Below are 110,183 nucleotides of genomic sequence, written 5' to 3'. Positions count from 1 at the left end.
TATAGTTATTCCAAGGTAACAATAAGATTTAACAGTCTCAAGATGTTCGTTTTCTACTTTAAAATAATTACAATGAGATTTTCCATTAGAATTGAATATTATAATTTTTGTTTTTTTGTTTGTATCAAGTTTCCATAGGGAACACAATTTAGTTTACTCATTAAGTGCATTTTGTAGCCCTACTTGGGTTTCGGACAATAGAATAATGTCATCTGCATATAATAATGATGTTAGTTTAAGATCTCCTATAATAATTGGTTGAGTGTTTGCATGATCAAGGTCATTTACAAGGCCATTTATATAAATATTAAACAAAGTGGGGCTAAGTACATCCCCTTGTTTTACTCCGAAATTTGATATAAATTCATGGCTAATACCATTTTGAAATTTAATTCTGCATTTGTTTTCTTATACATTGATTGGATGACATTTAAATCTTGCCTAGAAGTCTGTTTTGGAGTAAGATGTAGAATAAACCCTCCCTCCGGACAGTATCAAAGGCTTTTAGCAGATCTATAAATGCTGCAAAATCTTTGTTATTTTTAGTCTTATATTTGTCTACAATTGACTTTAATAAGAAGATATGATCTGCTGTTCTAGCTTTTTCTTTGAAGCCAATCTGATTTTCATTTATCAAATTATTGGTGTTAATAAACTTCATAAGTCTAGTGTGTATATTTTATTGAATAATTTTCCCAAATTAGAAGTCAATGAGATACCTCTATAATTAGAGGGGTCAGATTTGTTCCCCTTTTTATGAATTAAAGTAATCAGATTTTTGTTCCATAATTTTGGGAAGCTGCCTTTCATAAATACTAGGTTGAAAAGTTTTGATAGGGGTTCTAATAATACTGGCATACCGCATTTAATCATTTCATTAGAAATTAAGTCCTCAGCTGATGATTTACCATTTTTAAGTGTTTTAACTGCATTTAATATTTCAACTGGCTGAATTTGTTTATTAAATTCGTTGTCAGAGTTGCATGTGTTTAGTGTCTTTTTTAAGGCTGTTAATTTTTCAATAATTATGTCATGGAATTTATTGTTTTGGATATTAGAAGTACTGTTCTTTTTTTTTAAGTAGTTTATACATAATTCTTGATCAAAATGGTTTTCCTCTTTTATTTCTGATAGAAAATTTAATTTGTTAAATAAATTCCAAGATGTCTTTGGGTCTTTTTTCATATTTAGTGAAATTTGGTCACAAATTTGAATTTGGTATCTTCTTTCTTCTTGTTTACACCTTCTTCAATAAGATTTGAATGAGTAAAATGATTTTCGATAGGATCCATTGTCTGGAAACTTCTTTACAAGTAAACAGTTTTTTAACTGTAGTATGTAGGTCATGACAAGAGTCCGAGAACCATGTTTTTTTTAATTTTTCTTTCTTAATAGACCTATTCATGATTTTCTTTTGAACAAATTTAGTGGATAAAAGTGCTGTATCACATAAAATAGCGTTAATTTTTTCAACAGCTGAATTAGAATCGAGCTGTCTATCACTTACGAATTCATCTAGTCTTTGTTTGACATGTGAGCTTTGAATGTTTGTAGTATAGCAATCAATTGCTTTGTTATCCCAAAAAACAATTACCAGGGAGAGGATCTAATTTTGTCCATGTATTATTTTTACATTTTTGAAAGCATGCAAGTAAAGAGCAACTGATGGGACAGTGATCTGAAATTGGAGTAAAATCATTAACTTTAAAGTTTCCAATGCATTGTAATATATTAGAAGACACAAGTGTATAGTCTACAAGACTGGAACCATTATATGTTATACATGTACATTTGCCCATAGGGTCTCCAATAGTTCTTCAGTTCAGTATTCTGAGTCCGGATTCTTTACATAAATCAATTAATAACTTTCCACTCCTGTTTGCAGATTTTGAATCAAGATTATTTCTTTAATTATGAGAGTCAAGTGAATACTCATTGTCTTTTGATTTTGGGAATTTTGCTTCATCAGAGATAACAAAATCAGGAATAGTATTGGTATATGCATTAAAATCGCCTTGAATTAAAATATCTCCGAGTTGACTATAGTGCTCAATATTCCTTAGCAACTTTGAATAAACTTCATTTATATCTTCTGTACAACCAGAAGAATATTCTGGTGAAAAATATACTGTAGCAATACAAATATCATTCTTAAGATTAAAAAAAATGTTTATCTAGTTTAACCCATGATACAGCATTATTATGAGTACAAGCTAGTTTGGATATACCTTTATATATAGAACTTCTGACACACAGAGAAATACCACCAGAACCACGTCTGGCTCTTTTATGTTTTTTCCTGGTACTATTACATATAAAATCAAATCCAGGTATATTATCAACAGGTTTACCACTGTCACTCCAAGTTTCAACAAGACTAATAATATGCATTTTTGATACAAAATTTACAAATGCATGATCAGTAATTTTTTCTGAATTTAAACCTTGAATATTCCACATACCAATGCAAAGGTTATATTCAGTAGAACTAAGTTTTGGCATTATTTTAGTAAAATAATTTAAAATATTGGAGTTGATTTTGGATGATCCTTTGTCATGGAATTGATAAATTCAAAATTACAATGAATTAAATGATCCATTTTTTCTATTTTTACTATAGATGGTTATTAACCATAGAATAGAAGTTTCATCAATTTTTTGTTTGATTTATCATATAACAAACAAATGGGGGAAAAATCTTTTTCTTTTATAAACAATATAGAATGGAAAAAATGGTGTTTTTTCTTTTTTCTTATTCCTACAAACATTCATACTTTAAATTATATATATGAAAAGAACAAATAAAAAAAACCCAAAAAAAACATAATGCCCATTGATTTTTAGTCATATAAAGCAAATAATATAAAGTTACAATTGTTTTTCAACTATAATAGATAAGTTAGTTCACATGTATAGCTTTTACTATCCAATTAATACTGATTGTAACAAATGTGTTTACGGATAATTTGAAAAGCCATTTTGGTTACTTGGTTGGTTAAATGGGCCCCATGGGCACGGATAAAACGGCAAAGGCGGTAAGTTGACTGGTGGTGGTTGCAGGAATGGCGTCCTGTGTAGATTATTGTTCATGTTGAATGTTGTTGTTTGTGGAAACGGTTGTCGTTGACTAGTATTCATGTTGAATTGTTGTGGTTGTGGAAACGGTGCACGTGGTCGTTCTTGACTATTGTTCATGTTGAATGGTTGTGATTGCGGAAACCGTGGTGATTGTGGAAACTCTGGTTGGTGTTGAATATTGTTAACTCGGTTGTTATTATAATTTTTGTATCTTTCGTTTGTTAGACGATCCTCATGTGTTGAATACTGGTTATATTGGTGGTCATAACGTCTGTGCGATAGAACTGATCTTTGAATCATATCCAACTTGTCCATAATTTTAATTTGATTCATATTTAAATCTTTTACTTGTTTATCAAGTGAATTAGACTTGACATGTAGAGACTCTATAGATGTATTGTTATGTTTTATTTTGCTTTCTATAGTACTAAGTTGTTCTTTGATTTGTTTTGTGAAAGTCTTGAGTTGGTTTTCACTCTTTGATGATAAGTTGTCAAAATCATCAACAGCATGTTTGATGTCTGAAACTATACCAACTATAGAGACAAGTGCTGTATCAACAGTTTTAGACTATTTACCGGAATTGTTATCACATAAGCAACACGACGGGTGCCACATGTGGAGCAGGATCTGTTTACCCTTCCGGAGCACCTGAGATCACCCCTAGTTTTTGGTGGGGTTCGTGTTGTTTATTTGTTGTGTCATGTGTACTATTGTTTGTCTGTTTGTCTTTTTCATTTTTAGCCATGGCGTTGTCAGTTTGTTTCTAGATTTACGAGTTTGACTGTCCCTTTGGTATCTTTCGTCCCTCTTTTCAAGCACAGTCAAAATGTTGTCCAAATTTGAGTGTAGAGTTTCTTGGTGTTGGGTCACTTGCTTTCGGAGTACGTGTAGATTTTTTAGACACTGGTGTTGATGTGAATTGTTTATTATTATGCAGGGATGAAGGCGAGTTGCAAATATGGTCTTTTTGTTCGATCACTGTCATCTCTGGATCTAAATGTAATGTTAGTGAACTATCATCTAAAGTTTTGGGTACAGTGGCTTCCTCGTCAGTTTTTTCTTTCAGTGAAGCTGTGGTTTGGTTTATGTTATTGTGATTTTGTGTATTACATGTGGGTTGGGCTTCTTGAACAATTTTGGCAACTTCGTCTTTTTCTTCAATATACTTTTCTTCAAATTTTACACATTTTGCACCTTGAATAACTATTGACCCAGTTTTATATATGTTTATCTTTATTTGAAAAACAGTGCCAGATTCATCAGTAGGCGTTACTTTGATGACCGAGGGGTTGCCAACGTCGTTAATCAGATGTGCATGCATGCATGATGCGTCATATCCAAAATAGGACAAAAGTACACTTTTCCTTACTTCGGTATGCTCGGTTTTAAATGTCACATTATTTGTACGACCATCACATTGTTTATGGATTAACGAATTTTCATTGTTTTTAATAGCATTGTTAATTTCCCCTCCTGTAACACAGTCGTCGAACTTTGCTGGGGGTTTAATAATCTGGAGCTCATATTTGTCTCCGAAAATGGTGTGATAAATGAGTATGCTTATGATAGGATATACATTATGTGTTAGTTGCTTTATACTAGTCTGTATTTTCGTTCATATTTTGAAGGAATCGATCCTCAAATTACTGTCCTTTTAACTTATTTGGTTTCTCATTTAAAAAACGTGGACGTCGCTATCTTAACCGGAAGTAAAAAAAATAGAGCATATCATATATATGCAGGATCAGATACAGATAAAATTTAGTTCCGCTGGTACATGCATATTCAAACATGGGAGCATATCAGAAACACTCAAGATGGGATTTTTAACACCAGTATTTAAAAACAAAGGAACACGGCAGCAAGCTTTCAACTACAGAGGGATTACTGTGCGGCCAGTCATAGGAAACATCATAGAAACTGTCATCAAAGAACGTACAAATGACCACTTCCATAAAACAAAAAGCAAACAGGTTTTATAGCAGGGTGATTGCCACTAAAAATTCAGCCTTATCAATAAGAGAAAGCTACAGAGAATCAAAAGACAAGAAAACAACTCTCTACCTTTGGCTCTTAGATGCAAAAGCAGCTTTTGACACTGTTATACATAGCCACATGCTTCAAATGTTATTATTGGCTGGGATTGATGATGAACATTGGGCGCTGATTTAAGACCTGTATGACAACGCCAAAAGTGTAGTCATATGGGAAGGAAATATCTCTCAACCATTTCAAGTTAACCAAGGAGTCAGACAAGGGGGTATAATCAGCACCAACCTGTATAAACTATATACATCAATCAACTTCTTAATATGTAGAAAACAACTGGAGCTGGCTATAAAATAGGAAATATTAGTGTTAATAGTACAGCGTGTGCAGATGATATCACACTAATCAGTCAAGACAATGATCAGGTAAAAATACTCATTAATATGGCTTATGACTATACATATATGGAATGCTACGAACTACAACAAAAAGTGTAGTCTTGAACATCTTCCATAAACAGCGAAAACAGGAACCAGACCTTTAAAATGGGACCAAATGATATGCCGTCCATCGAGAAAGCCACCCATCTAGGATTCATTAGAACTACATAGGTCAAGGGCAACATGTGGAATATATACACCCACTATTCAAAATCGACTGCCAATCTACAATTGATACAGCAAGATTGCCAGTAAAACTAAATAAAGGCAACAGTAGTATACCGCTGTTCAAAACTCACAAATCCATGGACAAAAAAACAAAATCGGAGTTACAAACCAAAACTGAGCGAAACGCATTCAATATAAGAGAACAACGACACAATATCAAAATGTAACACACACAGAAACAGACTAAGCATTAGACAAAATCCGATGAGAACAACAAATATAACATCAAAACCAAATACATGAATTTAGGATAGATAAGTACCGTGACACGTCTTATAGTAATGTGAATTCACACTAAAAAATAAGAGAAAACAAACGACACAACGGAAACACAACGTTAAAATGTAACACACACAGAAACGAACTATAATATAACAATGGCCATATTCCTGACTTGGTACATGACATTTTTAAAGGAAAAAATGGTGGGTTGAACCTGGTTTTGTGGCATGCCAAACCTCCCTCTTTTATGGTCATGTGAAATATAACATTAACATGACAACACAACATTACAGGACTACAATATAAATAAATAGGAGAACATAATTGACAAAGAAACACACGAATAATAGCTAATAAAAGGCAACAAGTTTAAAATTTATACGCCAAAAGTGCATTTTGTCCACACAAGACTTACTAGTGACGCCCAGATACAAAAGTTTGAAAGCCGAAACAAGTACAAAGTTGAACAGCATCGAGGACCAAAAGTTAAAAAATGTTGTGCCAAAAACGGCCAGGTTTTTCTGTTAAGTACCAGAACATCCCTATTATTTAGAATAATTTATACTTTTGCAAACAGTTAATTTTATAACTATACAAAAGCTATATGATAAAACTGAAGTATTAACTAATTTCAGGAAACACTTACATGCTCGTATATCATTCACAGCAAAATTGTCAGAATGTACAAAGATGAGACTTGTCCAAAATGTCTGTTATGTGCAAAGGAAGAAGAAAATATAAAACATTTTATTTTGAAATGTGAAAGCTTGAGAATAGTTAGGAAAGCAATAATTCAAGTAATAACTGCAGCGCTGAACGCAATGAGAATTTAAGTTAATGAAATATCAACGAACGAAAAACTACAACATATTCTGGACTTGACGCCGATAGCGAAAGAAAAGAAACTCTCTCCAGTCAGTGTAGTACAAGTAGATTGCCTTACTCGAATGTAGACGAAACGCGCGTCTGGCGTATTAAATTATAATCCTGGTACCTTTGATAACTATTAACACCACTGGGTCGATGCCACTGCTGGTGGACGTTTCGTCCCCGAGGGTATCACCAGCCCAGTAGTCAGCACTTCGGTGTTGACATGAATATCAATTATATGGTCATTTTTATAAATTTTCTGTTTACAAACCTTTGAATATTTCGAAAAACTAAGGATTTTCCTATGCCCAGGAGTAGATAACCTTAGCCGTATTTGGCACAACTTTTTGGAATTTTGGGTCCTTAATGCTCTTCAACTTTGTATTTGTTTGGGTTTTTAACTGTTTTGGTCTGAGCGTCACTGATGAGTCGAATGTAGACGAAACGCGCGTCTGGCGTATTAAATTATAATCCTGGTACCTTTGATAACTATCGACGTCTGCTATATCAACTTTATATAGCCCGTTACAAGATAGTATGTGGACGGTAATACAACTGGTTCGAAGTGACAATTAAATAAGCAATTACGTTATAATATCAACATCGATAAGGGCGTGGTTGGGAACCACACAAATTTCTGAAATCAAGTGAACTAATAAAACTATAAATTATACGCACATCAGATGTCGAATGGTGGAGGGAGCAACATCGCAGTATATAGAGAGCACTTGAGCTGAGCATGTAAATATGGTTAAATGCCGAATGGTGGAAGGAGAAGCAGCACTGTACATAAAAGAGAGCACCTAGCTGTTTTACATGGTTCCTCTACAAAAGTGGTATAAAGATAAGTTAGATTAGATTATATTACTACGGCATAGACATTTATCCCATGGAATGTTTTTTTTTAACACTAACGTACACAGACAGTCATGATAGATGGAAACTTTTAGAAAAAAGCGGGGTAACATCTGGAGTGCCACAAGGGCACCGTCCTTAGCCCAATCGATTTCCCGGAATACCTACAACATCGCACCTTTAAGGATATTTGCCGATGAGAGTACCATCTACAGAAACATAAAATACAAAGATGATGCATCGAACTTACAACAGGCCTTCGATTCAGCCGGACAATGGGAAAAAGACTGGTTAATGTCATTCCACCCAGACAAATGCTCTATACCAAGAATCACAAAAAAAAAAGGAGAAAAAAAACCCAGTCAATCATGACTACATCCTTCATGGTCACATTCTTCAAACTGTAACCGCTACAAAATATTTAGGCCTAACCATCCAATCAGATCTCAAATGGAATCAACACATACATAATATAACAGCTAATGGAAGTAGACGAACTAAGTTTTCTAAAACGTAACTTAAAGTATCATCTAAACAAATAAAAGAAAGGTCATACATGTCTTTAGTAATACATAAACTTGAGTTCATATCTATTGTGTCTGCCAGTGGGACCCTCACAACAAAAATCAAATCAACAAAATTGAGATGGGCCAGCGAATAGCTGCTCGCTAATACATGTAATAGATACCACAATTCCAGCTCTGTCTCAAATATTCTCGCACACCTATAATGGCCTACATTACAATTTAAAAGAATTCAAGCAAGACTAGTGGTTTTCTATAAAATTATACATCAACATATTTAGCAATCTACCCTTAAGATCTTCTCATTAAATCAGACAGCTGAACAAGACCTAGGCATACCAACCACTATAAGCAAATTCAAACCAATAAACATTCTAACAAAGGAGTAGGTCCGGTAAGTACCGATTTTGGCCACAAATTTCAGGTTCATCTGACGAAAGATTTTGACCACTTTTTAAACACTTAAGTGTCTATTTTATTTGAATTAATTAGTTTATGTGAAAGATTTTAACAGATTTAGTCATTAAAAACGATCCGATTCAAGCTCAAATATGAAAAATCTACCTAATATGCCGAAAAATGTCACTTTTCAGATGGTTTTTGGTAAAAATGAAAGTGGCCGCATCCGTGTTCATCCTCAACCTTTATATATGTTATGTATTATCATAAAATACAACTTACATTGCAATATTAAGGATAAACACGAATGCGGCCACTTTCGTTTTACACGAAAACCGTCTAAAATTTAACTAAAATGATAGAATTATGAGGATTTCAGTAATTTAGCATGACTTAATGGTGCTAGTTCCGGACATATGTGCATTGTATTGTCAAAAACAGCCCATATTTATGTAGCAGAAACATTTTACTGTCCAATAAATAACTAAAGGTTTACATTTTAACAATTTTGTAAAACTGCTATATTTTGGGGCCAAAAAGGGGTCTTACTGAACCTACTCCTTTCAAAAAACATCTTTCTTTGTCTGCTCTTTCTTCAATATTCTAAACACTACAAAGAAATAAACAATCCCCCTTTAAAAAAGAAAATACTGTGATATATTAATTTCTTTTTTTCTATTCTCTAGAATGTTATATTACTGAACAGTTTATTTCTTTAAGAAGGTAAATAAACCACGCATGTAACGGTACTCAATAGTCAAAGTTGTGACTTCGTGACTTCATGTGCGAGGAAATACGAAGATAGATAGTAAAGCAGCAATAAAGCAATATGCCCTCGACAATTTTACAACAAAGACAGCGAGTGAAACTGGAAAGAACTATTTTGTTATGTTTTTGATAGCATTAAGAGTGACATTTACCGTGCAAAATCTGCTATCAAAGATGATATGAGAAAGGTAGATACACGAATATGGTCAAGGGGACGACAGTCTTCGATGTTCCGAAAATTTATCTGGTGTGAATGAAAACATTGTCTATGGAGTAGAATGTAAATGTCCGTACAGTTTGTACAAATTTAATACTCCTGTGTATTATAAAATACATAAACGTTACATATATAAAAAAAGAAGATGTTGTAGGATTGCCAATTAGACAACCGTCCACAAGAGACCAAAATGACACAGAAATTAACAACTACAGGTCGCAATACGGCCTTCAACAATGAGCAAAGCCCATACTGCATAGTCAGCTATAAAATGTCCCGAAATGACAATGTAAAACAATTCAAACAAGAAAACTAATGGCCTTATTTATATAAAACAATGAACGAAAAACAAATGTGTAACACATAAACAAACGACAACCACTGAATTACAGGCTCCGGACTTGGGACAGACACTTACATACATAATATGGCGGGATTAAACATGTTTTTGGATTCCCATATGTCAGACTATGCTTGAAGTACGTTTAACTGGATGCCAGGAATGTATCTTTTTATGTTAGACAGAAAAAAGCACGATGGTCTTCAAACTTAGACTTAACCAACGTCTGGTAGCGTTAATAATCAATGAATCTGTTGATTTATATTACAGTGACAATGACAAATCATCAAAATTGTCTTCGAGAGCAAAGGAAATAAAAGAGCTATGCAAAGATGTCTCCAACCGTTATACTTTCATTGGAGAATTCCCGTCTATACATAGAACATTGCACACAAGCGAATTGGTTATTGATCAGGATAACTTACCGTACCTGACTTTCTAGACATCAACCTCAAGAATGAAGAAAGATCTTTGCAAGAAAAAAAACATATTTACTTTGGTCTCAGCATCAACGGGTTTTAAAGAAGCATACAGGCTACAAGCTTAACCGAAAAAGAGACATCGGAGGTTATTCCAAGAATGTTATCAACTGTCGACTGCCTTTCAAATCCAAAGACTGGTCATGCACACTGATATTAAGCCACATGTTGCCAAAGATTTTATGCAACCTTGCTTTATAAATAAAATCCATGTTCCTGTACAAACCTTCGATGGCCAGTGGATCAACTTAGTAGTGAGGGATCAGCAGGGGAAAACACCAACTTCAGATTGATGAATGGAAATATTTTAAACGAAAGCCAAAGAAAGACATTGTTCGAGAAATTAGGAAATTAAATGAAAGAGAAAACGTTGTAGGCTAAACTGATGGGAAACGATTAAATCCAGACACGACTTCCACAGACGAGCCATTTAATTGCATCTACCCAATCGTAGATAATTTCTGAAGCATCAGAAGTGACTGACAGTATAGAAATTATTGGGGAAGTGCTAGATGCTGTAATGACTGAAGATATCAGTAGGTCTGAAATCATTGACAAATCTGTTTCGATCGAAAACACGCAAGACCAAATTAGAAAAACAATGCAAATCGGAAAACGCATGGAATTTAACCAGCTGCATTGCAACACATGACAGACTCGTAGAAATTGCAGACTTTGAACAGACACAAAAATAAGGCTGATTGAAAACGTTTATAATCAATTCATGCATATTTCAGCGGCCAATCCATATAACGCCATTTTGAAGTGACACACGCTTCAATAAAATGCAAAGAAAATGAAAATGCTCTAACTGGAAGGAGACTGTCGACCGTATTTGTCATATACAAGAAATGAACAAAAAACAAATATGCAGCACATCAACAAACAACAACCACTGATTTAAAGGCTCCTACCTTTGGACAGGCAAATACATACAGAATGTGGCGGGGTTAAACATGTAGGCGGGGCAACCCACCTCCTAACCTGGGACATTGGTGTAACAGAACAACATAAGAACGAACTATAAAAATCAGTTGAAAAGGCCTAATTTATCAGATGAATTCAAATAGATATACACCTAACTCAACTAAACACAGAGTGCACGAGAGTACTTGAAGTAGTCAAACTAACAAAAACACAGTGGACGTGGCCGGGTACTTGTATATCACAACAACAAAAAGACACTACGTACTGATCCGAGAGTACTCGCATTAACTGACAGCAAATATACTTCATAGTATATATGTAGGACTCTAAAGTGCGATGGGGACGTTAAAGTGCGATGGTCTGCGCTAAAGTCCGATGCCTTCATACGCTAAAATGCGATGGTCCGCGAAAGTATAGACGTACTAAACGTTGTTCTGATCATGACGTAAACAGACCATAAATGTACATGCTGGAAGATACATTACATTAACAACTTATAAACCATGCAGTCGGAAATCAAGTGTTCATGACTTTATTAATTTAAACCTAACAGTGCTTTGTCGGTTGAAGCAAAAGTGTGTTTTTTTTCTAGGTTGCTTGAAGGAAGAATTGAATCTAAAGTTTACTTTATAGATACAAAATAATATACGCATAAGTATCTTGTATCCTGCTTTTATTGGAAGCGAACAGATACATTGAAATTATTTTTACGTTAATTGCAGTTCAGTATAAATTACTTTGCGGTCCCCGCGGTTAATATATTGTTGATTTTATGGAAAAGAAACGTCTGTAAAATAAAGGAACATGTTTTCAGGCGTAAATTATAAGATTGTCCGCTAAATCACTAGTTTTTATATTGTAGGAAAATAAAAGATGTATTTGTTCTCGCTACAAAAATGTAGAAAACAACATCTCCTTTCAGTCTCGCGTTTGAATTAAAGCTTATGCAAAAAATGTTATACATTCCGAAAACTATGATGAACGAATTTGTATCAGTTATTTACAATAACGACTGTAAGCTAGGCCTGGGTGATGTGTTAATTAACATAATTGTTAGACAGTGTGAACGGTAAGCTACACCAAGGATCCAATTATTTGATACGCCTGAATTGTCTTTTTCGGTGACACTTAAATTACGTTTTAAGCAATAAAAACGTGGTCGGTCTTATAAATTAAGGAACAATTACTTACGCCTACCGGTAAATTATAAAGCCTATCACATATTTATACTTTAGCTTACTAGCTTTTGCAAAAACATGTTCCTTCACGTTTTTAGCCTTATACTCTTACCCTTTTGGTCCATCGCACTTGAGCGTGATATACCATCGTACTTTAGCAAACAATCAACCATCGTACTTTAGTGTAAGACACCATCGTACTTTAACGTAGATCATCGCACTTTAGCGTGACCATCGCACTTTGGAGTACCATCGCACTTCAGAGTCCTACATAAATATAACTTGATTTATCTTAACAATCATTGATATGCATGTGCTTTGTGTTGTAATATATATATTTTGTTTTGGTACAATCATGTCATTTTGCTGCCATACATTAGAATATATTTAATTCGCTATGCACGTGTCTGTCACAGCGAAACGTTTTGGATTTCTATGAACGTAATCTATTTATAACTGGTAAATTATTAAAGCATCATGGCTTTAGTTACCACTATTTACTACTATTCTTTACCAAATTTTTGTATAGATATAAAGATTTGTTTTTGAAGTTTCGTTGTTCTTGTAGAAAACATATTTTAAACGAGATGTTTACCGGATGTAGTTTAAAACCGAGCCCGGAATTTTGGAAACTATTTGGGTAAATTTAACTATCCTTTAAAGTTTAAATAAACATATTATAAATGGTTACCAATTCAACACTGTTATATCAGATATTTTTAAATACGTTGTCTAGTCACAAAAGAAGTTCAGTCAGAATTTTTCAGAAATAGTGAAAGACGAAGTTTTCACATGTATTATTTCAAAATTAATTTAACAACGTTATTGACATTTTTAGATTTATAACTGAAATGGTTTTGTTTAGCAAGGAATTTATAGTATTAAATGGTTAAGTATAGATTGAAAAATTGTCTAACGTATATGTTTCATTGTATATAAACTCATCATAGATACCATGACTAAATTTTGTATATACGCCAGACGAATCCAAAAAAGTTAAAAAGGCCAAATAAAGTACGAAGCTGAAGAGCATTGAGGACCAAAATTCCTAAAAGTTTTGCCAGCTAAGGTAATTTATGCCTGAGGTAGAAAAGCCCAAGTATTTCAAAAATTCTAAATTTTGTAAACAGTTAATTTATAAATATAACCATATCAATGATGATTCATGTGACCAGCACAAAAAGTGCTGACTACTGGGCTGGTGATACCCTCGGGGAAATAAATCTCAACCAGCAGTATAACATTATAAATGTACAAATATAAGTAATGTGCTGACAATCACTTATTTTATATATATATACACAGGCATGTGTCGCAGGAAAAAACATCCTATATACCTTGTCTTACATGAAAATGTGTTGATAACCTCCCCTTCATGAGACAAAATTCTATGACAATCTGTCTATGAAATATTGTCTCAATACTCACAAAATATAACCGAAATATAACCTCCCTTTAACAGGACAAAATTTCATAGTATTCATCTGTGAAATATTGTCTCAATTCACACAAAATATAATCTCCCTTTAACAAGACAAAATTCCATAGTATTCATCTGTGAAGTATTGTCTATATACAGACAAAATTTCACTATGAAAATTTGTCCTGCCCTGGACATTTTTCTAAGGACGAGGACAATATTTCATGATACAAAGTTATGAAACATTGTCTTGTGGTACAATATTTCATAGGACAATATTTTGCTTTACACACGTACCCCAACAAAAACTGGGGATAATCTCAGGTGTTCTGGAAGGGTAAGCAGATCCTGTCCACATGTGGCAACTGTTGTGTTGCTACAAACCCGATAAATATTATAATTCGGTAGGTCACATTAGTGAAAAGGGAACGGGATTGTAGTTACGACATAAAGAACATATCTAATATCATCTGTGAAATAGATATTCCATATCGGTCGACTTACTCTTGATGTTGTCCGTAAAATTTGAAGGAAAAATGATTTTAACTGAACCATTCGGAAATCTTGGTTTAATAGCTTCCTTGTATGCACCAAGGAAATCATGATAAGAAATACAGGCCCACAAATATCGTATCTGTTCAATTGGGAGATAAATACTCTGTATGCAGGCGCTCATGGCATGTTGCTACATAGAAATGGAAAGTTTACAATTCGGAAGCTGAAATCATTTCTTTTGTAGTAAAATTTCTAGATGTAAGTCAAGATAAGAGACGGACTTACCTGTATCTGTTGTACCCTGTATCTCTGGTTCGATTGGATAGATGCGTTCAACATAGTCAACGAATTCTGAATTAATTAGTGAGAGAACATCATCTATATGGCAGAAAGTAAAGTTAAACGACATTGCTAACTTCTTTTCTTTTCACCTTAGAAGTGCCTGTATGAAGTAAGCCTCATAAGAATAAAGGAACAATTCGTCAAGAGGGGAACAATTGGTTCCCATAGGAATGCCGATAGAGTGGTGAAGAACAAATATGTTGTCAATCAGGAAATCAAGCATCTTGATAATTTCCTGTTTCTGAGAATTTTTTGTTTGATCAGAGTGTTTCTTTACAAAGTAGGATTTATCCCTCTCTAAGACAAGAAACTTGTATTTACGTTTGGCATTCTTAAAAAAAAAAAAAGCAATACCAACTCTTCCTATTTGTCTTTTAGTTTGTAATGGGGAATACTATTGTAAAGTCTAGAACAGTCAAATGTTTTAATACTATTGCAGGATGCAAGAGTCTTTGATTGTATGTACTCTTAAAGATCTTTGTTAATTCCACATCTGGTTCACATCACCTCTGGAATTGGCAGTAACACAATAGCTTTGTAGCCCGGCTTTGATTGCTGATAAAGTTGATTTTAATAATTTAGAAAGAGGTTTTATGGAGCACTGTGAAGACTCAGCTCTATACCGTTGTTTGTAAGAACACTTATATAGTGCAGGTATCCAATACAGTGATGGAAAATCCAGTTCTTCATCTTTGGTTGAAATTCCGAAGGAACATGGAACAGACGTATAATTATCCAGGATTTCCTCTTTGGTAAGTGTCGTGGTATATGTTAAGTTTTCAAGTAAATTGTCAAAACAGCAGTTTATGTAATGAGATTTACACACAAACACGGTGTTGTTTAAATCTCGAAAGAGTAAAAAATAATTCGTACTCAAACACGGTTTATTAAAGAAATAAACCATTAAAATCAGGATGTTGTCTGTAACGTTGATGAAACAAATATCCCTTTATGTCCGCATCTGATAACCATAATGTCATTTACAACTCGAAAACAATTCAGATGACTAGACAACCGGTGAAGAAACTCATATTAAAATTGAGAAATTATCAATATGTGAATTATATATAATAAGCATTAAAAGCATTTTTAACTGAGTGATTTTTTTAAATTGACAAAATCTTCGATATCCCATCAAGCTATTGAGACACAGACCTGCGTATGGGTGTCACAATAAGGTACAAATAGCCGTAGACACGCGGACCCTGCAAAATGAGACATTTTCACTTGGAAGAGAAGAATGATACATATAGTCTGCAGCAGTTAAAGCCAAACAACTTCTCTACTATAGATATTGTGTACATTTTTTTAACTGACATAAAACATGTGCATTTGTCTAATGTAGTAAGTGCATATGCTACAGAGGTGAGTCCATGTAAGGTTTATGACCCCTTCTGTAGCCATTTTAGTACGAACTTTTCAAACCTCAATTGTATCAAAACTACAGATATAATAAATAAAAGAGATAGGCCATTCTTTTATACATATATCAAGGGGAAACTTGATGCAAAGCATTATTATTTACTGTTTCATCGATTTAATAGAAAAAGAGTACTTTGTGGCAAATAAACCAAGATTTTTATAGAACATCCACAGCCTTTAAAACAGAGATTTTTGTTATAAAATGTGCCAGTGTTTATTTTTTACAAGAAGTTCTACCCAACCTGTAAATTCAAAAATACCTCGTGCTGAGTCACCAAAGTCGAGCGCATCCTAAAAGGTGTACTTGATTAAGTCCATATATTTATTTGTTTTAACCAATAGCTACATTAATAAACTTGTTTTAAGGAAATCAATGCTAGCACTGCATGCAATAGTCCTATATCTATCATTTATCAAATTGCCAAATATGAGAGAATTCGAACAAGGATAAATGCTGTGGATTTTCTATAAAATTTCCATGTTTAGCATATAATCAACACAAGGGCACATGCTCCTGTATTAATACGCAGCCACGTCTGGTCAGATTGAGAACGTTAATTTAGATCCGGTGCGTCATACGTGGTTTTTGTTATTTAATGACAGCGGTTTTGGGATTCCCTTCCACGATATAGAGTTGATTTAGCCCCTTTCAGAAGTCTTGCATAAATGTTCCATATAGAAATCATATAGTTAGTGTACTTCTTTTTGGCTGAAAATAAGGAGTACTCGATTCGTTTATATTCCAGATGATTGGATGCTTTTAGTTGTTATAACAATAAGTTCCACGTACCTCGGAAGTTCAGCTCCTAAACTTGTCTTCAACGATATTTCACCCAAGCAAAACATACGCAATTATGGTCCATATCTAAGAGAGGCATTTTAAAATAAACCAAATGCAAACTAATCAATAACCGTTCTTCTTTAAAAAAAATGTACTTCGGGTTTAACTCACAATTGTGCTCAGAATATTTACGTCTGACCCTAAATATGAATACGGCAACGTATGGCAACGTATTCGATACGACTGGAAGTTACGCTTAAAATAGACCAACCTCTACATGCTCTAGAAAAGATAATATTTACAACTATGACTCTTATACACAGAGGTCAAACATAGGACTCGAAAACAAATCCGTCTCCAGAAGAAATATAAACATTTTTAGCCACAAATATGACGTTTACACGTTTTTATTACAATTTATCGTAACATATGAATAATTTCCCCCAAAAAGTTAAAAACAAACCCAAAGGAATCAGTTAAATGAATGAACATGGGTCCATTCGATTTGTCATTTATGTATAATGATAATGATCAAGTTTCTAAATGGTTGATTCTATTGTTATATTCAGAAACTACGAAATATAAGCCTAATAGATATAGGAAGATGTGGTATGAGTGTCAATGAGACAACTCTAATGTCTACATCTAATTGTGAGATATCAACATTCACTATAAACTTAAAGCTATTAAGGTTCATCAAAACAAATGGACAAATATGGCCGTATTCTCAGCTCAAAACCTACTTTGTGTACAGACTTACCTGTGCTGTTAGGAAAGTTTTAAGGCCTAGCATCCACTAAATATATAAAAGATAAATGCATTTTGTGTTTAAGATAGATAAAATCTTTTTTGTTTTTTTTTATGGGCATTTTTTTCCTTTCTGCAGAAGGTGTATACATAAACAAATACCTGAATTACTTTGATACTGTCCACTCAGATAAACTCTTTAACTCACTATAGTTGTGAAGATACCTATTGTCCATGTCAATTTAGGACAATCAAAACAATACCAACAAGTTTTTACCTGAGGGAGCATCTCAAAGAGGGACGAAAGATACCAAAGGGACAGTCAAACTCATAAATCTAAAACAAACTGACAACGCCATGGCTAAAAATGAAAAAGACAAACAGAAAAACAATAGTACACATGACACAACATAGAAAACTAAAGAATAAACCCCACGAACCCCACAACTTAGTTAATTTTCACACCTTATGCATGAAGGAAAAAAAGCCCATCAAAATCCAAAAGAGATATTAACTTTCTGATACACAAAATGCATTAAACTTTTATATATCTAGTGGATGCCAGGCTTTAAAACTTTTCCAACTGGGCAGGTAAGTCTGTACTCAATCAGAGTAGTTTTTTGCATGTAAGTACAGCCATATTTTTCCGTTTGTTATGATGAACCTTAAAGGGTAATGCCCAAATATAATGCCTGTACCACGTCAGGAATATGACAGTTGTTACCCATTCGTTTGATGGATTTGAGCTTTTCGATTTTGCCATTTTCTTGGGGACTTGCCGTATAGAATTTACCTCGATGTTCGGTTTTTTTATTTGTAAAGTGTTTTTTTAAAACTTTTTTCCGTTTACATTATATTATGTACATTTTATGAAGTGATAGTAGGTTTTTTTTTAGACAAAAGGTACACAGCGAGCTTTTGGAACGATTTAAAAAAAAAAGTTGAATATCGCATTTTATCTTGTTTTATACCATGTCACTAACATATATTTAAAATATGAAAAAGTCACAAGATGGAGCCTTGAGGTACTCAAGTTTAATTTTTAACACTATATTGACAAGTTCAAATATGAAAGGGTTTCCTAGGTATATAAATATGATAATCTAATGGTCTAATTCAGAACGTATATAACCCCTTGCCAAAGTTTGATAATTCCTGTTCTGACTGGACGTGGCTGCGTATTTATACATCCCGCACATAAAATCTGAAGTATCAGATCTTGACGTCTATTTAGCTACCGAGAATTAATCATTTGTTTTTTTATTTCTTTAAAGTAGCATCAAACGCAATACCATCTAAATCAGTCACACCGGTATATAAGTTTACCAAAGGATTAATTATAACAGACACGATTTGTTTCATAAGGTTATAATAACCATGATAACAGTGACCAACAATATCTTTATCTGCATATTCTTGTCTAGCAACTGTTCCACAAAATTAGTTCATACAGCAAGGGTAATATACGGTACATCGGAAAAACGTCGCGATTCAACTGTTTTTCGCCCTCAAAAGAATTTGGACGGTCTTTTAGAATTATCTAAAATGTTAGCCTGTAAACAAATTTTGAACTTTCACGGAACATTTTCCGTTTAGAAAGTAAATTATTTAACCTTTGATGTCATTTAATTACCTGTTTATAAATAAATATTTACATTGTTATAAAAAGAACATGTGGTATGAATGCCAATGAGACAACTGTCCACAAGAGACCAAAATGACACAGATATTAACAACTATAGGTCACCGTACGGTCTTGAACAATGAACAAAGCCAATACCGCATAGTCAGCTATAAAAGGCCCCGATATGACAATGTAAAACAATTCAAACGAGAAAAGTAACGGCCTTATTAAGATTGCTTATTTGTTTTATAAATATGATTTTCATATAATCATATTCTTACGTTAACGCTAATCAATAATAAATAATTAAAATTATATTTACAAAGTGATCAAAAATCTTCATGCGCATCTATTTCATCTATTAAATGTAACCAAATTTTTTAAAGGAATCTTTATAGGGGTTATCTTGTAAAGTAGTGTCTTCCAATAACCAGAACCAGTGGTTAAGTCAGTCTTATTTTCAAAGGTTGAAGAACAGCACCATGAACACTACAACCAACATGGTTATATTAGCATTATGTATATATTGTTTACAAATACTACTTGTACTATGTGCTATATAAACAAAATAATAATACAAAATATTTGCGTGCATTACCATAACGTTTGCTCGCAAAAAATCTTTACGTGTGCCCGCATCTTTTGATTATATTTGCGCGCATTTATATGACAAGTAAACTCAGATAAATTCAGGTAAATTCAGGTTTACTTATGATATTTATCTATTTATTAATTTATTCAATAATTTAAAAGTAAAAGTACCCATTCTGTTAGTCTATGACCTCTGCTCCCCGCCGATTTCGAGCAGTTCGTTTTATTATACAATAACACTAAATCCCAAAATTATATACAGGTAAAAGTGATAAAATGTTAAAATATAGCTAATCTACAAAGTAATAGTACTGATAGTACATGACTAAATGTCGGAACGTGCCGAAAATTTGAAGCCAATTGCTTTAATCTTGAAATGAAGGTCTGTCAACTTCTCTATCCTGGTATTTTCTGAATTATTCCTTTAAGGTTTCTGATTTCCTTTTTCACTTAACACTACTGCGGGTGTATCAAGCCCTCTTAGTTTGATGTATTTCGTGATCGGAAATTTTGAAAATAGGGTAAAGAAACCCAAAATTAAATTGATGTGCAGAACAAAATTTCTCAATGTAGTGAGCATGAAATAATGTTTAAAGTACGTCTGTATTCCACGGCCGACACTCTGCTAACCGAGAGTTTGGTCGGTTAATCTATATTGAGTATGCGGCTATATCGGCGGTTGGTCTGTTAATCGGGTTGGCTAAAGTCTGTTAATCAGGTGTTATCGAGAAAATCATTGCAAGGTCAGTATGTTTCATTGTATAACTTTTTAATTATATTTATATCATAAAAACTATTCATGGCTGACAAAACGATTTGGAATACTGAATCCAGTGGTGTAATTTTTTTTTTTCTAGCTTCAATAAACGATCTATAAAATGAAAAGGCGAGTTACTCATCAGTAAATTTATACACATTTTACACACACAAAATGTACACAAAAATGACAAGTTGGTTGAGTTTACTTGCATGCAATATTTTGAACATCGAAAAAAGACAGGCATTATGTTTGTTTACCATATTAACATCAATATGTGAAAAATCTACACGAAAAACTGTATTTTGGTGACATAAATCAATTTTTGATAAAAATGTGGTCTGTTAATGGGTCGGATGTATAAAACTCGGTCTGTTAATTGGTCTGTTAAGAGTTATGAATGACATTACAAGCATAATTTAATTGCTATATGGGATGTTATCTGAATAAAGGGATAGACTCAAGATTAGTGGCTAGAATATATGGAAACAACACATGAACAAGTTTAGACAATGGAATCTGAAAATTGATAGAAATGGTTTCAAAAAGTGTAATATCAAAGTAATATTAATTTTATCAAATAGTGGTCGCATATATCATGTGGATTCTGTTTCATTGCTATGAATGGCACCAATTTGTCATTTACATAGGTAACAAGTATATAAATCAGAGATAAACTTCGTAATGTTACAAAACATCAGTAAGTAAAATTGTTTTTTTTTCTTCTAAATTTCAGTATGAAGAGAAAACATAGAAATTACAATAATAGAAAATATAGATGGAAGAAATCAAAAGCTAATTCATCTGATGTTCAACCTCAATTCACCGTTCTTGAAGATGATGATAATGAAGAAGATCATAACGATGATGAAGATAATACTAATGCTAATGACCTTGACGATATTAATGATGATGATGATGAAGATGATGATGAAATTGATAATGATGAAATTGGTGAAGATGATGATGATTATGATGATGATGATAAGTGGATTCTGAAGTTACAAAAAATGCTTCCTGATGTTGTCTACGCATTCCGTAAGAACAATCTTATCATTTATCTGCTCATGCTATTTACTCTAATCTCCACGGCTAAATTCGAATTCAAAAACATCTGTTTCCTTCTATTTTGTGAAATTTTGAGATACTGGTCTACCGACTCTACATCTAAAATGAGATATCCTTTCAAAGAAACACAGCAGTTCTGGTGGCTTGGAAAAATTTTGTTCCACGGTCGATTTCAACGGTTTATGTCTGGATACAAACATGCAGGTCAGAGTAATCTAACAGGTTACTTAAATCCAGCGACAGCAAGAATAAACGTTGCCCTGCCTAGTCATATTCACATTAATGAACATCCGATAGATTTAAAAATTCCTGATATAAAAGGACCTGGTATTTTTCATGAAATGATACAACTGATATCATCGCAAAAAAAGAACTCCTATGTGTTAACATTTGATGGCAAGAAATTGGCACCCGGACTCACGGACGAAGCCGGCGATATAGATCTCCTCGGATATGGACCAGAACCATTACACCAACAACATGAGCAGTACACGAAATCAAAAGAAATAATCTCAAAGATCACTGGGTACTTACAAGGCTCCTCAAAATCAGACAATTATATTAAAAATGCTCTGTTAGATGTATCACATAGAGTGAGCAAATCAATCCGTGACCTTCGTCAACTAATTGCAAAGCAGCAATATGCTCTCGACAAATTCACAACAAAGGCAGCAAGTGAACCTGGAAAGAACTATTGTTATGTGATTGATAGCATAAGACTGCAATTTACCGTGCCAAGTCTACTATCAAAGATGCTTTAGCAACAAATGATGCCTTATTTGGATTTATTGCATTACTACAGAACTCGTCGGGTTATTGCACTGACAAAATGGTGAACTTGTCGAAGACAAAATCCTTTGTTACACTGAAAAAAACACGGCAGGTACATTCATCATTACGTTTACCGGAAACAGAACATGGGCCACATCATTTGTTGAAACAAAAATCAGACGAATGGTTTAACCTACGGAAGACTGTCAAGGTAACCGGTAGTACAGCATATAATGCATTAGGTATTGATGGACTTAAATCTCAAAAGGAAACATTTCAATGCATAAACAACCAGAAAGAGAAACCAGCGCCAACAGAGCAACAGCAGATGGCGATGAAACATGGTACAGAAAATGAAATTCATGCGCTGGCGACATTGCATTCTAAAGTTATGCCTGCTTTCTTCCCAAACCTAACATACTATGAGGAAGGTATACATATGATTACGGCCAACAATAAAAACATCATAGGTGTGTCCCCAGACGGCAGTATTCGCCGTTCCGAAAATTTATCTGGGGTGATTGAAGACATAGTTTATGCAGTTGAATGTAAATGTTCGTACAGCTCCTACAAATTTAACACCCCTGTGTATTATAAAATACCTACACGTTATATATGCCAGACTATGCTTGAAATGCGTTCTATGGGATGCCAGGAATGCATCTTTTTATGTTGGACAGAAGAAAGTACGACTGTCTTCAAACTTAGACTTAACCAACGTCTGATAGCGTTGATAATCAACGAATCCGTTGATGTATTTTACAGTGAAAATGACAAACCTCCGTCAAAATTGTCTTCAAGAGCAAAAGAAATAAAAGAGCTTTGCAAAGATATCTCCAACAGTTCAACTTTCATTGGAGAATTTCCATCAGTACTTGGAACATTGCACACAAACGAACTGATTATTGATCAGGATAATTTGCCTTACCAGACTTTCCAGACAACAACCCCAACACTGAAGAAAGATTATTGCGAAAAAGAAATGATATCTACCTTGGTCTCTGCATCAACGGTTTTGAAAGAAGCCTGCCAGCTAAACCGAAAAAAGGCATCGGAAGTTATTCCGATAATGCTATCAACTGTCGACCGCATATCAAATCCAGAGACTGGTCATGCACAACCGATCGGCTACTTTCTTCGCGGATACAGTGTATCTACTGATGTTATGAGAAATATTGCCGAAGATTTTATGCAGGCTTGTTTTGTAAATGGGATCCATGTTCCTGTGCAAACATTCGATGGTCAGTGGATTAACTTGGTAGTGAGGGATCAACAGGGGAATCCACAGACAAAGCTACAACTTCAGGATGATGTATGGAAAGAAGTCAAACGAATGCCAAAAAAAGTTATTGTCCGAGAAATAAGGCAATTGAATAAAAGCAAAAACGTTGTGAGCAAACTTGATGGAAGAACAATTAATGTGTCTGGATATACGCCAAGACTTCCAAAGACAAGCTATTTAATTGTATCTGCCCAATCGGAGATCAACTCTGAAGCCTCAGAAGTTACGGATAGTACAGAAATCATTGGGGAGGTGCTAGATTCTGTCATGACTGAGGATATCAGTGGGTCGGAAATCATTTACAAAGCCGTTTCCATCCAAAACACGCAAGACCAAATTGAAGATCAAAATCAGGAAATATCCAATGAAGCAGAGGAGGAAGTTGCAGAACAATGAATAACCTTGACGATATCAATGAATCTATAGACGACAACACAACCAGTTATGCTGATGGTTTTCAAGTGATAAGGTCAAATATGCAACCAACAGATTATGAGAATATACTTTTAACTTTTTCATCGTTAAAAAGAAACGATTTTTGGAAAGATAAAACGATCGTTCACATAGAAGAGTTCTTCAAAGCTCCATCTACTCTTGGCGAACTTAGAGACTATGAACTGAAAGCTCTCATGCTATACCTAGGTAAAAAGAAATGGCACAAAGACACGGTTGTTCCTGATTGGCGTTTTTAAAGAGGAAAAATTGAAGCAACTTAAGGATTACATTAGCAAAGGCACGATAACAAAATGTCCAACAAGACAGAGAAAGAAATCCATTCCCTCTTTACAGGAACTTTGTGCAAAACAATTGATGAAAAAGAACTATCCGAAGGACGCCATTGCTGCTTCATATGCTGGGTATCTTTACGACATTAGATTACAAGAATGGGTTAAAAGTAGTATTGTATCCGATTCTTTAGATATAGAAAATATTGGAAAAATATCCCCGTACTACCATCCCGAATTTTCTATAAGGAGGAATCAAATAGAAATCAAAGTCATTGATGGCACACACATTCGTAATAATATAAGAGCAGCTCTGTGTAAAGACAAAATAACTGGAATAAGAAAGGATGCATGGTCAAAAGTAGCATGTAGAAAGGAATCCAATTTAAATATGTCTCTTCTAGAAATACAAGCGGACGGAAAAGTTCTCGATCAGCAAAATGAAGCATATACAAGATCCTTTTTTTACAACAGATGTGCAAATGATAATGCTTGATTTTAAGGATGAAAATGGTGATGAAATGTACAAGGAAGAAGCGATGTTTTGTCAGCTTATTAGAAACTGGATCCGTGCAGAAGATGAACAAGGGTTATCGTCTGAACAAAGACTAAGATACTCCGTTTCACTTAAAGACTGGTTGCTGAAAGGTGTCAACTTCAACACGTTTCCACCAAAAACGCAGTATATTAAAGGTATACCACGAGTCACATACGAGTCAATAATCTGCAGCGTTGATGCTCATATCTACCTATACAAGTTAACACTAAGTAGGACCTACAACTGGAGGGCAATATCTAGCTTAGTAGCAGAAACTTTCATGTCAGATATAGACTACATGGATAACTGGGCACGGAATGGAGTACTCACAGCACATGGAGCTTTAATGCATATGAAAACAGTGTGTGCACTTCATACAGTACAGCATGACCCAGACAGGTAAAGTTCACTTTCATTTTAATCTTAGTATCGTAGATCTGAAAAATAAATAAGTATATGAAACATATACATTGTTGCAAAATCGGTGAATAGTAAAACACATCTTGGGAAATGTTAAAAAAAAGTACCAGCACGTACATCACCATACGAAATACAAATCCACACTTGACAGGCTCGATGTTGTTTTGAACAATCAGAACTGAATAGACAGCAATACATTCTGCTAAACAGAAAAAGTAAAATATCCCTAATAACATTATGAATGCACTTACTCATGTGATTGATTGATTCTAACTAAACAACGACATTGTTTGTATTACTAAATTTAAAAATGTTTCAGCAACTGTACCATCCGAATTTAAGTTTATGATTTATATGTTTTATTGCTGTATATGCAATTGGCATATTTAAACACCATAATTATGCTGTTCAGTTCACTTTTAGGTCATTCCATATGAGAATTGCAGCAGCGCCAGTCTATAGACCAACAGTTATTGAGCAAGGAATATATGATACGACTCTTCAAGTGCCATCAACTGAAATAATATCCAAAATTGTCCCAAGGTATGTTTATTTGAGCTATTAAAACAAATAAAGAAATGGTGATAACCACTTGGTGGCTTCTTTAAAAACACTTATGGTTCTTTACTTTCTATTTTGTTTGGGGAATTTAGGCTTGTTTTAGGCACACGTTCTGTCTTAACGCCGAGCATATTAGAATTTAGTAAAAACTTGAAATTATTTCAAGCTTTGATTGATTTTAATACCATATTGGAATACACAAAGTGGGTTTGTAAGTTTGGAAGAACTGAATGAGGAAACTCATCACAATCTAAATGTATAAGGAAATGAAGAAAACCCGAAACTTTTTTCAAAATATTTTTTCTTTCTTTTTAGGGACCATTTTGTCGATAGATCCTCTTCTATGAAACAGAAAGTTACATTCAAGGGAGCAAAGATATCCAAACTTGATGATCCAGGACGTGGAGTACAACCAGTTAGGCATCATTACAAAGTAGATGAATCAAAACTTCTTCCCTCTAAAAGACTAGGGATACATTTTTTTCAGAAAGTTACTGTTCTGCAAGTTTAAATTTTCCTTTATTGCTTACATGTAACATAAATTTACAAAACAATTCTCTTTATTTTTAAGAAGGAAAACTATATGCATATCAAAATTATATTGTAAATACTTAACATTGATCAGAATTATAACAAGTAAATATTAAATATATAATAACAAAAATGTCATTTAGCGAAATTAAGCTTGAGGTTTATGCTCTTATAATATACTAGATTATGGAGTGTGTGTCCGAGCGAGAACTGCTCTAATGCATTACTTTAGGAATATTTATCAAAAAGTAGTATTTCAATTTTCAGCCCCATTCTACTATTTAATACTGATAGCGTTTGACATTTTTAGCCGAACAAATTTATCCATTTTATATAACTTCAATTATTGTATGCGGGTTCATATTCTGGACGCCAATCTTTGCTCCTTTATTATATAATTCACTAACAAAACAATTATGAAGCTTAGAAATGGAAAATTACTAAATACTAAACTTGTTTAAAGGGTATCCACACGTTTCAATCTTCAAAATCGGTTATCTAAAAATACTACCATCGCTAACATTTTTAACAATAAAAATCGTGGTTACCCTTCTATCGATAAGTGTCATGCCAAAAAATGACTTACATGTCCCCGTCTTTCCACCAACAATACGGTAAGGTCCACGTTTAATGGTCGCACATTTTCTTTAAATTTTGAAACTGATATAACTTGAAAAACAAACAGTATTATTTATTTACTCACATGAAACAAACCGGGGTGTGGTATTCAGTACGTAGGAGAAACTGGACGATATTTATCTAAACGCACTCAAGAACATCTGTATCGTTTTAAAAGACCCAATAAATTCAAAAGTATCATTTACCAACACCTTAAGAAGCACAACCATCCTTTTAAATATTTAGCAGTTCAACCTTTAGAAGTAGTAAATAAGCAGCCTGGTGAATCGCATTCAAAGTTTGTACGATCACGGAAAATAATTGAATTAAATTGGATTAAAAAATTACAGACAGTTTACCCTCTCGGTCTAAATGATAATATCATGGGAATTGGTAATATATCTAGAACCAATTCCGTTAACATTTTGGATATAGTTTCTAAAACTGTTCGTAAAAAACGTTCTCACGGTCGTAGAACAAATCGCAATCAAAGAAAATTTCGGGCCAATCATACCAATATTTCGGACCTAATTTCTATTTCAAAAAACAACGGCAGACATTATCTGTTAACAAAACTCTGTTCGTTACCGGTTAATAAGTTAAATAAAATTTTGGAGGATTGCAACACAATTTCATATAGCAGTCCTAAGTATGAAATTGTTCAAATTATTATGGCATATTGTTATTCTAAATTATTTCCAAAAATTGATCGCCCTGAAGATCATAAAAAACATTTTATTAAAATTAAGTATGTCAATAAAGGCTTTGATTTTGTAAATATTGCCGGTATATTTAACGACCATTCTGTTAAAGAACAAATTCCTGGATATTTTGACAATACTGAGCTACCTCTTATTTGTTATATTTACAAGAAATCTACCCGGAAATTTGTGTTTAATTATAGTCAATTGTGTAAAGATGTTAATATCAGTGAAAATACACCTACTTCATGTAATTGCAGTAATTCCGAATATATTTATGGACCCATTTCCCATGTTATAACAGGAGATCTTAACATCGTTCAAGACCGAGAGTTAAAATCATTCCTCAGTAAAGGACCTAAATATCGTCCCCCGTCAATTATTAATTGGAATGAGTGTCGTAATATCATCCACGACTCACTCCATACTTACTGTATGAAATGGATAAAACGGGAAAAAGCTGACAAAAAATCTTTGGACTCTTTTTTTAATTCAGTAATGAAGATAGTTGATATACGTATTCAACATTTTAAAGAACATTTTACTATAAACAATAACCACAATAAACCTATTTCTCGTATCAAACATAAACTAAAAGAACTAGGCAAGGAATTTGTTTTTGTCCCGGCAGATAAAGCTGCTAATAATATTATTATTGTTTGACGTAAATTTTACATTTAGGTTCTGAAAAAGGAAATCACCAATTCACCAACATTCCAACTGACTCCATTTTCAGAAAACGAAATCTGTAACAAACATAAACTTTTAGCCACCGCTTTACAAGCAGAGCCAAATACAATGAAAGTCCCAACTATGTATTGGCTTCCGAAGCTACACAAAACCCCTTACAAATATAGATTTATTTCGTCTTCAAGCCATTGTTCAACTACTAAATTGTCTATTCTTCTTACCAGCACACTTGGTACAATTAAAAACCTGATAATAAATTGTTCAAATAAGGCCTTCAAAAATAGTGGAATAAATTACTTTTGGAGTGTCAAAAACTCGTTGGAAGTACTTGATAAATTGCATGCTTATATTGGTGATTTTGAATCTGTTCAAAGTTTTGATTTTTCTACCCTGTATACCACATTGCCTCACATTCTCATTAAGAAAAAATTCACACACCTAATTAAATGGGCATTCAAAAAATCAGAATGTGAATATATATGTTCAAACTCTTTTAGGTCATTTTTTAGTAGCAATAAACAAAAAAACTATGTTAATTGGACATGCTTTGATACTATATATGCCCTTGAATTTTTACTAGATTACATTTTTGTTCGCTTTGGGGATTCCGTATATCGTCAGATTATCGGAATTCCAATGGGGACTAACTGTGCACCACTTATTGCGGACCTGTTTTTGTATTGTTATGAGTTACAATTTATGACAAAAATAAGCAAAGACCCATCGAAACAACATCTGATAAACAAATTTAATAATACTTTTAGATATTTGGATGATATTTTGGCTCTCAATAATGACGACTTCAGTATGTATATTAATGAAATTTATCCTGTTGAACTTACTTTAAATAAAGCTAATACTAACAATGACCACTGCCCTTTTCTCGATCTTGATATCTATATCACTAATGGAAAGCTGAATACTAAAATTTATGATAAAAGGGATGATTTTTCATTTCCTATCGTTAATTATCCGTTTTTAGATGGTGACGTTCCCTTGTCACCATCTTACGGTGTTTATATATCTCAACTTGGACGATTCGCTCGTGTATGTAACAATGTTTTAGATTTTAACGAGAGAAATTTATGTATTACTGAAAAATTATTACACCAGGGTTTTTGATATCACAAACTAGTCAAAACATTTACTAAATTTTATCATCGGTATAAAGACATCATTCGTAAATATAGCTCAACATGCAGACTTCTAATACGTTCAGGCATTTCACATCCAATTTTTTATGGTAATATTCTTTATAAAGCACAAAGGTGTCAGTATTCACCTCAGAAACTTACAAAACCTTTGAATAGACTTATTAAGAAGGGATATAATTACGATACTGTTATCAAGTCATTAAAGATTGCATATTTTGGCGTTAATATTGAGTCACTGATAAGGTCTTTGCATCGGAACTAAACACATTATTTTTTTTTAAAAACAGTTGTTGGCATGACACGGGTTATGTTCTTCTTATATATGTTATGATGGTATGATACTAAACCCCTAACGGGAAGAATTGTGCCTGATGTTCATATGATGAAATCATAATCTTTCAGTCAGTTTAATTGAAGTCTGGAGCTTGCATGTCAGTTAACTGCTAGTAGTCTGTTGTTATTTATGTATTATTGTCATTTTGTTTATTTTCTTTGGTTACATCTTCTGACATCAGACTCGGATTTCTCTTGAACTGAATTTTAATGTGCGTATTGTTATGCGTTTACTTTACTACATTGGTTAGAGGTATAGGGGAGGGTTGAGATCTCACAAACATGTTTAACCCCGCCGCATTTTTGCGCCTGTCCCAAGTCAGGAGCCTCTGGCCTTTGTTAGTCTTGTATTATTTTAATTTTAGTTTCTTGTGTACAATTTGGAAATTAGTATGGCGTTCATTATCACTGGACTAATATATATTTGTTTAGGGGCCAGCTGAAGGACGCCTCCGGGTGCGGGAATTTCTCGCTGCATTGAAGACCTGTTGGTGACCCTCTGTTGTTGTTTTTTTATTTGGTCGGGTTGTTGTCTCTTTGACACATTCCCCATTTCCATTCTCAATTTTAATTTTATTAACTGTATTATCCGTCTTCTTTCCATGACATCGACCCTTAGCTGTATGTCGGTTGTAGCTTGACTGCCACTTAAAGATTTCGCCACAACTGTCACATTGGAAGACAGGTTTTTGGTGTGCAGATTTGCAATTTACCTTGAGATATTGCTTGGATTGAAACTCCTTCTTACAAACACTGCATGCGAACTGTTTGTTCTCTTGAATACCTAAAAAAATATGATACATGATTCTGTACCTATCATTGTGTGATATATATCTCTGTTTTTATAATATTATATATAATATGTTTTGGAAAACAATATATAATTTTTTTTTAGTTTTTTCATCACTGTTGACCAGAGTTAATGTAGTTTACACATTTTCACTCACCTTTACATCTAACATAATGTCTTTTTAAGCTTCTTTGGTGCTTCATTGGTTTACAACAACGATCACATATAAACTTTCTCTCCTCCGAGTGGCATGTCATATGTGCGTGTAGATGGATTTTCTGTCCAAATATCTTGTCACACAGTGGACACTACAAATAAAATTACATAATTTGAATTGATCTTTCACTAGATACTATGAATACTGCAAATATGAAAATAAAATATATAGAATGGACATTTTGTCAAACTGAAGAGTACATTTTTTGGATAATAGTCACTCAATGCAATTAACCCCAGTTAATTAGTCCGAATTGTATCCCTTATGTTACTACAATGTATCAGCTATTTGGTCTTTGATATACTAGTATATATTATTAGATAATATGCGTCAAACTGCAAACTTCGTGTGTTTTATGTGTCACACCAGATTTCAACTATTACAACATACCATATTGAGTCCCCTCTCAACTTTATGCAGGTGTTCTCTCCTTTTGTGTTGCCAAAGACCAGTATTAGTTGTAAATTCCGCTCCACAATTATTCTTCTCACATTTATACAACTTATAAACATGATTTGGCTGGTTATATGCTGATTCATGTGTCTTATTGTGTCTTGTTAAATTCCATTTTCTTTTGAAGTTTTTACCACATATATCACAAATATGCATTCTTTAATAATAAAAAAAACATGGAAAATTCTTTATAATCATATATTAAAATTACAAATTCAGTCATAATAGATCAACGGTAAATCCACGCATGGTATTTTCATCTTGTGAGCAGATATTTATTGGTTGTACATATTGCTTTTTGTTTTTAAAGTCGTGATTTAAAATCAAAAGTGTGATCTAATCACTTAAATTTGCTACTTGATCTTAATTTGCAATAAACTATGGTGATATGCTGGCATTGCTGCATCTGATATAACATGCATTGTATTATCACATTAAGTTCCCACACGTTTCATAAAGTACTGATAAATCGATTGCTATTTACTTTGTAGTGATCATAAGTCGCGGAAAACTCAAATTAAACGTTTAATATTATAAGACCATGTGTAACATATGCATAATTTAGTTTTCACTTTTGATTTTTTTTGTTATTAAATGAACTGAAATACATGTATGTTTATAATGCAAACAAATATAGACAAACCTTTCTACATCAACCTTTCTCTACACCACCTTGAAGGTCACTCAATAGAAAAACAAGCACGTTTGCGGACTGCGAGTCGGCCAAATGACTTACGATATCATAGGAATACATAATTACTCGAAAAATAAAATTAATATTATGCATTTGTTGTGATTTCCAGGAATATAAAATTTTCACAAATTCATCAACACAAATATAAAAAAATCTTACTAATGTCAATTTCTTGTTTAGAACCACGTCTTACCAACGATTAGAAAACAACGGTCATTCCGTACTTGATACATTTAGGCGGCAGAAAATGAGAATGATGACTTGGTACAAAAGACAATACATACCGGAAATAAAGTCCTCATAGATACCAGGATTGAAATTTTATATTTACTCCTTATATTTATGCCAGACACGCGTTTCGCGTACGAAAAACTCATCAGTGACGAAAAAAATGTTTAAAATGCCAAATAAAATACGAAGTTGAAAAGCATTGAGGAAACACAACTAATACCGGCGTCACACATCAGCGTATAGCACTGGCGTGTTCAAAATCATTTACGCTGCCAATACGCTAGTAATTTTGGATGCATTTAAACTGTCAATCATATTTGTAACGTGTGCAAAACGAGCTTTAAGCGTGTATTGGGCGTACTAGAAACGTATGTTGGCGTATGTTGTATGTTTTTTATGCTGCATACAAATTTCCTGGGATTGTAGCGTTCATCAAGCGTATTTACTTTCCTTCATTGGCTAGAGGATTAGGGGGAGGGTTGATATCTCATAAACATGTTTATCCCCACCGCAATTTTGCGCCTGTCCCAAGTCAGGAGCCTATGGCCTTTGTTAGTCTTGTGTGATCTAGTATACATCTTTTTTAAGGGGCCAGCTGAAGGCCGCCTACAGGTGCGGGAGTTTCTCTCTACATTGAAGACCCATTGGTGGCCTTTGCCTGCTCTATGGTCGGGTTGTTGTCGCTTTGACACATTTCCCATTTCCTTTCTCAATTTTACCTTTGTATTTCGACGTACTACAAACTTATGCAACGCGCTTTGAACGATTGCTAAGCGTTCCTATGGCGTGCAACTAACGTATACCGACTTTGTCAATTTTATTTTAATTCGAGCGGCCAATCAGTCCATATAACGCTATATTGAAGTGACACACCCTTCAATGAAATGCAAAGAAATAAAATTTAAATAAAAGTTCTCTTTTTATAAGGATACTGTTGCACCGTATTGTAATTTTTTGTCACAAGTACATCTCATTTTTTTCAATGTGAAAATATAAACTAAAGGTAGTAAGACTATTGTCGTGGCTAAATAACTCTTAACTGACACGATTTAAATTGTCCAACCCATTAACAGACTGTATTCCCCTAATATTCATTAAAATGTGGTATTACTCAACTTATATAACAATTATGAAATATTTTAACTATGACAATTATTTTTTTAGAATCAAAGTACTATTTTGTGTCCTTTAAATCATATATAAAAATGTTTTTTAGCCTTTTATCCAAAATAACTGGGCAGGCTATGCATTTTTTTTAATGGTGGAAAATGTTCTATGATAGATATCATTTTGTCAGACATTTTTCTTTTTTTGATTTGGTTCTTATAATATGCCAAAAATCTGTATATTTAACAGAGTTTAACATTAAATTGTGTGTTTTACTCTTAACAGACGTATAGCCAACCCGATTAACAGACCAACCGCCGATATAGCCGCATACTCAATATAGATTAACCGACCAAACTCTCGGTTAGCCGAGTGTCGGCCGTGTATTCTACCAATGGAAGTAATGCCCAACTTGATAAAGAATATGTAGTTGTTATCACTATCGGAGTTGAAACAAGTTCTGGCGATTCTTTAGAAAGGATTGTTCATTTAGCTCTTCTTAGTGAAACTTGGAGGTGCAATGGGGACTCTGGTGAAATATAAGTTTCGACGAGATAATCTATAAACTTCGCACATCGCTGATCATTTGGAACATCTTTTAACATTTACTCTGCAAAACAATCACCAACTGTTGTAGGATCAAAAAGATCCACACCAAACAGAATTTCATCAACTACAATCCAATTTCGCATTATTTGTTCATATATTCAACACTAAGCCCAACTTTCTGAATGAGGCGCCAACATCTTTGGTCTAAATGAAAACGACAGCATTTTATTCTTGTAGATGGAAATACAAAACTAAATGCAATGTGCATTTTGATTTTAAAACCAATATGAACGAGCCTTGGTTTAAATATAATGTACAAAACGAAGATATTATGTCGGACAGAACAGTGTAAATATCGTCTGATTTAGATGGCAAGAGATCAAACACTAGTGGTACATAATATCCCAGTTTTTATCCATGAAAAGTATACAGCTGTTCAACATATTTAGGACAGTAACTAAAAGTTCCGTCTTTGAAAATTTCTGAAGCTTTTGTGCATAATGCTTCAAGATTATAATTGCAAGATAGAATAACAATACCGTGGTCTTTGCTGTTTAAAGGACAAAATGATTCCTTTTAGTTAGTTTGCAATTCTAATCCGTCCATGGTGTTTTTGAATTTCATCTCTTTACTTTGGTAGATCTAGGTATTCTTTGCCGTTTCTCGTTATATAGCCATTGTCAGGTCATTCCCAATAAGGTTTCCTTCTTCTATATTAATTAGTTTACTACGCTCTACTGTTATATGTATTCTATCACTTTTACTCTACCACCACGCGGTTATGCTACATCTCAAGTTTTCTAGCATTTGACGTGTGTTTATGTTCACAGTTACCATTAAGAATGGCTATTGAATATTGGTCAATTATTCTGCCTCTAGCAATAATCCTTTTAAAACAGTGCATCGCCAAAATAGATCACCAGATTTCCCTGTTCTATAAATACCGAAGAGGTCATCGAAAGTAAAGCAATCGTATACTGATGATTTTCCCCGATTTGTTTGCCTGGATGAAACTTAACCAAATGGAGTTATTTTCAAAATTAATAATTTATAGTTATATTTACTATGAAAATTAACAAATTATAGTTATATTTGTAATTTTTTATATTAACATTACCTATATTTTTACCCGATTTTACCTGCAAAATAAATTCGCGAAAACTTAAAAAAAAATGTAATTCCCAAACGACATTTATACGTAATGAGCCTCGACATAAATCTTCCATTAAGATCAAACTTTTTTTCCGACACCTCTTGATCTATTTGTTCCATATGAAAAACATGATTTGCATTTAAAACAACTTTCTATTTTAAATTCTATTTTTTTATATGAATACTAGGAAAAAATTATCAATCTTGTGAGCTGTTTCTTTCAATTTAATTTTAACTTATTAAAACCATTGCTTTGATATTGCAATTTTGTATTAACGTAAAGCCATTTTTATCCATGATGTATGAAATAACAGCAATATGCATACAATTAAATGAAATAACTTTGCATACACAGCAATTTTCAGTTTTATAAATATAAAGGTCACGCTATAAATAGTGTAGTCAAAATTATATAACGGAGCAAAAGTTGTAAGAAAAAAGACAGTGTTCTATATGCAAAGTCTACATCTCGATGGATGTTTATGATTGATTGAGTCCGACACTATGTTCGGTAAGGTGTCATTCACAAAATTCTTCTGATTAAAATTTGTCAAACTGTCGGACCAAAATCTCAGCATTGCTAATACACACTCAGCGTAAGCAATATTTAAATAACCATCCAATTATTGCAAAATATAAATACCTTGTCATTAGGCTTGTGACATTGCCCATAACTGGAAACATATAAATAATTCTACTTGTGAACGGCGATGCTAACTGACTTATAATGGGATTTTGTTTCACAATATTGTCAAACGATTCTTTTGCATCATTTAATCTACGTTCAGACAAAGCTCAACCAAAGCTTACATAATCACAAATTGATCCGAGCCATTCCAAGCGTTGAACTGGATCAAATCAAAAATAGATGTTTGTTCATTTATCAAAAATCCAGCTAATGTTAATGAGGACTTTACGAATTCAGATATATTTTGACATTCTAAATACCCTTCTGACATACCTATACCATCATCTAGATAAAGCACTTCTTCGCTTTCACTCCATATGGAATTTACTGACCCCATATATACCGTATTAGGTCACTAGCACACTATGTAACTAATAATATCTACTCCTTTTTCACGCCATTATTTAACCATAGGTCGTAAATGTAAGGCGCTGAACTCAAACCAAAAGCTAAAACTGAAAAAACAATAAAACTTTCCGTTCCAAGAGAACCCTTAATATGTATGTTGCTCTTTGCAGATATCCAAATGAAATTATCGAGATTTTAAATCAAAATTTAAACATCTAGAAATTGACAATGTGGGTCGGTTGAAAACAAAACTTTACGCCATAAGAGATGATTTCAGCTTTCCAATTGTAAACTTTCCATTTTAATGTAGCAACATTTCAGCAGCACCTGCATACGGGGTATATATCTCTCAATTGATAAGATATTCCCGTCTTTGCATTTCCTATCATGTTTTTCTTGATAGAGGATTGCTACTCACAAGGAAGCTATTAAACCAAGAGTTCCAAATGGTGAGATTGAAATCATCCCTTCGTAAATTTTACGGACGCCATCACGAGTTGGTTGACCGTTATGGAATAACCGTTTCACAAATAATATCGGATATGTTCCTTACGTCGTAACTACAATCCCCTTCCCTTTCATGAATGTGACCTACCGAATTAGACTATTTACCGGATTTGTTATCACATAAGCAACACGATGGGTACCACATGTGGAGCAGGATCTGCTTACCCTTACGGAGCACCTGAGATCCCTCTAGTTTTTGGTGGGGTTCGTGTTGCTTATTCTTTAGTTTTCTATGTTGTGTCATGTGTACTATTGTTTGTCTGTTTTTCTTTTTTCATTTTTAGACATGACGTTGTCACTTTATTTTCGATTTATGAGTTTGACTGTCCCTCTGGTATCTTTCGCCCCTCTTTTATTAGGTATATATCTTTCTTGAAAAACTGTTGAGCAACGTTCCAATCTTGAGAGGATGCTTCTAAAAGGATGTATGATGAATTTGGCGACTTGATATCTTTTTTATTTGGATTTTAAACATATTAGGTGGGTAATTTTTTTATTCATAATAGTTGAAGTGTCCTAGAAATATCTTAAAAGTGTTTTACTTTTGGAAAAATTAAAGTTTGAAGCACTTGGACTGTAGTATATTCTTGTAGATTGTAGGATCATACGTATTCGTCAAATTCAGATTTAAAGAGATTGAATACACCACACAAATAGCCCTGTACTAAGTACTCCTTTCCGCAAAGATAGAGAAAATTTCCGGATAAGGGTATTAGGGACCGAAATGCCATATGGTTGTAATAATAATATTAAAGGAGTAGGAAATTTGTCAAGTCCTGCCTGCAGTGATGTTAATGTTTATTTAATACTACCTTTCGACAACAATGTAGTCATGGGCAAAAACATTACCATCGGCCTAATGTAAAAAAGTCTTCCAAATCTAGATCACCCTCTGGGAGCTTTAATGACATTCTTTCACATCTTCATCATCCACTAGGGTTACATTATATAAGAACTATTCTCTTTTCACTGCCAGTTAATTTTCTTAAACGTTTGAAAAATTATGCACTTGACAAAGGAGGCACGAATACATTTTCTTCATATACAAATTTGTCAGTATTATTTGTGATGTAGCTCTTTTCCGTCTCTTCAAACCAGTAAGATCGGAACCTTTATATGAGGAAAAGAGGAAATTCCTTCCTGTTGACTTTGCCAATAGAGGAATTCATGCAATCAATATCTGCAACGTTCTACATCACAAGGAGGTAACATTTAAAATTCCTATTTATTTTCAAAATCAGTCTGTTCCTATCGTATCCTACAGTTACACCAAAAACCATTGCACCTAGAATATTTAACTATAAACAAGTATTGCAGGACCTTGACTTAGAACAATATCTAAAAAAAAACTTCGACATGTGACTGTTCCCACTCGCCTTATAATTACAGCCCCTCTGGTCATTTTATAACTGGGCATCTAAACATAATTCAACATAAAAATCTCCGAAAGGTGATTTCTCATGGTCCTAAGTTTAGAGAACCCCAACACATCAATTGGAACCATAACTTCAAAATAATTATGTATTCCATTGAGGACTACGCCAGAGCAAGGGCTAAGCGAGAAAAAGTTGAACTGGACACTTTGTCAGAATGGGTTAAAACTATTAGGTCTCTGATAAAACGTCGCATTCACAAGTTGATAAACTGTGTGAACGATCGACCAAAGTCCGATTTCAGAGACAAAGAGGCCATGAAATGTCCATCATCTCTTCATAATTAATATGTTGTTGTTTCTGCGGACAAAGCTTCAAATAATATTGTCTTTGTATGTAAATCGTATTACTACGAATGTCTTGTAAAAGAATTAGGTATAAAGGAACACTCAGGTAATCCCACATACAAAGACATATCATCTGACAAGGATGAGATTTTAGCAAATCATAAGTCATTCATGGCTGCAATAAACATTACATTGAACACCAAATCGGAGGACTTACCTTGTTTGTATTTGGATACCAAAGCTTCATAAAATTTCGTAAAAACAACGGTATATTGCTGGCTCATCTTCATGTTCCACTAAATAATTGTCCATTAGATTGACTAAAATTCTGTCCGCAGTGAAAGAGGGTCTTCAGAAATACTGTGAAACTGTTTACTCGCGTAGTGGTATTAACCATATGTGGATTCGTAAAACTTCTAATGAACTTCTAGATAATTTTAAATCTCGGTCTTTTTCTGAAATTAGTTCTATCAAACTTTTGATTTTTTAACCCTGTATACCACCATTCCCCATGTGAAATTGAAAAATCGCCTAAAAGAAAATATCCACAGTGCCTGTCAACATAAAAATGGTAGCATACGCTATAAATTTATTACTTTGGGATTTCATAAGGCATATTTCGTTAATAGTGACAAACAAAACGGTAAAACATGCTACACAGAAGAACAAGTGGTCAGTATGCTGGAGTTTCTTATCAACAACATATTTGTTGAGTTTGGAGGTAGACTTTTCCAACAAATTGTCGGCATTTCTATGGGAAGAAACTGTGCGCCTCTTCTTGCCGACCTCTTCTTATTTTCTTATGAATCTGAGTTCCTTCAGACACTTGTCAAAAACAAGAGGATCAAAGAAGCCAGATTATTTATTTCACTTTCAGATATATTGATGTTCTTTCCATAAACAATCCAAACTTTTCTGATTGGATTCCACTAATATATCCACCAGAACTAGAAATTAAAGAAACAACATTTTAATTTTGAAATTATAAATTTCCCCCACCTTAGTAGCAATGTACCAAATTCACCTGCACATGGGATATACATATCCCAACTTATTCGATATTCAAGAGCTTTCAGCTCCTACTCAGACTATGTAAAACGTCATCAGTGTCTGAGTAAAAAGTTGATGAACCAGGGGTATGTCAAAGAACGTCTCGTCCTTTAACTAAAAAAGTAGACTCGGAAGGTACCATGACCTTGTTGATAAATATTCCGTATCAACTTTACAAATAATACATGATGGTCTTGATGTATAGATTCTGCGTACTGATGTTGTTTATGATCTTAACAACGTGTTTTATTGTTCTTTCATTTGTCTTTGTTCTATTATTAATATTACTTTTACTGTTGGATTGTTTTATGTGATATCCGTTTAACGTGGCTCGGTACTTAACATCTCGTCAATGTGTTTGTATTGTCTTTCATTTTTTGCTGGTGTGTTTTGTATATGCAACTTTTTGTATTTCTTTGGTTCTTATAACGTGACTCTGTACTTTAAAAGATCCCGTCAGTGTGATATTGTTCTAATTTTGATATATTTCTACTATGAATTACAAAAAAATACGTTGAACCACAAACGTCAAATTATTCAATCCCGTAGTGGAATGAACTATTTGTGGATTCTTATAATTTCTATATAACTTTTGGACTATTTTAAATCTCGGTCTATTTCTGAAATTAATTCTTAGATACTTTTAATTTTTAACCCTGTGTGCTAACATTGCCTATGTGAAATTTTAAAATTGTTTGTATATACATTGAATATGTGTCATATGCGACGTATACAATTTTCTTTGTTTATATTGATAAATAATCTATTAAAATTTACTTTTGATTTGATGGATTCTTCCGTTGATAAAGCTTTCAGCCATGAGGTTGGTATTTAGTTTTTGACTTTTAAAATTTCTGCTATCCAATTTTTAGTGTTTCGCAGTTTTTTAATATTTTATCTTGGGCAATTTTTCCATTATCGTCAATAATATCATTAATATAAATGAAATCACTGTGTATCCAGTTATGCATAATAAGCGGCTTGTTTTGAAATTTTATAAATTTATTACCCCAGATAACTTGCTTTCTTATCTCGACAAAGTTTTGAAATTCTGTGTTGTTCGTTTCATGAAATAAAATCCAACTTTTTATTTTTTCTAAGTAAAATTCTGGAATATCCTTAGTTATGTGATCCAGTTTTTTTTTTAAATTTGGTTGTTTAACTTCATTCTAAAAATGAGGAAATTTTCTCCTAACTTATTTAAAAATAGCTTTGGTATCAATTTCCAATTTTCTTGTTTTGCCTGTAGCAATCTAGAGACCCATCTTATTTTAAGAGAGTAGAGGTAGCTTTTTATGTCGGTCATATTAAGCCCTCCCTGGTTGTAATCTGCTACCAAAGTATGTCTTTTAACTTTGTCTTTCTTACTATTCCATATGAAACTAAAGATTTCTCTTTCTTGATCAAGTATTTTTGAGTTACTTAAAACTGTAACATTTTCTAAAAAGTTAAAGTGTGGTATGATGAGAGTTTTAACTATTACAATGTTACCTAAAATGGTTAAGTTTCTTTTTTTCCACGATGTAATCAGATTTCGACTCTTTTCAAATCTAGTATCCCAATTCAATTTTTCACAATCTTTTTTATTAATGCCGAATTCTAACATGACGTCCTTCAAACGCTTCGAGTACACACCCGTGGTAAAATATGAATATATTGCCAGTGCTGTTCGGATTGTACTCCCACGTCATATGCTTTTTTAAGAATGAGATACCCGACGTCATAGAACAATGACGTTAGAATGTAAGCATTTTACGGGAAAATACACGCTTGTGAATCCGAAAATCATCACAAGGAAACATACACAAATGATGCTAAAATGTGGCAAAAGCCCTTTATTGTACATCATATAAGACATATAAATAAATTATCATTCAAATTCATCCAAAACTGTCTAAATACATTATTTTAAATAGTTTAAGCATGTCACTAATGCAGTTTGCTCCGTTCTTTTACGCTAGTTTATTAGTGCGTTTATTTATGGGAACGGCAAATATTTGCCTACACCTAGAGCGCTTCGATCCAAAAGAATTGCCGTATGTGTCCTATCAGAATCGAAATAATTCATGGGGGCTTGAATATATCTAGATTTTACCACGGGTTGTTCCTTTATGCCGATATTTTACCCCTCGCTATCGCTCAGGGGTAAAATATTTATCATAAAGGGTCAACCCGTGGTAAAATCACGATATGTTCAAGCCCCCATGAATTATTTCTTAAATATATACCTAGCACTTTTACAGGTTTGTCTGTGAAATTAAATTCATCTACTTTATCTCTACAATGCTTTAGTTTACAATCCAAATTCCTTCTGTTTTATTTTTATTAAGTTGTAATCCAGAAAAAGTTCCAAAGATTTCGATTATATTTAATGCTGTTCGAATTTCTTCTTTAGAATTTAGGAATAGAGTTGTTTCATCAACAACTTGCGTGATGTTTACGCAATGTGTTTTACTATCAATTTTTAATTCTATGCCTCTTATATTTTTGTTATGCCTTAGTTGGTTAGCCATTATTTCTACTGACATTACGAAAAGTAAAGAGCACGGGCATCCCTGCCGGATACCTCTTAGGGTTCTAAAAGGAGCAGATATCCAACCATTATTAAATATAGAACCATTTATATTTGTATACAAGGTTTTTATCCAATTTATGAAGGGTTTATTAAAACCAAAATATTCTAAAGTATGATACAAAAAATTCCATTCTAATGTGTCGAAAGCTTTCAAAAAATCTATGAATAAAATTGCTCCTTCTATATAAAACTTATCTGCGTTATCTATTACGTCATGTATTTGGCGTAAATTAAAACCTAGAAATCTGTTCTTTATGTATCCTGTTTGATCAGCATTTAAGAATTGAATGCTTCTTTTTGTAACTTTATTGGGGTGTAAAAGTGTTGACCGAAGTACATTTTGTATGAAGCGCGGAAGCGCTTCATTCTAAAAATGTGCGCACGGTCAACGCTTTTACAACCCTATGAAGTTACAAAAAGAAGCATTTAATACTTATAATTACATTTTTTAGCTAGGGTCACGAAAACACGATTTACATCAAGTTTTTATTTAATTTACATGTGCACTTTATTATGGGACCTCGTGTCATCATGAATGATAAGTTTTATTGTGTGATACAACTGCTTAAGGAATAACAGGTGATGTGCAGTTAGCCAATCAGAATAACGTATCATAATGAAACATACATCTAATGTAATTATTAATGATTAAATGTAAGAATTTTTTATTCTTAAAGCTAGAGGGTATGAGAGTATTTTGTAATCACTATTTAATAATGATATTGGTCTATAATTTGCAAGTTCTAAAATATCATTTTTCTTATAGATTAGATTCAGTAAACTTTGTCTTTGCGTAATGGCAGATGTTTATTTTCAAAGCTAAAATTAAAATTTTTTACAAGCAGCGGTCCAAGAAGTTCCCAAAACTTTTTATAAAAGTTTATAATATATACTTATTCCGTCCATTCCAGGACATTTTTTTTATCTTTAGGTTATTGACTGCAATGGTTAATTCTTCTAGCGTTACGTTTCCGTCACAAGACTTACTTTCTTCTTCTGATAGTTTATAATTACGTTTTGTTTCAGAAATGTATTTTTATGCCCCACCTACGATAGTAAAGGGGCATTATGTTTTCTGGTCTGTGGCTCCGTTCGTCTGTGCGTCTGTCCGTTCAGGTTAAAGTTTTTGGTCAAGGTAGTTTTTGATGAAGCTGAAGTCCAGTCAACTTGAAACTTAGTAGACTTGTTGCTTATGATATGATCTTTCTAATTTTCCAAATTAGACTTTTGACCCCAATTTCACGGTCCACTGAACATAGAAAATGAAAGTGGGAGTGTCAGGTTAAAGTTTTTGGTCAAGGTAGTTTTTGATAAAATTGGAGTCCAATCAACTTGAAACTTAGTACATATGTTCCCTATAGTAAAATCTTTCTAATTTTAATACCAAATAAGATTATTACCCAATTGCACGGTCCATGGAACATGGAAAAGGATACTGCGAGTGGGGCATCCGTGTACTTTGGACACATTCTTGTTTAACATCTATATCCGGTTTCTGTTTAGTGTCGTATAGATTAGCATAAAAATTTCTTTCAAGCTTTAATATTTTATCTTGATCTGTTTCTCAGTTTAAGTATAGTCTTTTTCGTTTGTTTAGATTTTTCAAGACCTAGGAAATACGCATTATTTTTTTCCCTATTCTACCCACTCTTGTTTTGATCTTACTTGAAATCCCTTTGCTTTGTATTAATATTGATTTTCTTGCTCTTTCTCTAAAGTGGATATTTTTTCTTTTATAGAATCATTATCTTCATTATTAGATTTTTCATTTAATATTTTTAATTGTAGTTCTTAATTATGCGTTACCTTTTTTTCTATGTTTAGCTTTTCTTTTACTATACTGAATACTGTATTCCTTTATTTCCAATTTGAGGGAGTCCCACAGAAGTGTAGGATCTATTTCATTTTTTCCTATCCCATTACTATGTTTTTTGTATAATTTTATTTATATTGCCTTCGTATTCTTGCTCGTTGAGAATACCGTTGTTAATATTCCAATACCCCGGGCCTCTTGTTTCAGATGATACAGATTGTAACTGTATTGATACTGCTTGGTGGTCAGTACTTTTAAAAAGAATAGGCCTAATATCACATGACTTTACGTTTAACACGAAATCTTTTTTAACTTGGAACTTCTTCTATCAATATAAGCTTAATGTCATTAGTGTAAACGCTTAAGGCCAGTCACTCATTTACAAAATGTATTAATCACTGTGTCTAAACCACACCGGCAAAATTTGCTCGGACTCGATACCAGTAACTTACATCCGGCACAATGACGGAACACCAATAGACAAAAGAAAGGTAGGTTTCTCCTTATTTTTTTTATGATATCGAAGAATATATATACATATAAAACTATTTTCTATTGTGATATGCAATATTTTCTACAACCGTTCTATATTAACGGAGAAATAAGTCAAAATGCATGTCAAAATGACGAATTGAGTGAACCTTGCCTCGAAATTGATTAATTTCTCGTTAAATTGTTCACATTGTACGGAAAGAAAGGTACGGGAAGATAGATATTGACACGGAAATTGCAAATTTAGTTACTATGAGCATCTCCATAATTGTATCTCTGTGTATGGAACGAAGGAAATGGGTCATGTCAAAATGGAACTGGCCGGTTTCGTCAATGTATACAACCCGGTTTCGTCATAGATTTCAAAATGCATAACCCGGTTTGGTCAAATAAAAAAAATCATAATCGCATTACATTATAATTGATTATTTAACTTCAGCGTTCAAAAGGAGTTTTGTGGGTCGTTGGAAAACAAGTTCGTTCACCTGACAACGGCTTATTATTTATATGAGTCGCAGATTCAAATAAATAATAAGCAAACACTTGAATTCCTACTCTTATAGAACACAAATATTTTAATTTACGTTGCATTCCGAAATTTTTTAACAGCATATTGAGATTAACGCTCTCTAAATATGCGTGTTCTATATGAGTTATGGGAAAATATATTGAACATGTATAAACTTGAAATTAAAGTTTACGGTCTTAAAAATCGAAACACACAATTGATATGTCATTTTCTCGCACAAAAGGATGGACACCTTTATAAGTAATCTAATCATTCTATGTATGTAATCTTTTCTACAATCGTTAAGGGATAATTTTAACTATGATACAAGTTTTGGCACACATCGCGCATTTACTATACAGGCTCTGTCATCGGACGAGTTAAGGTTTTTTCATCATTTTTTATTATTTGTACTTTTGTTGTACTGTTTGTGTCAGCGACAACACTTTGACTCAGTCCATTCCCGAATCACACGCTTGTAATTCCATGGTTGTCTTTGGTTGCTTTATACCATATGCGTTTTGAACATAAAATAGGCAGGTAGTTTTCTTGTTTGAATTGTTTTACATTTATAATTTAGGGCCCTGTTATAGCTTGCTTTCATGCAATTTGTGTGTTTTTCTCATTGTTTAAGGCATACGCTGACCTAAACTTGATTAATTCAACATAATTTTTGTGTCTAAAAGAAAGTTGTCTCATTGTCAATGTTTATGGGATAAGTGGTTACCGTCACTTCTTCTTAATAAGACCTATATATAAATGACGGTCATGTTTTGCAAACCAACTTTTATTCACATTGAAAATACAAAAATGTCAGATATTGTTTTCGAAAGTTATCTTGAAGTTTCAATTGAATTTGAACTGTACAAAAAATGAATTTGAACTGTAAAAATAATGTGAAAAACATGCCTATGAAAATAAATGTGCCTACCAGAAACGGGGAGAAAGTTACAAATCTCACTGTTATGTTATGGATGCTTAAGTGTGAAAACTCGCTTTAGTGCGCAAGTAACACAGTATATATAGTACCAGAAAATCTGGCAGGACTGCATGCATGATTAATTTGTGCAGAACAGTATAGTATAGTAAATTAAAATTATGGCACAATCAAAACACATCCTTTTATTTTTCATCTTTACATACTACTATTATAAACAAAGAAAATATACCAGTGTTTGCTATTCGGTATTTGTATTCCATTTAAAATTAGTTTGAAGTTTCATTAGGAAAATGTGTATTATCATAATTAACTATGTCCAAAAGTGCCCGTTTAAAATAGATTTTAACACGCCAAGTTTACTTTACAATAAATATATTTTTAAATTCTCGAAAGACAATGTTCAGATCCGTGCCAAAGTTTCTTTTCATAAATTGTTTGTTAAAAAAAACCAAAAAAAAACAAAACCGGGTGATATATATAGACGAAACCGGGTGATTGTGTAGTAACAACATTGACGAAACCGGTTTATTTTAATTTGACATGACCCTTTTCTTTCGTTCCATACACAAAAATACAATTATTGAGATGCTCATAATAACTAAATTTGCAATCTCCGTGTCAATATCTATCTTCCCGTACCTTTCTTTTCGTACAATGTGAACAATTTAACGAGAAATTAAACAATTTTGAGGCAAGGTTCACTCAATTCGTCATTTTGACATGCATTTTGACTTATTTCTCCGTTAATATAGAACGGTTGTAGAAAATATTGCATATCACAATAGAAAATAGTTTTATATGTATATATATTCTTCGATATCATAAAAAAAATAAGGAGAAACCTACCTTTCTTTTGTCTATTGGTGTTCCGTCATTGTGCCGGATGTTAGATACCATCGAGTCCGAGCAAATTTTGCCGGTGTGGTTTAGACACAGTGATTAATACATTTTGTAAATGAGTGACTGGCCTTAAGCGTTTACACTAATGACATTAAGCTTATATTGATAGAAGAAGTTCCAAGTTAAAAAAGATTTCGTGTTAAACGTAAAGTCATGTGATATTAGGCCTATTCTTTTTAAAAGTACTGACCACCAAGCAGTATCAATACAGTTACAATCTGTATCATCTGAAACAAGAGGCCCGGGGTAATGGAATATTAACAACGGTATTCTCAACGAGCAAGAATACGAAGGCAATATAAATAAAATTATACAAAAAACATAGTAATGGGATAGGAAAAAATGAAATAGATCCTACACTTCTGTGGGACTCCCTCAAATTGGAAATAAAGGAATACAGTATTCAGTATAGTAAAAGAAAAGCTAAACATAGAAAAAAAGGTAACGCATAATTAATAAATTATTTCTCCGTTAATATAGAACGGTTGTAGAAAATATTGCATCTCACAATAGAAAATAGTTGTATATGTATATATATTCTTCGATATCATAAAAAAAATAAAAAAATAAGGAGAAACCTACCTTTCTTTTGTCTATTGGTGTTCCGTCATTGTGCCGGATGTTAGATACTATCGAGTCCGAGCAAATTTTGCCGGTGTGGTTTAGACACAGTGTTAATGTAGCATTATTTTATGAAAATAAACAAATAATGTATGAACATTTTAGAATAATAATTGTGCAATTCATTCAGACATTCCCTTAAAAGAGAGAACATTGTTCTTTCAAAAAGTGAATATAAGACTGAAAAATAGTTTCGTACACTGATATCCAGCTGGTAATTGAAGATGCAATCAATAAAATAACTAAAAAGAATCATAGTACATTAGAAATTGTTTAAAGGATTAAAACACTCATACTAATTAAGAAAGCATTGAAGTGATTAAAATCAATCATATTAATCAAACTATCATTTAAATGATTAAAAAAAATCATAGTATTCAAGCTATCATTTAAAGGATTAAATTCAATCAACGTAATCCAGCTATCCTTTCTTTGCAATCATCTAAATGATTAAAAACAATCAAAGTTTTCAGTCTATCATTTCTTTGCAATCATCTAAATGATTTAACAAAAGCATTATAATTAAGCTATGGTAAAGAATTGAGTGAACAATATTAATCCAACTAAACAATGCTAGTAAAATAAAGAGAACACAAATGGTGGTAACTTGTAATCACAAAAATGTTTGTGTGTTTAAACACAGTTTGATATGCGAGTTGTAAACAGGTGAAAGTGGCTAAGTCAGAAAGTATGGATCTGCCTGATTTTCAGATTTTCAAATAATTTCAAAACACGATACGGAATGGGAATTAGAAGATTTGGATATAATTCAAACTCAACAGTTGGTTTTTAGTGACAATAAGAATAGATTTTCAAATCCAGTTTCAACCACAGAGTTTGAAAAGCGCATAAGTGACAGAATACCAGCAAAAACTAAAAGTTCTACTAACTGGAGTGTAAATGTTTGGAAAACATGGGCTGAAAACAGAAACTGTAACCCTATAACCGCTACTGAACATTATACATGTGTTCCGGTTGAAATGAAATCTGCAGATTTACAGCAGATGGACTTCTGGATGTCTAGATTTGTAATGGAATGCAGGCGCGAGGATGGGTCCCCATATCCACATAATACACTCATTAACTTGACAAATGGACTACAGCGTTACCTAAGAGATGATGGTCGTTCTGAAATATTTTTTTTGCAAAAAAATACCTCCACGTTTTCGACGTTTTAGAAGGCATTAGATGCAAGAATGAAAGAATTAACCCATGATGGTATTGGTAAGTCATATGGTTTTTTAAAATTATATTATAAATATAAAAATTAAACACCTATTCTACGCTTTGGCATAAAAAAAAATTGATGTTGCCAAACATCCAGTGAAAAGTATTACATGCACATTCAAAATGCGATCCAATTTTTAAAACAAAATTGACAAGAAAAAGCAGTGACATACTATCTTGTTGAGAATGCATGCTTGTCTTATACATCATCGTAATTATAGTTTTTCAAAAACATTTACTCTAATAGATATAGGAAGATGTGGTATGACTGACAATTAGACAACTCTCCATCCAAGTAACAATGTACACTTGATGTGTGCCGAATTCATTGATTTATTTATGATTTGTTTTTCATTTTTCTTAAAATTATCAAAACTGTATTTGTTTAATATCCCATTGTTTTATCTTATTTCTATTGTGTAAATATACTCTTTATCCTTTTTCATATGATAATTGTCACTGTTCGTCGTCCGTCATGTTTGTCGTCCGTTGGTCCGTCTGTCATAACATTTTTAGTATATGTGTTTGCTCAAGGAGGAAAAGTCAAATGTTTCAGATAAAAAGTACTTTTGCAATTAAATATTACTTCAAATATTCAATGGTATTTGAAGAAACCTTAATACACCCCCCTTTTCTACAAAAGTATTTCAAATTCAGTTTTCTTTTTTTATCAGATTTTTTTAAAACTTTTGGTAGGAATTCATAAGAGGGCAGATCCCGTATCTATTGATGACGAAAGGATCTTATGGGAGAAAGGCATTTTTAGCATGACGACATCTGAGGGCCTAAGTTTTGCAGTGTTTTATTACAATTGTAAACTCTTCGGTTTCCGTGAAATTGACGAACACCGAGATTTAGATGCCTCACAATATAAAATCTTTATTGATTATACGCAAAACAAACGCTGTTTGAAGTTTTTCGGTAGGGTATCCAAATATGTACAAGGGGGAATCAATCACCGCAAAATTGAACCGACACAAAATACTCATTGGGAAGATACTTCAAACCCAAGATACATTGTTAAACTGTTCAGCACATATTTGAAATATATTTCGAGTGAAGGGGCCTTTTACAGAAGGCCAATCGGGAAAATTAGTTTGAAAAACGAGGGAAATAAATTTTCTGCACAAGTCTTTGGCGTGAATAAACTGTCTACTTACATGAAACTTATGTTTGATAAAGCAGGAATAGATTGTTCAAACCGTTATATTTCAAACCATTCCGGAAAGGTTTCATGTGTAACAACCCTATAATATAGTGGTGTTGATGAATCGGCTGTCAAATCACGCAGTGGTCATCGTAGTAACGCGGTTTAGACATACAAAAGACGGAGCATAGAAATGAGCAGAAATATAAGTGACGCATTACAACCCCCTCTTCCAGCTGTATCTGATGACACGGAAAATATACCTACAATTAGCAATGTATTTTGTTTGCGCCAGACGGACCAAAAAGTGCAGTTCTACAATGATGAAAACGAATTGATCATTCATGTACCCAAGAGCGTAGAGCGTTTGAAAGTGGTCTCTTTCGATGTCAAAGTTATGTCATTTGACATGTAAACCACATTTAACGTTTTTCAAATTGTGTATTTTTAATCTTTAAAACTATGTGTTTGTGAGACTCATGTTCTTTATTGAAAATCCTCTTATCAATAAATAGATGATTGAAGTAATATTATTATTATTATTATCGTATATTTAAAATTTATAGATCGACTCATTGAAGATTCCTTGCTATTATGTATGATTTTTAGGCATCACCTTAATCTTTTTTGTGAGAAAGTCAAATTTTAATAGATTGTTTCATTAAAATTTTAATGGAATAAATGATTTCAGGTTGTAAATGAAAAGTAATTGTATTCATTTAAAATTAAAAACAGAAGCGTATATAGATAAATAAATGTTGTTTCTGTTTGTGAATTTTAATTGTTTGAATGGCTTAAGGGTGAAATAATTGCATGGACATATTTTTAAAGTAGTAACAGAATTTGACTTGCTTGCTTGTAATTACCTATTGATCATTGAATAGATAGTTGTGTACAATACAAAGTTAATTGTGCGTGACGAAATATAGAACATGGTTTAACCATATACTATGAAAAATAGTGTCTCAATTTGACACTTTTGATTGGATATTCGATTTTTATATTACGCTTAATTAGTGAGCGTACTTTACGTTTGGGTAGCATTTTTAAAGTAAACTTTATTTCTCCTACTTTTAATTGTATTTTTTTAACGTGGGTGTTACCTGTGAAAATAATTACGTTAAACAATTTTCTTTTTTTGTAATTGGATTATAACAATATTGTTATAGTCTGTATCACGATTGTATTTTGACCGATATCGAGATGTTAATTTTGAAACAACATATAATACATACTCATACACAATTACTACATACTTGAAATATATAACATACATTGTATACAGAACTATAACTGAAATTACAAAATGACACATTTTTTGCTGTTTACAAACTAAAACAAATGTATGGTTTTGACTGAGAAAAATAATAATCTGTCTCTAGTTTTCTCACTAAGTAATGTGAAAAAATTTCAAATCTATGAAACTCTAGTAAAGTACTGCTTGTTTTTTATGTTTTGTTTTTCGTAACATTTTGACAGTGTTTATTTATTTTTTTCATAATATTTTTCTTTTTTCTATTGTCATTTACTTTATATGATTTATGGTGTGAAGAGATGTTATGGTAGGTAAATCTTTTCTTTTGATTTGATATTTTCGAATACATCTACTATAGATAGAAGTTGTAATCCTGAAAGGTTTTAAATAGAACTCATACAGTTTAACTTTTCTAATATAATTGATTTATCTCTATCATTTTTTGTTTTTGGTATTATCAAAGATACTTGTCAATAGTAACATTAACATGACGATATATGTTATAATACAATGTTTGAAAAGTTTTACTTTTCTTTTTTTCATATCTACTCTTGTAACATTTGTTTTTGAATCTTTATTCCATTCAATTATCTTTATATAAATACATGATACACACAAACATAAATACAATAGACAAGACAAATAAACATACATGTTCTATAATTTATAGATGTACTGATTGTCTTTTCCCATCTGGTTGATTGGGAGTAGGTGGGGTTCTTTCCTTGGCTGCTTTTGTTTTATTGTTGGGGGTTAAAAATTTCGAAATGTCAGGTTGAGTTGATGAAGAATTTGTATTTGCTTCTGCTGATTTTGATGCCTGTTGTTCAGAAGAATCACTAGAAGTTTTGTTTCCTTCCGTTCTTGCAGCCTTATAAGCAGCTTTTCTTGTCTTCTTTCTTTCTTTTTTTGTGTTTCCTGGTGTTGTTTCTTTGTTCAGTGACACAGAATGTGCCAATCTAATAAAATACTGATCTTATTACGTTATACTACATTTGAGATCTAACAACTACCCTTGTCTCTTTCACTTTTGTGACCTTTCATTACGTAATATTTGACCGCAGAAAGTATTTATATTGACCAATCAAAACCGTCCTAATGAAAACGGCCTCAGAATGTTTTAAAGATGGCGACGCAGGATGGGAAGACGATTTCGAAAACGCATTAACAGAAATTTTGAATCAGCACAAAGTTCAAGGGCTAAATTGTGAGCAAACACAAAGTATTTTGGGGCACAACAATTGTATGGTTATCATCACGGTCATGCTGCCAACGGGCTATGGAACGATCCTGCTACCTGTTGCTGTAAGAAGTCTTATGTAACTTTAAAATAGAGTTAGTCTGTAACTTCTAAGGAAGATAAATGGATAACTTCAGTAAAAAAATCACCTTTTGACTTTTTGAATTGGATTTATGCCGGATTTACCTAGGGGAATTAGAAGCTTTCATACATCATTCAGTGGCAGATCCAGAACTTTTCTTGAAAGGGGGGGGGGGGGGGCACTTATATATTTATATAATTTATGTCCAGTTTCTTCCGTGATATATTGTACAGGAGATTAACTTTTAAATAGTTAAAAGTTAAAACATTAAGTTTTTATTTCAATTACAATTTAACTTATGTTGATCTGTGATATACATTTCAAGGTATCGAATAAACTTGACCAACGTCTTGTAATCTGGCAGACCGTAAGTGTACATTCAGACCATATGCGTATTTTAAAAAAGTATGCATATGGACTGGACCTAATTCTTTATTATTATTTAAATGATGTATATTTATATGTATGAGTGGGAAATTTAGATATTTGTACAACAGATTAGTGGATGAGGTACATCAGCAAGAATTTAGATTGATCGTTTGTCAACGACAATTTATAGTAATGTGGGATATTTTTGTTAATTTTATTTGACTATTTGATATCTTTTGTTGTTGTTATTTGTTTGTGAATCCTATTGAAGTGTCCTGAATTTTGGTCATTGCTATATGGTATAGAGGCGTTTGCCGCATGCACATCTAGATTGCCCAAATTTCAAAACTGTCATAGGTTTGATATATTGGTTTAGAGATAGTTTCGAGACGAAACTTTTTGCAGGAGTGGGTGTGTGGCACCGGATATATGGATCTATTTTGTTTCATTATTTACCATATTGTGTTATTTGTGTTTTCAGTTTTATATGTTTCACATTCATATCATATTCATATTTCATACACATGTTTCTTGACGATTGATGACTAGTATTTTTTCGCTGCGTATTTTGAAACAAACTAGCTTTGTACGCTATGTTTGGCTTTACGTACTGAATATTTAAATTAGTACAATAGAAAGATAAAGCGAGTCTTTATTATTATTTAAATGATATGTATTATATTCAAATGGCATGAGTTATGCATGAACTCAAAGCGCGGCAATATTACCCATATATATATACACATGTACTAATATAACACTTTTCGAGTTAGTCACTTGTCAATATTACACCCAGGAGGGCGGAAGACTAAAGTCACCGCTGCAGGTACTTGTAACTTTATTTATTCTTTTAGCCATGTTTAAAATGTTTCAAATAAAGTAAAGTTACTTTAGTATTTCAAATAAATAGATTTCATTATGGCTTGAAAGCCGCATTTTGGTGTGTAAGTTAATATCAAAATAAAGCTCCGTTGATGCAAATATTTCAGTCAAATATATTGTTCATATTTATTGGAACACAATTGTAAACTTAGTTTACAATTTGTATACTTGCAAATTAATATAATAGAGTATCTTAAAATTGGACGACTCAGTTGATGCAGAAAATAGCCCACACTTAGTCTTTGTGGTGTATGGTGACTTAATCTTCACCCAAGTCGGCGATATAAGTGCCCCATTTTTCCTGCGACTATAATTTGCCCTTATGAAACTCCTATCTCCATCACAAAACATATGCATCAATTGAACTGTTTTTGCCCATCTTAATTCTATACTATAATTAAATGCTTTATTGAGCAAACCCTGAACAGTTGATACTGTCTGAATACTGGGATGGTACTTCGTGTACGCATCCGTTTTTCGAAAGTTAGAGACAAGCTCCGTTTACAAAATCAGTTTTATCAACTGCAGATGTATTATTGTGGAATTTCATAGGGGGTGGCTAACTCACAAAAGGAATCATATAACCTGATTTTATATTATTTTAAATTATAAATTTGCTTGCTCCAATGTTCTCCCAAAAAACTACATTTTTAGATAAACTACTTTTGACGCCTTTGGCAAATTTAAAAAAATCAAATTTACCAAAATACTTTTAAAACATCTTCAAAAAGTATATTCATGTGCCCATGCAACAAATATTCATCTACTAAATTAAGATACTTATCTTTTATCTTATGTTGCTTGGTTGTTACTTGATGTAAATTGCTTGCTGCTTCTATTGGGACTTTTGTCCTACAGTGTCCACATTGGTGGCATTCCTAACACATTGCCGAAAGGGCGACTGGTTGTTCTGTTGATGAGGCAATCTAGACTATTAGTAGGAAGTCTGGAAACAGTAGCTTAGCGTAAGGTTTAGTACGACTCTTCTTCTTCTTGATGGTTGTGAGTGCTCTGCGTATAGCTTAGCGTAGTCTTATTTTATTTTATTATTGTGTCACATACTGATTGAACATTATACAATGACATAATAGAAATATGCATTAAAACAAATCAGCACTTATGTAGACCAGCAAGGACTTCGGAATTGAAAGTAAATTGGATTCGGCTTCACTCTTTAGTTGCACCGACGTTTCCTTTTTCAACTCGTTCTTCAGAGCAGATATTGTAGAATCGAAGTACGACGTAAACAGTTGAAATGTGCTGTCACTTATTTGTGCACGTGGCTGTGACGCTCTTTGCTGGGTTGCTGTCGGCGGTACTGGTACAGGCAAACTAGGAAATGCAGCTTCTCTATTAAGAACTTATAGAGTTGTGGAAACTCGTCTTCGAAACGGTGGTCTGTCGTGGTTATAATACAGGCAACGCAGTAGCACGCAGTATGCTAGTCCGCGTAATGCAGAACTCATAATAATAACATTATAAATTACATGACATTTAAATCAAACAGCAAATATAACAGGTATTCTAAAACATATGTTGATGTAAACAAACACACGTGTTTTACCAAAACAAATACATGTGCTTCCGTGCTATTATTTAATATATTTACCATGCTCAAATTAAGAAATAATTCATGGAAGACATAGATTTGTTGGAAATTTACACATGACCTGGGCCGTGATATTCGAATTTTATCCTGAGCGTTAGCGAGGGATAAAATTAACGAATATCACGGCCCAGGCCATGTGTAAATTTACAAGAAATCTATGGCTTCCATGAATTATTTCGATTCTAATAGGACAAATACGATCATTAAAAAACTGAAGCGATGATGGGTATACCTTGTGTGTGGCTGTTCTATTTTACCCACTGTTCGTTAAATGTAAAACAAATCGGCTAATAAACCTGCATGAGTGATTTCTTAACTAACCGCTAGAAAAACAAGAGGCTCTCAAGAGCCTGAATCGCTCACCTTAATTCTTTTGGTTAAATCTCTCATCAATGATTATTTTGGCTTTTCAATTTATTTAAATGTTTTTTGGATCGTCCTATTTTCTTCAAAAGCCAAAAAAAAATAATCATTTTCTCCTATGTTCTATTTTAGCCATAGGAGCTATGTTTCTTGACATACAAGGAAATAAAATATAAAATTTATACTAGATACTCTGAAACTCATTTAGCCTAAGTTTGGCTGAAATTGATACAGCAGTTTCAAAGGAGAAGATTTTTAAAAGTAAGTCAACATGATGAACAAATTGTGAAAAAAGTCTTTAAAGGGCAATAACTCCTTAAGGGGTCAATTGACAATTTAGGTCATGTTGACTTAATTGAAGATCTTACTTTGCTGAACATTATTGCTGTTTACAGTTTATTTCTATCTATAATTATATTCAAGATAATAAACAAAAACAGCAAAATTTCCTTAAAATTATCAATTCAGGGGCAGCAACCCAACAACAGGTTGTCTGATTCATCTGAAAATTTCAGGGCAGATAGATCTTGACCTGATAAACAATATTACCCACGTCAGATTTGCTCTAAATGCTTTCGTTTTTGAGTTATAAGCCAAAAACTGCATTTGACCCCTATGTTCTATTTTTAGCAATGGCGACCATGTTTGTTGATAGATCATAACTTCGGATACAATTTACAAACTAGATACCCTAAGGAACATTCAGTAAAAGTTTGGAAGTATTTGGCCCAGTAGTTTCAGAGGAGAAGATTTTTGTAAAAGATTACTAAGATTTACGAAAAATGGTTAAAAATTGACTATAAAGGGCAATAACTCCTAAAGGGGTCAACTGACCATTTCCGTCATGTTGACTTATTTGTAAATTTTACTTTGCTGAACATTACTGCTGTTTACAGTTTATCTCTATCTATAATAATATTCAAGATAATAACCAAAAACAGCAAAATTTCTTTAAAATTACCAATTCAGGGGCAGTAACCCAACAACAGGTTGTCTGATTCATCTGAAAATTTCAGGGCAGATAGAGCTTGACCTGATTAACAATATTACCTTGTCAGATTTGCTCTAAATGCATTGGTTTTTGAGTTATAAGCCAAAAACTGCATTTGACCCCTATGTTCTATTTTTAGCAATGGCGACCATGTTTGTTGATAGATCAAAACTTCGGATACAATTTATAAATTAGATACCCTAAGGAACATTCAGTTAAAGTTTGAAAGTATTTGGCCCAGTAGTTTCAGAGAAGAAGATTCTTGAAATACATTTTTTATCGTAAGCTACTTTCAAATTCACTGTTGACATGTTGTAACCAAGGAGCCGCCATGTTGACTTGCTGAAATCAGTAAATGTGCGAATAATGCAATAGAACAGAAAACAAGCAACACCCACCTCAATACTTTATTTTAATGCAATTGTATCCGAGTTTAGAAGGTAAACGCAATAGAAAAACCTTCAGCTTTGACGTTTTCATTCGTATGACGTCTTGTTTTGAAATGACGTTAATGCGCAAAAATCATTACTGGAATTTCGCGGAATTTTAATTTATTTTGTTTTTGTCCATTTTTCCGTTCTCTAATGTGTAAATTCTTTTTGTTATGCATCAGAATCAGAATAAATGTTCTGTAGGGTTTTATTCAAGTGTAATTGTTAACACAGCGAAATCCACAACCGTTTACACATAGGTTACGATACATGTGGATTTACGTGGGAGGCATATTTAAACAGCCATTTGTGTACATCTTGGAGTCTGCGCTAAGTATAGATATATCGAGAATTTTATCACGGTGTTGTTTACAAAGCGAAAGAAGCACGTCATATTAGAATGATATTTTGAGTTAATTTTTTCGATTAAAATTTGAATAAAATGAATAATAAAAAAATAACGACGACATAAAGCTAAGTATGAAAGTAGTACTCTCGGAACCAAATCTCTCTGTTTCTCAATCCACTTAAAATAAATAGCCTTCAAAAATCAAGAGGAAAAAATAAACACACTGAGAAAAAACAGATCAAACGAATGGATTACAACTCTCACATTCCTCACTTAATACTTGTGTAGAAAATGGTTGATTAAACCTGGTTTTATAGGTAGCCAAACCTCTCACTTGTATCACAGTTGCATAAAATTTCGTTGTAATGACAACGATCTGTGAACAAAACAGACAGACATAATATAATAGGTAAAAATGTCAAAATATAGGTACAGCAGCCAACATATTTTAATGTTATAATGTTAATAACTTTGTAAACAAACAAAGAAGCATAAAAAGGCATATTGACAAAGCATAGAAGCAAAAAATGAAAGACAAGAATACAAAAATTTACCATAGCACAATTACGGGATATACACGTACCGAGCCACGTCGATCAGATGGATATCAACAAACATTGACTGATATTCAAAAAGACAAATAAATACTGGAACGCGTTTTAAGATCATAATCAAGGTCACAACGTGTGCTATTTGTGAAGTCTGAGTAGCAGCTGCAAGATCTTGAATACCGAAAAAAGTTGGGAAATGTATATCCCATATGCAGGTGAAGTTGGTATATTAATAATAAAGTGGAAGGAAATTAATAGTTTCAAAAATTAAAATCGTCTCGTTTGTTATAGATTGTAGTACTGAGATGACCGTGTATGTCAAATTCGAAAAAAATGTATTAAAATAAGGCAGATATAGCCGTGTCTGCTTTTTCTTTAGTTTCGAGTTCTGGGGGATAAATTAATGGAACCCAATCAACGTACTGATCACTTTTTCATTCGTGTAAAATTGAGAATGAAAATGGGAAATGTGTCAAAGAGACAACAACCCGACTAAAGGGCAGACAACAGCTGAAGGTCACCAATGCAGCAGGGAAACTCCTGACCCGGAGGCGTGCTTCAGCTGGCCTCCATACTAAAATGTATACTAGTTGTGATACTGGACGTCATACTAAACTCCAAAATATACACAAAAATAGAATGTTTTTGCTTTTGATTTGTCCACTATTACCAATAACATTAACGGTACCAATGTTCCTGCATCAGATGCGCATTTCGACAATACATGTCTCTTCAGTGATGCTCGTGGCCAAAATATTTGAAATCCCAAGCTTATATAAAAGATGAAGAGCTATAATCTAAAAGGTCCAAAAAGTATAGCCAAATCCGTGAAAGGAATCGGAGCTTTGCATGAGGGAGATACATTCCTTAACATTTGCCGTATGGGAACCCAAAGTAATAAATTAATAGCGTATGCTACTAGGATACCATTTTTATATTGAAAAGCAACATTTCCTGCTGTACAGTGACTCATCTCTAAATAGTTATCAAAGGTATCATCTCTAAAACGAATTAGTAGCTGTCGTCTTAAATCTTGACAAGGAGATAAGGAGACGAAACTGATCCGTCATTCTTTCAGGACAGGCATAGAAACGAAGAAATTAGAAAGAAGCATAATGAAAGAAATCAATAACAATCAGAATGACATACAGAAATTTTTCAAACACAGACAAAAATGGGAACAAATGCATAAATATCTTAAATGTTAACAACGACGTATTTGAAAGAGATAATAAAAATGCAGATACTTTTCATAAATTAAAGCCATGATGAGTCAATAGTTTTCACTGTTTAAAGACACAGGCTACAAGTGAATCAACAACTATCATTTATTCTTGTAAACATAAAATGGGGAAAAAAGCACGTGTAAGACATGTTATATATTAATCACGACTCCTGATTTTACAAGTAACTTTACGTCTAAAACATATCATACTAAATCTCCCGAGCCTCTGGACTGTTCAACGGACACTGTCGTGTACGGAATCGAATGTACTTTGTGTGGACTACTTTATGTTAGTTAACTCGTCAGACATTGCGTCAAAGAATGAATCAACACCGGTCTGATAATATAAATCCTCAATTAAGGGTCCTTTATAACCATTTTAATCAACCGAACCATAATCCTTCTTTATTTATGAAAGTACGTATCAGCGAGAAAATTTATCACCACACAAATAGCACTGCACTAAGTACTCCTTTCCGTAAAGAGAGATAAGGGATATGCAATGCCATATGATTGCAATAATAACATCAAAGGAGTAGGAAATTTGTCAAGTCCTGCCTGCAGTGATGGAAATGTTAATACAACCTTACGACAACAACGTAGTCATGGGCAAAAACTTTACCATCAGCCTAATGTAAAATTAATTCTTCCAAATCTAGATCGCCCTCTGAGAGCTTTGATTACCTTCTTTCACATCTGCCATCATCCACAAGGGTTATATTACAATAATTTAATTTTGGATGTAACGCGTCTTCTGATTGGCTGACGTTATTTTGTTGTCAGCCCATAGACATTATTTAGTCATGTGACCGTGACGTCATCAACGTTTTTTCATGGTTTTCTACGGTTTAAAATGGAATTTAGAATTAAATTATAAGAAATGACTGTCATATTTCTTCTGTATATTCGAAATAACATAAAAAATGTGGTGCACACTGTTAAATAACCCGCTACGCGCGTTATTCAGTGTGCAATTTTTTTATGTTATTTCTTCAGACAGAAAAAATATTAGTCATTCCTTAATTAGAACTATTCTTTTTTTCACTGCCTGTTAATTTTCTTAAATATGCACTTGACAAAGGATGTATCAATGCATGTTCTTCAATATACAGACTTGTCAGTATTATTTGTGATGTAGCTCTTTTCCGTCTTTTCAAACCCGTAAGATCGGAACCTTTACATTAGGAAAAGAGGAAATTCCCTCCTGTTCACTTTACCAATAATCCACAATGCCTTTCAACATAAAAATGGTAGCTAGTATACGCTATAAATTTATAACTTTGGGATATCATAAGGCATATTTTTGTTAATAGTGAACAAAAGGGTAAAACAAAGTGATCAGTATGCTGGAATTTCTTATCGACAACATATTTGTTGAATTGTGATGTAAACTTTTCAACAAATTGTCGGCATTCCTGAGGAAACGAACTGTGCGCCTCTTCTTATTTTCAAATGAATCGGAGTTCCTTCAGATGCTTGTCAAAAACAGGAAGACAAAAGAAGCCAGTTTGCACCTGTCCTAAGTCAGGAATCTGATGTACAGTAGTTGCCGTTTGTTTATGTAATTTATACGTGTTTCTCGTTTTTTCATATAGATTAGACCGTTGGTTTTCCCGTTTGAATGGTTTTACACTAGTTATTTTGGGGCCCTTAACCCTTTCAGCGCCAAAACGACATTTTTGTCGTTTACCGCTAGCACGCCAAAACGACATTTTTGTCGTTTTTCAGTAGAACATACGAAGCATTAAAAACGTATATAAAAAACTTCATTTGACTGCCGAAACCATATTAGGTTTAAAGAAAAAATAATTGACTTTGTTCTGTTATTCAAGAATAAACATAAAAGTCTCAAATTATATATTGAATTTTGGGGTTGAAACTATTTTTGTCTGAGATAATTTGCAACTTTTTACACAATCTATACTCCAATTATAAACTCTGTATGCCTTTATTTATTAAATTAACTGAATGAAATTAGCTCACATGGTTGACTGTAAAAAAAAAAAGTTGTTATTTTATTTTTAAATTGTAACGTTTATCTGAATGACGTCATCAAAACTGATGCTGTGTCAGTGTGTGTGACGTTTCTGCGTATAAAAGTGGCAGGTACTTGATATTACTGGAAACGTTTTGCAGTAAAATCATGGAGTTTTTACCGATTTTTACAATGTGAAGTGTTACAGATCGAAAATCATTCGATAATTTGTTTAATAGTTTGTTGTTTATTAATTTATTCAATAAAACTGTTAGTTTAAATTTAGAAGGTTAGCTCTGCAAATATAGTCGGTATATAGAATCCGGGAATATCTCTTTTTAAATGCACTATTTTACCCTTCATATTTCTTGAGAAATTTAGCCATCTGGGGTTGGCTTAAACATGGGTTGACTTCACTAGTTTTAAAAACAACCAATATTTAAGTTATAACTTATAATGAATAATTTTGACAATGCCGGTCTTCTAAAATAATTTCTGCGAAAACCAAATAAACTTGACCCGGATTTTTGTATTTTATATCATTCTAATACTTAATTATGGCATACAATCTGCATACTCCGCCTTATGTGTCCATGTGTCTCACTTTGTTGTCAATTCAATATTAGAATACATATTCAATTCTGAGTTAAGATCGTATTTTGATTTACCCATCACTTACTGCGTATTTTTGGATTTATTTTTGTCCTTTGTTACTGTGTTGGGTTTTTTTTGGTGCTTGGTCCAATTTTGACAAGTCAAGCTTTTTTAAAAGTTTTTTTCTATCTGTTCTAATATTAAACTGGTACCCGACATGTCATGCTCATCTCATTTTACATGTTTCACATTGAATTATATAGTGACCAATCGTGCATACATAAAGAGAGGTAAAAGATACCAAAGAGATAGTCAAACTCACAAGTCAAAAACAAACTAACAATGCCATGGCAAAACACTAAAACTGACCAAAAGACAAGTTAAATTTACACAGGCAGAAAAGAATACTAAAGACTGAGCAACATCAACCCAACCAAAAGTGGGGGAGATCATATATACATAACTATTGTATAAGGCAGTACGACGACCCGTAGTTTATAGCCTTGTTCCGATGACTTTGGTGGCTATAAGTGACTAATTTGTTACCATACGTACAGCTATCATGACTTATTATAACGAACTCTTTCAAATATAATAGTGGTGCCAAAAGAAGATTCTGAATTGTTTATTTTAACAACCATTATTGTTAAAAAAACCAGCTAAAGAATAAAACAATATATAAACACGGACGACAGTGCATAATTCTCTATATATAAATTACATACAAGCTAATACTAGTACTGACAATTCAAACCTAACACACGCAATTGATATACAAACTTGTTTATATACAGAAGTTAGCATGCAGATCAGTCCATCTGATCCATTAAAATTATTACATTATTGTCGTAATTTTGAATCGGTTTTTTTTTTCGTTACCAAGAAAGACTAAACAAGACTGCAATCTAGCTACTTCGTATGACTAAATATGAAAAAGATTAAGATATAATCAAATAGAGCTAAGGAAAAAAGATGAAAATATAATAACATATAATGAGGCATTATTGTCCCAGTCCAGTCGTTGTTTTCGTTAGTATTTGAGTTGGTGTTGTTTTTATTGTCTAAGCGGTTGTGTTCGTTAATATCAGACTTCTAAATTTTAATTTAGGAAGTGAATGGTATAACAAATATGTGTAGCCTCCAATAATTTATTCGCAGTCGATTTATACTTTTGCTTTTAGAGTTTGAAATATCGTATAATGCATATTTCCGACTATCTTTTTTTTAGACTGTAAGTTGACCTCTATATATCTTTGTAAAGTTGTTTGTGTACTGGAGTTAAAGTCTCATTTTCACTGAGTCTGGAATGCATGGATCTCTTTTTAAAATTTAGAGAAGGGCTTTTAATGTAAGTCGACCAGTTTGTGATTATATTTGTGCATTTATTAAAATCAAATTCATTACTTGAAGAATTAATCTCAGTAAAAAGGAAAGTACGTTGTCCGTTATTATGATTGGAGTAAACTATTGGTACCAACATTTACCTCTTTTATTTCATACTTCAAACTAACTGTGTACATGTACTAGTAATTAGACACTATACATCTTAATGTAAGAATCAATGAAGGAAAATAGTTCAAGCATTTAGGGCTATATCGATTTAACGAAATTCCTAAATAAACCCTTGCCAAAAGAATGTGTATTTACGATGAGATAGTTTCTCCTCATTTTCTGCCGAAATCACACCAATGAAAAAGGGGTTCATATATGATTTTCAATGTCAATGATCGCAACAAGAAACATAAAATTATTTGAGCGACAGGCCTCATTTCATGACAAAACTGAGGTTAGGTCAGACATGTATTTAGCACAGCAAAGTATTTCTTAAAACTGTACCTTTAATTGTACACTTTTTAGAAATAGTATCTGGAAAAAAATCGGCTTACTCTATAAAAAGGTCAAGACAGTTTGAACCACAGGTATTAATACATTAAATTTTCACCAAGTGCTTCATAAATAAATATTTAGTGAAATTATGAAAATTTGCATGCCGTTGACATGTAAAACATTAATTGACTTGAATTATAGAATACCAAAAAATAAAATAATTTTAGGCTATATAAAAAAAGAAGCAAAATGAATGCTAAATATTTTCAACTACATGTACTGGTCTAGTCAGAAAAGTGACATTCTTCAAAACCAAACCGGCAAATCAAAATGAAAGAGAAGTCACACAATTGTAATGTTAAAGCAAACTTATTTCAGATTATACATCAGAAAAAAGATAAGTTAGTGTTGTGTATTCGTGAAATATTTGCCGCTAAACTATTTATTACTCAATAAGTTGAGACTTATCTGATGGTTGAATTATAACAATGCTATATACTGGTATCCCTAATTTTGTGGTGATATGCAAAGATCTGCAAAGTGTTCAGTCGAACTCTTCATCGATGGTGCTTAAGAAAAAAACAGACCCGCGCCAAGTATGAAGAAACTGAGAACACTTTTCGTTTTTTTTTAATCATTCGATGATATCAAATCTTACATTTGATGATGCTTTATAGAGGGCGTAAAGAGAGGGGTAGGCTCTTATCATAGAGTATAAACATACAATTGATTTTGGTATTTGTAGAACACTGTATACAAGTTTCACGAAAGTTGTGAGGGTAAAATGCATGAGTTACACCATGTTCCCCTAACTACACGAAAGAAGGCGACATAAAATTGCCATTTAACGATGAACGAACAATTAAAACTTTCTTGCACATTGATCTTTTTACCGATTTCACAAATTACGATGAATAACGACAACCTTTATCACGGCTGCACGTGGAAAAAAAATGTCAAAACATGTTGCACGAAAATAACCCTTTACACGTACCACCCTCTTTACATCAAAATACAGATATTGAGCTATAGTTTGATAATGATATTCATCATGCTATAAGAATCTTCATTTATTTCCATATTGTCGGGTGTTTTAAATAGTATTCTAGAAAAGAATAAAAAAAAAACTTCGAAATTAAACAAAAATCACTGGAAATACGCATTCGCTACGTGAACTCAAGTTAATTCAAATGTGGCCGGAGATATGGGAAATTTCCCGAATATATGAGATGTCCAATTAATCGATTACGGAGGATAGCGTGCATGTGCTTATACGGTAATGTGTTGACGTTACGTTACGTATCATTTTAGTAACGTCATTGAAATATGTATGGCAACGTAATCATGTGAAAAAACAACGTCTCGGCGCTGAAAGGGTTAAGGGAATACGATACAGTAGCAGGGGCAGATAATAATGTTTTCAAAACTTTTCCTGTTGTTTTCGCGACGTTGGTAACCAGAACGTTGTAATTTCGCGATGTTTCTAATAAGAACGTTAACATTTCGCGACGACGCTTTAAATGAATTCATATTTTCGCGGAATATTCACTGATGTCATAATCAGGTTGCGCGAATTTCAAAAAAGTACCTGCTAAAAAAGCGGCTATGTCGTTTCTAAAAGACGGCGAAATCCGCCGAAGAGCAGTGAGATCAAAGGAAATACTGGAGATGAACACAAATAAATCAAATACAACTTTGCATGACGAATTGAAGAAAAGGTAAAAGACACAGAAGAGAGTTCTGACAGTATAACATGGAAAGACGGAAGAAGAATTGTGGAGCTTTTTAGTCTGGCAAAAGCACTGAATAACTGCCAAAACTGCACGGCCAAACGAAATCTGGTCAACGTACTAAGAGAAAGAAAAATTGCAAGGATTTCGGAGCTATCCTACTATTCGTTGCTCAAACTGTAACATGCTGAATAATATTTTTACAAAATGAAATAAGACACATTACGGAACAAAAGGACCTGCTATTTTTGCCATCAGCACAAACATGACAAAAGCTGCAATAGCTAATTATGAGTATAGATTTTATATAGATTAGACCGTTGGTTTTCCCGTTTGAATGGTTTTACACTAGTAATTTTAGCGCCCTTTATAGCTTGCTGTTTGGTGTGAGCCAAGGATCCGTGTTGAAGGCCGTACCTTGACCTATAATGGTTTACTTTTATAAATTGTTACCTGGATTGAGAGTTATTTCATTGCCACTCATACCACATCTTCCTGTATCTATTAATTGCTGCTTAACGTCCAGCAGCAAATATTTAATTGAACATTTATGATATCAGCATGTTGTTTTAATGAAACTAAAAGAAATGAGAAAACGTATGTATCCGTGATTAACAAGAAAATTTTAACAAAATATATGGCGCGTAGGGTGGCCGAATCGGGTCTAGTGTTGGAAGATTTGAAATCCATACACAAAAGTCATTACTACGGCATGGGGTACAGGTGTGCAATATTTTTCATGACGAGAACATTTATTTTCATTCATTGATAATGAAGTCAATAATACAATCTTGAATTGAAAGATAATCAGAATCAAAATAGTTTGTGCCTTTATTTTTTTCTTCTTGTATAGCATTGGGCAGACCGCAAATTGAATGGTGAATTGTTAATGTACGGCCGAATTTAACAGACAATCTATAAAATAACAAAACCGACTGCATATGCGAGACCCTCATGGGTGGACAAGGTCGTACAACACCCCTATTCGTAAATAAAATTATAAATAAAGAAGTCTCTTATCCTGTCCTGGACTTGCCTTGGTACATACAGAAATTGCAGAGTTTAATTGATTTTAAAAAAAATATATGATATTATGTGTATATGTGTATGTAGAAAAGGTGTCAATAAAAGTCCGTTAAAAAGATTTAAAAAAATTCCATTGGTGTTGTTTTTGTTTTGCATTTAAGCAAAATATTGCCAATAGATGCAGAATTGTCACACGTTAGTTTGTTTAATTGGTTTATTTTTTGTGTATATCAATCTGGATGTTATAGACCAAAACAAGAAAACGTCCGTTCACATGCTGTTAAAAGGGCTGGCAATTCAATGGTGTCGTTTGTTATTGTATATCATATTTGTATTTCGTTCATTGTTTCAAGTTGTACTTAACTCAGGCCGTAAGTTTCCCGTTTGAGTTGTTTTGCATTTGTCATGTAGGGTCTTTTCATAGCTGACTATGCGGTATGGGTCTTAATCATTGTTGAAGGCCGTCTGATGTCCTATAGTTGTTTACGTCTTTGTCATTTGGTTTCTGGTTGAGATTTCCCTCATTGGTAATCATACCACGTCTTCTTATTTGTATAAGCATCTCCCTTTTGTACTTAGAGATATAAATTGAAGTATCGACAAATGTACACTAATTGCAGACAGACAGACAGATCAGAAAGTGTACACACGTTAAAACTCGTCGCTGTCAAGCTGATGAGAAAATATGAAGTCATGCAGTAGCGTTGTTTCTGAGAAAAGTAACACAATTATAGTTAGACGATCGGACAGAAAAAGAAAAAAAAGTGTTTTCAATATAGCTCTACTTCTAGACAAACAAGTACGCAAATATTCATACAGTTACGCTGTATGAAAGGTAATGCAACTTATCTATTGATAAAGAAATCCTTGAATATTATTCTCTAATACTAGCTGCTGTACTTCCTATGAAATGTTATACTACAACTTCGTTTTCAGTCGACTGAGGCAGTTATGACATGAAATTGCACAAAACAACTCAAACTATAGAACAAGAAGTACTCCTTATAATCTAAATTTGAAAGATTATTATCTTTTGAATGTAAAAAAAAAAAATACAACTACGTCGGGGCCTTTTAAAGCTGACAAGTTTTGTCATTGTGGAAGGTAATACGGTTGTTAATTAATGGTATCACCTCACTTAATTTATAGTTGGTTCACATTTTGCCATGTTAGGGCCTTTGCAATAATGTTGGCTATCCTCTTTCGGTACATGAAGCAATTTAAAACTAATGTCTGCACCTGTATACTTCTTTAAGATTTTTCTGTTTTGCCGTACATCTGACAAAGTAATCTGCTAGGATCCTTTTTTTATATCCTTTTTTTATTATGAAAAGGTTCCTGTCCAAATTCCGTTTCGTAAATGTTTAGCCTCATGTTTAGCACAAATGTTTAGCGATTTTACGAATAACCATCTTATGAATTTTTATGATAAGTATCAACGCTTTGGAAAACGCCTTCATATACTTGACAGCATAGTCGTGTACGGCGGGAATGATTACACGACGTTGGTGCGATTTAAACTTTATATAACGTAATTTAGCGCCATACTTATAGACGTCGTAAAAAATTAAGGTATATAGCTTTTATTGAAAAAACAAGCACATGGACCCATATTTTTTTCTTTTGCAATCAATCAAGTACTGTTTCAAGAATACTCCGCAAAAATTTCAAGAAAAAATCAACGATCAATTATTTTTCTGCACTTCCGAAAAGACGCAAAAATATGGTCAATTTCTTTATTTCGCATATATCAATCTAAATCCGGAAAATGATAATTTGGTTTAACCTTAAACTTGTTTCAGCACGTAGATGCCATGGATCAACGGAACGTTTTACAAAAAACCCGGTTAAGTTATGACTTTTTGTTCAAAAGTATTGTTACTTTCTTTAAAAGTCATTATTTATGAATTTTCGGGAATTTTCTTCCAAATATGCAAATTTCGAACCAAATTATCTCAAAAAGTAAGTCATGAAGGTACTTTTTTCTTTTCATATTTGGAAAGTACACATTAAAATTGACCTACTATCAAAATTTTAGGAAAAAATCAACGAGGGATCTCTACCGTATCGTATGCCCTTAATAGCTTGTTGTTCGGTGTGAGCCAAGGCTCCGTGTTGAAGGCCGTACATTGACCTATAATGGTTTACTTTTTAAAATTGTTATTTGGATGGAGAGTTGTCTCATTGGCACTCACACCACATCTTCCTATATCCATAGATTATTTAATTTCACTTTCAAACATATTGATGATGTTCTTTCCATTACCAATCCGAACTTTTCTGATTGGGTTCCATTAATATTTCCCCTAAAACAAGAAGAAACAACAGACACGGCTTCCTCTGCCTGATTTTTCAAATTATAAATCCCCCCCCCCCCCCCTTAGTAGCAATTTACCAACTTCACCTGCATATTTGATATATATTTCTCAACTTAATCCAAATTCAAGAGCTTGCAGCTCCTACTCAAGACTTTGTTAAACGTCACCAGTGTATGAGCAGAAGGATGATGAACCAGAGGTATGTCAAAGAACGTCTCGTCCTTTTTCTAAATAAGTTTATCGGAAGGTACCAAGACCTTGTTGATGAATATTCCGTATCAACTTTACAAATAATACAGGATTGTCTTGATGTATAGATTCTGCGTACTGACGTTGTTTATCACCTTAACAACGTATTATATTGATATTTTATTTGCCTTTGTTTTATTATTTAGATTACATTTACTGTTTGGTTTGTTTTCTCCGATATCCATATGACGTGGCTCGGTACTTATACATCCCGTGAATGTGTTTGTATTATCTATCCTTTTGCTGGTCTGTTTTGTAAAGTAAAAGCAATTCTGGATAATTCTAACATAACTTTTGATAATTTAACCCTGTATACAACCATTCCCCATGTGAAATTATATAGTTTCTTTAATATACATTGAACGACATAATTTCTTCCCATGTCCCGTTTATATTTTCTGAGGTCAGACACGCGAAGCAATGATTGTTTTCCGACATAGTCGGTATAGTTATGGTTTGTGCCCTTTGAACTTAAGGACGCTAAACTATGGCAACAGAATATGCATGCTTGAAAATCCTTTCTGTGATTGGACAAACTGCTGTCATGTAACGTCTTTTAGGGGTCCGTAGGTGGCCTGTTGTTAGGCAAAATTTCTGTCTCTACCCAATATACCCTCATTTTCCAGTGGCATTTCAAATTTCCCCGACCATCTTCCTTTATTATAACAACCTACCTATAGTATTTATTGTTAACTTGTTCTCGTCCTGAATATGCATGAAATATTTGCCACTGGACGTTAAGCAACCAACAATCAATCAATCAATATATAATTTTTAATGTAAACTTTGTTGTACGAACTTGCATGACTTTTAGAACCTAGTCAGTACGCATGTGAGATTTCCGCGGGGTTTTGGTGAATGTAAACAGATTTAGAAAGATACGAGGACCGAGAATACTGAAGATTTAATTAAAGAGGTCCTGCATCATTAAGTCATTGTGCTTCTGAAGGTTATCGAAATAATAGTTTTAAACATATACTCAAATTTAAATACGTCGGATATCTTTTTTAAAGATAGTTCTTGTTTTTAATTTGATAGATGCTCTTTGTGCTTTTTTTGTAAATTTTGTTTGTTTTAATATTGTAACACAGTGATGACTGCTGTACCCACATGCATATTTTGACTATTTTACTTATGTCTGATCACGCATAGTTGTAAATAAAACGGAATTTGATGCGACTGTCATACAAGTGAGAGGTTAAGCGCTATAAAACCAGGTTCAATCCACCATTTTCTACATTTGAAAATGTCTGTACCAGGTCAGGAATATGACAGTTGTCCACTCATTTGATGTGTTTTGTCATTTGATTTTGCCATTTAATTGCGGACTTTCCGTCTTGAATTTTCCTCGGAGTGCAGTATTTTTGTGATTTTACTTCTTTTTTTTTCTTTTTTTTTTAGAGTTATCAAAATCACTTTATTGTCACCCTTATTTAAAAACAAAGGAGAAAAAATGATGCAAAATAGTTCTTACATGTATCATACTACTGGAAATCAGTGAATTCATCTTACGAAAAGACTTAAGATAAGGTTATTAAAAGCTACAGTCAACCCTACAAAAAGACATCAAGATTAAGTCCAGCCATCATTTTCGAAGTATATCACAAAATATCACCCGTTTGTATATACCTTTTTGATGCAAAACCATCATTCGATGTAGTCGTACTAAAAAGGCTGTTAAGAAATTTATCAGGCAATGGTAAACTGAAATCTCAGAAAAAATTTCCAATTCTACAAGGCGTTCAACAGGGAGGTTAATTACGCGCCGATCTATGTAACGTATATATTTGTAAAGTGAAATCCACATGAATCACAATATCTAGTGAATAAGCTCCGAAAAGTGTAGTCCCATACGTACAGCCTTCGAATCGCAAAAAAACAAAAACTACAGACGGTCTAGTTTCGCATATTTATAAAAATGTTTCAATATCAATACAACGCCAGTTATCGAAAAATCTCTACACTTGGGTATCCTAAGATTAACAACGAGTTAAAATCCACAATATGCTACTTTCAAACAAAGTATCACAAAATTAAGAAGAGCTGCCGACAGTTGAATGTCAGCTGGTATGCATGGACAGACAACCTTGATCCTAATACTACTATACAACTAGTAAGAACTTTTATACAACTCATCCTAACATATGGTCTACCAACATCTCAAAACCTACTGCAATTGGGAAATGTCTGGAGACAACATTAAAACTTAAATTATCTAAATCAATAGCTGCTGACATTAACCAACTTCCAACGAATACCCCACTGCTGAATCGGTAGACAAATCTCATTACTAATGCAGTTACTCCTGAACTTCATACACTATTATGTCCTATATGAAAAGCACAGCATTATTTGCACGTGCAGTTATTATAAAGTATTATAAAGGTACAGCCCTTCAATCGACCCAATTTGTTTTTGAAGTCAATTCGTAGGAAGATGGATATTTGGCTAAATATATGCTATTTATCCGGATTTTAAGTCAGGATATTTGTCACTTATTAATCGTCACTCCTGTGGTTTTTAGTTGCCCACATTAGGTGATTTAGCGAAAGTCATTTGTAGTCATTATCAAGCTTATTTCTTGTTCATTTCAGAATTTTCGAAGTCTTATATTGTTTGGTTTTGTTGTTTGTTCGTTGTTTTGTTGAATTTAACCGGGAAAGAGAATAGCATTGTAGTGTTCGTTGGTTTCAGGTGTGTTTGATTTATTTGTATTCATGACGAGTAAATGAACAATTGCAGGGTCTTGTTTAAACTTGCTCCGCGCGATGCCATGGAAAGGCGAGTCAAATTTGCCATATTACTTTAAACATGACAATTGCTGGGCATAGTCTAAACTCACCAGCATACTGTCAACGAGTTTATTTGGTGTGCAGCCAAAACAGATGAGGCAGTCACGAAAGGTTTCATGGTGTCTCTGTAATTTTGAGTCAATGGAGACATGGTCATGAGATTTTCTTTTCACAGAGTAAATAAAATTACATATATACACAGTCAGACATGACTATTTCTTCGTAAATAGACCAGACGCACGTTTCGTCTACAAAAGACTTATCAGTGACGCTCGAATTCATAAATGTTAAAAAGGCCAAATAAAGTACAAAGTTGAAAAGCATTGAGGACCAACATATCTAAAAGTTTTGCAAAATACAGCTAATGTAATCCATTCCCGGGGTAGAGAAAAGCCTTAGTATTTCAAAAATTGAAAAGTTTTGTAAACAGTTAATTTATAAATATAACCATACCAATGATAATTCATGTCGGCACAGAAGTGATGACTACTGTTATACCCTCGGGAAATTAAAACTCCACCAGCAGTGGCATCTACCCAGTGGTTGTAAATAAAACTCCATCATAGATACCAGGATTAAATTTTGTATTTACGTCAGACGCGTGTTTCGTCTAGTGCGATTAGTTGTTATTAGTTCTGTCATTTTGTTCATTACTGCATATTCAAATAGTTCTCGTTCGGAATATTCATGAAATATATGCCACTGGACGATAAGCAACCAACAATTAATTAATCATATTCAAATATTTTTCTGAGGGCAGATGTTACTGTAATTCCTCTGTAGTTAGTTGGTAATATGGAGTCTTTGCCTCTATTGTTCATATAAAATGATATAAGTGTATCATCATTCTCTTCTTGAATACGTTAGGAATTTCAACGTCTGCATTATGTTGGTAAACAGAGACAGTATGTTTGTGTCAGCAATGAAGTCGGCAAAAACAGTCGGCATGTGTAACTTTGTCAACGTGATTGGTATCAGTGAACATAGATGCTACAGATAGATTTGGTGAAACGGATCCATGCTTCTGCTTGTAAAAAGGGGTCTCACTATGTATGGTAATGTCATTACGGCCATCATAATATATCTTTTAGTGTATTATCATTCTCGTCTTGACTACGTTAGGAATTTCAACGTCTGCATTATGTTGGTAAACAGAGACAGTATGTTTGGGTCAGCAATGAAGTCGGCAAAAACAGTCAGCATGTGTAACTTTGTCAAAGTGGTTGGTTTCAGTGAGCATAGATGCTACAGATAGATTTGGTGAAACGGATCCATGCTTCTGCTTGTAAAAAGGGGTCTCACTATGTATGGTAATGTCATTACGGCCATCATAATATATCTTTTAGAGGTGCAGTTTCCTGGTTTTGGACTTTGGAATTGGGTTGGCACCATTTGAAGTCAGCTTTCCAAGAATTGTTGAACTTTGTCAAATATTTCTGATATTTTGCTACTGGTGTCAATGAAGACAGAGATGAATATCGTTTTGGCATTTTGAAAACATAATGGTGTGAAAACCAAAGATTTTGCTGATATGATTTTTTTGTCGGCGCGTGTAGCAAACAGCTCACATTGAGCTGAACCCATTCCTTTTACCAGTGTTTTCATCTACGATAAATGTTTTCTTCGGCATCAGAACCTTCCGGTAAATGTTTTGACAACAGCATTTCACTTTTCTATCAATGCCGGTATTTACCGGTATCATCCTTGGCGTGTGTCATAAACAGAAGCCACATCGAGTAATTAATATACCAACACCTTTGGTCAATCAAACTATTATCACTTGTTAATTAGCCTTGGGTAAAGATTAAAATCTCCACATGTGTCGCGATTAGGAAATATATATAGGAAGATGTGGTGTGAGTGCCAATGAGACAACTCTCCATCCAAATAACAATTTAAAAATTAAACCATTATAGAAATGTCAGTTTCACCGGATACGTTCGATAAACTCGGGTTTTTCCGACCTCAAAAACAAATTTGTAAACAAAATCGTAAAAAAGGCACCGGAGTTTTTTTTTGTCTTTAACGGGTGGACAGGAGGGACTCCTAAAAACCGGATTACTGTACTCCTGTTCGGAGATTCACATGTATGGCCATAGCTTGTTCTATCATTTCTTTGTCTGGTAAATTTTTTTTTATTCAGGTCCATGTTATTCGCTTACCACTTTCTGCTGGTCATGGTGGTTGATAAACTGGTGCTTGCATTGGCGAATCAAATCCAGTTTATTTTTTAAAACCAGCCCAAGGGTGACTGGGGTAACGAAATATGGTCACTTGGTCTTCTCTCGACCGGCAGTAAAACGCTTGCCGAAGTGGGGCGTCCGTATGGCTGTGCGGGATGTATCAAGTTCGCAGTCATGTCCGGTCAACAACTCTTCGAGGAGTCCGTAAGTGGTCTGTTGCAAAGCATAATTTCTGTCCCTATCCAATAAACCATCATTTTCCAGTGGCATTCCAAATTTCCCTGACCAACATCCTGGATGGCATTAATAACAAGACCTACATTGTACCTATTGTATTTATTGTTAACTTGTTCTCGTCCTGAACAGGCATGAAATATATGCTACTGGACGTTAAGCAACCAACAATCAATTATTCAATTTTACAAAAAACAGGCCCCCAGACCAATGTACTTTTATAAATTCACAATTTATATCAAATACAGTTAATAATAACATATATTAAACGATACAAACCCAACATATTACACTCATGTATATACATGTATTTTTTCATTTGCAAAAAAGTTTTATAAGATCAGTATCTGTAATAGATTAATTTCTTTATCAATATAAAAAAAAGATGTGATATGATTGCAAATAAGACATATCTCCACAAGAGACCACATGACACAGAATGTAACTACTATAGGTTATTGCACGGTCTTCAACAATGAGAAAAGCCCATACCGCATAGCAAGTTATAAAAGGCCATGAAGTAGCAATGAAAAACAATTCAAACAGTCCAATTTAAGTACAAAATTGAACGAAAAACAAATGACTTGTGTAAAACATAAACAAACGACAACCACTGCATTACAGGCTTCTGTACATGCATCCAGAATGGGACGGGTTTAAACATGTTAGCTGGAACAGTGGTATAACGGTACAACATAAGAACGAATTATAAAATCAGTTGAAAAAGGCTAAACTCATCAGATGGGTAAAAATACAAGTAAATGTAGCCGTGTACTTGCACATTCAAACAACAAAAGACAATAGGTACATATCTGAGAGGTAACTGACAGCTAGTTCAAAGCCACTAACAACATATAAAAAAACATGCATCTAAGACTTAATTATCAAATCGTACACATCCAATGGATTTAGTGTTAAGACGTTTTAAAGATTCGGAGAAAAACATGACCTCGTGCAATGCCAAGATATGTCTAGACTATGTTAAGGGTGATCTTTTGGGTATCACAAACAGTTACCTGAAGTCCACGGACAATTAAATTCCATTTCCAATCCACACCTCCAATTTAAGACTTTCATGTGCCTCCTCGGCTATTTGTGCCTTTAAGTTTGGTTTTTGGAGTTATGAATGTCGTGCAGCTCACCGTTTGCAAACTCGGCCTGGTTTTCAAGTATTTTAACTCGATCATCAATCTGTTCTTGCTTCACTTTTAGTATTTCTACTTCAGTGTCGATAAAAACATGTTGTTTCTGAAAACATTTGCCAATGTCGGCAAAATCTTTACACTTGTGGCTAGCCATTGTTATTGTTTAAGAACAGGTAGACAATGTTTTTTCTTTTCAATCTTGTCAATAGACTAGCGTATCAGGACTAAAGGATATGCCACAACCAGATAAAAAGTCATTTTCATCCTCCGTGGATTCCTGCCCCCTCCCGCGCTTGTCTTGCAGGAACCCATACTAACATCATCCTGCCACCTCCCGCGCACGTCTTCCTCTTATCTTCGCTGACGATTGTCTTGCCAGGGAAAATATTGTCTTCCTCTTACCCCCTATCGCGATTATCGCGGGGGACCCATTACAAGTTGTCTTTTTATACAGAATCAGGATCCAGTTCGCTCTCACGTTAACTAGGAGAGTTTTCTAAATCATATGTACTATCTCTTGGCTGAATATAGGAGAAACGTCTTCATCATATCCATCATTCAGTTTGTCTTGTGGGGGAACCGTTGTACAACTGGAATCAGCTGGAACTTGACCATTTATAACTACAGCTGACCTGAGACTTCGAACAGCATCTGAGTAGGAACCTGGACGATTTTTTTAGTAGTTACTACTTTGGCAATCTAATCTGCAGTGACAATAGTATATTGCGATATGTCGAACTGAGTTCCCTCTCTGACGTCCATCTCAATCTGACGAACGCCAGTTCCGTACCCAGCTCAAAGATTAGTATGGTTCTGTGATTCCTTATGGCAACTAATTCCATTTTACACGTCTCAAGAAGGAAACGAAGTTTTATATGTGTAAGTTGTTCTGCATAGTTCACAGGCAAAGGCTTTTCCTCTCTGACGTCCATCTCAACATGACGAACGCCAGTTCCGTACCCAGCTCAAAGAGTAGTATGACTCTGTGTCTCCTCATAGCAAATTTCATACCATTCCATACGTCTCAAAAAAGGAAACCAAGTTGAGAGTAGGAATCCTCGAAATTTTCAACTTTTTACAAGCTTAAGCAGTCGAAAGTCGACGTTTCACAAAATACATTCTGTGCAGCAAAGATTTCCCTCAATTTTTAGTTAGTTGAAAACGGAACTCAACTAAGTCTTAATCAGTTCCTTTCATTATTACCATTGCGACAGCGATAACTATTTGAGAGTTTATAACAGCCCCGTTGTCACGCAATACACTGATATATTTCTGCACTTTTGCATCTTGTTCCGTGTCAACAAGTAGATGTTCTGTCACGTTTTTAAGAATGGATCTCATCATCATCACCTCTGAACTTAAATTTCCTTTTATTTTTAAATTCAAATGTTCATCGTATTTCCTTTTAATTCAAGAACATTACTTTCATCTATATTAGGAAACGATAACTGGTGTTAATCTCATCAATGTAAGTGCAGTTATGGTGATCCCAACATGGCGGAGCCCACAATCGTCTTTTTGTAATTTCTCCATGTACACGCGTTTTTTTAAAGAATTACTCAGCCGCTAGGTTGGTATGCACGATGTTGTATGTGTGTGTTTCTAATATCATATGTGACCTTGTTACCGAAATAATAGCCATTGAAAATTTACGGAAGACTATCGTAACTCCAAAAGAAGATAACTATAAAATATGTCTTTCATGATAGTAACTGATTTTGTCAGAACCCTCTGTTAACGGTATAATTAATTTAAAAAAGTTGTGTAAAGGTTACCACTAACGCGTAAACATCATTCGTGATCGAAATATTTTTCAACATGCGGTAAGTTTGCAATTTTTTATAATAATTTATACAAATATTGATATACTATTCGGGACAACCACATGTCAACGACATTAAGAATATAATGTACCCTTCTGTTAAAACTTTTTTTATTTAACACTCTAAGTAACTTTATTTTTTTAATATATTATCTGTGCTATATGTTGGTTTTTTTTTGTCTAGTGCAGACACAGTTTTGTCACACATTATCTACCCACATCAAAGGAACTGATACAACATTCAGTAGCAAAAGGTATATTTTTCTTCCACATCGCAGCAATAGTATTCTTCTACAAAGAAAAATCAAATTTTAAGAATTAAAATTTAATTTTGTAAATTAAATACTCACCTTCATAAATTTAGATATCAGTCCACTCGCTGCATTATTCAACCGGAAGCCAGCCAGAAAAAGAACCATGACCCCGTGACAACCTCTCCCACCTGATATCTGTGCGTCCTAAACCTTCACCATTTATTCCTTAAAACGCTAGGCACTAAGGGGATGAAGGGGGGACCTCTGATTTATGAAGGTGAGTATTTAATTTACAAAACTAAATTTTAATTCTAAAAATTTGATTTTTATTACATTAAATACCTCCCCTTCATAAATTTAGATAACAGAATTTAACGAAGCGCTGAATCCCCATCACTAGGAGGAGGAAAAACAACCTGTTGAGCAGCAACTAAAGGCCCTAAAAAATAGAGGTTGTCGCAATGAAGAGGCATGGCACGTAAATAATGGTTATAAAAGGCACTATCAGACCTCCAAAAACCAGCTGACATGATTTCGGACATAGAGGAGGAATTAAAAATGTTCCAAGAAGAGGCTAAAGCTCTAACTTCATGTGTTTTAACTTGATGTTTAACTAAAACTTCAGAAGAAGCAGACTTATAAGCCAAAATGACAGTATTGCAAATCCAGGTAGAAATGGTTTTAGCAGAAATGTAAGAAATTCCTTTTTTAATAGGAATGAACAACCTAGAAGAACCAGCAGATCTTAAATTAGCTGAAGAAGCTAGGTAAACAAGCAAGGCTCTCACTGGACACAAAACCTGATTATCCGCCGTTGGAGGTAACGCAGGAATAACAATTAAACCAGAACCTTTATCAGGTAACTGGTTCTTTGCTAGAAAAGATGGATCAGTGAGAAGAGTAACTGAAAACTTATCAGCCGCAAAGCGGAGACAAGACTCGGAAATTGACAAGGCATGAATCTCACTCCTTCTGCGACCAGTAGCCAAAGCTATCTGAAAACAACATTTATAAGATAAAAATTTCAAGGAGGCTGAATGTAAAGGTTCAAAAGTCGGGAACTGAAGAACCTTCAAAACTAAACCTAAGTCCCAAGAAGGAACCAAACGCCTTTGACGAGGTCTATTAAGGCAAAAGTTTTTATCAACAAAGACAAAAACTCATTGTCACCAAAATCAGAGCCTCCTGAAAGTGATATTGTTCTGGCTATGGCAGATCTATATCCCTTTATAGAAGAAGGAGAATAACCCTTTTCTTCAAAAAGATGAAGGAAAAAATCCCTTAACTGTTGGACAGTAACTGTGCTAGGATCAATCTGTTTCGACAGACACCAAGTACAGAAAATTGACCATTTGGAGTCATACACTGCTCCTGTAGATTTTCTGACTGATCCTGAGATACGCTTGGTTGCTCCCTCAGAAAAGCCTCCCTTTCTGAGGGAATTCCTGACAGCAACCAAGCGTGCAGATGGAGATTCTCTAGACCCTGATGAAGTTTTCTTCCTTTGAATTGAGACAGTAGATCCTCTCTTATAGGAAGACGGAGAGGCTTCGCACAACACAGAAGTAGTAGTTCTGAGAACCAAGACTGTCTTGGCCAAGCCGGAGCAATAAGAATGGTCTTGAAAAGATCCCTCTGAATCTTGTGCAAGATCTTTGAAAGAAGACGAAAAGGAGGGAACATGTAACTGAACATTCCCTTCCAAGATAGGGTCATAGCATCTACTGCCCAGGCTTTCTCGTCTGGAATGGGAGAAACATAAGTCTCCAACTTGTGATTCAGACTGGTGGCAAAAAGATCTATATGAGGACGATCCCAACAAAGAATGATCTCCTGAAACACTGATGGATGAATTTCCCATTCTGTGTTCACTGGAACACGGGAACGGGAGAGAGCATCCGCCAGAAGATTTTGACTGCCTGGAACATGTCTCACTGACAGAATTATATCGAGACTGTGACACAGAAGAAGAATTTCCTTGCTCAGATGATACAGAGAAAAGGAATGGGTCCCTCCTTGATTCTGAAGATAAGCCACTACTGTGGAGTTGTCCGTGGCAACCAGTAGTGACTGACCCTGAATCACAGCCTGAAACTGACGGAGAGAAAGAAACACAGCTCTCATATCTAGCAAATTGATGTGTTGATTGACCTGACCAAAGGCCTGATGCTGTCCTGCCCTCCAGATAAGCGCCCAAACCCATCAGACTTGCATCTGTGAACAGAGTTACGCTGGGGTCTGGAGGATCCAACAAAACTCCCTTCAGAAGATGTTTTTCCTGAAGCCAGACAGATACCACTGGATTGGACGAATGTGTAGACGTCCTAGTGGAATGACGTCCATGATCGAAATCAAGAAACCCACCAGCTGAAGCAATTGACGAGCTGGGACAGATGAAAACTGAGTCAGAGCATTGACTAACTTACGTACCTTGACTACCTTCTCTTCTTGAGGAATCTTTAGACCCAAATCTGTCCGAAAATGTTCTCCCAGGAAATTAAAAACTCCGACTGGGAATTATCTCTGATTTTCCCCATGAATCAAAAAACCCAGTCTCAGGAGTAAAAGGATAGACAAATTGGTGTGTTCCTCCAAAAGAGATCGGCAATGATTCTTGATAAGAGAATCGTCTAGGTAGGAGTGAATGAGTACTGCCTGAGTATGAAGATAAGACACCACCGTCTGAAAAATCCTGGTAAAAACTAAGGGTGCAATAGCCAGGCCAAAAGGCATAGCCTTGAAACTGTAAACCTTGTCTGCCCAAACCAGTCTCAGGAAATGACGAAACTAGTGAGAAATTGGGATGTGAAAATAGGCATCCATCAAATCAAGAGAGGTTGTCCAAGTTCCTAGATGAATAGTCGACCTGATAGACCTGTTGGTCTCCAATTTGAAATATGGGACCACTAGATACTGATTGAGAACAGAAAGATCTAGAACTGTTCTCATTTTCCCGTTCTTCTTGGGAACCAAGAACAGCCGGGAATAAAACCCTAGATGAAAAGGAGGATTGACCTCCTCCAACACATCCTTCTGAATAAGATATGTTCACTTCGTCTTGTAACAACTGATTCTTTTGAGAATCCTTTGTAACTGACAGATTGATTGGAACAGGAGAGAGAGGAGGCTGTTCCATAAACTGAAGTTCCAATCCCCTCCGTAAAATCGAAAGTACCCACTTGTCTGAAGTTATCAGAGCCCATTGATCTAGAAAGTGGGACAGCCTGCCCCCACTGGAAGATGAGGAAGAGAAGTATAGTTTTCCTCTTCCAGTGGGGAACGATTCAACGGAGGGGACAACACATCACTTACCCTGCTTCTTTCCCTTAACAACTTTAGCTTTCTTCCCACTAGAATAGTTGGTAAGAGAAAAAGCTGGTCTCTGCGTAGGCTGTGAAGAAGAAGAGGTAGAAGCCTTGGGTTGATGAGAAGAAGACGGATTGTTAACCTGAGTAGTCTTGACAAATCTTTACCCATCAGTGACCTTCACACCCACCTTGACCACAGGAGGGGCCTTATTCAACTCCTCCTGTAACTGCTCTAAGGAAACAGAGAACAACTTGTCCTTGTCAGTTCTCCTTTGTCTAACTGCCCTAAGGAAACAGAGAATAACTTGTCCTTAGACAAAGGAGAACTGACAAGTCTCTGCTGAAGCGCTTCAGAGACAGTCGATTTATCAAGACTCTTGTCTACCAGAAGCAGCATAGACCTCAAGTCTGAAAATTCCTCCCCTTTGTTCTTTAAAAGAGACCCAGCTGCTGACAAAAAGTGCTCAGCTGTCTCACGAACAAAAGTGAAACACCTCAGATTATTCTCTGACTTGACATAAGAAGCTTGAGAAAGTCTGAGGCCATCCAAAGGTTTCAAACCAAGTAAACTAGAAAAATCCCTGTCACAATTAGGAGCCGACATACCCAAGGAAGATCCAGGGATCTCAAAGTCCTTAGATCTACATCTCCCTGGGTAAGAGGCAGGTCCGAAACCAAAGAACTTACTTCCACCAGTTTTGCTAGTGTTAGCAAGATTCTCAGCCAGAGAAGAGTTTACAAAATACAAAGCAGTTGTAAAGTGACCCTAAAAGAATAATACCTCTTAGACTCTGGCTTGACTATAACTGAGCAAGCCATGAAATCCGAAGGAGTAGAAGAAACCCTAGGTGGCGACGACATGGGCATATCTGACATATTCCTGCGAATCGAGTAGACCAAGACTCCTAAGGCAATCCGAGTTGCCTGAAGAAGGCTCCTTAGGAATGAAAGCATCTCCCTCTGTGCTTACTACACTGTCAACATCTGAAATATCACCTTGGTCATCCAAAAAGTTACCTTCCTGACTTCTAGGAGCCAAAGACACCGAGTCGTCTTCCAACAACTGTCTAGGAGGTCTGGGAGGGTCCTGTGCAGGATCCTGAGACAGACCCCTAGACTCCATCAGATCAAGCCTGTTACCAAACTCCAAGAACTTAGCATTAACAGTAGCTTGAATCTTGTGTATAACCGTGGTAAGACTCCTCATCTCATCCTTAAAAGAGGATGACTCTGAAGAGGGTCTACCACCAAATCCCTGACCAGACCAAACTGATTGAGCCGAATACGGGTCAAAGGGCTGGGGATAAGGCGGCCAGTTGGGCATACCCATAGGCATGGGAGGGTAGACAAAATTCATGGGCCACCTAGTCCTGGAAAAGGGGTCACTCCTGATGCCAGCTGGTAGAGTCTCCTGCCTGCTTGTCTTGCAAGACACAGGAGACGTTGGTATCTCTGCAGGCCTAGTAACGGTATGTGATACCCTGCTAGGTTAGCTAGATAGCCTCAACTGACTGGCACCAGGAGTGAACGGCAAAGTCCTGACAGGAACCGGTACTGAGTCCTGTTCCATACCAACACCTGAAACACCTGGAAATTCCAAACTTATATCCCAAAAGTCATCAGAATAGGTGTCCGAACGCCAAGGGGACAACAAATTACTGTTGGAAGTGTGTATTTGACTGTCACTTACCTCTTGGGTAGCCGAAGCTGGAATTTTATCCATAATATTCAGATAAAATGATGATAAATTTATCTAAATATACTTATAATAAACAAAAATATCAATTTAAATTTCTATATATATAATAAACAACTTGTTTGCAAAAGATAAACTTTTTCTTCCTCCTCAAAAGCGTGCAGCATGCGTTGATGAACCGGAAAAAATGATGAAGGTTTAGGACGCACAGGTGTCAGGTAGGAGAGGTCACGGGGTCATGGTTCTTTTTCTGGCTGGTTTCCGGTTGAATAATGCAGCGAGTGGACTGATATCTAAATTTATGAAGGTGGGGTATTTAATGTAATAAAAACATTATTTTTTGCTATATAACATTAGAATCTGCAAATTTATTTATCTATCGTCATTGCAATCACTGAATATTCTCTACAATACCTTACTCATCTTGTCTTCACTTGGTTTATATATTGCCTAATTGGGAGAGTTTTTTTTCTTTTAAATGAAGAGTTTAATTAGACTTTTTTTATGTGTCAAAGTCTTCATTTAATTTTAGATCACGTCATTTCGACATGGAATCGAGGAAAACAAAAAATCCCAAATTGAAATCGGGGATAATATCTCACCAAGGAGACAGAAGGAGTAACTGCATTTCATAAATTTAACGAAGATTTTTGTTTTACCCCACAGATGTTTTATATGTGTAAGTTTATCTGCATAGTTCACATACACAGGTTTTCCCATTGTGTTCACTTCATATGTGGTGCATTAGCCCTTTTTGGAACGTACATGTCTTGTTGCACTTGTCATAATCACACTTGAAATTATACTGTTCATGTTTCGTTACCTGATCCTGGTAAGCCAAGGCATTATGACAGGCGTTTTCTTTGTACAGCTTCCTTGACATGTATACTCCATAATAGATCTTACTATACTGTTGTAAAATTGGAGTAGTTTTGCTTTTGATAATCTTCCCAATGCATGCCTTTTATATCTCTTATTACTGATATTGCGTTCTGTGCAATACGTTGTGCCATAGCAAACATAAATATTTGCAGGATTTGCCAGCTCTTGTGATGATCTGTAAAAATATTAAACAACATTACTATCTCACAATAGAAACTTAAATTATCTACAAAATATCAACAAAAACAATTCAAAGTATAAAGTTTACGTCATGCACTTTTTTTTTATTTAAATTTATCTAAAAAAGAGTTATTCCCTTTTGTATTTTTGTTTTTCTCTGTAAAATTGAAATTATAAAGAAAAAGAAAAAACATTTCTAAAAGTTAATTTTTATTTTTAAAAAGTTCGATTCAAGCTGGTAAGTAACTTTAAATGTTTATCAACTACTAGTTGCACCTTGGCACGCTTGTAGGGCTTTAATGGATACAGATCCTAACATCTATGCTAGGTCTATGAGCCCGACATCCCAGAGCTTTGACCATATTTATTTCACAATGACCTAGGCCTGTAACAGAAAAATAATCTTTTAACTATCAAAATGTAATAAGAAGATGTTGTATGAATGTCAATGAAACCAAATTCTTTCAAAATTATCATAAATGGGGACCTACTTCCAGTCATGCTTCAGTGATTCTTGATATAATCAAATTTTTACCACAAAAGGGGGGCCTGGGCGCCCTGAAAAACCCTCTAAATCCGCCTCTGCATATGAATCATTTGTATAAGATTTGGTGGATAAAAACCAAAACACATGTAGCAAGTTCAGTCATTAATTCCAACTGGTTTTTTTAAAGCATGTACATCACATATGCTACTCTACGTTTAACTCAACATCGTACATCCCAAAAATGTTTAAAAATTCTAAAAGACTATAATCGGACGATATTTATACCTATCATGTGGGTTGAAATTCCCATCCATGTTTCCATCTTCAAAATTAACACCAATCCACCACACACAACTTTCAGTTGCTCTTCTATAAACTGGTTACTGAAAATATTATAATTATAATTTTTTCTAAATATATATATATAGACTCCGTTGTATTTGTTACAGCCGATTTTCACGAGTGTGTAGGCAAAGGTAATATCTTTGGTTAGCTTGCTTGCTAGTTGAACCGTGAATTCATTGTTATGTAAGGTATATTTCCCTTCCAAGTAGCCTAGTCCTACAAACAGAAAGATGAGACACTTCTCATTTACAATAAATCAAATAAGCAAGAACATACTGTTGATCCTATCGTAATCATAATCATTCATAACTTACCTGTAACGCTGAAAGATTCCAGGTATTCATCATCTTTAAATTTTCCACCAATACTCTTCGAATCCTCGTATATGGCTCTGCTTTGGCATTTCCCTATTGCTGTGACAAGTTGTTGTTGCTGTTGAATAGAGCACTCAGCCCTTTCTAAAAGCGAAAAAAATGCTTGCACCGCTTCTTCTGACAAATCAATCTTGTTTTGTTTTCTTGGCATTTGCGTGTCGTCAAGGAAGTTTGTCTCCGTAAACTTCACACAGCCTCGACAGAGGTAAATGCTGTGGGTAAAGAAGTCGCCGTGGTCAATGAGCACATCTACAACAGCCTTTCTTATTTTCTTTGCCTTAAGGTGGCTCGGGCCTATTCGATGTTTTTATCAGAAGTGCCGTATTTTTTGTTATTTTAATCATTAAAGAAAGTGAATCAAATTGGTCGAAAAAAATAGGGGGTCCCGGACCATTTAAGCTCAAAACATTACATTTAAAGAGGTATGTAAAAGGGACAGTTTTTCAAAGAAATGATGGGGAAAATAGAGGTGTTGACATATTTTTATCGGAATATAAAAAAAAAAGTTCTAAAACACTTGGTATAAAAAGCTGAAATATTGTTTCAAAGAATGAGCACATAAAAAACATAGGTCACCGAAATGGGGGAAAAAAATATTTGACCTTAAACCCAAACAATGAAATTTTTAATCAATCAAAATATTTAAAAAAAATAAAAGTGAACTTTTCGTGTGCATGGTAATTCATGCGTGAAATTATGCGCAGTCGAATAGTCCTAGCCCATCTTAATATTAATAAGGGTGTCAATAGTGCTTTCACTTGTGTAGTTGTCGTTGCGTTTATAGCTGCATTTTTTATATGATGCCATGTCGACTATAAAAGTAGTAATTTGAATTAATAAATCAATTGTTTTATTTAAAAAATATCTTTTGTTTTGGAATAAGTATGAATATGCTTAAGATTTAGAAATAAGATACATTTGCTGTCTTTCACCAGATTGTAGAATAAAAGTACGCAGTCGGTATAGTTTTTAAATGTGATTTTTAAAATTTATTTTTTTTTTTTTTTTTTTTTTTACGTGGATAATATACTTTATTGCACTCTATTGCTGTTAACAATTTACTTAGTGTACAGCATTGCACTAAGTATCCCTGATATATTAGTTATTAGGTATCCAGGGAGAATATCTAATAAAAGTAAATTGATGTTACATTACAATGTTACAATATTTTAAATGATTTCATGTTTACCGGAGAATATTTCACTTCCGTCCGATAGTGTTTTTTAATATTAGATAAATGTGCATCGTTTTGCCATCATCATCTTTGTGATTTGGATAAATTTAATTCACAATACTTAGACAGTTTGTCTAATTTAAAAGGTAAGTTGATCATAATTTTCGTGATGTTTTGAATCATAATAAAAGTGTAACTGTTAACTTATTTGAAACCTGTTGTATTTTAGACTGATGTATCTAAACTACTCGGGTAAACATGATTATACACGACATCAGAGTGCACTACACATAGTTGTCAAAGATAAACACATAAGGTATAAAGTAAAAAAAGAAGACAAAAAAGTGTGTATTATACAATATTGAATGATACATTATTATCTTTTTTTTTAACACGTGGTATTAAAGTACATTAATGTCACCTGACATGCTCAAGTCATGTGACTTAATACTTGGGTCATGTGATCTCAGGGATATTTGTACAAATCCTTGTTATTATTTATGATCATTTATGTAGTTTAGGGTTTTTAAAATCAATTTACTGGTTTTTCTTTTAATTATATTATTGATTTCAACTATAGATTTTATTTCTGCCTTGAATATTTTAAAGATATCTACTTTTGTTCTTCTTGAGTCAGAGATGTAATATGATTTGTAGATAGAAAAAAATATTACAGTCAAAAGAAAGTTAATTTCATAGTAAGCTTCATCATTTATTTTATATCCTACTACAAGATTTTCTATATTAAGAATACTTTCATTGAAACCTATAAATTTAAGAAGGTTGGATATTTTTGATAAAAAATTGCTGTTGTAACTGCAAGAAAAATAAAGATGTTCATAATCTTCTTTTATACTGCAATGATTACATTTATTATTTGTGAGTATTTTCCATTTAACTAATAAATCATTGCATGGAAGTATAAAGTGAATTAATTTCCATCTAAACATTTTCAATTTATTGTCAGGTAAGTAGTTAAAAATGAAGTTGAAACAATTTTCTAGTTTGAAGTACAGGTTTTTGGCAAACATTTTTTCCCACATTATAACTCCTATAGGTTTGTCCAGTTTGTTTTCGTTTATAATAATGTTATAAATTTGTTTTGTACTCATTTTAGAATTTTTAAAATTAATAGATAATGTGGAGTTCATACATACAATTCATTGTTAAATAAAGTACTCTATTGTAATATATAGACCATTTTAACCAAAGAATACTAATTATTTATGTTTGATTGTTGTTTACTTATAAGCGTATAAGGGGAGATAATTTGTAGTAATCTAATATGTTCGTTCAGCGTGTATTCTAAAAAAATCTCATACCCAAAGTTTTGACGGAGTTTTTGATTGAGAATAATGAAATCAATATTATAATAATATAAAATGTTATCCTTGTTAATCTAGAAATCCAGCTTCCACAAACCATTTTTTTTTCTTTAATATATCCGTAAATGTTCAATTTGATTTTTCAGAAATCATGCTTTAAATAAATATGATGCCCTTTTATATTACATGGTTTTATATCAATAACATGATACTTGAGGTTCTATTATAATCATGTTACGAATGGCCTACCGTAATAAAGGTTGTATTGATATTTTTTGTGCAAGATCAACGTTTATTGGCTAATTCTGTGATCATGTGCACCGATGTACACAGACAAGATGGCGAACAGAAGAATGAAAACAGACAAGCTTTTAAAAGTCTTTAAATATCATATATTACAACAATTTATTAATATTTAGGTGTTGAAAAATGAACAAACTTAATTCTGGTAAATGTATTTCGTCCAGTCGTCTTAATTAGGCATCTGAATGAGAAGTTATCCACCAGTTTATATACATTGAGTTAGTCAAAATAACCGCCAAAATGCACTTTCACGAAATATGACAGTTGCAGAACAGGTTTTAAAGCTACCCCAGTTTTATGTAAATGTTTATTCCCATGTTTTGAAGGTTACCCCAGTTTCACCAGACAGTCACACTACAAAGGCTGGAATGGTACTTCGTGTACGCATCCGTTTTTCGAAAGTTCTAGAACAGCTTCGTTTACAAAATCAGAATTTATAGCAACTGCAGATTTATTATTGCGGGGTGGTAAACTCACAAAAGGAATTCATCATATAACCTGATTTTATAATATTAACTATAAATTTGCTTGCTCAAATGTACTCTCAACAGCTACATTTGATAAACTACTTTTGACGCCTTTGGCGAATTTTGAAAACTCAACTTTATCAAAATACTGAACATGTTCGAAAGGTATATTCATGTGCCCATTCATGTGCACCATATTTACAATATTCATCTACTATATTAAGATACTTATCTTTTATCTTATGTTGCTGTGTTGTTCCTTGGTGTAAATTGCTTGCTGCTTCTATTGGAACAGCTTGTCCTCCAGTGTCCAAATTGGTGGCATTCGCTACACATTTCATAGGAAGTCGACTCATGGCGACTGTTTCTCCGAAAGGGCGACTGGATGTACTGTTGGTGAGTCATATCTGCAGTTTTATAATAGGTCTAGAAACAGTAGCTGAAGGCTTAGCATAAGCTTTAGTACGACTTCTCCTTGATGGTTATGAGTGCTCTGCTTTCAGCTTGGCGTAATCTTTTCTTGCCATCTGAATCTGATGCTATTTCGTCACTCTCGTATTCACGAACTGTTGTCCAACTTTATCGGCTATTCTGATGAGCTTATTTCTTTTGTTCAAGCTTATTTATTTTTGTTCAACTTTAAGACAAGTCCAGAAATTAAATCTATAGAAAAAAAATCTTTCAAAAAACGTTTTGCAGCTATGTTGGTCAGCAAGGACTTCGGAGTTGAAAGTACATTGGATTTTATTACCTTCACTCCTTATTTCCACTGACGCCTCCCTTTTCAACTAAATGGCTAAGGAGTCGTTGCCCGACACTTAACTGTTTCTCCATTGCAAATATTTTAGAATCGAAGTACTACTTAAACAGTTGAAAGGGGCTGTCACTTATTTGTGGCTGTAACGCTCTTTGTTTGGTTGCTGTCGACGGTATTGATGCAGGCAAACTAAACTAGAAAATGCAGCTTCTCTGTTAAAAACTAAGAGAGCTATGACCTCGTGTAGTAGTAATTCGTCTTCGAAACGGTGGTCTGTCATGGTTATAATACAGGCAAGGCAGTAGTACGGAGTAAGTTACGCAGAGTAAAGCAGAACTGAGAATAATAACATTTTAAATTGTATTTTAATTTATAGTTAACAGCAAGCACAAAGAAACACGAGCCAAAATCATACGATACATAGAATACCTTTTTTAAATTTGCAGTGCGACAAATTCCCTCCAATGAAATACATTGTTAATGTAAACAAAAAACCGTGTTTTACCCCAAAAAAATACATGTGCTTCTGTAAAAAGTATATTTACCATGTTAAATAGATATTTTGAGTTATTAAATAAATAATTAATAATAAATATATAAAAATAATCCCTCTGAGAAAAACAAATCAAACGAATGGATTACAACTCTCACTTTCCTCACTTAATAGTCATGTAGAAAGTGGTTTATATAATTTGGTTTTATAGCTAGCCATACCTCTTACTTGTATTGCAGCTGCATACACTTTCGTTGTATTCACAACAATATGTGAAAAAAACAGACATAATATGTAATAAAATCGATACAACAGATAACATTGTGTTCTTATGTCAGTAACTTTAAAAACAATCAAAGAAGCACAAAAATAATAAATATATAAAAATAATCCCTCTGAGAAAAACAAATCAAACGAATGGATTACAACTCTCACATTCCTCACTTAATAGTCATGTAGAAAGTGGTTTATATAATTTGGTTTTATAGCTAGCCATACCTCTTACTTGTATTGCAGCTGCATACACTTTCGTTGTATTCACAACAATATGTGAAAAAAACAGACATAATATGTAATAAAATCGATACAACAGATAACATTGTGTTCTTATGTCAGTAACTTTAAAAACAATCAAAGAAGCACAAAAATAATAAATATATAAAAATAATCCCTCTGAGAAAAACAAATCAAACGAATGGATTACAACTCTCACATTCCTCACTTAATAGTCATGTAGAAAGTGGTTTATATAATTTGGTTTTATAGCTAGCCATACCTCTTACTTGTATTGCAGCTGCATACACTTTCGTTGTATTCACAACAATATGTGAAAAAAACAGACATAATATGTAATAAAATCGATACAACAGATAACATTGTGTTCTAATGTCAGTAACTTTAAAAACAATCAAAGAAGCACAAAAATGCATATTGTTATAGCACATAACCAATAAATGAAAGACAATGACACAAAAATTTACGGGATAAATAAGTACCAAGCCACGTCAGATGGATATCAGAAAACATTGATTAGTCAATTGACCGATTTTCAAAAAGAAAAACATACTAAAACACGTTTTTAAGGTGATAAACAAGGTCAGAACCAAGAATCTATGCTTCAATACCATTGTGTATTATTTGTGAAGTCTTGAGTAACAGCTGCAAGATCTTGCACACCGAATAATTTGGGAAATGTATATCCCATATGAAGGTGAAGATGGTATATTGTTAAAGTGTGTGTGTGTGGGGGGGGGGGGGGGGGGGGGGTTGTCAAATTCGAAGATTGAAAATAAGACGGATACAAGTTTCGAGTTCTGGGGGATTAATTAATGAAACCCAATCAAAAAATACAAGATTTTAAAAGGAAATAACATCATATGTATATCAGAATGTGAAATTAGATGAACTAGTTCAGTAATAATGGACGTCATACTGAACTCCAAAATATAACAAAAAAATAACATGTTTTAGGTTATTGTTTTGTCCACTATTAACAACATATGCTGTATAGAATCCCAAAGTAATAAAGTTTTAGCGTATGCTTCCATTTTTTTATATCGAAAAGCTACTTTTCGTGCTGTACTGTGACTCATCTTGAAAAAAGAGTTCGTAGCTGTCGTCGTTAAATCTCGACAAATTTGTACAAACAGGAGAAGAAACTCACCCGTAATTCTTTCAGGACAGGGCTGGGAAACGAAGAAATCATAAAGAGGCATAATAAAAGAAATTGAATCAAATACAATCAGAATGTCGAACATAAATTTTTCAAACACAAACAAAATAGGAACAAACTCATGAATATCTTTACTATTTCTCATGATATTTTGCTTCGATATATACTATGATATGTCACTTATATTGTATTGCTATTTTTTTTAAATACTTTTTTTCTTCTAAAGGCTAAAATTAACGAAAAGCACGACCTTGGCAATAGTAAAAGCATGTTTTCTATTTTTAATCGTTATAAATTCTAAGTTTCTCGCATCTTTTATTTTTGCAAATATACATTTCTAAAAATCTTATCGTTTTACCTAAACAAAACACTTAAAGTTGTAGATATACATGCTATGTAGACAACGAAAAGTGCATCTCTTTGTGCATCTTTAATTTTCAACTCTACACGCTTCGTTGTCGTTACACTGTTTTATACTGTACGAGTCGTTGTGACAATATTGCGTTTTAAAAAAACAATTATCATGTTTTAAAACATATTTTTGTATGTAAATCTTAATATACACGTTGCAAATTTACCATCATAAGCCAATATATTATTCTCATTGTACAGATAATTCCAATTTCATGTATTTCAATTCATTTGTGCATATAAGAAGTTTCATTAACCATGCGAACATGTATATTATTTTGAAATTCAATCGTTCGACAAATTTCAGATGTTATTGATTGAGCAGACGGTTACCTATCAATCTGTCATTAGAAATCTTTTCTAGTATTGGGAACAATAATTTTATTTTTTTCTCGGGAAGGGGGAGTGGTGGATTAGAGTCCTGAAGAATAATTTACCGGAAAACGATTATTGTTCAACAATGAAAAACAAATTTTCGCACGATTATGCCACGTAAAGAAAATAAAAAAATATATTCTTCTGGCCCCTCCTGATAACAAAAAGTCTTCTCCTTATGTCCAGTCATGTTATGTGATATACAAAAGGAATAAAAAAACAAGATCAAATTTAAACCACAAAAGCAAATAAAGCATGGCAGCAAGGTAGCAACAAAAGACATACAGTAGGTTTTATAGGTTTGTGCTTACAAAACAAAAAAAGTTCAGCATTTGTTTGAAAAACAAATGAATAATCTTAAAGCTTAAAGCCTTCTGACCACTGGTCCCTTCTAAAAAAATGTTTTCGAGTGGCTATGCTACTATGCTCATGGCGTTTTGCTAGTATAAAACACGAACACATATGACAAAAAGACATGAAATACCGATCTAACTTAGGAGTAGTTGTAGTTACTGGGAGCTAGTGCAATGTCAATTTTTCAACTACATTTTTTTTTAGTTGAATATAATACATTTACTTTTAAAATTTCAGCATATATCTTATGGAGGAGGAAACAGTCGAGGGTCCGATGACTCGGAAAAAGAAGAAGTGGAATATCACAGATGTAACCTATGTGTTTATGAAACCAAAAGAAAGTTTGACCTTAAACGTCAAAAAAATAGAGTTCATGAAAACCAAAAACAGGACAGTGTTCCCGATGATAGTAAAACTTATCGCTACCTTTGTCATGTTTGTGGCCTTATGTTCCAGTCAAGATCTGGACTATCAATCCACATTAAGGACAAACACGCATTAATATTCAGATACAAATGTAGCACTTGTGGTGATGGGTTTAACCGGCTTTGGGACTTTAGAAGACACCTCAATCTACACAATAACATCAGAACAGAGAAGTGTCCCCTGTGTAGTAAAAAATTCACGTACAAGAATTCCATGAACGTCCACATTAAGGCTCACCACTCAAAGGAAAAAGAATTTCCGTCGTACCTGTGTAGCACTTGTGGTTGTGGATACAAGTCCTTGGACGCGTTGAGGGAACACAGGAAAGTGGTTCATGAAGGTCGCCTTTTGTCCTACATATGTGGGAAACAATTCAAATGGCGATCAAGTCAAAAGTATCACTTATCTGTTTGTAAACTTGTACAGAGAAACACATAATAATAAAAAAAAAATAACTACAAATGTTTTTTTTCTTATTTAATATGCTAGTTGCATGTATCTAATTTAGTTTCGCCTGACGAATGACACAAAAATCAATGACATAATGATGGTTACAGCTTGACCTCATTTTCCTGTTGTGTTGGATTTCATGATTACTATAAAAAAAAAATCGAACCACTCCATTCAATACAAAACGTAAAAATTATAACAGAAGAGGGATCTAAAATTAAATATCCTTCAAAAGATTTCTCAACTGTTCAATGTTTTTTTTTATGCCCCACCTACGATAGTAGAGGGGCATTATGTTTTCTGGTCTGTGACTCCGTTCGTCCGTCTGTGCTTCCGTTCGTCCGTCCGTCCAGGTTAAAGTTTTTGGTCAAGGTAGTTTTCGATGAAGCTGAAGTCCAATCAACTTGAAACTTTGTACACTTGGTGCTTATGATATGATCTTTCTAATTTTAAAGCCAAATTAGACTTTTGACCCCAATTTCACGGTCCACTGAACATAGAAAATGAAAGTGGGAGTTTCAGGTTAAAGTTTTTGGTCAAGGTAGTTTTTGATGAAGCTGAAGTCCAATCAACTTGAAACTTAGTACAAATCTTACCTATAGTATAATCTTTCTAATTTTAATGCCAAATTAGATTATTACCCAATTTCACGGTCAATGGGACATGGTAAAGCATAGTGCGAGTGGGGCATCCGTGTACTTTGGACACATTCTTGTTTTGTCTTCATCGTGTTGTTTCATGTTACTTGAAAGTGTTGGTGGATCTTCATGACCCCTTAGGTTTCGTCACCTAAATTACCTATGGTAGATGAGTTGATCTTTTTTCCATCAACACATAACTTGAAAGTTGCTATTTTGTCCGGATCGTTCTCGTGTAATATGTTTATCATTGTATCGATTAACCCAGGTCTGAAGGTTTCCGTGCTTACGGGTGTAATCATTTTGTCAAGAACACCCCAGGAGGGGACAGCAAAATTTAACTCTGAATTCATTGGCTCGTATTTTCCTCTCTCAGACATTCCTTCGTTTATATTTCCCGTCTTTTTTAGACCTGACATGAAACGAAGAAATTTCCCTTTAAATAATTTGTATCCTGTTCTCCAAAATCGTTTGACAAGTTCTGAGTAGCGCATTGATGAAGTGTTAGATAATGTATACCACTGTACAACGTCACAGAATAAACGGTACGCAATGTTTTCAAACGGAAAGGAACCAGAAGCCAAAAGTTCATTAAACTGTACAAAAGAATTCAATTCGCCGACATCTGTCAAATTTGATATCACCTTCGGCAAGATAGACGATAAACGTTCAAGGACCTTTTTTCAAATATCCTACCGTCATCAGATTCTATAAAAGTTTGGTTATCTAATACATCTGGTGAACAATGGTCAACGAGCTCGTCTGGTCGTTGTCGTTTCGGCAAACTTGGACCAACAACTGCATTTTGACGAGGCTCGAAATCGTGAATATTTAGAGATATCGAATTTGTATTGGCTGTGATATATTTATTTTTTGACTTGATTTCATCTGGAATAACGTGGAAATTGCGAGTTTTCAGTAAACTTTTGCCTTCAGATGCGCTTGATTATACATTTCAATTCTTGCTTTGGATGACTAATAATTTCATGGTTTACTATTTCGCCAAAGTTGACAGATGACAGTTTACAATAGAAACACAGAAAAAAGGTTGCTGCTGCCATCACGAGTACCTTAAAAAGATTTTTTTTGTGACGTGTTTTGTCAATGAACTGTACAGTGGTTATTTGTCATTGAGGAATGGACTTGACACATTTGGTTGAACGAACGATACAGTACGAGATGACCTAATTTTGTACGATTTTGTGTTTAATTACATTTCTAGAGAACATTTGAAGCTGACGAGATGAATTAACTAGTTATTGTTTATCATTGATCAAAGTATCGCTTCGCAAAAATTTATATAAGATGAGATATTAATTGACCGTTGTTTACCCCAAAAAACGTAGAATATCACACCATGACTGTGCGTTTTACATATTGCAGTTTTATCAAACGCTTTTTACAAAATCTGGAATTTACAACCATTTTATAATTGATTATATAAACTAACATGCTTATTTACATATTGATATATACTCACATGAGTTCGAGAAAGGCCCTTGAAGTTGTTGTCATTCCAAATGTTGTCCTAATTATCGCTTCGAACGCGCCAACGTCCGGTTTCATTTGTATCGGGGTTATACGGGGTGTTGATTATAACTCTTCAAAAAAGATGACTGAGCATTGTTACCAAACACGTAGATCTAGATGTTATTGAGAAACCCATAAAAAAGAAGAAAGCAGAAGATATATTTGCAATATCGGTTGAAAACTTCTTATGGCCATAATTTGTTTTTTTAGAGTAATCATCAATAAAACGATTACTTCCAGACATAAATCAAAATCGGTTTATTGTCGCCCTTATTTAAAAACAAAGGAGAAAAAAAAGATGCAAAATAGTTCTCATCATATTACTGGAAATCAGTAAATTCATCTTACGAATAGACGTGAGATAAGGTTATTAAAAGCTGTACAGTCAATCCTACAAAAAGACTTTACGGCAAATACTGCAAGATTAATTCCAGCCATCATTTTCGAAGAAGTATATTTAATGAATGGCTATTATTTATTTTGATTTTATTGAACCATAAAACTAATTTTTGACTCTTCACATTTTACATAATCCGCGAAGAGTCAAAAATTAGTTTTATGGTTCAATAAAATCAAAATAAATAATAGCCATTCATTAAATATAAAATCAAAATAAATTATTGCCATTTATTATAAATAAATTTCTATCAAAAATAAGACTCAAAGAACTTTTTATATTATTTATATTAACAATAATAACGTACACACATGTGGGCATATGAATACTAAACGTCACAGTGGGCGTGTCGCCATCAAAATTGACAACATTGAAAATAAAACTAATAATTTTAACCAATCAGAAGACAGTAAAAACACTAAATTTATTTATATAGGAAATATATAACAAAAATCCCCCTTTTGTATATAACTATTTGATGCAAAACCATCATTCGATGTAGTCGTACTGAAAATGCTGCTAAAAAACTTTATATGTATCAGGTACGGATCCATCTACATAGTTCCTTATTGATGAAATTCCCGGAACACAGAATCACACATAAAATGGTAGACTAAAATCTCGGGAAAAAAATTCAGTCCTACAAGGCGTTAAACAGGGCGGATAAGTGTGTAAAGTTTTAAGCAATAATCATAAATTATTTTTGAGATACGGCGCGACATGTAAAAAAACTCTCTCCTGTTTTACAAAATACTCAATAACTAAAAATAATAATTTTGAATCATCACCAAATAGTATACAGATCTTTAGATTAATATAACAAAGACTTGCGTAAAGTTTTAAGCAATAATCATAAATTGTTTTTGAGATACGGCACAACATGTAAAAACCCCTCCCCATTCTTACAAATACTCAATAACTCAAAAATGAAATTTTGAATCATCACCAAAAAGTATACAGATATTAAAATTAATATAACAAAGAAGTGTTTAAAGTTTTAAGCCATAATCAAGAATCGTTTTTGAGATACGGTGCGACATGTGAAAAAAAACCCTGTTTTAGTTACAAAGTGCCGTAACTCAAAAAGTTTTAATTTTATTTTCACCAAAACGTTTACAGATCATTTGACCATCATAGGAAACAACTGTATTAAGTTTCATGGAATTTGGATAAGTCATTCTCAAGTTACGGTGCGACATGTTTAAGCCGGACAGACACCGGACATTTGTATAACATAATACGTCCCGTCAAAAAATGTATAAAAATGTATAAATATCAATACAACGTCAGTTACATTAAAAAAAACCAACTACATGCTACTTTCGAACAAAATATCACCAAATGAAGAAGAGCTGTCTACAGTTAAATATCAGCTGGTATGCATCATGGAGTAATCAACCAAATTTTTCCAACGAAAAAGCCCCCTGGAACCGCTTATGGCATGGACAAATAACCTTGATATTAATACTGCTATTCAACTAGTCGGAACTTTTATACATTCTATTCAGTGATAGGCGAGCTAGGGAGATATCCTTTATTTATTGAAGTTATGGTGTAATATGTTTTCATACATATCACGTTTAACAAAGTACAGAGGACAAATTATTGTCTGAAGCTCTCCTTGTATCAAAATCCTTATCAAACCATAGTAAGAAAGGTTGGTTTAATTCTACAAGTTCATTAGCAAAATACTTAGACATAGATTTATCGCAAGTTTTTAATATGAAATCAAACTTGAAAAGATTTATTGTAAACAAACTAAAATTAAAGTATAATAAGTTGTGGTATTCATCTTTAAACGATGACAGAAAAAATATGTCATTTGAAAATAAATAAACTCATCATAGATACCACTTAGAACATAGACTTTTTAAGAGAAATATATATTTTGAACCTTATTTGGCTATAGGTAATAGGAATCTGAGAATTCATATGACAACATTTAGAATTAGTAACCATGATCTAGAAGTAGAGAGAGGTACGTACAGGGCACTTTAGGCAATGGATAGAACTTGTAATCTTTGTAAAAAAAAAGTGGAAGATGGACTCCATTTTTTACTTCCATTCTCAATTTTATCCATTTTTTACTTAAATGTTCATCTTTGGAAAGTGAGAGTTTCCATTATTTCCAACATAGCTAAAAGTTATAAAAACTTTTACAATTTAGATTATCAATCACAATTTATTTGGCTAATGTCCAATGAAGATAGTCACATTTTTAATCAAGTGAGCAATTTAATTAATAATTTAAATGTTGTTCGAATATAACTGTTAGAAACTTAGTGAATTTATATATTTAACTGTAAAAAGACAGGCATAATTTAGATATTTGTAAAGCTTCTTATTGTAGGATCATAAAAGCACCAGGGGAAAAACCAGAATCTTTAAATTCGGTTTCCTATATTTTTTAGGATCACTGTTGACTGTATTTGTCAAAGTTGAAACATGTTACATTGTTTTATAAATATACATTAGTGTGTCTTTCTTTTCTCTTCGTTGTAATGATTGATTTAATTGTATTCAAAAAATTGTAATCATTTTGTAATCATTTGTACCAAATTTAACTTGTGGTTATTCTGTCTGTAATGGGCGTCTTTAATTGACAATAAAATATATTTGATTTGATTTGATATTCTAACATATGGGCTCGAGGTTATACTACCAACAACTCAGAACCCACTTCAATTGGAAAAATGTCCGTAGAAACCATTAAAACAAATATCTGAATCAATATCTGTTCCAGATGATCATAGTATTTGAATCCAATCTGGTATCATAACTGTAGAAATTCAAATTAAAATCTATTTAAAAACCAAAATAATGAACTTTTGGAAAAGAAAATAGCAAGAAGGCAACTAATTTTTAAAAAGTGAGGAAACTAACAGCCGATCCTTAGCGATCAAGAGAGTTCAATTACCACAAACAATCATACTATTGAATGGTCCACCAACATTCATTACATTGTGTCATAGATCAAATTTGTCGTTCAGTGTATGTTAACTTGTGGCAATGTCTTTTAATTGAGTTAAGCCATGTTTCATAGTGTCTTATTTTGAATATGTTGTGATGTTACACTCTTAGTGGAGCGGATAGTATTGAAAAACACGATAATTACCGAGTTTATAGGACCCAAATACCTCATGGAATTTTAATGTCTTATATGGTCAATCGATTATTCAGCTTCAGAAAAATGTTTGTGGTAAAGTCAAATGTAGTACAATTAACGTTAAAAACAGCCTTAACTGACGTTACCCAACTTGCAACGAATACCCCACTGCTGAATCGATAGACAAATATCATAACTAACCCCTTCTTAAAATAATTTGGGAAAGAAATTGATAAATCCTGAATTTCATACATCGTAAGGGCACTTTTAATTAGTCATATATGTAAAGCACAGCATTATTTGCACGTGCAGGTAGGGTGTATGTTAATGCTACAACAGTAAAGCCGCAGTACAATACTTCAATCGACCCTATTAAAAATAAAGTTAATTCGTGGGAAGATAAATATTTGGCTAAATATCTGCTTTTTCTCCGGATTTCAAGTTCGGATATGTGACACTACTCTGGTATTTAGTTATAGGCTCACATTGGGTGATTTAGCGAATGTCAATTTGTAGTCATTGTCAAGTTTGTTTCTTGTTCATTTTCGAAGTCTTATGATCTCTATATGTAGTTTGGTATTGTTGTTGTTCGTTTTTTGTTGTTGTTGAATTTAACAGGGAAATTGAATAAATATATTATAGAAGGGTTCGGTTCGGTTTGGTTTCAGGTGTGTTTGATTGGTTTTGGATTCAAGAAAATGGACAATTTCAGGGTCTCGTTTAAACCAAGAAAATGTGAGTCTAAGTTGCCATATTACTTTAAACATGACAATAGCTGGGCACGGCCTAAACACACTAGCATATTGTCTACGAGTTTATTTGGTGTGCAGCCAAAACAGATGAGGCATTCACAAATATTTTATGGTTTCTCTGTAATTTTGGGTCAATTGACACATGGTTATGTGATTTTTGTTCACAGTGCAAGTAAAACTGTTAACTCATATACATAGTAAATAAATAAAGGCAACCGCTGTTCAAAACTCGTAAATCTATGGACAAAAAACAAAATCAGGGTAACAAACTAATACTGAGGGATGACTATTTTCTGCGTTAATGATAATATATAGTTTTCAGTATTAATTCATAGTTATATTCACTTCAGAAGCTATCAAAACCTTTAAATAGACTTATTAAGAAGTGATATACGATACTGTTGTCAGTTAATTAAAGATTGCATATTTTTGCGTTAATATTGATTCACTTATAGAGTCTTTGCATCGGAATTAACACATTTATTAAAAAACCAGTTGTTGGCATGACACGGGTTATGTTCTTCTCATATATTTTATGATGGTATGATACTAAACCCCTAACGGGAATGATTGTGCCTGATACTCATATGATGAAGATAGAATCTTTCAATCAGTTTAATTGAAGTCTTTGCTGGCATGTCAGTTACATGCTAGCAGAGGCGGATTTAGGGGGGATTTGGTTTCTTATATAGGGAATCACTGAAGCGTGACTGGAGCGGCCCCTCTGGGGCAGTTAGTGGGCCCCCACTTATGAAAAGTTCTGGATCCGCCACTGGTTAGTAGTCTGTCGTTATTTATGTATTATTGTCATTTTGTTTATTTTCTTTGGTTACATCTTCTGACATCAGACTCGGACTTCTGTTAAACTGAATTTTTATGTGCGTATTATTATGCGTTTACTTTTCTACATTGGCTAGAGGTATAAGGGAGGGTTGAGATCTCTTAAACATGTTTAAACCCGCCGCATGTTTGCGCCTGTCCCAAGTCAGGAGCCTCTTGCCTTTGTTAGTCTTGTATTATTTTTACTTTTAGTTTCTTGTGTACAATTTGGAGTTTAGTATGGCGTTCATTATCACTGATCTGGTATATATATTTGTTTAGGGCCAGCTGAAGGACGCCTCCGGGTTCGGGAAATTTTCGCTGCATTGAAGACCTGTTGGTGACCTTCTGCTGTTGTCTGTTCTATGGTCGGGTTGTCCTCTTTGACTCATTCCCCGTTTCCATTCTCAATTTTATTTGAACATCTAATTTATCGTATTTTGTTTAACATTTTGTTTCCTTTACGGGATACAATTTATAATACATGAAACAGTCTGTTTAACCATATTGACAGGGGTATTTGTAGGCAATATCTAACATTGCTTGAATTTCTTTTTCATCAGTGGTCATCAGTACAATATCGTCAGCACAGAGTGGACTTCTACAAAACTTAACTTCCTATGTTAAGTACAAGTCCTCTCTTTTCTAGCTAATTACTCTGGTAAGTCGTTGATATATAGTGTATATAGACGAGTTGATAATAATTCTACTTGTCTCACTCCTTTTACGTATTGGAAATTGCTTGTTTATATAATTATTTCAATATTCCAATTAGTTGTTTGATGACGTATTACTATTTTAGTTATTCACAATTTTCAATATGTCGGGTGGCATTACAGAGAACAGCTGTTCAAAAAGAGTCATTTCATGAACTACGTCAAAACCTTTCTGGCTGTCTAGTGTAGCCAGAAACAGTTATATTTTGCTGTTTTGCATGGACTACTCACTCCCAGTGGTGCTGCCATGAAGGGAGGCAACCCTTGTGTAAATCCAAATTGGAGGTATGATTGGTTGTTATTAGATCTGTCATTTTGTTCAGTTCAGTGTTGATATTGGGTTAATGCTTCTACCTGCATATTTGAAATGGTCTGCTGTCAGCGAGTATCTGTTTTTTTCCTAAATTAAGCTTGGCTATTGCTATCAACATTTTTTTTTCTTTTAATGTTGTGATGCTGGATTCATGTATTGTATTTTTGGTAACGTTGTTCATTTAATATTTATCAAAGGTACAAGAATAATAATTTAGTACGCCAGACGCGCGTTTCGTCTACATATGACTCATCTGTGACGCTCAAATAATTTTTTTTATTAGAAAGACAAATCAGTCTACACTTGCTCTCTTTTTGTAATGTATATTAGTGCTCTTCATCATAGTGCTCATCATTTGTCATAGTAGTCTGCAAATATTTAGTGATTATTCATCTGGATTTTTTACTTATTCCTTGTTTTCACCTGTAATTGATATGGATTTTGTCTCTTCAGATTTAAGTCAAAGGAAAGTGTGTTCCATTTTGTTACTTACAGTTATTTGAATTGTCCAGTGACAATGTGGCAGCGTGGGGTATATCAGCGCGCTCACTAAGGTTCTTTAATTTGGAGTAGTTTTTCTCTTTTCCAAAATATATTCACTACAAACCATTAAAAGTCTGAAATGGCCTATATCTGTATTCGACTGTACTGATTTTTACTCGACCAGTCTGAATTCGTCTGAGATTTATTTGATAATACTCGACTGTAGTCTGAACCATACTTAACAGTCTGAATGTGTACTTGACCAGTACTTAACCATTTTATACGAGTCTGAACCGTACTCGACCTAGTCTGAACCGTACTCGACCTAGTCTGAACCATACTCGACCAAGTCTTAACCAACCTAGACCTGTTCTTTGTATCTATCAACTGAATGTTATCAATTTATGAATTTTTTTAATAAAAATGAAATTTGAACAACAACTTGAAATTAAAAATGTATTCAATACAGTATTGAAATTAAAATTTCACATTAATCAATCATAATATAACTTCAACTCAATATTAATCAACACTTACATAATAATATATATCAACTTTTAAAATATAAATAAAACAAGCTGATCAAATAATCTAAAAAAATGAATTGTGACTAATATTTTTAATATTAATCAAAATTTTAGGAATATTTCGGAAGTATTTTATGGTAACTGGACTATTTTCACCATTAACTTAAGCCTAGTATAGATTTATGGTGTCAGTTGAGTTCAGGTAATAATGCAGTGAATGTTTTTCATTAAGATATATATAAAATAGTATATAAAACAACTTAATAGATTAAAAAAAAATGAGGGCTTAATTGTTCTGTTTTATTAAACCAGGAATTTAATATAATCATGATAATAGAATTTCCATATCAATCCTTGATAACCTTTTAAAAAAAGGAAATGTATTCCAAAGTAACAGTAAAAAAAAATTCAATTAATTTAAGTATTATTTTGTCAAATTAACATGGCATACATAAAGCACTTTAATATGTTCTAATTACCTCAGTACATGTGTGTTTTACAGGTAAAAAGAAAGCCCTATTTTCTTAAATTCGTGTATTACTTATCTAGTACATACATGTATATTCGAAAGGCCTTGTTATTTAATTTAAACAGGATGTTGCAATTTTGAATCAATGTTATTTAGAATTTAATACCTCTGACCAGGTATGATCTTATTTATGAGATTGCCCCCAAGCAGAGGTTATACTTTATATTTCACCACTAATCAGAAAAACGATTTTATTTATTTATTTAATTTTATCTCTTTTTGATATAAGTTATATATATATAATATATTTTGTTTTATCCTAAATATAATCAGAGATATATTTCTTTTATATGGTTAATTTTTTTTATAAATTTTGTTAACTGTTGTTATATATGTCAATTAAAAAGAAATTTATTTTAACAGTTAAAAAAGTACAGGGTTTTTGGTCTAGTTTGGTTCAGACTGGTCGAGTATTGTTCAGACCTTTGGTTAAGTATGGTTCAGACTGGTAAAATAGGTCGAGTACGTGTTGAAAATGGGTTAAGACTGTTTCAGAACGGTCGAGTAATAGTTCAGACTATTTTCAAAGGCAAATATAAGGGTCAAGTACGATTCAGTACAGTCAAGTATGGTTCAGACTGGGGTCGAGTAATGTCAAGTAAAAGTCAGACCAATTCAGACTGGTCGAGTAAAAATCAGTACAGTCGAGTACAGATATAGGCCATTTCAGACTTTAATGGTTTGTAGTGATTGCGTTGTTTGCTCTTTTTTGCATTAGGCTGATGTGGATATCATCATAAGTTATAACGAGAAACTTGGGTGTAGGGATGCATCTAAATTTAAAGAATTTGACTATTATTGTTTTGCTCAGCATCTTTGTGTCTTTTGATAATATAAAGACTTCACATTTTCCTATGTTTAGATTAATCATTGTGTCCACTTTAATATATGGGTGGTGACTAATGAGGCTTTGATATTTCTGTTGTAATGGTGATGATGGGTTGTCATGGTTACTTGATATGCCACTTAAATTAATATCTTCCTCCTCTTCACTTGGAACTATGGCATCCTCAAGATCCGTTATATTGTACTATTCTTCCATCACATTAATAAAAAAAAATATGTTGTATATCTATATTACTTTTAAAAAGGGTTTTGTCAACATCTTCGGAATAAATTTTTGGTTTTTAAAGCGTTCAACTTATCTTTTTTATACTGCAACGACTGAATATAGCTGTTCATTTCGAATTCATGCCCCCACCCGGCCCTAAACTGTCAATTTGTTTAATTACATCTTGTAAATGTTGTTCCGATTTTTAGCTCACCTGGCCAAAAAGGCCAAGTGAGCTTTTCTTATCACTTGGCGTCCGGCGTCCGGCGTCGTCGTCGTTAACTTTTACAAAAATCTTCTCCTCTGAAACTACTGGGCCAAATTAAACCAAACTTAGCCACAATCATCATTGGGGTATCTAGTTTAAAAATGTGTCCGGTGACCCGGCCAACCATCCAAGATGGCCGCCATGGCTAAAAATAGAACATAGGGGTAAAATGCAGTTTTGCTTATAACTCAACAACTAAAGCATTTAGAGCAAATCTGACAGGGGTAGAATTGTTAAACAGGTGAAGATCTATCTGCCCTGAAATTTTCAGATGAATCGGATAACCCGTTGTTGGGTTGCTGCCCCTGAATTAGTAATTTTTAGGAAATTTTGCTGTTTTTGGTTATTATCTTGAATATTATTATAGATAGAGATAAACAGTAAACAGCAATAATGTTCAGCAAAGTAAGATTTACAAATAAGTCAACATGACTGAAATGGTCAGTTGACCCCTTTAAGAGTTATTGCCCTTTATAGTCAATTTTTAACCATTTTTCGTAAATCTTAGTAATATTTTACAAAAATCTTCTCCTCTGAAACTACTGGGCCAAATTAATCCAAACTTGGCCACAATCATTTTTGGGTTAGTAGTTTGAAAAATGTGTCTAGTGACCCGGCCATCAAACCAAGATGGCCGCCATGGCTAAAAATAGAACATGGGGGTAAAATGAAGTTTTTGGCTTATAACTCAAAACTCAAAGCATTTAGAGCAAATCTGACATGGGGGTAAAATTGTTTATCAGTTCAAGATCTATCTGCCCTGAAATTTTCAGATGAATCGGACAACCCGTTGTTGGGTTGCTGGCCCTGAATTAGTAATTTTTAGGAAATTTTGCTGTTTTTGGTTATTATCTTGAATATTATTATAGATAGAGATAAACCATAAACAGCAATAATGTTCACCAAAGTAAGATTTACAAATAAGTCAACATGTGACTGAAATGGTCAGTTGACCCCTTTAGGAGTTATTGCCCTTTATAGTCAATTTTTAACCATTTTCGTACATCTCCCGCCCCATTTTCGATATCAAAGATTTTATATAATGATTGGAAAACAGGATTTCGTCATTGAAGGATATTCTCCATGAAGACCTTTTGGGCAAACTTAATTAGGGAAAGAAATGTAAAATAAATTACTACATATCTAGGGGACCAGAATTTCATTCTTAGAATAATTTTTTTCCACATGCTAACACACCATTGTTTTGTCAAAAGTATAACACCAAATAATAAATGGTTCCTGAATATACGAAAAATACTCGTACTTTTAGGAAAAATCAATTCTTTATTACAATTTTTGAATTTCGTACTTTCTTTCGCAAAAATTGTCCATAAAAATGCCCTTTTTCTCAAATAACATGCTTCAAAAACAAATTCTACCTGTATATATAATAAATGTTATTTATTCTCTGCATGCAATATCCTCTTAAGTCAAAATATGTTGTTTGATAAATGATATAGATATATCCAACCGTCGTGCTTCCCGGGCGAAATAAGAGTGATGACCTTAGCAATTTTATAAAAAAAAATATTCTGGAGTTATCTGCCCTATCTTATGCTCTCTACAAAAGGAAGTCGTTTTCTGATGTAGCTAGAGGAAGCTGTTTATCCATAACCAGGTTTTCCTTTTATACCGAGCTTATGCAACTTGATCATCAACCCATCACGCCATATTGAGTCGTACGCCTTGTTTTAGGTCCGCTAGCCATGCCAGTATTGATTCGTCCTCATTGAAACCTTCAGCTTTTGTTTAAATTTATAGAAGGTACGCATTTGTTGTTAGTTTTTTTTTTAACCCTTCATTGGTGAAATCAATAAATATGTGACCTTCAATATTAGCCACAATGCATTTAGTAAATGCTTTGACTAGTTTGTGATATCGAAAACCCTGGTGTAATAATTTTTCAGTAATACATAAATTTCTCTCGTTAAAATCTAAAACATTGTTACATACACGAGCGAATCGTACAAGTTGAGATATATAAACACCGTAAGATGGTGACAAGGGAACGTCACCATATAAAAATGGATAATTAACGATAGGAAATGAAAAATCATCTCTTTTATCATAAATTTTTGTATTAAGCTTTCCGTTAGTGATATAGATATCAAGATCGACGACCCCCTAGGGTGACTGGGGTATAGAAATATGGTCACTTGGTCTTCTCCCGACCGGCAGTAAAACGCTTGCCGAAGTGGGGCGTCCGTTTGGCTGTGCGGGATGTATCAAGTTCGCAGTCACGTCCGGTCAGAAGGGGGACGTTAAATCCGATGCCTCGTGTAAAGAGAGTGCCACGCTCTTTGACCGTGAAGAACCCTTGCAACAACTCTTTTGGGGGTCCGTAGGTGGCATGTTGCAAGGCAAAATTTTTGTCCCTATCCAAAAATGCCCTCTTTTTCTAGTGGCAGTCCAAATTTCCCCGACCATCATCCCAGATGGCCTCTATCGTATCAACCTACCTATTGTATTTATTGTGAACTTGTTCTCGTCCTGAATATGCATGAAATATTTGCCACTGGACGTTAAACAACCAACAATCAATCAATCAAGATCGACGAAAGGGCAGTGGTCATTATTAGTATTAGCTTTATTTAAAGTAAGTTCAAAAGGATAAATTTCTTTAGTATACATACTGAAGTCGTCATTATTGAGAGCCAAGATATCATCCAAATATTTAAAAGTATTATTAAATTTGTTTATCAGATGTTGTTTCGATGGGTCATTGCTGATTTTTGTCATAAATTGTAACTCATAGCAATACAAAAACAGGTCCGCAATAAGTGGTGCACTGTTAGTCCCCATTGGAATTCCGATAACCTGACGATATACGGAAACTCCAAAGCGAACAAAAATGTTATCTAGTAAAAATTCAAGGGCATATATAGTATCAAAGCATGTCCAATTGACATAGTTTTTTTGTTTATTGCTACTGAAAAATGACCTTAAAGAGTTTGAACATATATATTCACATTCTGACTTTTTAAATGCCCATTTAATTAGGTGTGTGAATTTTTTCTTAATGAGAATGTGAGTCAATGTGGTATACAGGGTAGAAAAATCAAAACTTTGAACAGATTCAAAATCACTAATATAAGCATGCAATTTATCAAGTACTTCCAACGAGTTCTTGACACTCCAAAAGTAATTAATTCCACTATTTTCGAAGGCCTTATTTGAACAATTTATTGTCAGGTTTTTGATAGTACCAAGTGTACTGATAAGGAGAATAGACAATTTAGTAGTGGAACAATGGCTTGAAGACGAAATAAATCTATATTTGTAAGGTGTTTTGTGTAGCTTCGGAAGCCAATACATAGTTGGGACTTTTATTGTATTTGGTTCTGCTTGTAAAGCGGTAGCTAAAAGTTTATGTTTGTTACAGATGTCGTTTTCTGAAAATGGAGTCAGTTGGAATGTTGGTCAATTGGTATTTTCTTTTTTCAGAACCTCAATGTAAAATTTACGTCAAACAATACTAATATTATTAGCAGCTTTATCGGCCGGGACAAAAACAAATTCCTTGGCTAGTTCGTTTAGTTTATGTTTGATACGGGAAATAGGTTTATTGTGGTTATTGTTAATAGTACAATGTTCTTTAAAATGTTGAATACGTATATAAACTATGTTCATTACTGAATTAAAAAAAGAGTCCAAAGATTTTTTGTCAGCTTTTTCCCATTTTATCAATTTCATACAGTAAGTACGGAGTGAGTCATGGATGATATTACGACACTCATTCCAATTAATAATTGACGGTGGACGATATTTAGGTCCTTTACTGAGGAATGATTTTAACTCTCGGGCTTGATCGATGTTAAGATCTCCTGTTATAACATGGAAAATGGGTCCATAAATGTATTCGGAATTATTACATGAAGTAGGTGTATTTTCACTGATATTAACATCTTTACACAATTGGTTATAATTAAACACAAATTTCAAATTTTCGGGTAGATTTCTTGTAAATATAACAAATAAGAGGTAGCTCAGTATTGTCAAAATATCCAGGAATTTGTTCTTTAACAGAATGGTCGTTACATATACCGGCAATATTTACAAAATCAAAACATTTATTGACATACGTTATTTTAATAAAATATTTTTTATGATCTTCAGGGCGATCAATTTTGGGAAATAGTTTAGAATAACAATATGCCATAATAGTTTGAACTATTTCATACTTAGGACTGCTATATGAAATTGTGTTGCAATCCTCTAAAATTTTATTTAACCTATTAACCGGTAATGAACAGAGCTTTGTTAACGGATAATGTCTGCCGTTGTTTTTTGAAATAGAAATTAAGTCCGAAATATTGGTATGATTGGTCCGAAATTTTCTTTGATTGCGATTTTTGTTTACGACCGTGAAAACGGTTTTTACGAACAGGTTAAGAAACTATATCCAAAATGTTAACGGAATCGGTTCTTGATATATTACCAATTCCCATGATATTATCATTAAGACCGAGAGGGTAGACTGTCTGTAATTTTTAATCCAATTTAATTCAATTATTTTCCGTGATCGTACAAACTTTGAATGAGATTCACCAGGCTGCTTATTTACTACTTCTAAAGGTTGAACTGCATACTTTACATACCTTAAATATAATGGACACAAATTCAGGATATATTTTTATTCTTGCTATCAAGTGACCAAGTGAAGTTTTATTATCAAAATTTATCCCTTAAAACCTTTTCCTCACGTGGTCACCCCAAGACTAACCTAAATTTGTTTGTCCAATCAAAAGATAATTTTTTCCTCAATTTACAATTAATTTGAGTTACTCCTTCCTAAAACTATTATACAATAGACGGTTATTTTTTTTTATAAAATAATCGCTTTGCCTTCGGAGGGACGCTATCCATATTGATAATTACTAAGGCTTATTTATTTCAGGGGGATTAACTTGTCACAATCTTTTTGATAATGTTTTCTATAATTTCCTGATTTCCTGTTACATAATATTGCGTTGTAACTTTGTTTAAAACTTTTTAAATCAATTTTGTTAAAATATGAACCTTTTTTATCACTGGACTAGTATATATTTGTTTAGGGGCCAGCTGAAGGACGCCTCCGGGTGCGGGAATTTCTCGCTACATTGAAGACCTGTTGGTGACCCTCTGCTGTTGTTTTTTTATTTGGGCGGGTTGTTGTCTCTTTGACACATTCCCCATTTCCATTCTCAATTTTACTTTTTATTTATTTGTAAAGGAGTAGGTCCGATAAGGACCAATTTTGGCTTCAAATTTCAGGTTCATCTGACGAAAAATTTTGCCCACTTTTTAAACACTTAAGTGTCTATTTTATTTGATTCAATTAGTTTATCTGAAAGATTTTAACTGATTTTGTCATTAAAAACGATCCGATGCAAGCTCAAATATGAAAAATCTACCAATATGCCAAAAAATGCCACTTTTGAGATGGTTTTTGTCAAAAATGAAAGTGGCCGCATCCGTGTTCATCCTCAACCTTTATATATGTTATGTATTATCATAAAATACATCTTACATTTTAATATTAAGGATGAACACGAATGCGGCCACTTTCGTTTTACACGAAAACCGTCTAAAATTTAACTAGAATGCTAGAATTTCAGTGATTTAGCATGACTTAATGGTGCTTGTACCCGATATATGTGCATTGTATTGTCAAAAACAGCCCATATTTATGTAACAGAAGCATTCTACTGTTCAATTAATAAATATAAGTTTACAGTATAACAATTTTGTATAACTGCTATATTTTGGTGCCAAAAAGGGATCTTACCGGACCTACTCCTTTAAAAAATCTTTGCTTTATTTACTGAATAAACTTTCATTTATTAAATATTCTTCTTTTCTATTTTGAACGAATATTTACTACGTCACAGATATAACGAGTAGTTGGGTGTAGGACTGCATCTAAATTTAAAGGATTTTACGATTTCTGTTTTTTGTTCTGCATCTGTGTTGTCCTTTAATTATAGACAGACCACATTTTTCATGTTTACATGATTTCATTCTCCAAATATTGTTTGAGCCATCTGCAAACTTACAGTTTTTCCCTTTGGTGTGATCAATCAATCAAACTATGAAGAAGTTAAATAGGGTTGATGATAGTACTGACCCTTGTGGTAAGCCGATTGCAGTATCAAAATGTTCATCAGCAATGTATTACCTTTGCAGTATTTGGCAAAACTTTCAGAAATTTTGATTTTCGATGTTCTTCGACATCGTATTTTATTTGACCTTCTTAACTTTTTTGGATTCGATCGTCACTGTT

General features: G+C 33.6%; 4 protein-coding genes across 4 annotated transcripts; 2 read left to right on the top strand and 2 right to left on the bottom strand.

The window, feature by feature from the left end:
• Positions 1–21,839: 21,839 nt before the first annotated feature.
• On the top strand, positions 21,840–26,049 carry LOC139523019 (uncharacterized). The gene is made up of 2 exons (XM_071316749.1): positions 21,840–25,479; positions 25,924–26,049. The coding sequence occupies exon 1, from the start codon at positions 22,594–22,596 to the stop codon at positions 24,211–24,213; it is 1,620 nt and encodes a 539-aa protein (XP_071172850.1). The 5' UTR covers positions 21,840–22,593; the 3' UTR covers positions 24,214–25,479; positions 25,924–26,049.
• A 555-nt stretch (positions 26,050–26,604) lies between these two features.
• Positions 26,605–32,288, bottom strand: LOC139524942 (gastrula zinc finger protein XlCGF51.1A-like). The gene is made up of 5 exons (XM_071320116.1): positions 32,192–32,288; positions 31,486–31,705; positions 31,036–31,186; positions 30,670–30,872; positions 26,605–26,640 (listed from the first exon to the last, which is right to left on the bottom strand). The coding sequence occupies exons 2-5, from the start codon at positions 31,702–31,704 to the stop codon at positions 26,605–26,607; spliced, it is 609 nt and encodes a 202-aa protein (XP_071176217.1). The 5' UTR covers position 31,705; positions 32,192–32,288.
• Positions 32,289–51,736: 19,448 nt separating this feature from the next.
• LOC139524941 (serine-rich adhesin for platelets-like) lies at positions 51,737–80,449 on the bottom strand. The gene is made up of 7 exons (XM_071320114.1): positions 80,189–80,449; positions 78,422–79,591; positions 77,730–78,308; positions 77,275–77,350; positions 75,749–75,900; positions 52,370–52,422; positions 51,737–52,031 (listed from the first exon to the last, which is right to left on the bottom strand). Exons 1-7 carry the CDS (start codon positions 80,447–80,449, stop codon positions 51,737–51,739), a joined length of 2,586 nt encoding a protein of 861 aa, XP_071176215.1.
• A 7,759-nt stretch (positions 80,450–88,208) lies between these two features.
• Positions 88,209–92,780, top strand: LOC139524940 (putative transcription factor Ovo-like 1). The gene is made up of 2 exons (XM_071320113.1): positions 88,209–88,250; positions 92,154–92,780. Exons 1-2 carry the CDS (start codon positions 88,209–88,211, stop codon positions 92,778–92,780), a joined length of 669 nt encoding a protein of 222 aa, XP_071176214.1.
• The last annotated feature ends 17,403 nt before the right edge of the window (positions 92,781–110,183 follow it).

The sequence above is a fragment of the Mytilus edulis genome, chromosome 5 (assembly GCF_963676685.1).
Source record: "Mytilus edulis chromosome 5, xbMytEdul2.2, whole genome shotgun sequence".
NCBI lineage: Eukaryota > Metazoa > Mollusca > Bivalvia > Mytilida > Mytilidae > Mytilus > Mytilus edulis.
Note: the sequence above shows the minus strand (reverse complement) of the source record. Positions and strands in the feature narration are given on the sequence as shown.

Bases quoted from the DNA above. Each gene is read 5' to 3' on its own strand.
- LOC139523019 (XM_071316749.1), top strand. From the start codon at position 22,594: ATGGTGAACTTGTCGAAGACAAAATCCTTTGTTACACTGAAAAAAACA.
- LOC139524942 (XM_071320116.1), bottom strand. From the start codon at position 31,704: ATGCATATTTGTGATATATGTGGTAAAAACTTCAAAAGAAAATGGAAT. The intron at 31,187-31,485 runs GTATGTTGTAAT...TTTTATTTGTAG, and splicing joins TTGAGAGGGGACTCAATATG to TGTCCACTGTGTGACAAGAT. The intron at 30,873-31,035 runs GTGAGTGAAAAT...ATATTTTTTTAG, and splicing joins ACATTATGTTAGATGTAAAG to GTATTCAAGAGAACAAACAG.
- LOC139524941 (XM_071320114.1), bottom strand. From the start codon at position 80,449: ATGGAACAGCCTCCTCTCTCTCCTGTTCCAATCAATCTGTCAGTTACA. The intron at 79,592-80,188 runs GTCTATCAGGTC...GTCTGGCTTCAG, and splicing joins TTCAAATTGGAGACCAACAG to GAAAAACATCTTCTGAAGGG. The intron at 52,032-52,369 runs GTAGCAGGATCG...GTATTTTATTAG, and splicing joins AAGACTTCTTACAGCAACAG to ATTGGCACATTCTGTGTCAC.
- LOC139524940 (XM_071320113.1), top strand. From the start codon at position 88,209: ATGGCGACTGTTTCTCCGAAAGGGCGACTGGATGTACTGTTG. The intron at 88,251-92,153 runs GTGAGTCATATC...TTAAAATTTCAG, and splicing joins GGCGACTGGATGTACTGTTG to CATATATCTTATGGAGGAGG.